The 110,602-nt window shown below is 31.6% G+C and overlaps 7 protein-coding genes across 18 annotated transcripts; 5 read left to right on the top strand and 2 right to left on the bottom strand.

Annotated features, from left to right (window-relative positions):
- The first annotated feature begins 10,347 nt into the window (after positions 1–10,347).
- Positions 10,348–14,466, top strand: LOC111031557 (dymeclin). Of its 2 annotated transcripts, XM_022311561.1 has the most exons (13): positions 10,348–10,464; positions 10,556–10,909; positions 10,994–11,137; positions 11,204–11,319; positions 12,142–12,262; positions 12,347–12,451; positions 12,517–12,632; positions 12,692–12,859; positions 12,946–13,091; positions 13,162–13,401; positions 13,470–13,613; positions 13,706–14,002; positions 14,086–14,466. In XM_022311561.1, exons 2-13 carry the CDS (start codon positions 10,773–10,775, stop codon positions 14,215–14,217), a joined length of 1,866 nt encoding a protein of 621 aa, XP_022167253.1. In that variant the 5' UTR covers positions 10,348–10,464; positions 10,556–10,772; the 3' UTR covers positions 14,218–14,466. The 2 variants fall into 2 exon arrangements, with proteins under 2 accessions (XP_022167253.1, XP_022167252.1); XM_022311560.1 differs by having other exon boundaries at positions 10,384–10,909.
- A 2,400-nt stretch (positions 14,467–16,866) lies between these two features.
- Positions 16,867–33,362, top strand: LOC111031559 (serine proteinase stubble-like). 5 transcript variants are annotated; one of them, XM_022311567.1, is made up of 12 exons: positions 16,867–17,515; positions 24,260–24,303; positions 24,496–24,722; positions 24,842–25,066; positions 25,807–25,990; positions 27,534–27,844; positions 27,914–28,149; positions 29,260–29,453; positions 30,106–30,227; positions 30,320–30,487; positions 31,716–31,872; positions 33,016–33,362. In XM_022311567.1, the coding sequence occupies exons 3-12, from the start codon at positions 24,720–24,722 to the stop codon at positions 33,201–33,203; spliced, it is 1,788 nt and encodes a 595-aa protein (XP_022167259.1). In that variant the 5' UTR covers positions 16,867–17,515; positions 24,260–24,303; positions 24,496–24,719; the 3' UTR covers positions 33,204–33,362. The 5 variants fall into 5 exon arrangements, with proteins under 5 accessions (XP_022167259.1, XP_022167258.1, XP_022167257.1 ...); XM_022311566.1 differs by having other exon boundaries at positions 16,868–17,515; positions 24,842–25,063; positions 27,534–28,149; XM_022311565.1 differs by having other exon boundaries at positions 16,869–17,515; positions 24,476–24,722; positions 27,534–28,149.
- An 80-nt stretch (positions 33,363–33,442) lies between these two features.
- On the bottom strand, positions 33,443–43,523 carry LOC111031562 (uncharacterized PE-PGRS family protein PE_PGRS3-like). 4 transcript variants are annotated; one of them, XM_022311573.1, is made up of 3 exons: positions 43,273–43,523; positions 42,268–42,320; positions 33,443–35,025 (listed from the first exon to the last, which is right to left on the bottom strand). In XM_022311573.1, exons 1-3 carry the CDS (start codon positions 43,319–43,321, stop codon positions 34,600–34,602), a joined length of 528 nt encoding a protein of 175 aa, XP_022167265.1. In that variant the 5' UTR covers positions 43,322–43,523; the 3' UTR covers positions 33,443–34,599. The 4 variants fall into 4 exon arrangements, with proteins under 4 accessions (XP_022167265.1, XP_022167264.1, XP_022167263.1 ...); XM_022311572.1 differs by lacking the exon at positions 43,273–43,523 and adding an exon at positions 42,508–42,832; XM_022311571.1 differs by lacking the exon at positions 33,443–35,025 and adding an exon at positions 36,839–37,681.
- A 236-nt stretch (positions 43,524–43,759) lies between these two features.
- On the top strand, positions 43,760–45,227 carry LOC111031561. The gene is made up of 2 exons (XM_022311568.1): positions 43,760–43,956; positions 44,596–45,227. Exons 1-2 carry the CDS (start codon positions 43,896–43,898, stop codon positions 45,183–45,185), a joined length of 651 nt encoding a protein of 216 aa, XP_022167260.1. The 5' UTR covers positions 43,760–43,895; the 3' UTR covers positions 45,186–45,227.
- A 3,773-nt stretch (positions 45,228–49,000) lies between these two features.
- LOC111031546 lies at positions 49,001–51,863 on the top strand. The gene is made up of 3 exons (XM_022311550.1): positions 49,001–49,336; positions 49,878–49,943; positions 51,378–51,863. Exons 2-3 carry the CDS (start codon positions 49,889–49,891, stop codon positions 51,668–51,670), a joined length of 348 nt encoding a protein of 115 aa, XP_022167242.1. The 5' UTR covers positions 49,001–49,336; positions 49,878–49,888; the 3' UTR covers positions 51,671–51,863.
- A 1,015-nt stretch (positions 51,864–52,878) lies between these two features.
- Positions 52,879–54,767, top strand: LOC111031529. Its single transcript, XM_022311518.1, has 2 exons — positions 52,879–53,078; positions 54,329–54,767. Exons 1-2 carry the CDS (start codon positions 53,018–53,020, stop codon positions 54,589–54,591), a joined length of 324 nt encoding a protein of 107 aa, XP_022167210.1. The 5' UTR covers positions 52,879–53,017; the 3' UTR covers positions 54,592–54,767.
- Positions 54,768–56,616: 1,849 nt separating this feature from the next.
- LOC111031528 (glucose dehydrogenase [FAD, quinone]) lies at positions 56,617–96,061 on the bottom strand. Of its 4 annotated transcripts, XM_022311517.1 has the most exons (5): positions 95,930–96,061; positions 72,284–72,593; positions 71,273–71,452; positions 58,603–60,035; positions 56,617–57,488 (listed from the first exon to the last, which is right to left on the bottom strand). In XM_022311517.1, coding segments are annotated over exons 2-5 (1,851 nt in total). In that variant the 5' UTR covers positions 72,521–72,593; positions 95,930–96,061; the 3' UTR covers positions 56,617–57,487. The 4 variants fall into 4 exon arrangements, with proteins under 4 accessions (XP_022167209.1, XP_022167205.1, XP_022167206.1 ...); XM_022311513.1 differs by having other exon boundaries at positions 56,802–60,035; XM_022311514.1 differs by lacking the exon at positions 95,930–96,061 and adding an exon at positions 73,152–73,374 and having other exon boundaries at positions 56,802–60,035.
- Between the last annotated feature and the right edge of the window lie 14,541 nt (positions 96,062–110,602).

Below are 110,602 nucleotides of genomic sequence, written 5' to 3' on the forward strand. Positions count from 1 at the left end.
TTTTTTACAAATCATAAAAGGCCAATACATAAATTACTATAATTTTAATATCTTTAAACCTATATTATCACATGGCTTACTATCCATCTAAGCATACTATAGGTATAAAGTTTTATAATTCAAAAACTGCCTACAATAATATTTTACAATAAAAAGTGGTTCTCATTTGAAAAACGAAGTTTGTATTGGCACATGCTACTTCTCAAATGTCATAAAAATACAAGTATTTGGAAATATAATATTTAAGTACCTATAAATACATATATATAAATGCCCAGAAATCAGAATTAAAATTAATTCGTTATTACTAAAGAGAAAATGGGAATGAGCCTGATGAATCATTCTGTATACAACAAAACAAAATACATAATATCGTCCAGTTCGGTAGTATAAAAAAAACCTATATTAGTTATTACTAGGTTAGAGCTGGTAGGTAACTGAAGTCTGAAACGTTACCAAACTAATCGATTATATTGTTATCACGAACTCGGCTGAAAACAGCTACTAAATTTAACTTCGCTTAATCGCTTAGGTATAAAAGACACAAAAAACACTGAGCCCCTCCGGTTATTATTATCTATATTCTATTATGCTTTCCGATGTTGAGTATTATTTAATCTAAACAACGCAATCGATTATTCGGATATAATTACCGTTATAAAACACCAGTTGTACGATGCGATACATTTCACTGCAAGGCTACTCATGTACGTTTTACCTATATATTTTATGATAACAAGTTAAAGGAAATCTAAACATTCTAAACTGCAATCAGCAAATAATTCTCGCATAACCATATCTTTCAACTATTTACTTTACAAATGTTTTTATTCGTAGGTTTCACCAAGGTACAATACTAAAATTTCGTTTAACTAACTTTTATTTAAGAGGACGCTACACCCGCATGTGTTGTCTCCGTCTTACAAACGTACAACATATCAAAAACGGTTTTGCGCGAAATAGAACCACTCAAGCTGTTTAGTAGTCCTAGCTAAGCAACAAAACGTTCACACTGTAAACAAGAGAACATTTACTGTGCAACATCGTTTTTATTTTTTCGATATCACAAATACAAGAAAAGTTTTTTTTTTTATTTAAAAACATTTACAATCTATATACAATTTATTTAATAAGTAAATATGATGAAACATATTACAGGACATGCACATCTTGAGAGAAGGGAGTGTCCAGTGACACTACTTCCAAAAGAAAAGTTATTCAAGTTTGAAATAATAATTTATGAGCAATAAGAACTTTTCTTGTATTTGTGATATCGGAAAAATGAAAAGTAAATGTTCTCTGGTTTATAGTGTGAAAATTGGTTGCTTAGCCTGGACTTCAGCTTGAGTGGTTCTATTTCGCGCAAAACAGTTTTTAATATGTTGTACATTGGTAAGACGGAGACAACACGTGTGGGTATAGTGTCCTCTTAATCTTTTTTTTGTTACCTACCTTCTATAATTCACGTTTTACTTAAATGAAAATATAACACATTCATGCAATATACAGTAGTGAATAATGATTCACTAACCACGCTTACCCACATTTTTTCTTTTTTTAATACATTTATTCAAACTATGAGTTTTTGAATTTACTAATTAAATAGGTTGGTACTTACATTTTTGTCCCATCCATTAGTTTTAAGAAATTTCCCGTGGCGATATAATATGCCGGTGAATCATTTTGCATTAATTATACGTCAACAAATCAAAAACCATAGTATAAATCAATACCTAATTAGGAATATTTCCCCGTTCAAAATACACGTCAAATCGTTACGTCATAACCCCGCACAATAATGAAATTTCGTAGCCCAGGGGTGAGAGCTACAAACGTTATTAGATATATTGCGTCCGTTGATTATACATAATTATTAATTACATGATAAGCAATATTATAAATATATATATATATTACGTTTGGACTGACTTGAGTCTGTAAGACACGTATAGACGCATATAAGTACATGATATTAGGAGGTAGTTTATGGGTACTAGGGAAGTTTTAAACCTTGTAAATCGTAGTTTCGCGTCGAGCACCTCTCGGCTAGAGTCGTCGAGATCGATCACGAATAGGTTTCACCGAAGAGACAAAAAGGACGTTCAAAGTCCCAGTTCAATGTTCAAGCTCCCACTTCATACTATACATATATTTTTCTGTGCTATTATTATTATTAGTCAACGGCACATTTATATAATAATACAAAATACAACAATACGGTATAATAATAATAATATTTCCAACCGTTTAAATCGAATCCGACTCGTATAGTATAAAGCACAAAAGGTTTAACACGAATATACTCCGATTCAACCAACAATAATAATAATATTATTGTAATATGCTTGCGCCTTGCAGGAGAAGTGGATAACCTGCACACAAACCATATTATAACATTATAATAATATATTATATATATGTTGTAGTATCGAAGTACTCAGCTGTACGGTATTTTGAGACTCAACGCGGTCGGATTATTGTTTTCGACGACCAGTGAGAGCCGAAATAAGTGATTATATCGGCCGACTATATATAGGATTTGAGTACAACATAATATTATTATTATTACGTGCATGCACGCGCGTTCGTCTGTTTTCCGGCTGGTCGTGTTGTGCTTATAATATTCTAATTACATAATATTACATCATCGTTCAAGTATACCTAGTAAAGGGTAAACCCACAAAATACGCTCGTTTCATACGGTTTAACGTCGTCAATGATCGTTTCAAAAACAAACCCAACAGTAATGTATAACGCGTATAATATATTATCATGCCATACATAGATAGTGCACAGTAAGTTTGTTATATATTTTTTACTGTACATTTTTGACTTTGCGAATTTTAACGATGTCGATCGAGAGTTCTATAATTTCGTAACAACCACTATATGTATTACCTACAACGACTGTTGTCACTATACAGCCGATACATTACTGTCAACAGTGGGGGTTCGAAGGAGGTATATTTGAATAACGTGGATCACAAAAATATCGACGGGTGGGTGCAATATATAGTTGGAAAAGGTAGTTTGAAAATGTCTGAAGATAATTTAACCATTATTTAACCACTAACGACCTTTGAGTTCACTATTTGGAGAGCGGTGAAAAAATGTTGGCTGTTGTGAAAATATTAAATGTGAGCCAAGGAAAAAAAATTCCAAGCCACCACTGACAGTCAGACGTCTGTCAATATACGCGGTCAATGGTTATTTATTTAAAAAAATATTATTAGAAAATACTATTTGCGCTATTTGAGTGGATATAAATATTCTATGACCCTCGTTATTATAATATGACACACCTAGGTGAATAGGTCTTCGAATGAAAGAGAATGTGACGATATTCTCAGATATCTTTAGGGAAAACGTGTTTTAAAAGTTTAGACTGAAACATAAAATATTTTACCGTACTATTTTATACTTATCTAAATAGAGGATAAATTAAGAAAAAATAAATAATTTAAGTTGCTAATGAAAAAGTCCAAACCATTGAAACTTTTCACTATTATTTATGTTACAGTCAAAGAAATAATTCACACGGCGGTCGAAATAAAACACAGTGAAAACGCAATGAGTGATGACTGATGAATAATTTCCGAACATTGAAATGCATTTGAATTTTGCATTCAGAGTTTATTGAAACCACGGGCTGTAATATCCAACCTAAAGAACCTGCTATGTTATATCTGGTGACCCACGTCTTATTTGGTTATTTATATGGGTATAAATTATATACGACTTAAATATATATATATATAAATATTATATAGTATATACTTTAAAACTTAAATTAAACCCAACTCGATTTTCGAGATAGAAGTTTTTTTAGTGATTACAGATTATTTTTATTGGAATAAATAGTAAGTAATTAAAAAAAGTTTTGGTTTCTGCTACTTGAGATTATCACATCGATTTGACAATATCAAATAACTAATATAATAATTAAATACAGACTTTATGCATTATAATTTTTTTTTATCACCAAACTGACATTTAAAAAAAAATTGTTATTGATCTTAAGCATCGGAAACTATGGCTATTATTATTTTGTAGGAGGGATACCGTTGGTTGAGGAACACGTATATGTGGGGTGAAGATTTTTCACTTAAAACCCAGGTAATTACCCATCCAGGAACTAGTGACGTCGGCCGATACTTGAACTCAGAACACGTATGTGGCTGAAGCCAACCACCAAGCCACACTATAGGCCCCTCAAACTGAAATATATTGTATAGATGTTTAAATTAAATTTTATTTGACTTAACAATAAGATGATAATATGTTATACCTATAGTTTCATATTTTATACGTCTGTCAGCGGCACCTGTTCTTGTACTCATACTCTTAAAAAACTAAAAGTCCATAAACCATTAAACCTGCAACAGGTAGATTTTCATCAAGAGTCTACAAAGTTACTTTGCTACATTTCCTCATATCCCCGATAACCAAAAATTAATCATTTTCAGATCGGATTCAAACAATTCGCAAACAAATTTTAATTACTCAAACAAACAAAAAACGGTAAACAATAAATTTATCCGAATTCATTGACCACCAAACCCTTAAGGATTTTATGTGGGATAGATGTCCGTGCCTGAGTAAATTTAATTTAAAATCAACTTATAATTAATTGATATTTTGGTCATAATATCTATATTAACTGGTACACTATTAGACGATCGATATCTGCTAATTCACGCCGATAATAGTATTATAGGTCGTTAATACAAACGTTCATTAACACATTTTTTTAATGTGTTTATTAAGTGAATATTTCTACTTGGTATATAATTCTAATTTCTTATAGGTATTAGATATAAACGCAGCTAGTGGTTCCTAAACTTATTTTCGGCAATAATCGTTGTTATTAAAAGTCACAATATACTTAGGAGTTTAAGATAAAAACTTAATACAAGCAAGTAACAAGTAGGCATCTACTTTTAGTTCCAAAAAAAAAAAATAAACAGCAAATTATTACATTTTTTTTCTATAAAAATTATATTCCAGTCAATCCAACGTTCAAACCTTACACCCAATCTTAGTACATATTTTGATCGGATGTTTTTCGTGGTACAACGGTAAATGATATTTTAAGACCAACCGTTGGGTTAGAAGGGTTTACGCGTCTCAATGTGATACTTAATCGATACAATTGTTCGATTCGAACATAATATAATATTATAAATATTTAATGTACAATCAATACGCCTATACCCATCTGGTATACTATTTATGCCTACGAAAATTCAAACTGCTAGATGACGACTTCCAGCACCAATAGCTCCGCATCGACACCATATAGACATTACTCCATGAGGTACCCAACTCGATTGTAATTATTAAGTCATAATATACGCAAATAAACGTTTGCTCATGGTCTCATATAAAAATAAAATACATATCTACATGTTTGCTCGCATAATCGCTTGCATTTATATACTATTCGTATGAACCATTTGTTAAAAAACAAAATATAAACTGCTACTGGTATGTATTATCAAATTACTATACGCAGTAACTCGTAAGCGAAAATAATGGCGATCAAATAAGTTGTAGTCTTGTAGTTGTATGTCTAGAGGTATTAAATATTTAAATATCAATATTGTTAATAATTTATTATAATATATTTTCATTCACAGGTACTAAACAAACACTCATAATTTTTTCATTTCGTGTATTTTCAATGAAATTAATTCTGAGCTGAAAATTAGTTTATTTAAAAGATCGATTAAAACTGTGTGACTTTCCATTCAAAAGTCATATAATATATGGTCGTATTGTCTATAAACACTATATAATACACAGCTGGCACTCGAATGTGTCTTTTTGAGTTTAGATATATTATTTGACTGACGTTTTTTTCGTTCTATATTATGTTTTTGCTGCAGTCTTTCGTGGTTTTATGGAAAACCATTGCGGGGCTTAAAAAAGTATGACTTGTCTAAATAGTACCATCTGCTGCATTCAATTGGTTACAGATATTCGCTGAGGAGAGCAGCATAATATATTTTTTCATTACAGCCCGAGACTCGAATCGACATGAAAAAAAAAAGAAATGAACATATCGCACGTCATAATAAAAACCAATATAATATTATATTATATAGCTCATCTGTTTCGCGCTCAGAATTCAAACATAACAAAAATAGCGTATACTACAGTGAAAAAAATAGATTTAAAACACTCACATTTATTTTTGCATTCGAACATCGCGCCTATTTTGTTGATGTCACCATCATATACATATACACAAGTTACCATACATTAAAATAATATATATATACTACGATTAACATACATTATGGGTCGTAGCGTATCACAATAGTATTATGTATATTGTATATTCTGTATTGTATATAATATACTCAGTACTCACGTATCTAAAACCCGTTTTTTTTAAATTTTTTTTTTTTATTTCTTGCAAAACAAGAATACAAAAATATATATGTATTGTAATATATAATCATATAGAATAGTAGAAACATAATAATGCATACTAGAAACGAAATTATAAATGAAAAAAAAAACATTCGTTAAGGGCGCAATAGCTGGTATAGTAAAAAAAGTAGAAGTATAGAATTACTATAATAATATTGTATAGGTATGTTTGTAACTATAGCTATCGAAATTCGATTGCATTAGCGACACACAACCATCCAAATTCCAATATACCTATAGAGGTATATTATTATATAGTAGGTATATTAGTGATATCGACACCGGATATATAATATATTATATAGTTGAACATTTTATGTATATTTGAATATAATATAAATAATTTGTCGAATATAATAATATATTTCAATAACAATGTAACAACGCATACCTATACAATATACATATTATTAAATTGTATTGGACAATATACATTACAGTGGTAGGGACATACTATTTTAAAAGTCAATGATTATATCACCCGAAATATGATCATTATTATGTAAAATACCAACTAGATAAAACTATTTTATGAATTCTTAAAAAATACGAATAAAATGTCAACATGAATTTATTTTTTTAAATGTTTAATAACAAATTTTTAAGTGACGAAAATTGGTCCAAAACGAACGTGTACCTATACTTATACTACTTCATTTATTATACCTATACAAGCTAATGATAAACAAATCGACGAAAGTGTAAGATATGGAAGAAGGCCAAGCTGACTATAATTTTTCTACTGTTAATTTTGTGTGAGTAAAATTTCGTTTTTATAAACGACTACTGGTTACGTTATATTGAGAGACTATCGAGTGGACTACATGATACCTAATCATTAATGAATATAATATAACATTGGAGAAAGCGCGTTTTTAGAAAATTCCGTGATGGTTTCAACAATAAATATATTTTTGCTACGACACAACACTATCATTGAATATTATATTTTGTAAATTTCAATAAACAATAACAACCTTTGAATACCTGGCACCTAATAAATGTATGGAATTTTCATTATTTTTAAAGACTCGAATTCAAAAAATCAAACAGATTTAATCAAAATCATAATTAGGTATAATATTTATATCGTGTGACATGTGTATTACTTAACGGTGATTGACAGAGAGTTGTAGCTTGTAAAGTCAGAACTCATTATACTTATCAGTTATCAGTGTTATCACGTAGATATTATATAATATAGCTACAGGTGTATTATATAGCAATTAAGGTATATAGATGCCTGTAATGAACTTTGTAAAATTAAACAAATTTATGGTAAATTAATATCATTAAACATAAGAAAAAGATTCTAATATCAGAGCTCCTAGTTTTATGAACTAAATAGTAACTACCAAACTGAAGTGAAGGTTGTGATACCTTTATTGGATATTTTTATTTTTTATACCGTATATGTAACTAAAAAGTATGTATTTATTATAGTAAGAAATAACTATCAAAATCGTTTATATTTAATTAAAAATGGAAAACGTGCTGAACAAAACTGATTTTAGTCTTAAAAATGAAAACATTATGCAATTAATACAATTATTAGCATCATTGATTGTATTTTAAATTCAATGCCAACATATAGACTCTCTACCTTTAAGTGTATAACATGACCTACCTTTGAAAATAGAATTGCAATACACTAATCAAAGTAATTATACATACATTGACGGATATCCGTTGCACGCTTTATTGCACACCCGATATTATAAAGGTAGTCACGACACTGCGTGGTGGTAGTACATCGACCGTGTATATAGTGTGTAACTATACCACGGTTATCTACTAGTAGATAACCGTGAACTATACACAATAATTTTTTATTCAGTGTGAACCAGCCAATGTTGTCTTGTTCATAGATATTATACAAATACCAACGGTTCTAATATTCTATCAATTTATTTTGCGATGAAGTAAAATCACTCGTAAATAATAAATTATGGTACATCACAACAGAAGAAACACTATTATACGAAATATAAGCCACTGCCACTGCAGACTATTAAATAATAATATAATAATAGGTACCAACTACCTATGTGATTTAAGTCGACCATTATATCTGTTTATTTTTATACCCTAGCTAGTAGCTATAATCTGAATGTGCAGTATAATATAACCGAGAGTCATAATAATGACACCTACTTATAATATGTTTCCATTGTATACCCGCGCCCACCAAACGCTCCTACCCATAATAAAAATACAATATATGTACTTATATACGATATACCATATGGAGGCGTATTATATAGGTATTACAGCACTGCTGTATGTACCTACCTATAATAATACTTGTGATTATTAATTCAGAGTGAGAGAGCACGGGATTATACCCAACATAATATTAACATATCATAAAAAAGATAAATATATTTATTTATATAAATGAGAACAGCATTTATAAAAAAACTGAACACCTACACTTAATTAAAATACACGAAATTAATTCTGCCAGACAAAACGGGAAATCAACCTGCAGTGCTAACCTGCCCTTGTCGTTTTTTTTTATGAAAAAAATAAAACACGTTGGCATATCAATATCGAATTAATTTTTGAATTTATAATTTCGCTTACCAAATATAGAATAGGTAATTTACCAGGAAATTCTATTTTTTCCAAGTACAAAACGCAATAAAACATATTATACCTAGGTCATAAGCTAAGAGTTAGGTTTAACTCTTAAGTCATAATCAATAATTATAATAAATAATATTTTTTTCAAATTATTGTGTGTTGGTCTGTTTAATCGTTTATAATAATATGGGTATATTAAGTAAGTGATTTTAGTTGTAACGACTATTCGGACTATTATATAAACCATATGTTACATAAATATAATTGTAGAGCTATCATAATAAGTTATCTTACTAGAGGCTAATAAAAAAAAAGTAAGTGATGGACAATAAACAATTTTTTCCAAAACACCTGAAAAAATGTGTGTGACATATTATCATGGTGCTCTTTAGATAAGCCTGAGGCAAATATAGTTGGCATTCCATGTATTATAATTAAATATATAATTTTTAGGTATAAGTTTAAATTAACAAATTACAGTGCTTATTAACATTATTGCATTATAATATATATTGAATATTCTATAAATAATTCTTAGGTATCAATTTAGTTGGTTTAAAATGTTGCTTCCAGACTCCAGATAAAGTTGTTACAGGCATTTTTTAATTTGTTCCTTTATATAATGGGTCTATATAAATTTTAAAGACCACTCAACATTTTGCCCCTAACCGTAAATGCGCTCAACGACCTTTTTTCTATTATTTGTATTACAAATTTAAAACAATAATTCAAATAATAATATGCCTAGTGGATAACCTGATATCAATTAATATAATATTATAAATTTAATTTATTAATTTTAATTAAGTACCTCATGGTTTATCACGAATCACGATCTATTTTACAACAAAAACGTGGTTCTACTGCCACGTATAGTAGGGTAGTAAGTAATTCAACGTTATTTAATTATGAAATAGTGCATTCAATAATTATTCTCCATAGGTAAAGCCATACTGATAATCCCAAAGGAACGTTTTGAATATTTTTTTTTCTTCAGTTGATGCTTAATCTTATCGTGGTTTTGATTTCCGATAAAAAAAATTAAAAGTGATGAGCAATGAATGCTTTAATACATCCATTGCCTCGCCATGTGTTGTCCAATTTAATACGATACGCTAATTTAATAATGATTATAATAATAATATGATGTCGATTATACAACAAAATATATCAACTAAAAGTCTAAGGCTTATTCTCCAAACACCGTTTTAGCCGAGTCGCGTAAAAATTGAGTAAATCTGCCGTCGTGGCGGGTCCGCCATGCGCGCTGAACGTCGACACGTTCGGGCCGCCGACGTTATCAGTCGGAACAGTGCTGATAACACGCGGTGTGCCATAGATAAGAACGTACGCGGACGAATGCTGCAGCGGCGGGCGTACCGCAGACAGAAAAAGTGCACCGACGAACGGGAGGAACGGGAAATCGTAGTCGATCAAGAGGTGTTATTTGCCAGCCGTTATTAATAATAATATTAGTTGTTAGTGTTATCGCTTGGTTGATATTGTTTTTGTTGTTGTTTCGCCGGCCTAGCGCAAAACGCCATTTGTTCGCTGGACTTCGTAACGTCGTCGATTTTGCGTTTCGATCCGGTCGGTCGGACACGAGGAATTTCGGTCCGTTCGCACACCCCGACCACTAGCCGATGCGTTTGTCGGCCGCCCGACGGCTCCTAAGACCGGCGCCTCATTAGCTGACGGAGCAGAGCGGTGACGTTACGAGGTCGGTGCAGCCAACGTCCGTCGTTATCATGGGAGCTGGACCGAGCCACGGTGAACTGGCCGACAACGACTGTCTGCTGCGGTTGGCCGGTGAGCTGGAGATCACAATAGACGACCCTTTCTGGGACACGTTCCTCACGTTTTCGTTGAACCCTCCAACCTGTAGGTGAGTAGACAATAAGTTACAGAAATCGTCATACTGACCAATGTATCGCTTCCCGTCACCGTTTAAACATCTCTCTGTTTTCAGCCAAGATGACAAAGTGTTGACAGATCGTCTTAAGAGCATCTGTGAATCGCTAGTTGTCAACAACAGAAACACTTCCAATTTCAAGACATTAATTAGACTGTTGTTGGATAAAGTTGATTTCCAAAAGCTAGAAGCAGAAGAAAAGTAAGCCCTAAGACTTACTTACAATCAAAGCATTCCCTAATTGAAAAATGTATGTTATTATTGTAGCAATATTCTAAGGTGGCAAGTATTCAATGGACTGTTTATTGCTCGATATTTTCTCAAATATCTTGTTCAAAACTCTAAAGAAATCGAGCTCATCAATCAATTTGAGTTACAAACGGGTAAGTTTAAAAATACAATATTCAACTCAAAGCTTTTTTTTTCTTATTTCGATTTGAATTTAATTATTCAATACTTAGACTGTATGTTGCAAACTTAGTTTATTTTACTTGTTAAGATTTTATTGTACTACCTAAGTAAAGTATTTTATAAGAAATTAGCCAATTAAGTAGGCACATTGTTTCTACCTTATTTATGAAATTATAATAACTAATACGTACATAATTATAATAATATATTATTTATATAATTTTAATTATACTGTTGACCTATGGTAGAAAAAAACTTTTAACTGGCAATTTAAGCTGATATAATATCTACAACTTAAAATTTTTAAATGTAGAATAAATGTATTGAATTTGTTATTATTTTTATGTATCAGTATAAACTAGTTATCATGAGAAATACTATTGCACTTTACTTATTAATACAAAGCTAAATGCCTACAATTAATGTTGGACATTAATTGAATTATTATCTGTAGAGTATTGGAGTATGATTAATCTACTTAGTTTTTTTACAGTAAAATTAAATTGACTTTAAATTCAGTAATACTTCATCATAATCCTTTGTATATTTACAAATTCAATAATTAAATGTATATTTTATAAAATGTATCAATTTTAAATTAGGTATAGATATTATAATCTTTATAAATCATTTTTTAATCATATAGTTTTTTTACCGAACTTTGGTATCTGTAAACATTACAATTTCTAAAGTATGCAGTTTTCAATCAAATTTTTAATTTTCAAATAATTGTTGCTAATATTTTCATAAAACAAAAAACATTTTAAAGATTTTAATTTTCTTTTATGTTTCAGATGGAATTGAAGTAGCATTAGGTGATCGTAAAGAGTATGCTGTTCCAGAAGATTTAAATGAAACAACATCATTCAAGTTTTTAGCACTTCTAGTTAAAATTGTTTCCGAATTAAAAGTAACGTAAGTAATGACTAATGACTATATTTGTTATATTATTATAATCAGGTATTTTATTAATTTACATAATATTTTTATTTTTCATAGGGATTCTACCTATTCAATTCACTTAGAGAGTTTAAATTGTATTATAATTGTTTTGTCCATTCAAATGTATACCATTCAACCATCTAGTAGTCTTATTATATACAGGTATGTCTTCTTTAAATTAAATCTAAAAGAAAATTCTTATCTGACTCAATTCATCATTTTTTAAGAATATTCATGGAAAATATTGATGCACCAAAATTGTCAAAAGCATTATTACAAAGGTATACAGAGCAAATAAAGCCACCCGTGATGTCAGGAGGTGGCATTTTCTACGGATTAGCTTGTAAGAATATTATTGCTCTTAATTTTATTAAATACTAATGTTTATGTACATTATTGAAGCAAATTTATGGAACATACTGACACTCAGTAGTAATGTTCCTGTCCAAACAAATCAGAGTCCATTAAGTTCATTATCAATTAGTGTATTGTTGATATTGATTAATCACTGTACATCACCGTCACCTCCAAAAGGAAACCCTTATCGTACCTGCATTGCATCGCTATCTGGTAACAATTGTTTTAAAATTAATACCAACAATTAAATTATGACTAAATAATTGCTACAATTATGTTAAATGTATTGTTTGTTACAGACAATCTTGTGGTTGTATACCAATTTTTGGGCGAGAATCCAGATGCTCCATTAAGCGAAGAAAAGACTTTATTACTTTATCATTTGATACACTGTAATCCTAGTTTTAAATCATTTCTCCTGGCTCGCACTGATATTGAAGTAGTGGTAGGAAATAATTATTTTTACTTGTATTTTCTTTTATGGAAAATAATTTTGAATGACTAATTTTTTTTAGTTGATTCCACTTTTGAGAACAATTTACAATACACAGAGCAGTAGATTTCAACATATGTACATGGCGCTTATTGTACTGTTGATACTGACAGAAGATCAACTCTTCAACAAAACCGTCCACAGTATTATACTGAAAGGTGCTACTTGGTATCAAGAAAGAGTGGTGTCCGAAATCTCTCTAGGAGGTCTTATTATTTTGGTCACCACAAGAACAGCACAATACAATTTGCTAAAAATGAGAGTAAGCTAATACTTTCCAGTCATATTTCAAAAAATGTAACTCCACTCACTCATTTTCATTGTTTTCAGGATAAATACTTACACATTAATTGTTTTGCGGCATTAGCAAACATGTCATCACAATTCAATCAGCTGCATCCATATGTTTGTCAAAGAATGTTGAGCCTATATGAGGTTCTATCAAAAACATTTTTAAGATCCCCAAACCAAGATGTTAGTTTTTAAATATTTTAAACACTTGAATTTACGCTGATGTTGACCTACTGGATTTTGTAATATTAAATTCATATGTACCCATGTTTTAGATGAGTGCCATTGATGAAGCATTGCGTATAGTATTGGAAGTGATAAATTCATGCTTATCCAATCAGCTAATACACAACCCTAATTTAGTATATGCTCTACTCTACCAACGCAAGGTTTTTGAGCCATTGAAGAGCCATGAAGCATTCCATGATGTTATCCAGAACATAGATATGGTCATAACATTCTTTTCGGCAAAACTCGAGCGTGAAGAAGAATTATTGAATTCATCTGACGTAAATACAATGTTGTCCCGAGTGCAACATTGGTCCCTTCAATGGCCCAGGGACCTTATGAAGGTATAATTGTAACATTTATGTAGTTATAATTGTCATAAGTTTTCCAAAAAAACAATTTTAATCATTAATTGTGTTTTTTGTAGAAATTCCCAGATCTTAAATTCAAGTATGTGGAAGAAGAGAAACCTGAGGAATTTTTCAGTCCATATGTTTGGTCATTGGTGAATATATTGTCTGGTATTAACTTTGAATCAACTATCTATAAATTGAATTAATTGACAATAATATAAATCTTAAGTTTTAATTATTATTAATTTTGTTTTTCAAATGATACTTTATATATTTTTTTTTGTTAACATATTATTGTGTGATAAAAGTTTGTATGTAATATGTATAGGTAAACAAATACTAAAATGCTTTACTTAAAGTACAGCTTTAGATAAAATATATTAATATTATCTATAGCTGTGGTTTAAACCATTGTTATACTTCCTGGAATATATTTAAAGTAATTATTTTCTTAATTTATTGTTGAATTTTTTACATATTTATAAAAAAATAACAATATACGTTATTTCTATATTATTATTTTTTATTCATATTCCATTTATGAAAATCAAAGAAACGACTCCTAATTATTTAAAGAGTTATACGTACCAGCTACAAGGTTTCAAATCAAAAAAAAACTTTTTATACTACTAGTTGGTACATACTACAAATAAAGCATTATAAATTTAACCTTGTATTATTTGCCAAATCAATTTAATAATATTGCCTATATTATATACATTTGTGAATTTCCATATTGGATATTTTAATGTGGACAATCGTTTGTAAATATTGAAAATATTTTAACAGCTTAAAATATAAAAATTAGAGTTGTTTGCATGCACTTAGCCTGATCAGCCTTACGTACCACACTTACTACCTTCAAATCTTTAAGATTGCCATGTACCTACCTACCTACCTACCACTTCAAAACACATCCCTTTTAAACAGTTGTTATTAGGTTTCCCGTGCTCCACTGCGGGGCACTGGTTGAGAATTGCTACTATACAATACTAAACATTGAAATATTATATAGGTAATAAAATAGTGGTTAGTGAATTCAAAACTTCTTTACACCTTCATCAGCCAATGACCCGATACCAGTCTAAGCTTTTATCATTTAGATCAGGGGTCTCCAACCCGCGGTCCACCTTGTCTATACCACGATTAAAGATATATTAAATGGAAGTCTATACTAGAAAAGTAGAAACTACTCTACAAACACGTCATTTTAAGCATAGTACCCATGTACTTTCAATACATTTTTAATTATTATATAATATGTGTTACGATTATAAATGTGATTTATAAAAATAAATGGTGGTCCGCCGCCTAAAAGGTTAAAGATCCCTGATCTAAATAATCGAAAAAATGGATAGTCCGTACGATTACAACTTTACATCACCATAAAAAAAAAAATAATAATTAAATGAACCTTGAGCCACCATTTGGATTTACCGCCGTGACTCATTCTGCAGACTTCTCGTTTTGTGTTCGACGCGTATCGTTTCTCATTAATAATATATTAATAGTTTATTATAGTTTACTACAGTTTACAATCGTCTTATTTATCAATACAAATAAAATACCTATAAGTATACTATAGTACAATAATTTGTTGGTAGGTTCATTGTTTTGCTGTCCTATAGGTACTTTATAAACACACAATAACAACAACAAGACCATAGACACAACTAAATAGCACTTAGCCCCTCCCCACACCACATGTGATCAAAGCTTTAAGGCGTATCGCTGCACGTTTCTCGTTTTAATAACGTCATAAACTTATTAGTTATATCTTATAATTTAGCCAATATAGGTATTATATACCTATATATTGAGACATGTATAATTCAACTGAGCAAGACAACCATAAGCGAACCATCACGATGCTTTGGTCTAAAATTGGGTGAAACACATCAAAATAAACTAAACAACGCCTATTTCAACGAGAGTTCCGAATGGCAAATATTGTTGGTAGGTGCACTGGAGGGGAGAGAGAGAGGTAGGTACAGTTATAATATATAAGGTTAAGTTTTCACAAAAAACGTATTAGTATAGCATATACTGTATCAGTGTACCTACCGAGGGAATTAATCGTAGAACAAACAATTTGTTCGTCCAACACGTGACGCCGATGTCGCGGCCACTGTATTATTCAAGGTGATTCTGTTAAAGGTAAACACTTATTTTTCGAAAAGTATTAACGTTTTTGAAAGTATTGTTTGTTTTTTCATAATTTAAATTCACAGCAAAACAAAAATTTTGAAAACAAATTATTTTTAACTTCTTTTCAAGTTATGGCATACTTTTTTTACTCCATATTCTGCTTTGGAAAACAGAATATTTTTCCAAAATATTTGATGTAGGTAGCAGTATAAAAATATAAAATCTTATTTCGAACGAGTAAGTGCTTTTCATGAATGGAGTGGTGAACAAACATTTTGCGGGTAACCCTGGCCATTCCACTCCGCTCATCTAATCTTAAAATTATATACACTTATAAGTTATAAGTTATAACTTATCAACTCTCTACTACTATCAAGCAATCTGTACTCGCAGTACTGTACATTAAAAATGCATACTGTTCCTACCTATTGTTGCTATGGTTGATATTTATAAAAGCGAAAAACTTAAAAAAGTGGATAAAATATATTATATATATATTTAAAAAAAAACGTGGTTTGTGACTTCACATGGTCTCGGAAAAACAAAATATATTTCCAAAAACGTTAAACGTTTTCGAGGAAATTATAGTGTTCACTATTAAAAGATTCACTCTGTATATTGAATCAAAATTATATCATGATGTTTGCGTAGCTTATTTCACTAAAATTTAATTCATTTTAGTGATCCCCATCCAGCAACAACTACAATATTATTATAGTCGTTGGACGTTGCGGTGGGGAAAACGAGTTTTTGGACTTAAATTATATACAATTCCCTTCCCTTTTAAAACTATATGCCTGCTGCGGACAATCGAGTTTCCGGAATTCTAATATTAATAACAATAATAGGTAACATTAACGATGTATAATAGTCACTATCATCTTTATGATAATTATCATCATCAACGCCTTCATAATATTATTATTGTTGTTGTGTTGTATGTACCTACCTATACACGGTCACTCGCTATCGTTTCGCGTAAGAAACGTGCGGCAGTGCCGAGAAGCCAGGAGCAGTCGCAACCGGACCGCAGTTGGCGTAGCTACCGACCGACCGACCAATAAATTATAATATATTATAATAATAATATAGTTTGGTATACCTAGGTATATCGTGGTATAGTCTAGACGTGTGTGACGCGTGCATATCGTTGTTGGTTACCAATAAATGATCAAACGTTTAGTTTTGGGATTACGCGTTCGATGCGATTTAACGTCTCGAATTCCAGTTAAAGTGTTGTGCCATTATTTTCGTCGACTTAAATATTATTGTTAATTGTTATTACGTTTTAAAGTACAGCTGTATCGCCACCGCTGAAAACCCAAGTGCTAGCGATTCGTCTCCGCAACCATATAGGTATGTGTTCAATACGTATACCTAATATTGTAAATAGGTATACGTACTTATTATATTTTGTATGATTTATTATTGCTATATTCATTTGTCACATCTGCATGGGGTAGTAGGTAAGTACTAACTAATGGGTGGGCAAATGCGGTAGGTATTTAGGTATCGTTACACTAATGACACTACCACGTATCAACATTTTACCAATTTATTGTTCAGAAGAGTGAAAAAACTGAATAAATATTAACAAACGTTAAACACCTCATATTTTTATCAAGTTTTTATCAATTATTGAGAGTAATTTCCTACACCCCGACCAATTTTAGGTATATATTTTATTTCTTCATTTTGAATTAAGTACACTAGGCACATTGCTAGAGTTTTTCAATTTCATAACTTATTATAACATAAATGTTTTTTACTATCATTCCCTACAATTTTTCGTTTAGGAAACCTTTAACAAATGTGTAAATACATTATGTATTTATATACATAGTAGGTATATTTGTACATTTGTACCTACCTTTACAACCTTATAATGAGTTTGTTGGCTAAACAATTAGAGTTGGAAGGAGGAACATAGAATGAAACGGAGTGTCAATAAGTACGTTCAGATATCTTAAGGTTAGTTAAACTAAGAATGAATGGTAATAGTCACATACAGAACAATTGTAATAAAAAAATCTGGGGGGAGCTGAAGCCCCTTAATTTTTCAGTTGCTCTACAATAAGCATCAATAATGATGGTACTAATCACCCCCAAGCCCCCCAAGGCGACTCCCCACATTGAACCATATTCCTACATAGATAGGTACATACGTATCCAAGTAAAAGTTAGAAGACTTCTTATAGTAGGTACATAGAAAATGAGGCACATGGCGCATCATTCGATTTTAACAAAATATATGCACATTTACATTTGTACTTGATGGATGAACAAGTGGATACAGACGGATACACACAATTTATTACAAAAAAAACATTTTTTTCTTGAAAAAAATAAATACGAAGTGACAGACCCGTGGACTTCTCAAATCAAACATCATTACAACTTTGCAAGGTTAATAAGTATAACGTATAACACGAACACGGTTGGTATAGTATACAATGAAACGTTTTAACATTAAGGATACACCATATGATAATTCTATTATTATATCAATAATTTAAATTGTGAAATAAATAAAAATTATTAAATCCATTCTCTGCTCAACTGATTTTCAGACTGCAACATGCCCCCGCCACATAATTTTACTTTTATTATACCTTACTATTATGTTTCTATTACATTATTTATAATATCTATTGAAAGAAGTATCAAAGAACCTATAAAGTTATGATAATTCTAAAATAATTACCTGTGCCTATACTTAATTATTAAAGTTTATTTTTCAAATTTATTTTTAAGTTTCTGAGTGTCCTTGTGCATACGTTACAGGAAAATTCAAAATTTACTGATTTACTGTAAATTCATATTATAAATTACCAACAAAAAATACATGTACATTTTACATCTCAAGTTCATACCATCATTGTTCGCCGTTCAAAAAAATATTGTACAGATAACAGATGTTCGAATTTGTCTACACCTATATTATAATATATCTGACTTATTACACATATATTTTAGTACATTAGTAGACAGTTGTATTGCCAGTACCTATACATATTAATAATATCGTTTTGTAGGTAAACCGATAAAACCGATTGGCATTCCATTTGCGTTTGTTCGAAATTGCTGTTTAATTATTACACTATCTGCCTAAAGTCTTAATTGTTATTGCGTTTTTCAGTTATGGACATAAGTACATACATTATACGTACATACATTATACTATTCTAACAATCCTCAAACTCATGAATACTCAAATGTAAATTATCTATATTATTATGTATAAGTGACGCGTGCAGAGTAAGATTAATACATAATAATGCATTTAAAGTGTAGAGTGAGTTCCGCTTAATAATATGTACATACTACATCATAGGAAATTTTGACGAAACATTTATATATTTTTAATTACCCTTTAGGTACCTCTTTAAATAGGAATCTTCATCAACATTTGATAAACATAAAACAAACTAAACATATTATTATCGGAAAAAAAAATATTATCAGCAAAATATAATAACATAGTTGATTTAACTTTAGCGTAATTAATTTTCCATACTAATCTATAAAATCGAAACACAGCTAGGTACATGAGTAGGTAGATTAGTAAAAATCTACAATGTTACTTATACCTGATTATAGTTTATACCTCTTTTTAAGGTGAATTGTATTTAAATAATGGTTTACCATCTGTATTTATTGTCACAATTGAAAACTGTCTGGGTGTTAATTGTTTGCATATAATAAGCTGTAATATTTTTGTCTGTTAAAAGACACCATAAAAACGAAATGATTATCTGGTAAAATGTAAATAGTGAATAGTGATTCCAATAAAACGGAAGATGTAGGTACCTACATATTTTAGAATTTTAAATATTTAGGTACCTATCTATGATTTGATTTAGGTTTTTATATTTTATTGAATTAAATACACTGTGGTTAATCCTTTAAAGTTTAAATCTGCCGTAACCTGTCAGGAACTCACTATAGCATGCACCTGTACGTAATATTGAATGTAACAATATTATTATTATTTGGATTGTCCATAAAAATATTTATCCTAATTATATATTGTTATATAGTTTACTCTAAACGTCATATTTTATCAACTACAGTAGGTGGGTAAACCGAATCGAAAAATTTAATAACGGGTTGGTGTGTTTGTAGGTAGACATCAGGGGGGACTTTTTGGGGACTTATCTCCACCCGAAATGGAATTGCATACATCTTGTATATAGTACCCATGGATCATGTAAAATTGCAAATAGTGCCTAATTAAGACGTAGATGGTAGGTCACTTTACTTTGAAACATGCTAGTCGCTCCAAAAAAATCAGCTAAATATCACCCCATTGGATGTATGTTTAATTATCGATTATCTTCAAAGCCGCCCACCAGATCAATTTTTTCTGTATATACTAATCAGCTAATGTTGTATATCAAACACGAAGAAGTTATTATTGAAGACTAGTTGCGAATTCGATTTCTCGGTCCACTATCTATTTTACTAGGTATAGTGATACGAAAAGATTTCGAAAACATATTTGAAATCTTCGTTTGCTGGAGAAGGACTATCCTACATCTTTAATTTTAATAGCATGACTAGTGAGTATACTAATATAACATTTTAAAGTACCCAAATCGTTTGACTCCGTTTTCGTGGAGCAAATAAATGGGGTTGAAAAATATGAACAAAAAAGAATAGACATTTTTATTTCGAGTGCCTAATACTATAATAGATTATACGGTGAATTAAAATCAAAATGCTACAGTGCATTCAAAATTCTGAATGGATATCTATAAAGAGTATATTATATGGATGAAGTTTCAATTGTACCGACTTCGGGTAAAAAGTTACTACAAATACCTACTAAAAAATATATTATTCATTACTAGATTATTGTTTATGTGATTGTATTTTTTTAGATTCTCTACCTAATACTACTAAAGTAGCCTTTATTTTATTTCCATTGGATATAGTGTTATATAGTATGACAATAAATTCGAGTGTTGCGTGTCTGATAAATGCAATGATTGTCAATGCAAACTTCCGATCCCCTTAATCATACTTCACTAATCAGAAATCTCTATGCTACATAATATTGAAATATTGTGTCAACACAAAATATACATCATTGAAAAATGTTGTTGATAATCTGGCATGGGAAAACAAATAAAATTGTAACCCTACCGTTGGATTAAATTATTGTATTCAAGTATATTATTATTATAGCCGATTGAGTGTTACAAGTCTATTAGTATTTATTACCTTTATATTTTTCATATTTTAACTATCAACTACCTACCTTGTTGTTTATAATGTTTGAAAATAATTTTTGATGCAAAAAAAAATTTTCCAATGAAAGTTTATATTAAACGTAAATGCATACATGTAATTTCAAAATTAAAATTAATAAATATTTTAATATAATTTATTAATTTATATAAATACCTAAGTATGTAATAATAATACAATATACTGTATAGCTAGTACTTACAAATGTGACGAATGAATATTTATTGAATTCTATCAATTATAAAGTATTAGAAGTAAATAATCTTATTTATACCTATACGGCTATATGATCAGTTAATAGATTTTTGTTTTGCACAATACTGTATAATATATACAATTACGTTCAGTGTGAACAGTATAATAATGAAGACGTGGTTCGTTTATATTTGATCGGAATTTATACTAGGTAGTAGGTACCTAATATTATTATGTAATAACTAATAATTAATGAACAGATACTGAGGTACAATCGATTGTAATTTGTGTAATAATAATAATAGCCGTGAAATTCGTTCAAACTGAAAAAAAACCCACACGTACAATATAAATCGTTTTTAACTGCAGCATAATCAATGTACATAATATTAAATATTTTGTAATTTAATTAAAGAGTCTATCAAATATGTTTATTAGAGTAGAGTAGCTGAGTAGGTAATTAATAAACATAATTTACATCTTTCAGTATAATATACAACTATATTACACTTTATTTAAGTAATGTATTATAATATTTCCAATTTCGATGGAAATATTTTGTGTAGCCATGTTGGTAATCTGGTAATGTAACAAAAGCGCACTTTAACCCGTCTAGTCATTATACAGTCGAGTGTCAAATCGAGTCTCAATAGCTCGAATCTCGAATAAAAATAAATTATATAGATTTTTTGAGTTAAAATTCGAGTTATTTAGAATCAACTGTACCTATATTTTGTATTAATTTAGGGTTTATAATATGCAGTGTAACAAATAGCTTAAATGTGCGTACCTGCCACATATAATAAATATTATATCTATTAAAAAGTTTCAAAAAGATTTTCCAGGGTTCTATAATTACTGAGTAAAAAAATAATAATATCAATTATGACTTTAAGAGTATTAAAGTATTTAATGAATACAATTATTAGATACAACATCCGAAGGGATTTTTTAGTTATTTCACACATTTATTATTTCTATGGAAAATCCTAAGGGTGGTTGGAAAGTGGACCGAGCAGGGGAAAGACTACCCTATGTTGGCTTATATATACATGTATATTATAAATAAATGGCGTTAACCTTATGCACTTGATACTACTATTATGTATATAGAAAAAAAAAAATTAAAAACCTTTTTTAAATCAAACAAAGGTATATTGACAATCTGTAATTTTCATGTACAAAAAGTTGAATTTGGTAGACAAAGAAACAACATAAAATTATGTGTGGAAAGAGGCCCACCAGTATGGAAACCTTCCGTCTTGTGGGAGGAGAGGAAACCTTTCAAAGATTGAATACAAATTAGTGTTTTGAGATTTCATAAAAAGTCACTTCTATAAATAAAGCAATGGTTCAAAACCAGATTATATGAAATCGTCACTTAAATAGGTAATGGGTACCTACATTACACGCATAATAATATGCACTTATGTAAAAACATCATATGTACATAATTTGTGTTTATTAACGCTATTAATAAGCAGTGATTGCTCTGTGTATGTTTGATTATTATTATATTTAAGCATTCATAATATTTTAATCAATGATTGTGATAAGTAAAGCATTCATTATTAACTATATTATACATTATACAAAACGAAAAAAATATTAACTCGATACCCGCGTTTACAACATATGATGTTCGCTAATGTCAATGTATCTTTTACCGTATACGTATGGGAGCTATATATATGATAATTTGAAGGTAAACTACGTAATGCATTTTAATTATCAATCTGTTTTAAATCGAATTTATGATCGGTAGGTACTCCTAATACGTTTACGCCATAACATTGATTTTAAAGACGTTTAAATACAGAGAATTGAGCGTGGTGAATAATAATTGTGAGATTATTTTTTTCTAGTTTCTATAGTTAGATTATACCTACTTTTTGTTTATCGTGACATGAATTTCACAATTTTTAGTATTCAAAACAATAATCCAAGCCAGTGATTCTCAATCTTTTATACTGCACGATCACATTTTTAATTTTCACCAATAAGTACTCAGATGCTTTTCCGAATTTAACTCCCCAAAATAAGTACATTTCAAAATCAAAATTAAAAATGTCAAAAATCTAAATATTATTTATATTTATTGCAAATATACACACTGAGTATTTCCGGTAAAAAATAATGCGTTATAATAAATTAAACACAAACACGGCGAAATTGTGACGTTGCATCATAATTTTAACTTTTTCATTAATATGTCGATAATTAATTAAATTTTTAGAATGATTTAAAATCGTTATGCCTATTCATATATTATTATTAAGAAACTCTCAAGTTTTGATGGAGAGTTTGGTATTTTAATTGTTTCAAAATATGTATAATATAATCAGCTTTACAGTCTGAAATATAGGTATAGCCGTATAGGTAGGTACATAGTATTTTTTTTTTAAATTGAGTGTATTTTAATTAACTAAACATCGAAAAAATACTATGTATTGTATACTTATAATTTTTAAGTAGTAGGTTAGTAATTATTATTGTGATATTCATGTCAAATCTGCTGTTTAACCACTAGTTACGTATAAACGAAGAAATAATAATATACCTACAATGCAGAAATAAACATAAGCAGTCGTCCTTCGGGCTTCGGCGTCCCAACATGGCAGTAAATTTAAATAAGTGATTATATTATTTTAGATCCTGACCGGAGCAAAGAAGAAATTACAGGGCATTACAACGATGTAAGTATTTTATTTTTAATTTAGAAGAAAACAAAGTATTTTTCGTACAGAACCTCAGATTTAAAAATGCACTTATTTTGTTATTTTTTGAATTTATCAATACTTATATTACGTTTTTGAAAATGTTGCCGAAGATTTAAGTGGGAATGGCAGTCTTATAAAAATCTTTTAGTCTAACAGTGGTGCTTACAGATCGACCGAAAGCGCGGGTGGATCGTTTTGGACCTAAACTGGGACAGAAATCCGAGTGAGATGTTCATGCGTAAAATCTGCGCCACGAAAACGACTACAAAAACTCCGGTAGTTCAGTCCGGTGCCAATTTGACAGCCTCAATATTGTCACAATAATAGTGTAAAAATACATCTAAGGAGGAGGGACGAATTGTAAATAATAACACTCCTATAGCCTAAAAAAAATGGTACGTCAGAATGTCAAATAATAAACAGTAATCAACTCAATGTTATTGTAACTTTTACACATCTTTGTCAATTCCAATGATACATTTTTGTTGTTCCATTCTATCTCCCGCGAGATTAGCAGCCATTATCGATCTGTGGATTGTTGTCGTTTGCATGGATGCTGTTGGTTCGTTCGTCTTCGGCCGCCCCCCATCCACCGTCGCCTTGTCCGGACATATTCACTTACGAAGGCTCGGAACCAGAGAACAACAGGTGGTATGGCGAGATATCGCTGCGAACTGACGAGAGCCTTGTGGGAATCCGACTGGACGTCGAACTAGACCGGCCTTCAGATTTGATGGTAGTAAGTTTTGTATATAGTATAATATCTAAAGTCTAAAGGCATTGGACTAGGACTAGCATTGGTTAGGTTTGCCGTTGGGTTTGAGTTTCCGTGCTCAATTATTTAAGTGCACCACACCTTATACAGTGTCTTGTATAAATCATTGCAGTTTTGTTTGCTGTACAATAATATTAATTAATGTAATTTAATATTTATCAATGTTACTACTGTTATTACGTAATACATGCGTAATATTATATACCTAATATAGATACTATGTAGTTAGGGCTTATAATTTAATTTACATTCCATGTTTATATGCTCTCCCGCCTATGACTTAAAGTGGATGCATAAGTTTCGATTTAATATAGTATTATTTAAAGTACCGTAAGTTATTTAGAGTAGGTATATATATACCGATAAACATATCTAGTTGTACTTAACACATCAAAAATATTGGAAAATGTTAAATGATGCTTATAAATATTTAAAAAATAAACAAGTGGATTTAAAATTATAATGGATTTATATCATAGCACGGAGAAAGAACATTTATTCATTCGTGTTTACTCTACATGATTTGAACAATAGATGGCGTCATAGAATCATTAGAATCAATAGAATCTACGGTATTTTAAAACACTCTGCGATTGTTTAAGTTCCAAATATCTTTGGATAAGGTCACAAACTAATTTTGTTGCGATGATAATTTGAAGACAATATCATACTATAAAATTTTTACGCCTTTTATTCGTTTTCAGTCTTGGATGGGAGAGATAACGACAAGTGACAATGTGAAATTCACAGTGTTGAACTTGAACCAAAAACTGAAGCCCGGGCCTCCGGTACTATCTAGGATCATGGTCAAGTTCAACCGGTCGACGGGCAGTCCTAAATTGCGGTTCATCCGACTCAATGGCCGTAAGATCTGCCCTGAAGATACCAGTGAGTGAACTTTTATATTAAAAACCTGTTTTTTTAAAATATGATTTATAATATGCAAAAAGCAGCTCGCTACACCCTTGAAAACATATTTTGTAAGGCTCTTACGTAATACATTTATAAATTCTCAAACTTTACAAAATTTCATTATTTGTTAACTAGTTTTGTTCCTACATTTATATTTTTGGCTAACATTGAATTGGCTCCCAATTTTCAATAAATATAAATTTGACCCTTGAATTGGCTTCTGAAAATGTATATTTTAATTGGCTCCTTCAACTATAAAATATTATTATTTAACCAGGGTCTCTCATATTATAAGCGTTTAGTTTTACGGCGTCAACCTAACCTAGTCTAAAAATAAATATTTATTGAATTTAGTCTAACGTCTTAATTGTCGTAATATAAATTAAGTACAGAAGTTCCAATATAGTAATACCACACTGGAAGAAAATTAGAAATAAAATACAAGTTTTAGAAGATGAAATTCGAAAATTTGACTTTGGGATAAATACAAGGTTTCAATACATAAAAATATTAGTCAATAAGTATAAACCACGACAAATAGTTTAGTATATTGTTTTTTATTTATTTTTGCAATTATATTCTACATAATAATAATATTGTCTGTTTTTAAAATTTAAAGTTTTTGTTTATCTCTTATTTTTTCTCCACTCTTGTGAGATCCTTGCTATATATTTACTAAGTCTTTTTCTGTAAAAAAAATAGATATACGAATGGATATATGTATCAACTCTCAATGTAACGATGTAAAATATGCGAATGTGATACCTTAAACAATGTGTTAAAATTGATAAACATACTGATGTCAATTACTCTAGGAAATAACGTCTAACTTTAAATTATTAGTAACATTTTGGTAACCAATATATTTTTTTTAAAAACCAGTAGTGAGACACTTAATAGTAAATTCTTGGGTAGGTTAGGTAACCAATCAATTTAAAGGTATTTATGTAGGGTAAAATATTGATTACCTACTTGTATTTCAATTCAATCTTGTCAATATTTTTCACGGTTCATATTTAAAATGTGTATACTACTTAACTTGATAATTCTCTTTGCAATTCTTATTATTCTGTATGGTAAATCATACATTTTATTTAAAAATTCTGTTAAATCAAAGTCACCAACGATGATTAATTAGATATACCAAAACGACTAAGCACAAATTATACACTCATACGTGGTAAATAGTAATAACTAATAATTAAACCTAATTATTTCATATTTGTTATACAGGTTATAAATAGTTAATAAATGTTATATGCCAATAAATAATAATACAGAATACGCATTGATTAATTTTTAAAAATATTAAGGTGTACGAATAGCTAACTTGTGATCTAACATGAAAAAATGTTAGATATTTTTCTGTTATTTACTCCAGAAATGCCTATTGATCTTTTTTTGTGGGGAGGAGGGATTGAGAAATCAAAAGTATAGTATTTTTTTGGTTATTTACTATAAGACCTTTATTGTGTATTTTGTATTATAATATACTAAACACCTTTTTTCGCCATCACAGGCTACAGTTCTGGGTACGAGGAGGAATCCCGGCCATCACAAAGGCCTCAGAGCACCAAGAGACCGGATCCCGAGTTCGGCGTTGACGTGGACGAGTATTCGGAAAGTAGCAATAACAACCACGACAAGGAAAACCCGAACAGACCTTCAGGATCGGACTATTCGCCGCAGGACAGTCGTCCGATTACCACGTCGACGGAAGGACAGTACACGACCCGGAAGACCAACAGGGGGCCGATAACGACGACTACGACTACGACTTCGGCACCTCGAAATCCCTATGAACAGGGTAACAATAACAGGCCAAACACGGTAACGTTGCAGGCCAGCAGCACCGACCCGAACAGCGACATAAACGGGGTCATTAACGGGCTGTTGCAGAACCAGAACAGCAGCAACAAAACCGTCATCATAACCGTTATCGACAACCAAAATAACCGGCCGAACGGCGGTTCGGGTAATGGTGGGCGACCAACGACCACGGACGGAGGCAGTACGACGAGGCCGAATAATGTCAATAACAGACCGTCCGGTCAGCAAACCGGCCAAAAGCCCAGCAGTAACAATAACAACAATCAACAGGTCAGCGGCGGCGGGAGCAGTGGATCTTATACCGGGTTGGTTACGAGATCGTGGTTATAGAATTGGCCACGATATCGCATGGAAACGATACACCGTTTATATTATTGTGATAATCGTATATTATTTACCTTATGGGTGGATCACTACCTCTTCCGGAGGAGGACAGGGGACGAGGATAATGTGCCACGATCGCCATGTATTACTTACGATAAACGTTGTCTTAATGTAGTTCCCGATGATAGTCCATTATTAAAATTTAGGATGACATTTTTTTGGCCCTCATTGAAGATGAGTGATACTAACGTCATATTATACCAATAGTTTTTTTTTTACGAAATAATAATACCCATACTGTATCTATCTGTTGTATCAATAACGTTTTAGTAATTCAATAAGAAATCAAATAATTCGTTTAACTCGTTATACAGTTCACTGAAGATGACAGATTGACCAATCACTTTTTTTCAAATGTTGTTTCATATTTTCGCGTACAATTCGATTTTTAAATATTCTTAAAATGTGTGCATTTTTAAACAGTGAGCATGTGAGTATACGAAACGAATGAAAAATGTAGTATCATCATTCATCAATCTCCAGTAAGCCTCATGCATCAAATTTAAAAATACTTAAGTACTTAACCCAACATAGGCTACTTATATTTTTTACACCACAGCAACACAAATTAAATAATGAGTTAGGTACTACACACAAACATTCATTCATACATACATACATACATACATACATACATGCATACATAGAAAATCACCTACATTTAACTCTCCGAAAAATAATGGTTGGTATCAAATCCATTCTGTTTAAGTTACTTAGGGGCGAATGTAAAGTGATCTTTCTTATAAATTCTGAGTAAAGTCTTAATTTTAGAGAAAATAGTAATTTACTATTATTTCGGACACGAAAGCAATAGTATCAACGTCAATATAATCATTCGATGATATTACAGCTAGTTTAGAGAAAGGTACTCATCTATATCGAAGTTTCGAGCAATAAATACTTTTTAAAATTTTTCGAAACCAACATTTCGAGTATTTTTTCCAATATTACTATTATACTTATCCTTTAAAAATCCCGTTAGAAATATAATTTTTAAAACGTTTTTTAAGGTCTTAAATTTTTATTCACAGCTCATCCGTCAACTCGCTCTCGTCCAATTCCCCGTCGTGTGGCGAAGTCAAGATGGTAGTGCCGCTGGTGACTTCTGGCCAATCTACGAAAAGGGGACAATGGCCCTGGCACGTGGCACTTTACCTGATCGAAGGCATAAACTTGAGCTATCATTGCGGTGGGTCACTGGTGTCCAAAAACAAAGTCATCACGGGTAAGCTGCGTGGTTTAAACCGGTTAATAGGTACTTCCGATAAGAGTATTAAATGCTATTGGTGTTACCTTCCACCCACCTAAAAATTTGCATTCCGGTCTTCAATCAAATATTTCAAAGCCAAATTCACATTTCTGCGGGTATGGAATATTGTAAGATTAATTTCTGCGTCTGCCTTAAGCGTATAATAATATGCAAAAGAAGATCAGGCATATCAATAAGCCGTAAGAAGTTCAATACCTCACCTTTAAAAATTCAATTAGATATTTGTACGCATAAAAAAATCGAATATAATTATGGTGGAACAAAATTATTTGAGTGGCCTGTGACTATAATTATCATAATATTGGCACCAGATTATGATGTTCTACGTTTGCAGAAGCTATATTATTTTTATCTATAACATATATAGGAACTATTAAGTACTAAACTATAAAATGCAATTATTTTAAAATTTAGGTATCTATTAGGTTTTTTATTTCACTGTATACATTTATCTCAAACTATAATATATATTATATTCACGTATTTTTTTTTTCTTAAATTATAATTTCCAAAACTATCGAACCAATAGCCTTAAATTTTCGAATATTAATTTATTATGAGATAATATATTATTATTAAATAATATATTATATTTACATTTTTACAGCCGCTCACTGCGTGACACAGAAACTTAACGACGCAGTCCTCAACTCAACCAAAATAGTCGTCTACCTCGGAAAATACCATCAGCTCCAGTACAGCGACGAGCTGGGAGTGCAGATCAAACAGGTGATGTGAACGGAACTGTCGGATCCAAGTCCCTCGGGTCTATCAGCCACATTTTCTTTGTCTATAACACACCGATTTTTTCTCCTCCACAGGTCATCCGGATAAAAGTGTACCCGTCTTACAACAGAAGCTCATACTTCGGAGACATAGCTATATTGACGTTGTCTTCGGACGCCGAATTTACAAACTATGTAACGCCGGTGTGTATTTGGGAAGAGAGACCCGATAATTTGGAAGACATCGTTGACAAAGAAGGGACAGTAAGAACAATTTTTTTTACCTATTATGTATCATTTTTCATTATACTAGTTTTGAACATCACTAATTAACCTTTTCGCTGGTATACTATATTTTGTGCTCTGCATAAAACACTGTCTTTTTTACATAAAATACAATTTTTGTAACTATCTACATTTTTTTTAAATTTTTATTCTAACATCTATATGATCTATTTTTTAAATTTAAAATAATGGGATCCAGGTTTTCCTAAAACACATTATTAAAATGTGAGGCGATATTTGAAGTTCCACTTGACCGATTATCATGATTTCTTTTTCTAACGAAAGTACCCGATGTATAGATGAGCCATGAAAAGAGAAAAGTCCAAAAAAATAATTGTTTAAATAATTATTCGAAGTATAAAGTTAAGTATAAAGACAAGTTTTACCAGTTGTCTCACATGGATCTAGACAGCTTACAATACAAAACTGTATTAAATATTCTCCGTTTCTATTTACCCCAACCTGTGTTTAGTCTTAGTCAACTTTGTGTTGCCATATCCAGAGTTAGATATTTTGAAAAGTTAACAATACAAATAATACCAAACAACAAAAAAGTACAATGAATATAGTTTATAAAGAAATTCTATAATAATAATACACACATTTTGTTGAAATTCATTTGTTTATGTTTTTTTTTTTTTTGGTGAAATATTTACAGTTTTTCCAAGTATAAAATATATCTTGCGTATACATATCTATAGTATCAATAAATGTAATTAAAGCTTAAGAAATTAAATTATTTTCCATTTTATGTTTTTCCTATACATTAATTGCATTATTAATTTACATTATTCTAACGATGTATACATGGTACATCCTTATACAATCATTCAACTATTTGATTTTTTTACCGTCATCCGGCAGCGACGGGTAATTCAGATAGCAATATTATAATGTATATAAAGCGACGTACATTATTATAGTACGATGTCTGGATCAGTGAATGGTGTTAATGTTTTGGACGTAATAATAGGTCTAGAGCAGCGTAAGGGTTAATTGAGTATTTGTGAATTACACCGGTTACTTATACTATTTTTGTATGTTAATTGGTACAATTTTTTACATTCAATAAAGTATCTAAATTACTACTAAATATCTAAACTAGTATATGAAAAACTGCTATCTATCATGTACTCATATTCAATTATAATATTATTGTCGATTGATTATTATTACTTTAATGTTTTTTTTTATTTTCTCAATGTAGGTTGTCGGTTGGGGCTTCGACGAAAACAATACTCCGACTGAAGAACTGAAAATGGCCAAGATGCCGGTCGTTTCACAACAAACCTGTCTCTGGAGCTATCCACAATTTTATTCAGAATTCACATCCGAGAAAACGTTTTGCGCCGGATTCAGAAACGGTAATTGATTCATTTTAATAATATATAGATCAGGGGAGGCCAAACTTTTTTTGATTAAGATTTCTGAGAATGTAATATTCTTTCTTTGAGGATCGATTGGGGTACAAAAAATATTATTTTTATTTTTAAGATTTAATCACAATAAAACATACTTTTATAAATAATACAACGTGTAAAGTTACATAATAATTAGTGCTTCACATTCAATTTCTAAATAATTTCAAAATAAATTAACATTATCTATACTGTTGGTGTAGAAACGTGTTATTTCATATCATTGAACAGTTCATAAATGCTTATCTGGGGAATAGTTGAAAACTACCAAACAAAGACGCTGCTTTAATTGATCATCAGAAAGTATAGCTCATCTGCTCAGTATTCAGATTTTAAGCCTTTCATACATTAACTATGTGAAAAAATGTCATTTCACACCGACGTTTCACATTGACTATTTGTCCGTTTGGACGCTTCTGCCGTACACTTTTTTTATTGGAGCGCGAATGTTGTAAACCATATATCGTAATAAGTTATACTCTTTTTATATAGTATTCAGTTGTTGAATCGCGTAATAAGAAATAGCAACGGTTAGAAATTAATTTAAAATGCATATTTTATTGTTTGCTCCTCTATAGTATATCTATAATTAGTTAGGTATAAAATTAGTTTAAAGTTTTAAACGTTGATGATCAATTATTATAATATAATATAATGTAATATAATACAATATAATATATTTGTATGTATAATTTCTTACATATTTTGTTTTATAAAAAACTTATTAAAATGATCAACATATTATTTAATATGCAGCAGTGCAACTACTGAATTATTATATGGGTAGGTCATATATTTATAGTTCACACTATTGACCACCTAAAAGTTTAATTTTATTTTATCTCTCGTAGATAAAATGTATGATGGGTACAGAGTGGTTATTTTACAAACTAAGCAATGCCTTATTGTAAATATAAAGAATTTCATATTGTAAGAACTAATATTGACAATTGTAAAAAAATTTAAAATACTTCAAAATTCCTTGTCCATTTCCTGAGATGTTGCCCAAATATATCGGCATAATATACAAAATATGGTTTACTGCAGCGATCGGATTTTGTTGTACATAATAATTTTTAATCTTCATAGGCACAAGCGTATGCAACGGAGACAGTGGCGGCGGCATGGTGTTTGCAAGGAATCACAGGTGGTACTTGAGAGGTATCGTGTCCCTGACGGTGGCCAAAGACGGGTTGCGGGTATGTGACACTAGACACTACGTCGTGTTCACGGACGTGGCCAAGTACACAGATTTCATCACGAAGAACCTACAATGACGGCGATCATCATCAGATCAATGATACAATAATTAAATATATTATGCAGTAATTAAATGTATAATACGATCTGTACATTATTTATAGCGTACCTATACATAATAAGTGTTTCGCCGATTCCTATTATACGCAGACGTCGCGTTTATACTTTTAACATTTTATACTCTTTCTACAATTTTTTTTTTTTGAAAATGTTATATTTCCAATTATTGAAATACAATAGTTTTTAATTGAATAAAAACACAAGTTTAAACGTAATAGTACAATAATACTCGCTAGGTGAGAATGTCATCGGGACTCTACGGCTATAGACTTTAGTGTATATCATGTGGTTTCACGGAATCCCTTATAATGTATGGTATCCTCCAGTTGTGCAAAACTTTGAAATTAATTGTGAGGCAAAATCAAAATTCAACGCTCACAATTATTAAGTTTAGTGGCGTGTAACATAGGATCTAAATGTTGTTCAAGCAAAACCTTAAATATGCAGAGAGCGTATATTGATAGAAGAAACATAGAACATTATATCAGTATTTAAGTTAAATCCTATCCTTAAACTACCTAAAAATTGAACATTTCATACACTGAAGGTACTATTGTTCATAATTTATTTGTCTTTGGTTATTTTACCATTACAATTTTTAAACAGCATATTAAATTTCTTCTCTCTTCTCCAAAATGTTTTCAAAAAATGTTTCATATGGACATAATCTACATATACCTGATTAGTATAAAATCAATCACATATCCAAATCAAACACATAATTAACCACGATAAGGTCATCCAGATAAATTTACAATAATTTCATTAACAATAGAATTGTTTTTTTTTACTTATGACCACCAACCACCCCTTTTCCTCGAAATTGTTTTCTGTTTACGTGCCCGATTGAACGCATATACTTCAGTCGATGTAAGAAAAATGAAACGATATTTAAACGCTACCGCCCCCTTGGTGGTACAAACCCGAAATCATGGACAAATACCTTATATATTTAATCAATTTATTTTTAAAACAATACGAAATACATTGTGTATTTATAGGTACCGATAGCAGCAACTTGAACAACTAGGATTGAAAATAAAGATAGGTAAGTACCTATAATATGTTTTTTTTACTAAAATCAAAGCTCAATACATCCGTGGTGTTAACTATGAGTAAAATATAAAAAAAATTTGTGTGCTTATTCTGAGTTGTTGCTATCGAAAAAGTGTTATTCACAGCCTTAATGATAGTAATAATTATTAAAATAAAAAAAAACAAGACTGATTTTACTGTTATTTATGTATTTATTGTATCATATTATTGTACTTATATAATGTGATGAATGCCCCGAGCGAATTGTGTGCTATTTTATAATACGGTTAGGTTGTTATGCTGGTCGTGAGCCACTGTCTAACCGACACCGGGTTTGGGCACCAGCTGACCCAGTTGCTGTCCGGCGGACAGCATCGACGCCATGTTGCCCATGTTTATGGGCATTACTAAGGCGGAAAACCCACCAATGATTAGCTTAGCGCTCTGGTCATCGCCACCTCCCTGCAGGTAGGACGAAGGCAGTCCCCCGGCCCCGGGAATCCCGGTCGGCAGGCCCCCGAACGGCAGTGATGACCCCCCCGAACCGGCAGCGGGCGTGCTGGTGGCCGGGGCCGAAGTTGCTCCGCCACCGCCACCTCCGGGAACGAGACCGGAAAGCGCACCCTTGGCCAACATGTCGCCTTCCGTCGTTGAGGAGGAGTGCACTCCATCGTCGCCGCTGTTGATCAGTGGCGTTTCGATTTGGTCCGCAGTTGGGTTGGCCTTCCGCTGGTCTTCCGTTTCCTGAAAACAATATATAGGTTCGTTGGCATTGCGATAACTGCACGGAACAATGGGCGAAAATAACATTCTTGAATATTTACACACACATAATAATAATAATAACAATAACAAAAATTATATAATATGGGCAATTTTATTGTAGTAAAATAATAATTAAATTATACTCCGCAGGTGTAAAAGAAACATAATATTATGCAGTAGACGAAAAACTATATCTACTATTATTCTATTACTCGTGAAAATGTGCGTATATTATATTATTACGAAATGTTACATAATATAATATTTTAGTGACATAGATAAAAATATTTTTTTTCATCGTTGTTTGTATTGTGATTATTGTGAATATTATCAGCCTCCGGTCACTGATTTATTTTTGCTTTTCACGTCCCATCTTGTCCAAATTCGCATTGTCTATATGCTGCATAGCGGTTTCTTCACTCAGGTGCTCAACCCCGTCTGTGTAATTATCGATCATCGCTTCCATCGCCGAGTCAATGTTGTGCAACCCTTGAATAAAGTTTTCGAACGCTGTCTTGTTCGGTTCGTCGATTTCATTTTCGTAATCTTCTTTTGTTAGTACTCTGTTATCGACATCGACTGTTTTAGACGCCTATAATTTAGTAAAAACACATTATAGTCGGTGTCAATCGTTATATTCTTATTAAAACACTACCTACACGTAATCCCATGAAATCAACTGTATATTAAACTGTTCAGCACCAAGCTCGTGATGACCAATAATACAGTAATGATATTATTAAATGAAAATATGAATATAAGGGTTGGTACTTAAAAAAAAAAAAACTTCTTGGTTTAACTGTTAATAATATTTAGATACAATCATTATTATTTAAGATACGTATATAAATTATTGTATTATTATATTATATTCATAGACTTTCTATTAGTATCAGGTAAGTGATTATACTGTTATGTAGGAGCATTTATTATGATAACAAAGAATCTAAGTTAATAGTTTTATTATTTAAATAATAATTCACTATGCATATTTTTATTATTTAAATTTTAATATATTATACCTACTGACACAGTTATTGATAAACATAATTATATTATTTACTAGTATAATATTACGATAGATACTCGATTTGCTTATAGCATAAAAATAATTCGGTTCTACTTAATAATATTATTATAGCTGTATTAGATCTTAAAAGTTTATTTATTTATGGTCTGAAATATGTTGAAGAAAATATTAGACGTTGTAAGGTACATTTATTTATTTAATTGTATTAAATAAATCCATAAACATAATTTACAATTGTTATCAAACATATAGATACACGGGAGTTAACAATAAATCAAATATTTTATAGAAATACATATTCGATTAATTTCGTAAATGACTCTCATAAAAGTATTCAAAATGTTGAGGCATGAGCTGCAGGAATATATAAACATGAATTTTTAGACAACTTATATAGCTATAAAAATTTTTTTTGACACTTCAATAAGCAATAATAGAATCAAAAAGTCGTTTAAGTTCTAAAAACAATAAAATCCTGGATGATTTAATATCTTGTGACTTATAACATAGGTAGGTACCTATACAATGTATTTGCACACTGCTCAGCCACCAATGCAACATATTATAACTTTTTTTGTGCAGCATTATATTATAATTTATCATTGTATAATATGGGTCGCGATGTTTAGAATGTAATATTTCGTTTACTATAAAAAACGACGGAACTTTAAACACTTTATGCGTTTTTGGCTGATCGTAGAGAAACGACTGACGTGGGTAGGTGTGCGATATATAGGTAAGCATCATTAATATTATACTATAAGCAAACAATTAAATTTATAACATTTTTCCCATTAGTAAAGTTATGGGTACAATATATGTGTAATATTATAATGAGCTTCAAAAATATACCTCAGTTTTATCATATCATGACTTTCTCAATCGACAATATTGTAATAATAATGTAGTAGTGCGTATTAAATAGTGCATAATGTATGGTAATTATTATTGTCGAAATGTGTCATGTCTTATTATCGTGTGGCGGTGATGACGTAATGACGACGACGACGATAACATTGGCAGTAACATAATATTTTGTGACATTAATGTAAGAATATCTCGTAATATAATAATAGCAGTTGTGGATCCGCCTTGGAAATTTTGAACGGATCAGAACCGGAGGTCCGCGAACATGTCGCGCAGGTTTTTCCGCGTGTCGCCGTAGTACTCGGACCGGAAGAACGCGTCGACCGCCCGCAGCGGGTCCCTGGTCACTGCGGCGGCTTCGCTTTCGGCGTCGGCCGACCGGAACCATCCGTTCATGCCCTCGCTGAACTGGATCAAGCCCTGCGACATCATGTCGCACGAACCGTGCTGGAACTTGTCGGAACCGATGAACGTGCCCATGTACGACCACGGGGGCGGCGCGTTTCCCATCATGCCGCCCATGGACGACATGCCCGAGCCGCCTGCCTTGCACACGGCCTTGTGGAACTCGTCCGACCCCATGTAGTCGCCGACCATGTTGCGCGTAATCGCTCCGTCGCCACCGTCCCGTCCCGCGCCGTCCCCGAACCGCTTGACCATCTGATCTGTGGCGGCCTTCCGCCAGATCCGTTCGAACGCGTCCGAGTCCACCAGTTCGGCCAGCGAACCGGGCAACACCTGCGGCCAATACACCACAAGTGTTTGTGTGCGTGTTTGTTGGTGTGTTTGTGTGTGTGTGAGTGTTTGTGTCTAAGCGTGTGTGTGAGTTTAAGAGTTTTTGTTTCGGAAAAGTAACCAGTGCGGTCGGAATATTTGCTGTTAATTATTTATGTTGATCTACCCAAGTATGTAGTTAGAAGTCCTATTATGACGTATAGTGCTGTATAGATGCTATATTGATATGAACATAAGATTGTACAAGATGACCTATTTAAGTGTCTACACTCATTATTTTGAAGTTGTAAATTTTTTTTAAATATCATTTTTACGTACCTTAATCCAAATATACTATAATATTACCTTAACTTAAACCTAATAATTTTTATAACACCTATTTATTGGTACCTAAAAATCGAACTTTGTACGAAATTAAAAATGTAATAATATGTAAAAATGTATTTAAAAAGATTAATAACTAAAAAAATTGTAAGACTGTTATGGATAAGTTGTACCTACACGAGTGCTCATATAAAATCTGAACATATTTTTAACGAGTAAGCACTTTGAAGTTGGAATATTATGCGTTTATGTTTTCCACAATGGAACTGCTTGAAACGACAGGTTGGTACATAAGAATAATTACTCTGTGCTCAAATATTTTTGAATGCTCATATTGCCGAATGTAAAAGTGTTAAATGTCAATATTTTTCAACTTATTACACTCAAACGTTATTAAATAAATTATTATAGATTTCACGTGACGTCAAGTCAGGCCGGAAATGAAATATTTTGTTTTTCTTCAAATTTTAATTATATGATTTATTTGAGTAATTTCTGAAGTAAATGGATAGAATGAACTTTTTAAACATCTTGTAAATTTATTTTAAGGAGATATTCGTGCTGAAAAATTCGTAAATAGTTAGCTATCGACAATAGTGATAAGATCACCAACTACTTTTCTATTTTGAATTACAAATAAATGAAAACGTGAAAACGTGAAAACATAGTACGAGTATGATATTTGAAAAATAACTTAAAATAAATCGTACTAGAGTCGAAATACTTAAACTCTGAACTAAGTTCACCGTTAAGCAAGTTCAGTTTCATAAAAATGGGGGCCCAAGTGAACATTTTTTGTGGGCCCTTGGAAGGGTAAATAATGGTTTTTTACCGGGTCATATGGGATCTCGTTATCTATAGAAATGTGAAAAATACGTATATCCCTTCTAGTTAATTTAAAAACGCGTTTTACACGTGAATAATATAAGATCATAGAAGTTTCAATTATAAATTCACACACACGCATACAAACATACACACGCACATACACATAAATACACAATACATTTATTTATAATATATTAAACATAGTTGCAAGGTAGATAATGGATATTAAAACTAAATTTTTAAATTTGTCAACTTCACTAGTTTGTTAATTTTGCTAATTAAATTATTCATTAAGATAACTTAAGGTATTTTCATTTCATATAAATTATAACACTTGAATATCATTCAATTAATATTATGATCTATAACATATATACAGTTAAAACGAATTAATTGATATGTATTAATTTAATCACACTGTTATACAATGGTTTTAAATAGAAAAATTAGTCAAATTAATGTTCCTCGATCTAATGAATATATAACAACGATTATAAAATTATAACAAAAAAATAATTTTCTAAAACTCTACAGGTAGACTTATACTATAGTCTGCAATAAGAAGAAGTATTTAAGTCGGACCAGTAAAGTTTTTTTCATTAAACAATGTTAATTATATAATTTAACGTTTTTAAAGTTGCACAAATCAACCAGGTGGCATTTAAAAATAAATTATTTAAATATTACGTTGACTCGGTTTAGGTATTTTTCACAGCGGTATTAACTTGAGACTTTAGAGGCGAATATTATATATTATTTGTTAACTATTGACGTATAACTTAACGTTCTCAACAGTGCATAGTAGTTGCAGGTACACCATTATACTACCATCACAGGTTACAAGTCAAAACAATAATAATATGTTGTACCATGTATGCGTATAGTAGTCGGAGTATTGTATAGCAGAATATGAAATCAAACATCGGTATGATATTATATATAGTCAAAAGTGTGAACCGTAAATCGTTATACTTTTGTTTGATTAACTATTCGTTTCTCTGCGATATACGCTGTCCACATTAATTGCGCACGATAAATTGAACTGCGGCGATAGGTCGAATAATAATATATTATGATACGTGTATTATGCACACTGTATGTGTGTACTTGGGGGAGCCGTTCACCCAGAACTGTTGCATATGCATAGTCGGCCGTTTTACGTGTACGCAATGTGCGCTGCTCCGGAACATTCCTTGTTCTATGACGGAGTGTTACAAATCCATTACGATAAGGGTTCGAATATATTGTCGTATGATCGGTGATAGCGATTCAATTATTTAGCGATTGAAGAGCTAATCATTCCGTCAACGAGTGTACATGTATTTTTTTTTTTGTCAGAAAGAATCCAAAGTACGTGTATTTTTGATAACAGTTACGTTAAGACGGTGCAACTGTCTGTTTTGTTTACCGACGTTATATATTTTTAAAACACACTGTTGCCTATTGGTAGGCACATACCGCCTACGAATTATATTGTTGGTTATCATACTCCGGGCGAAAACAATTTAAATCGTTATAGCCCCAGACGCATTGGCGTACTCGAAAATACACTATTGTTTTTGTACAGAATTTGAGTAAAAAATGGCACGACTGTAATACTTTTTGTTGTTATATGATTAGATCGTTTAATACAATGAGCGATCCATAAACATTTCTTTTTTTTGCTACATACCGCTAAACAAAACAGTACTTACACTTTTATAATTTTTTATTTGAATTCAATAAAAAAAAAGTGTATTTATATTCGAGTATTTTCGAATTCGATAATAATAATTATTGTGATAGTGATTATAATAATTGTGCCATGTATCTAATATCAGACACGTAGTATTCAATTTAAAGAGTTCCCTCCAGCATACGATCGTGGATTTTAATGAATCAATCACGCTCTTGCTTAATTAAATAATTTTAATTTTAAATGACGACCGTCAAATATCGATACACCTATAATTTAATGTTTGGACAACAACCGGCAGTACGTTTTAATGAAAAATCGTGGGGTTCAGTTGCTTTTGGGTGGCATATATGAACACAATCGTAAGCAATATTTTACAGCACGTATTTTACTATGTACATCAAACAATTATTTATACAAACAAACAGCAATCGTTTTCAGAAACCTACAACGGAAAAACGTTTTTTTTTTTTTCGGTCGTGGTTGGAACTATAAAAAATCATTTCAATATTAACCTTATTATGAAGTAAATTATGTATACACAGAGCTTTCCGAAAACACTCAATATCTCATCATAGCACAGTCGTTCTATCATCATTATAACCGTGTTTTTTATTTTGTTTATTAGGAGACCAATTAATACACATATTTATGCGGTTGTTTTTATAAAAGTAGGTACTTAAGCTCCACGTATGCGAAGTTAAACTGTTATTTTTTAAATGGCAACCAACAATTTTCACCATTGACAAATTTAAGTTGTCAAAACAACTTCATAGTTTAAGAATGGCTGAGTAATGGTGTCATAAATATGAGATAATATTTTCATGACATTGAAATGTGAAATTATTATTATTTACCGGTATCTATTTAATTTTCAAAATATTTCAAATTAACTTTTTAATAGTCTCAGAATTACAATATCTAAGTGCAATAATCAATTGTTATAAATGTCACAAATTATTTTTATCTTGGATTTTTCGCCTCTTACATTTTATTTTATTTGTACGATATTATTAACTTTTAAAAACATACAATTATCAGTTTTTAAAAATTATATTTTGCAATTATAATATGCCAAAAAATCGAAACAAAAAACAAAAACTATGGAGGTGATAAAGAAATTAGCGTGAAGGCTAATCTCAATTGAATCAAAGACACGTTTTGCACATGCAAATAACTTTAAACATTCAATATGCTGTTATTCAAACATTATTTTTAACTTAGAAGTTGATTTGGTCAAAAATAAATTCATAACAATCATACTGTAATTTTATATTAAATCATGCTCAAGTGACACGACAGAATTTAATATCGAAGTATTTTCAATTCAGTAAAAAAGTTATAAATGATAAAGTATTGAAAAATATAATAAGTACATAATATTATAATATATTAAACCTACATACATACTCGAGCAACTTATATTAGGCAACCACAAACTACGGGCTGCCGTTCGATGTCCCGATCAGACGACTTCATAATTATTTGACACAATTTATACATCACGACACTATAAGTCTATAAATGTCTTAAGTCGGAACAACGAATTATATAAATAAACCATATACCTACCAACTGTTTTTGGTTTTAAAACATTCAACGCACACATAGTAATTGAAATATTTAAAAACACTTAAACTATTTGTGTGGGTGGTCTCTACTAAATTGTATCACTTAATAAAAAATAATAGTCAATACACTTACACATTATTATAATCACTAAACAACAATATTTTAATATTAAGTAGGTAAATGTACTCACAGCAGTCAAATCGTCGCGTGTGATTGATGGAGCGGCATCTGCGTGAAAAGCGTCTGAAAAACAGTAAAAAATTAACTATCTAAAAAACAAGTTAAATATTATAATATACTACTGTATAATTTTACAATGGTACAAAAACAAGAAAGGCTATTGATCGGGAACGAAGATTTTTCAGTGTGGTTAATTTACCATAATATTATTATTTATTATTATTATTACTATTATTTAATGATAATATACTTTTTTGGCTATACAATACAGTGTACACGAATGTCAACACCACTATGGTTTTCGACATGTTTAGAGTAAAATAATTGTATTATACGATTTAAACAAACGTCGTTTTGATTTCAGTTTAATGCGTCTTAACGTGAACTAGGTATGCAGAACGTATCGCTATATCGACCAACTGCAAAGAACTTCGTATAATGAACTAAAGTTTTACAATTGTCGATAATTCAGAATTTAAGCCCTTTTGTGGTGTGTTCGAATAGTTGAAATAACAAAAATGTTCATATAAGCACTGCGTAGTAATAGGAGCACACTGGTGTGATGTACTGACGAAATTTACCGGTTAATCAAGCAATGAGACTTGTAATAAATCACTCGTATATTAAAAAAATGTATTTTATTAGAATATTTTTCGACTTCAGTGTCAGATAACTCGCGTTTGTGTGTAATAATTGACCGTGAGCTTAATGAAACATAAAATAGGTATAACATCCCGATCCGGATAATTATTGTGATAATAAAATAGCAACCGAAACTCGTAAACAGATTTGGAATTTTCGACTGCGTTCCCACCTATTGTTTTAATCGAAATCGGAATTCGTAAGGACGTTTTTAAATTTTTTATCATCGGAACGTCGGGCGTGTTGATGGCGTACCAGTATGTGCAATTAAACCATTAATTACAAACGTAATTAGGTACGTATTATTATGATACACTGCGACGATAGTGCGCCCGTAATTATTATAGATACCTACTACGGCGTTTGGACTTACCCTTGACGAGGCACGCCAACACGATCAGCGCGAAATTCTTGGCGGACATGATGGCTGCGGTCTTATGTATCGGTAGAGTAATAATTATACGACAAGGCAATAGCACCTAATAATAATGCAAAGTTTAAAATACGCGGTCGGCTCTCACGGAGTGTAGTGTACAGTGCGGGTGAGTCGCAAACGCCCAGTCGCTTATAAATTGCTTATTTGATAGCGGCGACAAGAGCGTTTCCGGCGATGGGGCTGTAATCGCGGTTCTAATTTATTGCCGGCCATTTCCCGTCAACATACGACCACCGTTGCCGCAAACGGGGACGGGGTCATTGGATGCAAATCCGTCTGGGTCTTATCTGTTTCGACAATTATTGTGCAGACCGCCGTTAATGGGGCCCCAGTCGCTCAACCCCCCCGAATGCTATGCAAATTCCTCACGGGCACCACTCTGGTGTGGGAAACAGACATCGGCGAATGGCCGCTTTATAAATCCAAAATGACCGGCCAACCCAACATCAGTCGTGCACGGTCTGCGATCCGAAATACAATTAACGGTCATTCGAATCACAGTGAATCACATTCCGAGCGGTACTATTTATTTGTTTCCGTGCCCTTCCAAGACAACCGTCATGCACGTGAAAATCGCAGTCGTCCTGTTCGCAGTGGCGACGCTTCTCCAGCCATCTCACAGTACGTACTTACTACCTACATTTTAATCGCAACAAAAATCCTGTATAGGATGTGTCATTTGGGTTTAAAATGTTAAATTGAACGGTAGATACCATTCGTTGTATTTTTCATTGTCATTAGTAAGTTATAAATGTATTATAATATGTGATATCTGTTAAGATATCATTATGATAACGGCTGGTAAATTAGTAAAATATAATAATCATTTAACGAAGCAGTTTTTTTTTTAGTATTTTTTTATCAAAGTGATAGTTTTATTAACTACTAATATGTATATTTTACTTCTCTTATGAGCTCTGCCGATAAGAAAATATTATAAAACATTTAAACATAATTTTCTAATACAATACAAAAAGTAAAAATATCAAGCATGGTTTAATATAGTTCATTAAACTAGGGAAGTCATTTGCTCTCCTTAAAATTTAAGTGGAGTATAAGTACGTTAATCAATTCCTTTTTACAGTTTTTCCCCATTTGTCTACCCTGGTTTATTTTAGTTCATAGAGTTATTAAATCAAATTCAATATAAAATCATTGTATTATCTCCATGTGCTTAAGAACACCAAAACAAATTATATTGAATTAAAACAATTGTGAAGTTATATTACCTCATTAATTATATAAATTGAATATTACTAGGTATACCAACGCATCGCTATGCTAGAGATTCGCCGGATTGGGCCTCTCGATTTAAAGAATACATGAACAAGATTCCGGGCTACGGAGGTGGAGCATCTGAATCACCGAAACCACCGTCATCAAACCAGCCAGACTCATCATCGTATCAGCAAGGGGCCGCTGCAGGAACAGAATCGGCTTCAGCATCCGCACCAGAAGCTTCAATAGCGGCTAAAGATGGAGCCTCTCCTCCCAGTACCTCAGGATTTTCAAGTTACATGCCAAATATGCAAAATTATCAAAACATGATACCAAGTGGAATGAGCAGTTATTACCCGAGTCAGATGCCTCAATCGATGAACCCCAGTGGTTTCATGGGTTCAATTCCAGGAAGTTCTGGTTCTGCTGGATCTGCATCCGCACCAGAAGCTTCAATAGCTGCTAAAGATGGAGCCTCTCCTCCCAGTACCTCAGGATTTTCAAGTTACATGCCAAATATGCAAACTTATCAAAACATGATACCAAGTGGAATGAGCAGTTATTACCCGAGTCAGATGCCTCAATCGATGAACCCCAGTGGTTACTTGGGTTCAAAACCCACTGGTTCATAGATTTAATGGTGCAGGTCAAAGATAATCAGCTGGCCCACCGTAAATTTAAGGACATATTTAATTTACGGCAACATATTATGTACCAACTCGTAGTACGTAGGTATATACTACACACAAATTAAATTACATTTATGTTTATATTCAATAATTTTGTTTAAAAAATTAAGGATGTCTCAATTCATTGTTTTTTACTGTAAATCATTTATGATTTTTTTTAACATAATGTAAATTCTGGAAATAAATCAAATTTTATAGTTAAAAAGTTACTTTAATTATATTAATAATGTGCTTAACCAAAAATATATTTTTGTTTCGATATTAGCTATACCTTTGTCAGTGAGAAATATAGTATTTCAGTCGTAAAAAGACAGGTGACTTAGGACAACTTCAAAAATTTTGTTTTGCTCCCTATAAATACTATATATAATAACACATAAAACAAGTGACCAAATTGTAAAAGGAATGACGTGTGTTAGCACATTTGATAAAATCGTATTACCTAAATAAAAACATTGTTGAACAGTGTATAAGATACCTATAACTTATAAGTACTATCAAACCACAGGAAGCGATGAACTTAATTTATTTTAAAACTAAAAATTGTGTTTCTTATTTCACTTTCATTTTACCGAAATATATACCTACAAATTTGTAGAAAAAAAATGGGCAAACAGATACCGCTCTGATTTATCGAGCGGGTCACTGTTATGGGTGTTAAATTAAAATTAAATTTTATAAAATCATTGTATGCTAAAACAATAATTCTGAGCGAAGACTATGTGTCAGTCAGCAACCTATATTACAAAGTTTATGTGATGATATAAAACTAATTTATTTAACTACTAGTAATATACTAATATATAGTAAGTTTGAATAATTTTTGTCGAAAACAAAGCATTTGAAAATTGTGTGTATAAAATATAATGTTGATATACTTTAAAAATTCAAATTTATATGAAAAGTATTTTGAGGTTACAACAAAACAACTTAAATCATTATTCCTTGTTAAAATATCTAATAACCAGGGCTCGTAAGTTTATGCACTGAAAAATGAATAAACCAGTATGCATTCATGCCTAAATATTGCCAAAATATGCATTCAAATACGCATTAAAAGTTCAGAACTATGCATTTATATGCACTTACATTTTTAAATTATGTACTTAGAATATTATTCATACTATAAAAAAGTCATAGCCGAATTTTGAAATAATAAACCCTTTTTTTATAGTAATTTAATTTATTTTAATTTGTATACATTTTATAACACTCTATAACTTAACTTCACAGATTAACACTTTGTTGTCATTATTACATTATTAATATTAAATCTGTAGTATATTATATAATCTGTGGTTTTGCACGAATTAAAAAAATCGAAACAAATACAATATATTTTTTAAATTGGAAAATGAATAAGAAACAAAAAATAATCAAATATTTATTTGTTCAAACATATTTTTTATGAAAGAATATCTTCTAATAACTCTAAAAAATCTACTATATGCCAAATATGCCTTACAACCAAAATATGCAAAAACATGCTCTATCAAATAAATAAATGTTATCTATTTATTACTATTGTTGTGTAACGAATTTGTATATCAGTTTCCTGTGTTGCAAGAAAAACATGCAAAGCATGAATTGATGAGCCCTATTAATAACATAATTAACAAATTGAACGTAGAATATCAATGAAAAAAATTGTACTTATTTACTAGGTTTTATGGTTCCAATATAAACTACTTACAAATGGTAACCTTGTATAACATTTTTAATTTATAGAAATAAAAATTGGACTTTTAATACATTTTTAACCACAAAATAATTTGAATATTATGTTTTTGATTTTAAACTTCAACTGCATATTATATAAAAACTATAATATCCATGTATCTTTAAAATGTTCGAACTATTATAGTACTTAATTAAGAGAAATCTTGTATCTACATTTTTAGAATAAAAACTAAAAATAATTGAAAGTTGAATATGTCTGCGAATAGCTCAAAAAAAGATAACATATTTTGAACATTTTATGATATAAAGGAACACAATATTTTAAACTTTCGGTCAATGACACATTTTTCGAATTGATCGGACAAAGTCGGAGGGCCAACTTCACACACATGTTCGCATCGCTGTCGTCACATATTTTTCTGTGAACACGAAAACATGCAGCGTGTCGTGCACTCGTGCGGCCGATTAGACCGTTTAATTTAGATGTTTGACGTTGTATCGCCGGGTAATATTATTTATCATTTGTATTATACACAAACTTCATATTAATATAATAAATTACACTATAAATATATTAGCATTTTAAAATATTATAAATTATTTATTCTTATAATTACAAATCTATTACAATATTATAATGATGAAAAAAGTTTTTTTTTGTCATTTTGTATTAAATGTTTTTTATTAAATTTCCCGTCTTCCCAATGAATTTACTTGAGAGCCGCCACTGCCTACTACATGGAGCAGAGGTATTCAAACTGTGCTTCGAGGCTCCCAGGGGCGTCGCGGGAGTTGTCGCAGGGAGCCGCGTAGTATAATTTATTGAAAACCAATAAATATTTTTACGTAAATGGTTTACTATTATCATTGAGGCACACCGGTTGGGAAACGTTGAATTGTCTACAACAATCATTCGCTAAATTTAGCTTTAATTTTTTTATTTATGTAATATGGTAAATAAATAATAAAATATAAATTACATTCATATAAACATTTATTTTTTTGTCATTTATAATTTGGGAGCCGTCAACATTTTATGAAGCCTTAAAGAAGCCGTGTGATGAAAACTTTTGAATACCTCTGACATAGAGTCATTCTGTGTTTTTATTTACTTCAATTATGTTGTATTCAGTTATTTAATATTTCACTTATATTTTCAAAATCGGATGTACCTACTCTTTTTAATACATTAATTTAATTGAAACTTAAAATATTTTAGATATAAAAGGAAGATGCATGATCACAGAGACAATTTGTTTTAATCAGCATAAAAGATTTCACAAGCATTTTAAATAAGAATAAAAGTTAATAGCAATTTATGGAAGGAGAAAATAATCGTAATCAGACGTCATCTATACAATTCATCTCTAATTAGTTTAATTGTTTATGTTAAACAGAAACCTATCTAATTGTATCTTGAGTAGTAACTTATCTATCTGCATATCATCTCAATGTACTAACATGTAGTCGTTCACTAGTCATATTACAAGTAGGAACTTACCAAACCAACTATATCATTAACTAAATTGACATTTTAGCAAATGGAAATAATGTTATATTTTAGTAAAATTAAGAAATTAATATAAATTTTCGCGATCACATCGATACACGAAGGTATTGTATTCAAATCTTTTAATATAGTTTAAAAAAGATAAACTTTTACGATAAACACACCCTATTATCATTGAAGTATTCAAAGAGGTCAAATCGTTTGTAGTTTGTGCCACAGGTAAGCATTTACATTACATTATAATTTATGCCCAAATAATCTAACAGTCAATTTATTACTTTTTTATCTGCAAAAAAAAACGACATTCTTATCGGCGACAAATTGAATTTAATCGTCGTGCTGTTAAGTACCAGCTATTTTGATGTAAATGAAATCAAACCCAAAATACTTCCCCTTTAAATTGAATATGAGTACCTACCTAATGTTAATTCTGGGGAAAATACATTTAAAATTAACGACTATCTATGTTTTTTGGATACCCTATACTGCAGCTGCTGCGTAGTCCAGTCTAGTATTTATGATATCTTTGTCAGGCAATTTAAACAATTGCAATCCAAAAAACTGCGTTTTTCTGCGTGTTTACGCGTGGTTTTGGTGGGAGAGGCAGAAACGTGGAGGGGTAGAGCTCATATAGAGCCATATCGTTTTTGTAATTTGGACGCTGAATTATTACGCGTAACTCGAAAAAATAAGAAAACTATTGTTTTATTCATTTAGACATTTAACACTTAAGTGAATTAGGTATTTGTAGTTGATATGCGTTTGTATACAGAGTATTGATACTGTATTAAAGAATTTTTTTGATATTTCGCTTTCGATCAATCTGTTTTCAGTGATATTGAATTGTTAGTGAATGACAATCGCCTGCAGGTGGTCCTACTAATTTTGTATTGAACAAAAAAAGGTAAGTTTACGTGCTTTACAAAACACTATTAGTGATACGTTTTATTTTAATGTCCCACTAATCCAAAACATTCTATCAACATCAAGCCGACTGCACTACCAATGCCACTGATCTTGCCACGAATGCCTGAGTATCTGCATTTATGCACTCAAACTGAGTCACTCAGAGGTTTTTATGAACCCGGGCTCATATGTTACGACACTCAGCTATTATGAGTTTCTGATATGGAGAATCGCTTGGATAGGTATAAATTAATAAACAATATCGCCAAATGTGGAGTTTCATATATTATTATGGTACTCAAAGCCAAACTGGCAACTTAAAGTCAAATATGAAGGGCAATTATTGTAAATTTGACGAGTTTCACAGGATTAAATAGTAAAATTGATTATTATAGATATAATTTAGTTCAACTTATTTTTATTATTGAATCGGTTTTTTTGTGTTATTAAGTTATTTCCTTATTGCTATCTATATAAACATTAGATTCTTATTTTTCATAAATTAAGTCACGATTTGAATTTATTTTATATTATTACAGATTTATTTAAAATGTATATGAAATCAATTGTATTTATCACGTTGGCTTCCATCCACCTTTCTTATTGTAAGTATGATTTAATTGTAAACAAAAATAATAATTTGTGTGATAGGTATGAAACAACAAACTATATGCAAATTAATTTTAAAAAACTAAATTTGCAAGAGTTAGTGTTGAGACTTGAGAATATACGATAATATTATATTAATTAGATGATAATAAATTTAAAAAATAGTTGAAATGATAACAATTATAAATTATATGAAGTGTAAATTCCATATTTTTTTGTTGAATAATAGGTACAAGTATCTCTTTGAGCTATATATAGAATTTCAATTTCTCAAAAACTTCGACATATTTAAAACAAAAACATGGATTTACCATCAATAGATCATCCATAATATTTAACTATTATAGTGATTGGTGTGCAGCTTTTATTTTTTTTAAATAATAACTAAATATTTTGTTAAAAGTGCATACTTATTTCTTAGCTTTCCTATCTTACGAGTTGTATAGTGATTTAGGCATATTATTACACGTTATTAAACACATTAAGTTTATAATATTATAAACAAACCTAATTTAGGTAAGTATTTAGTTAGGTTAGGTAATTATTTAATTCAATCTAAGAATTTGTTTATTTTTGTTTAAAGTAATATTATACAACGTGATTTAATATTTTTTAACTTCACGTATTATTTTTAAATTAACAGGGAAAAGTAAAATTATTAGTTAAGTAAATTATGGTTATCTCAATTAGTCAAATAATTAAGTTGAACAGAAAATTACCTAACTTGTTAAGAAACTAAAAATGTAAAAAAATTAAGGCTTGATAAAGTTTCCCATGGGCTACAGTCCGTCGACATTACCGCAACCTTTGCAGACCGTCACCGGGAAAAAATTCCACAACGTCTCCAGGTAGAACAAGATGTATTCGACACGGCTGTACGTAATTCCGTAAACTCTCTCCGGAGTTTTTTTTGGACCAAGTCTTAATCCACTATGAGGTTCTCCTCCGCCGTGGACCAGCCTTGGGAACGTGAATAGAAGTTAATGACCAAAATCTTTCGATTAGAAACTTAACTAAAAACTTTAAATATTATAAAAAAAACAAAACAAACGCTCTAAATTTTATGTTGTATCAATAGTTGTATGTAAATAGCATTTTCCAAATTGAGGCAAACTGGCATCTTTTAAAAAATTCAAACGGAAAACTTTTTATGAATTTGATAATTGTCGTGTTTATTTATGACTCTCAAAATCAATAGTACTTATATCGTTCCTTTCAAAACGTACCTAAGGTTCATTTAATTTGGGGCTTGAGAGTTCTCAATACCTCTGTTTTTTAAAATGAGTACCTTCATAATGTATGATACTATTATAGTTATGTGTTTCTTATTTTATATGTATGTGGTTTGTGCATATTATGTATTACCGTGTGAGCCTTATTCGCGATACTTACAAAATTTAACTATAAAATATTATTCTGTGTATTTATAGGCACCGCGAAGGACGATGGCAGGATGAACGTGGTCAAGCCGACAGTCGACAGAGTAAGGGAAGTAATACAGTCAGTTTCCGGAGTTGGTGGATCATATAATACTGAAGAGTCAAATTCTGGGTACGTGAATCCGGTGAAACCTGCAGTGACGGGAACAGCAGTGCCAAATCCAGGACCATCGACAACCACAGAACCAGTTACCACGGGTGGTTGCCCAGAGAAGCAAACGGAGACCTATCAGCCTGACTCTTGTGGTTGTTCTTATAGCATAGAAAACTTTTGCCAGGGTTGATGCTGGCAATGTTGATCATTTCTTCAAAGGTCTCTGTAAAAACTTCGCCAAACACATGATACCAAGTTCTATTGTATATGTTATAATAATCATACTGCTTTTATAATTTTGTCTAAACCGGAGTGCAAAATTTGTGTCACATTATCCAATAATTATTTTGATTGTACATTGAGTTCAAATATATGGAACTTATACCACCTATTTGAAGAAACTTATTTTTTTTAAATTTTCTCAGTAGTTTTCCTACTGCTGTAGTAGTATACCACTTTTTAAAGCAGTGCCAGTAAATGGTACTTAAACCAAACTTTGTATCGTTCAGAATCATATTTTGAACGTGATCGTTGATCTTGTTCATGCATTTTTACTAAATATGCATGGTTTTTACTGATCTGAACATTTTGAATACAAGTTAAATCGTGGTTTAAAATTCAAAAATCGTAATTTTAATATTTTTCATAAGTTTATATCAAAACTAAGTAAATTTGAAAATTGTTGAGGAGATACATTTATTAAACATTGTAAAACACAAACTTATTTATTTTTAAGATTATTAAATAAGATATCAGAAATTGTAAAATTGTATTATTCAAATAATATGAAGGTACTATCAAATTACAAAATATCAACAGAAATATTACTATCGCAGGTTAATCTCATTCTTATAATATAATTATTAACGATTATTTGAACACTTTATGACTGTCATAAATCTTTTTTCTAGGACTGCAATCACATGCCAAATCAGAAACTATAATAATATTTTAGTTAGGCAGCTGCCTTATACAGTTATTAATACGTTTAACACTAACACTGCACAAAAAAATAATGCTCCACACATAGCTAATGGTGAGATGAATGACCGAATTAAGCCGGTCGGAGGCTTTTGTCTTTTGATAATTTGTTGAACGTAAGAGTTTCCGGCTGGTTTGTCTAATCGCCCTAATTTGTAGTTATTATTCCTAGACATGTTAATGACTTCGGTGATCTAGTGAAACACGCACGATCGCAAAGACGAATAGAGGACAAAACTTTTTTTGCCTTTAACCGCGGTAACCAGCCAAGGGGATCGAATGCAAATATGATGGTTGTGTGCCACAACGATTATCTATTTTGGCAACTTTATTGTATTTTTTTAATCGCGCCGGTTAACCGCGAGGTATGCAAATTTTTCACGAGGGGCCGTAAACGTTCCCAACTCTATAAATCCTTAACCCCACGGGTCACCAAACATCAGTCGTCCGTCTGTAATTCAAAATAATTTTTCGTGTCATTAATCCAACGTTCATACTTACATAATATTATTATCATACTAAACGGTTTTTCCCATTTTCGTGCCAGCAAGTCAACATGAACGTGAAAATCGCAATCGCATTGTTCGCAGTTGTGACGGTACTCCAGCTTTCGCACTGTAAGTATAATGTCCTACTATTATATTTTATTATATTGACTAAATCATATTAGATGTGCAATGTTCTTTGAGATTTAATATTTTTAGCAAAACAAATCTATTTTACTGTTCGCTACATCCTATATGAGTATTTCTATACAAATTAGACACTAATAATAGAACATTATTGACCAAAAAACACATTCGATACTCATTTTTGGCACCGTCCAAATTACTTTAAATATTATTAAAATAACGCATGGTAGTTATTAGTTTGAAATTCTCTATCAACTAGGACAAAACAATGGAATACTGACTTATCAACAAACGTCTTCAAATCATACAGTAAAGGAGATGATAATTAAATGGTTTACATCGTTTAAAAGCCAGTATTATTGTAGTTCCTCATTATGCAGACATTCCACAATTAATAGGATTACACAATATAATAGAATAACAGTGTATCAATTATCTATAACTTTATTAGACAGATAAATTACGCACGAAAACCTTAGCTTAATCATAATCATTATAAATTGAGATTTTTATTGTTTTTTTATTTATTAGTTTTAAATTTCAATAAATTGACAAAAATAAATTAAGTTTCACTTAACTTATTTCAATACCGTGATAGTTGATAATATGATTCATAATATGAAACAAATTGATTAAGTATAACTGATAATAGTAAGTAATAACTATTAGTGCAATGATTTAAATACACTAAAAATGTATTATTTAAAAATATGTACATTAAGTGATTAAGTTTAGGCAAAAAAAAAAAAAATAACCTTCTACTGAAATAATTAGCCACGTTTTATTAATAAAATCAAACAAAAAAAAAATCTTCAATAAACGATTTGATAAACTTTGTATTGCACTTTATATTGTAATCTAAAAATAAGTCTTGCTGTCTTTATAACTAATTCATGATTTAATTAAACAATAATATTATTGAGCATTACTAACAAAAAATAATTACTAGAGTGCTCTATTTTCTATAAACACCCAGAATATGACTTTTTAAAAAAAAGAACCTAAATTTAAATCAAAAAATGTCGACATTTGAAAAAAATAGGTAATTACTAAAAATGTTCATTTAAAATGAGTATTTGATAACAAAAAATAAATTTTATTTTCTATTTGCCAGGCATACAATAAATTGAATAAGAAAAAATTTGCAAATGTATGAACGTTTTTGCTTTAGTCATCATTTTATAAGTATTAATTTAAGAACTTTGTTGTATTACATTTTTACATTTTGTTCCTAGGTAAACCAACTCATCGGATTGTTAGAGAAACTAATGACGAAGATGAGGGTAGAACCAATAAAATCAAAGAATTTTTTGGTCAGTTTTATGGAGGCTCTAAACCTCAGTCACAATCGCCTTCAACACCGACATATCAGCAAGGTTCTTCATCGCCATATCAGCCAGATTCGTCAAATCAGCCAGATTCATCGACATCATATAAACCAGAACTATTGACATCATCTGTGGAGGAGACTCCAGCTGGGATCGAAGATAAAGACTGAGGTACAGCCCATACAAATTACAGGCCGAGTCGATACCAAAAAAACTTCCCCAAACAAATCAATTTACCAAAAATCAAAACCAAATTGCTCAATCGATAAACCCTGGTCAATACTTGAATTTCAATTTTACTGGTGCATCTGTACTCTTCAAGGCCGACGAATAGTATAACAGAATACATGAAATACAATATTATATTGATAAGATCAAGATAATTTTGTAACAAAAAATTATTTACAAATAAAATAAACAAATTTCTATCTGAATAATGGTAAAATATCATCTATGTATATTCCATTTAGAATAATCTTTACATTATGTTTTATAGATATTTAAATAATTAAGACAATTCTACAAAAAGGAAATAAGTTACCTGTAATTTAGATCCCGAGCAGAGTAATAAAAGGTATCGGTCTTAGAATTAAGTATATATTTTTTTGAGTTTGTGTCTGTCCCGTGTCTTTTGGAGCTGAAAAATAATTTTTATTGCTCCGATCTTTGATATTGTTGGTGGTTTTTAGAATATATAGCAACATTTGTATGATATTAACCTCTTCCCAGTGCTAAAAAGGGCAGGGCCTGTTTTGATTTTCAACACATTAAACGTTGTACGGCGTCGCATATAGGCAATATATAGGTACAAAGTTTAACTCATATATTTTAATTCTAAAATGCTATTTTATTAGTATAATATGTTTAGGTAGTATTTACCTACTACAATGTTTAAACGATTGTCTGGATTTAAAATGTATACCTAGTTTCTTTGTAGATCTATCACTAATTTATAATAATATTTCTTTATGACTCGTTACTTTTCAGTTGTTTGTAAAATATGTTTAAATTATATTAATGGATGGTGGACATTCAAAAATGACAAGACACTTTTTGTGGTACTCTTTTTAGAATCGTGATTAAAATATTGAATTTAAAATGTAAATGTATTAAGTGACTTTAATTTATACTCAGTCAAGTACTTATTATACTCATACAGTTTTTACAAATTATAAAATTTGATGGTAATATTTTTATGAAATTATAAAAATTGAACTATCAAACTATCAAAATTAATTATAACCATATTATTCACTACGATTATAATCTTACCCCTTAATAACCCCAACATCTTTTAAACCTATTATCATGGGCAATAATCCTTAGTTTAATAACTCAAAAAGTATACCATAAAATATTGTGTTCGTTACAATAAAATTGTTAGTAAAATTATCTGCTAATTTATCTACTGTATAAACTGAGTAAAAATAATATGTTTATCAATATATCATAATTGATCAATGTCGGGGGCCCAAATCACCAAAACGGAAGTTTAGCCATCCATAGCGGTTAGAAAAGAAAACGCTTCTTCCGACAAATTCCCATCCACACAAATTACATGCTCAGGTAATTAAGTCAATACCAGAACCTATTACCCAGCCCAAGTTAATTTAACCTACAACAGAATCTCTCAATCCTTCAACCTCTGCCAATACTTTAATTCCAATTCCAATCCTTGATTCAGGTAACGGTCAAGGACAACGAGGAGTGTCGATAGCAGAAAACATCAAGTAAAAATATATAGACAAGATCAGGTAATTTTGTATCCTCGACACAATGTGTTTAGTGTACCCACTGTTTTGTTGCCTGTACATTTTTCACGTAAAATTAGAAAAAAATGTTTGTTTTATAAATATTATGTTATATAATACAAAATATCAATGTTAAAAATCGCACACTTTAATGACGCATAATTTATTAATATTATACATAATTATTAAACTTACAAATAATATTAAATTATAATTCCTACTGAAATATAATGATATTATTTGTGTAATTAATTTTATCGATATTTTTGATTAATTTTTTTATGTATTTTTTTAAATTATACAATAATTAATGAACGATACGTCTGTATGTATTAACATTACAATAAAATACATAATATACTTAAAACTCTTTGACGCGATAAATAAAATGCATATTCTGATACAATTTAATACGACGATAAAATGATAATATTATATATAATATGTAATGTGGCATAAATTAATATAACTATTATTCTTAGGTCTAGGTACATACTTATGTTTAACTCGAGATTAAAAAATAATAAGCAAAAAAAAAAATAATAATAATAATAATTGTAACTAACCATACATAGATCCATAGTACAGAACATTATATAATTTATTTTGACATAAAAAAAGTAAAGTGATTCCTTAAATTTTCCCTACATACATAATATTGCATATAATATGCTATTTATAATTTAGGTACCTAAAAGCTAAGTGAAAATAATGATCATTGTAGTACACCTTGCAATGACAAACTAAAGACTAAAACACAACGCGCAGCTTTATGTATGAGCGTACCGATAATATTATAAACAAAATAATAATTTAGGTAATGCATCGAATTATATACTTAACAAAACGTATAAATACTACAATATTTGTCGGCTAAATTCCCTTTAACATTATTAAATATAATAATGGCCCTAATTTCTCGTCATGGCATTTCAATGTATTATATTTTAATAACATTGCTATAGTTTATATACGTTACGTTACGTGCCTACCAACTAAAATATTATTTAAATAAGACCTGGGTACGCAATATCATGATAATATTACGTTCTAATATATTAATGTTTAATAATGATAATATAATAAACAATTAACCGATTGATTTATTAAAAGCGTGCTCTTTATATAATAGGACTTAACGTTAAACTGTGTGCTAACTTTAGAGCGTATACAATCACACCGAGCACCTAACCATAACTCGTAGACGTATCGTATATAAATGGTCGTATACATAATAATATAGTAGGTACCTAAACAGGTGGTGGCGACGACTTGATTGCCGGTCGCGGGACGTGGACGTACAGTGGGACTGCGTTCTGTAAAAACAATAATAATAATAGTCTTCTCAAAAATATATAGGTGCACAATAAATAACGAAACCAGAAGCATACGGAGACGCCGGGTGGGCACTATAGTCGGTGACCATACAGGTGATATCGACGCCATCGTGATAGTGCGTGCGAGTGGTATATTATATTATATAGTACATATTTTGTGGTATAAAACTTATAGTGATATCGTCATATATTGTGTATCGTTGAGATTCATCGGCGAGTTGCACAGACTGCGTAGAGCGGTCTAAAGCAATATAATATTGTGATAACGACCAAGACGTGTGCGACGAGTGAAAAGTGACATGGTGTGCGATACGATACGAAATGGATGCACACGACAAACACATACTATTATAATAATAATATAATGTAATATAGTATAGGTGTCAGAATATGATTTTTTTTTGTTTTGTTTTAAATAAAGTGCTTGATTTCGGGCGGAGGATGTGGAGTATTGGAGGGACGAAATATTTTGGGGTGCTCCGATTGATTTTCGCGAATGAAACGCTGAGAATGGAACTGCTAGGATTAATTTTACAATAGTCGTGTTAGAAATATTGTAATATGCACAGAGAAAAATATATTGTATATCTATACGTAAATCCGAAATTAAATTAAATATTTTATAATCGAATGTGAATAAAATTATGATGAATAACTTTCAATGAAAGTATTTCGATCTGTTGTCATAGCGGATATTTATAGATTTTAGAATGCTTTGATGTAAATAATATAATTTATAACAACCACGGTTTATCAATTTATTCGATGGTCAAGTAATGGACGTACCTATATAAATACGCATTGGATATACTTTCGATACGTCATATTGCAATAGTCGGTTATATTAAATTATGCAAATATTGGAAATGAATTGTGTTTTACTTATCATGTTGGTGGTGTCTTACAATATATATATATTTTAGTCTATACTACAGGAACGAAAATAATTGCCAGTGTATGTGTTTTTAGCGTTCATATCTATAAGATAACCAGTGTATACTATTGTTTTTGCAGTTTTCCAACGATTCTAGCACCGATAGTTACAAAGTTATTAAAATAGGACGTCGCCGCTTGGCTGCCACAGTCGCCTTACCACTTGTTCCACGGCTTTCGGCCAATCCATCGGGCCTTGATCAGGTCAGACGCCTTTTCTGCGATCATCACCACCGGAGCGTTGGTATTTCCGGAAGTGACGGCCGGCATCACTGACGCGTCGACCACTCGCAGCCGATCGACGCCGTGCACGCGGAGCTCCGCGTCAACAACGGCGCCCGGGTCGCTGGGTGGGCCCATCCGACAACTTCCGGCCTGGTGGTTCTCGGGTCCTGTGTTTCGGCGCACCGCACACTCCCAGTACGCGTCGCATCCGAACTCCAGGTCCTCGCAACCCATGGCCGGCGTCCGGTCCAGTTCCATGCCATATTTGCGGAGTGCGGGTGTCTCGGACAACTTAATAGCGATCTTGATACCTTCCACGAGCACGGCCACGTCGTCGGGGTGGCTCAGGTACCGAGCGTAGATGGCTGGGTGAGCGAGTGGGTCGGATGATTTGAGCTTGAGCTGACCTCGGCTCTTGGGGTGCAACACCGCCGGTATCATGTTGATGGTTCGACGGCCGTCGCCGGCGCCGCTGCCAGACTTTTCACCCACTTGACCGGTCTTGGCACAGTCGGCCAAGTAACCGCCGAAGAAGAACTGTAGGTCGGGGTTGTCATCGGCAGGGTTGACGTACTTGGACGGAAGCACGGCGGTCACCTCGGATATACCGGTGCCGGACATGAGCCCGTCTCGGAACAGCAGATACTCCATGGCCGTGGCCCAATTCAAGGGGGTCGTTGAGGTGTCATTGATGCGGAAGTTGACAAAGAACGCCACGTGATTGTGCAGATTCCGGCCGACTCCCGGCAAATCGTGCACGACTGGCACGCCGACGGCACGCAGATCATCTTTGGGCCCGACGCCCGACAGGAGGAGCAACTGCGGCGAGGCAACAGCTCCGCCTGACACGATCACTTCTTGTCGTGCGCCAATTGTGGTCGTCCGTCCGTCTGCCCCGTTGTACACTTCCACTCCGTACGCAGCCTTCTTCTTGGGGTCGATGAGCACCCTGGTCACGGTAGCGTTGAGCATCACATGCAGGTTGGCCCGGTCCTTGGCTGGCCGTAGGAACGCCCTGGCCATGCTGTAACGTGAACCGTTCTTGGACGTGGTCTGTGCGATTGCGAAACCTGTGTGCAGGGCTCCATTCAGATCACGGACCTGGTAGCCAAGCTCCAGACCGGCCTGCAGGATAGCGTGCGACAACGGTGGGTGGTATGGGAATTGACCGACCGGCATTGGGCCGCCGACTCCGTGGTAACCAGCATCCATGATGGTCGCCTGGTGGTTGTCTTCGGACTTGAGGAAGTACGGCAACACGTCCTGGTAGCTCCAGCCCGGATTTCCCATCTTGGCCCAGCCGTCGAAATCGTGCCGACTGCCCCGCATGTACATCATACCGTTCATCACGCTCGTGCCACCTAACACCTGTTGAACATCATGCGTCGTTAATAATAATTATTACAATAGTAATTATATTTTGTTAGAAGACGAAATTTGGCGTAGAGTTTACGCTATAGACCGTTAAGTCAAACCGACCCAAAATGTGTTCTATTATACACCTTGTAGGTGAATGTTTGTTAAACATCAAATACTGTTTAGTATTAAGTATGAATACAGAATAGGTGGTTAGTATAGGTAAATTAATTTATATATCATACATCGTATAGTTATGTACGTTGTCAGTTGAAAAAATAAAATCACCTAGGTTCCCTTACCAAGAATACACCGGTTAAATCGGTGTTTACTGACGTCGAGTTAAAAGTTGTGGAAATAAAATTTTCTAATCAGTAATATTTACCAAAATATTTCCTACTTCATATTATTTAAACGAATAACCTACCTATATACCCAATCACAGCTGAAATTAAATTAATTTAACTATAGTCCTTAATCCTTATAGATAGTATAATGTGTAACTTGTCGTGTTCATACCATGGTAGGTACACCCAATATATGTATATATTGTGAATAATTTGAAATTATAAAATCAATCGATATAGATAGGATATGTGTACATAGGTAAATTAAATGACTTTCGTTAAACATCTTGATCGCTGCAACCACACAATTAATATTGTTATCACTACGGTTGAATATATAATGATTATTACCGTTTACCATTCTTTTATTCGCTCACACTATGGTTTTCTAACGATTCGAGCTAATGTAGTAATGAATGGAATACGGCATTGTTCGGGAGCTTGTGAACGGTGAACTGGAGACTGGAAGAATCGAAATCGGCTGAAGGGATATCTCAGCAAATACAGATTTCTAAAGACTATCGTTTTAAAATTAATAGTTTACATAACACATCGGTTATAACAGGTGGTTATATCACCCGCTAGAATTTCTCTAATTTGAATCGATGACTACGTTCTGTCTTATTTGTTAAGGATTTTATAGAGTACAATAATAACCTATCTAGATAACAATACAAGTTAATTCGCATCATCATAACACTGCATATTATCAAAAATGGAGTCAATTAAACTGTATGGTGTTATATAAAATGAGAATTAAAGTTACACTCTACCGTGGTCCTGATTGAACGACTGCGAACAAAACCGACTAATGGTATAGTATAATAGGTATTTTCCTAGCACTGACGATGTAATTGCTTCAACATGACTGTATGCGATCACCAACCAAACTCAAATAAAATACTTGGGATCACGATTAGCTCTGCCTAGCTAATAGTTATACCGTTCTAATGAACGGTAACGTATACCCAAATGTTTATCATGTACAATAATTTTTCGTTTTAAATATATAAACGTAAGAACACTTTAATTATTATTCATGGTTAATGAATAAACATAAATATTTCAATGTTAGATAAAAATTATTATACATCCTAGATATAATTGTATTAGGTGAGGTAAAAAAAATTCACCGTCCCTGAATCTAAAAATAAAAACGATTCGAAACAAATTGCGGTCACAATATTATTGATAATTTTATTCTTAATTGAAATACTGTAAAATTGTCAAAATGAGAGACTAATTTAGGTTGGGTTTATTTATATATGTTAGCACTATCAAGGTGACAATTTTTCATCGAATAAGAATATAAACAATTTTCTGAAAAGACATTGAAATATGTTAAAAATGTATATAATTGTTAACAGATGTTCATAGTTATTGCACAGATTCGAGAGATTTGCGCCTAAAAGTGGGTTATCTAACTTATTATGTGGGTACATTTTTATAATCATCATAATATAAATAAATATAATAATATGAACAAGTGTTTACTTGTCCTCAACGAATTTTCATAAAAAAAATGTGATTCAATGAGCTCATCCCGCTATGTTATAACTTATAATTATGTAATTCGTGTCAATGTTGGTGTATTATAAAATATCGCCATCCGAAATCTAATGCTCGATTTCACGGTGAAGTGTTCAATGCCTATAGATACCTATATAATGATTATAAAATATAACTCTATCAATTGTTTTCATATCCATTAATAGACGTGTAAAAATATTGGTCTGTGACGAGAATTTAGAGAATGGAGGTCATCTTCATGAAGCACCTCACCTAGTAAATAATAATAATCAAATATCAACTGTCGAACGCTAATACCGTCAATGAATAATTATTGCAGTTTCAGTATCATAATGATATACAGGATTTTATTTTTTAAGTAGAGCACTCATTATTTCAAAAAGTCTTAACGTTTTTGAAAATAATTTTTGATAAGATTTGAACAAAATCTATATTCAACAAATGATTCTGACAAATCAAGATTTTTAAATAATTGGAATTTATGATTTTACTTTTTTGAATAATAACATTCATTTTTAATTTCCTTTTTTTTAAGAATTTAAATACATAAGCATTTACTAATTTTACTAATTTTTACATAATATTATGTTCTTACCTCCCCCTTCCCTTTTTCTGATGATATGAACAAGTTTTGAAAAGTTTCTACTTTCGACCCAACTTTCTACCAGAAACCTCATTCGTAGTTGATAAATGGTGCATTTTCTTCTATTTTAGAATACACTTATCGCTCCCTTCAAAATTATGTACATAAACCTAGTACTGTATATTGCAAAACAAAATACTAAAATAGTAAACATTTCATTTTTTGAAATATTGCTTTGTAATTACGATTCAAATTCATACTAATTATTACTAGGTAAGTATGTAAAAAATGTATATTTTCAAAAACCTTAATCATTTCGGTGATAGTGGCTGTTAATTAATAGTATAATCACACAGTATATATTATAGAATAGGAGGGGGGTACCTGTTACAAATAATAAATGCAACGACATGCTAGAATGAGAAAGTGAAAAAAAAACAAACATGAATATCTCGACGAACAAAGGAGCCGGACGAACACGCTATTTAAAATAATATAATTCAGTTTTGTTTGTATAAAGTATAATATTATGGAGTAGTACGTGCATAATACGTATAGTATTACCATCTATTATCCTGAGTGTTGGATCCGCGAAAAGTGACGCTTTTATGAATATGAAGGCGCCCCAGGCACACAATGATGTATAGGGCCTCTTTTCTATTATCATTTAACAACAGTGTCATAATGTCTTAGGTGGTTGGTGCCGTAGTCTCTAAAAGTACCACAACCTACCCCCCCCCATCAATAATTTGTCAAATCTTTTTCAAAAACCACATAAAAGTGTATTTTCATAAATTTCGTATAGAAAAAATATAAATCCATCATTAACAACGTCACAAAGTATTTTGAACCTTAAGCAACGCGCGCCACCGCATGAGAATCTGAATTTAGAGCCCTAGGTGACTGCCACCCTGAGCCCCCAACCTAAATACACCACTGCCCTCGAAGAGTACGGACGGACATCAATTATCCTAGTACAGAATGAAGGTTTGGGAAGTTTTCGTGCACCAAGGTTGTCGTTTGAACCCTTTACCTCGAACACGTGAGAAACAACAATCGACAGGTAGGTATTTAACCGATCGGCGTCGATTCCGAAATCATCGTGTCTTCCGTCTCGTGTGCACTATATAATGCAATTTTCTATCTACTCCAATCGGCCATCGTCACATTGCGGTATGAAATCGAATAATTTCACCGAAACGCATGTATAATATTAAAGACAGGTGCCGTCACAAAAGTCATTATTGAAATGGCAGTGAAAAAACAAGTGGACAGTAACGTGTTTAGTTCCTAGCTGGAGGGCATTAAATCACGGATCGACTCGGCTCACAGATACGCGACCGCTACCTATTGTCAGTCGTGGAATGATAATGGCGTTTAGGTATTATAATATTAATGTATTCCTTATGCATAATGTATACCCATGAAACTGCGGTGGAAGTCGAAACGGTAAATCAATAATCATCTACCAGCCGACGTGCAGATATTGCCGAAGAAGTGGCGTCAAGGGAAATCTGCTGCAGCAGTGACGCAAAGACAGTCGAACAGCTGTTCAACGATGACAAATATCACGAAATCGTTATCAACGATGACGTTTATTCTGCTACTCCATCACTGGTCCCAGCATCAACCGTACATATTATACCGTTCGACCGTAACGGTACACGGTATAATATGTATGTAGGTACAATGTACGAGCATCCCCAAACATGGTCAACGAATTAATTTGGAGGTGTGCTGTGGCAATACAAATTTTTTTTTCAAACAAGATTCATCGTTTATTTCTACTGAAAAATGCACATGATTTTTCAACATATTTCAGATGCATCTAATTCGAAATCCGTACGAACAGCGTCTGTGTTATTGAACTTGCTGCGTCCCGGTGATAATGCGTAGTAATAGTATTATAGGTCACCGAGCTGAGTGAAACCACTTCACTGCGAGCGATGTATTAGTACAGTGATTAGTGAGTTGTATTGAAGTGACATTCAGAGTTGAGAGTCTTAACTTTACCTACCCATGTATAGTGTTTGCCCACAAACCTCAAGTGCAAAATGTCAAGCCTCTAGACCCAATAGTTTAGTTTATGTGCGTTGATAAAATATCGATCAGGTAATCCGTCTGTCGATTAGTTTCTTATTTTATAGAGTAAAATTTTTTGAAAAATAATTTTGAATTTTATGAATGAAAGTGTTACTATACATATAATACGCATAGTAGCAAAGTTTATCAAGTCAGTTTCATAGATGAACGTAATATACGCGCACATTTAACGAGCATAGAGGAGGGAATAAAGGTAAAATTCATAATAATATTTCAAAAGAATGTTCCCGCCAGGGTATCGTTTTAAATCACATAAGAATCCCAGAAAACGGTATACGGAGTTCGAATCGTTTTTTACACAAATATATAGAGTCGAAAACTTCACCGACTTCAAATTATTAGGCACCTACCTAATAAAAAAATCTCGATCCGATCACGATTAAAAAAAAAAATAAAGGTACATTTTGCTTCGTCAAAAGAAAACGATGCGTTGTACACCCTCGGATGTCAAACACGGCTTTAACGATCAGATAATAATAAGACTCTGCGAGAAGTGTCCTGGAAGATCCTAGTGCCGATGGTGAAAGCGATGTCCTGTCGGAAAACCCGACTCGAAGCCAATATCGGCTTCAAGTCACCATCGCCGTCGTTATGACTGGCAAATTCGTAAATCGGCCGCCGGCAGCGCCACTCGACGAGGCTTTCTATCGTCGGGATGAGGATTAATTTTTTTATAACACACGAGTAGCATAATAATGATCTGTAGCGACTAGCGACGGCGTGTAATTTCCGCCTAGGGGTGTTTGTATACGATTTATTATTATTACTTTCTGCTTACCTGTGCTCGCCCGATCGAGTTTAAGTGTATGATATATTATGTCATTGTCTATATAATAATATGACCATGACGTGTATGTAGGTACGTCGAGGGATTATTAAAATATCATCGTAGTCCGGCCAAAGTCACGTGGAAAGTCGAGAATCCGTGATGAATAAGACGAAATTAAAACCGGAATAAAATAATATAATAATATAATGGATTCGTGACGGTGTTGTGTAGGTATAACATGGAGACATAATATATCAGGTATTATAATATTGTGTATGTTGTTGTTGTCGTTGTTATTGGATGAAACTCGGACGGCGAAAATTTAAATTGTATTTTGCATTATATTATTTACGCATTATTTTTGCGCGTTCCGTGTACGTATTATAGACTATATTATATTATTGTTGTTGTTATTATTATTACTATCATAAACATTATTGTCGAACCGGCGGCCGCACAAGTGTGTGGGTGAAACTGAAAAAGAATAACCTAACCTACGAATGGAAAATGTTCTGTGCGTATTGTAAGGACAGAAAAAACGCGTTACAAATTATTATTTTTTTTTTCTTCAGTTAAGCTAATAGATATTTATCTATTTTTAAGGTGAAGGTACCAACAAAGAGCTTCATTGTACCAGACTACCAGCCGTGTACGGTGTACATAATATGTCAAACGTTTTTTTAATAATAATAATATGAGGTAATGATTTATTTTGCTAACGATGTTTATCGAAATGTATATCGTATAATTTTCTAAATTGGATTGTACGACCAGTTACATGGGCTTTAAATTGGAGATTTGGTTTTTTTCTTTTCTATCAACGCCAAGCAGTAATAAATGATTTATCGTTTCTACGTTCTTCCATACGAGCTTCGTGGAGTACAAATATAGCTGTAGTAAATTGTCACACTATTTGTTAAATTCCTGTCGAATTCAATGAATATATTATTCAATTCAAATTATACATCGTAAGACGTTAATAATTATTTAATACGAATTAATGAACACTTGATCTGGTGCGAAGAAATCCACAAATTAAATTACAAATCGTCTGTTAGTTATAGCGTGTTACATAATTAGGTGTCAATAATATTTGGAAATATCATCGGTAGCATAGATAAGCTTGCACAGACTTCATTGGCAGTTCAACGAAAATTCCGATCACCAAAAATATATGGACACGTCCCTTTAAAATGTATACCAACAGAAGAATTTTTTGAACTTGTCGATAACTTATTCATTAATATCTGATTCTATTTCCTAGGAAGATTTAAGAAAACGATATTTTAAATGCATTTTTATCGAGTAAAAAGGCGTTCAGAGAGGCAAAGTTGCTCTTTCTTGAATTTTCATCGCATATAGTCTAACCCTAGTTCTAGGTGACTTTGTACAATAACTTCAGATCGCAGAAACTTTGTACGGTTCAGTAAAATTGAACATTTCACAACATGAAGACGTCTTTGAAGTACGGTCTGGTAGAAATTTAGATTACAGAACTCAGAAATTTTGTATTATTCTAACTATAATATAAATAATTTATTGAAGAATTTAAAAATGATGTTAAAAATGTTATAAAGTGGATTGAGATTTAAACCTTATTTATTATTTGATATCTAAGATATGTCTTACATTCCAAATGGAAAGGACGATTTCAGTTATAAATTATAAATTATATTGTACTATACTTATTGCATTTTTAAAATTTAAAAATTTAAAAAATGTGTTCGATATAAGTTTTGATTTAAAATATTTAATATTATTTCATTGCCTGTTTATATTGTTAACATGTTTTATTTTAATATTGTACTTAAGAACACTGTTAGTTGTATATTATTAATGTTATTTTTGTCTTGACTTAATATAATATTTATTTTGTAATACGTAGAGATATGTTAGTAATAGTTTAATATATTATTAGCTGCCATGTAATACTTAAGTCTCATTGAACTTTATAACATTTTTAATATAATATATTATGACTTTAGACGTTTATGTTATTATATAATCTATAGTTTATAGTCTTCATTGTGTATGATTATTTGTATATAATTATAGTACATCGTGTTCTGCAATGTACCATTTTTACTCGACTATAATACAAAGTGTCCGAGTTTGGCATTTCAATCAATGATCGAGGCAAAGTGACCGTTTACCAGTTACCTACTCAGTACATCCCATCATGCACACGCCCAGAGTTCTGACAAGACGATCAACATCCAATAACAGCTATAATAATATAGACATTTGATGATTTCGGTCGTGCACGATGAAACTGTATTTTGTTCTAGTTTATACATCTTACGTAATACCATAACTGCGCAGCGCGTGCTGTTTAATTGACTCGAATAATATAAATAATACTCAAACAAGGACTGAGTTTTTTTTTTTTTTAATGTATTTAGGTGAATAGATTTTTAACAATTCCTCAGAATAACGTTTTCACGTTTTAATCCGACCATGAATGTCACTTAAAAACCGTAAAATTTTACTAAGAAAAAAAACGTTGATCATTGTTTTAGCTAGCTGGGTCGATACGACGCTCGACGTAAAGTAATTAGGTACAAATACGACGTAGGATACCTTCTAAACACCCTAAGATCTAAAGCCCAAAATGTTTTGTCAAGGTGCATATGATAATAATACATTTTGTGATCGATACTAGGCTAAAATGTACACCATGCATAATAGGTACCGAGAAACATTTAACCCGAAGCTTTCGTGTTTTCTAAAGAACATGCAATTACGTATCCATCTAAAACATTTTTATTTTTATATTATTATAAAATATACCGCATTTTGTATTGAAACATGCGAATACAATAATAATTCTTTCCATTAATGTGAAATATTAATTATTTTTAATAATATGAAAGTGTTCAGACTCCTATACCACGGCATTGAGCCATGATTAATTAAAATTGTACAGAAATATTCATATATTTACAAAAGCGTACACATAAATGTTATAATATTATAACTTATGAGTTTCAAGTAACTGGCATCTTCATTTTGAAAGTATTTTTTATAAAACTATACAATGAATACATTTGGAAAGTAAATATTATCGAATTTATATAATAATATTGCACTGTACATCACGCTATAGATTGTAACATTTATCACAATATATTTACGTATGAAGTTTTTGATTAAAAAAGTAATCGATTTTCCATTTGTTTTATCTTTCACGAGAGTGAAAATTCTAATTAATATTTACTAATTAGGAACGACTCGACGACGCCTGTTTGAGGACAACTAAACTTTAAATACGCGATATTTTGTATTGGAAATGAATAATAATTACAAAATGATTTTAATCTATAAGAACAACTTATACATTTGTAATACATAAATTATAGTTAATTGACGCATTTTTTAACATTCTTTTTTAATTACCATGTATGATATTGAGTTGGAAAATCCAGTTTTTTAAAAAAAAAACTTATAATAATATTACGAGGTTTTAATCGGGAAATTATTAAATCATAGGGCACTCGAGTGAGTAACTATGTTGTTTGTACCTATGATCTAAACGTGTTTATAGGACTATTTAAACACGATAAAGCTCACGTCACGACTCTAGAAATCGTTGAACGATATAACATAGCCAAGAAAACAAACGAACGAACGGTCTACGATGTATCGCTCAGATTTTACGTTTTTGTACAATGCGCCTTTATGTATTGCAGATCACCATCAGTTCCCATTCAATTTTTTTTCCGTCACGAAACCAAATACGCGGTGGTCTGAAAAAAAAAATTATACTTGCAAACACGAAATCGTAGAAACCACACAACCTCGGCCGGTTTATGGCCCAATGATCAGCTTTAGCTCAAAAAACTCATAGGACACTGCAAAATTATCTGACCTGAATGTTCGAATAAAAAACAATAGCTGACGTCGTGACTCCATAGTCTCATCGAACACGTATAAGTAATTCGTATAGGGCAAATCTCGGATTTATATGAACGGAATACTAAAAATATATTACGATTCCGTGAAGGTTAACGATATAATATCAGTCCATTAATTCATTAAAAAAACAATATATTATATATTAGAGTACATGAAAATAAAAAAAAAGGAAAAGTCAAGGCTTCGGTTGGTACTTGCGATTGCGACACTCTCGCGAAAAGCCGTTTCTTTTGGACGACTTTATTTATAACATAATATTGCGATTCAATGAAAAAAATAATATCTAATAAAATTTCATTAAAATTGATTTTTTATAGAAATATATTATGTGTAGCTGTGTCAGCATAACTTTATTCTTTTATTCTTGTGACCTTGTAGTAATCACTCGTTATCCACATAACAATAATTTTTAATTTTAAGTATTATATAATTTTTTTATTTTTACTGAGACCACCACGTCTTCGGGGAACGTAATGTGTAAATTGTGGGTTGTTACTTGATAGTAGATCAAAAGTTTGGTGGTTACTGGTTTGCAAACGTCGCCAGTAAATAAATAGGTATGTGATAACTACAAATTAAAAATGCATTTCGTTCTTAGATGACTCAGTGGAGTCAGACAATTTTAATGCAAGCACATTAGTTATTATTAATCTCCTAATACCATTGCATCAAAAGCTTTATGTAGATAATCAATTAATGTGCAACGTTAAAAGCAAAGTATCGGAAATAACTCTTCTACAATTTCAAAATGAAACGACAATGATACATTTCTAAATGACTTCAACGTCAAAAAACATTGCATGCACATTTTTACTATTTTAATTTTAGCTAACAGATTGTAGTACCATAATTGAGAATTAGTTCATAATATTATTATTTTATTTTTTATTACAAACAATCATGCAACAATTTATATTTTAATAAATCATCAAACTATTTATATAAGAGATTTTTTTTAAAAATAAATTCGTATTTATATTATTTTAATTAATTCAACTAAATTGTTTACCTTTATAAAATATGTTTACTTTTTTGAACGACAGCATAGGTACGTTAAAACAAAACATAGTATATTGTTTATTTATTGATCAAATCGTTTGTTAAACACTTTGAACAAATCGACCAAATAATAAATCCATTCTCCGCTTGTTATAAGCGATTTTCGTTGTATGCGTATTATTATTATTATCATCATCGATTCGCCGGCTAATCGTGTTCTATTAATCATATTGTAATTGAAACAGAGACGTGAGAACATTATCGACACCACTACGTAGGTACTGGATGATTAAATATGTGTTGGTGTGTTATTAATAGCCGCCTAGCTAAATATCAATTTATTATTTTTTTTAACCTATATATTATTATTATAATTTGTATGTGTTTATCGTAATTATTATGATAAATTATTCGTTTTTCATTCATCCGCGTGTTTCAGTAATTTATTCAGGTGTTGTTGCGATATATCAGGAAATAATATCAAGTGTAATTGCAGATATTATACTGAGTTTAATTTTAAACTAACCTAACCGACAGTCTATAAGCGTGTATAGAAGTGTGACTATAATTTGTTATTTAATTAGCCAGGTCATTATATTATTTCATGTTTAGTTATGTCTTATGAATCATAATAGTTCGATTACGCGATCGTTTGTTAAGTAGAAAACTACACTGTTGATCTTGATTTTCGTCACGGGTCAGCGCCGATTTTTGAAACTATCCCTCGTTAAAAACATATAAATTACGATTTATGTTACGCAACACGCCGTAGTTCAGCAGCTATAGTTTGTAGTTTGTACCTACACCTACGTTCCTAATTAATTTTCGAAAAGAAAATAATACGTGCTACTCGAGTTCATTTCACGCCTTCAAAAATACGCCATCGCGGCAATTATTTTTAGCAATTATATTTTAATCCCGGAACTTTCATGTTCGATAAAATCAATTTTCAGTTGCATTTATAGAACAACACAATAATAATGTAAGATCGTTTGTACGTTACCTTTCCTCTGGGCCAGTTGCATCGCCTCTCAGGACTGCTTAAGCACGCCATTTCTTCAGGTTCTGTGTTGTAACTCCAATCAATTGACGAACCCAAAAAATTCAGGAACATTGACGGGACTTGTGTGCCGGTGGGTTCATCTCCACCCGACTCAATTAACAAAACTTTCCATTGCGGTACCTGAAAATATCATGAAAAAATAATTTCAAAAACTCGAAAAATATAAAATTGTTGAGCTTGGAGAGTTGGTGTCTGGAAACGGTACCAATCAGATCTCGATTAAAGTACTATAAAAACAATCGATATTTTTCACAGTAGGTAGATCGTGATTGTTTTGTTTTTTTTAAATTTGCTGCGAAGACTACTTTAGTGACAATATTTCTAATGAGAAGATTTAAGTACTCAATTACAGGGTGAAGTTCAATTTCTGAATTACAATGGTTTGGCGTTTCATAAATTGTATTTTTAAAAACAAACAAAATCGTGCGTGACTTTTTCATACGATTTCACATCAATGATAAGTTACAATTTAAGAGATGGGATGTCCTCGAAGTCTTCGAACCCTCGAACTTAACAAAATTCGAATTGTTCGATTAAAACCATGTGCGAGTGTGACAGAAAATATTATTGCTATTGGAAAAAACTTACAATTTCTAGTAACTTACCTACGTACAACTTGGTTAATACTGATTCAGGTATTATTTATTTATTTGAAAATTTGAGAGTTCAAACTTGGTTGAAAATCACGGGTTTTATCAATGCGTGGATGAGTTTCCCCTCTCAAGAAATCAGTTTTTAAATCATACTTATTTGATAAAATCGAATTTGCTTATTGTACGGATTGAAGAAAAAAGTTCAGGAAACGCGTGGACAGTTCGAATGAGATTCGAGTCCGCATTTCAGATGGGTAATCGAAGTTTTACCACAGTTTGCAGGGATACTATTTGATGTCCAACCCGTCGTCCTTGGTCCTGGTAATAACAACGCATTGCGCAAAGATTTAATGATCACCTCGCTGAGTCTGCTGGCCATCACGCTGCCCGCCGTTCCACCACCCACGACGATGAAGTCGTACTCCTTGTCCGGCAACGCCCTGTTCGCCGGTCGGCCGCACGGGTCTTCGATGTCGCACTGCGACCTGATAAACACCTCCAATAGGCCCATGAACAACATGAACGCCGACCCACCACATGTGCTGGCCAACGTCGGTCCCGGCTGGGTCACCGGGCAGTTGCAACTGCTGCTCATCCTGGATGCGTTTCGTGGGCTGCTGCAGTCGTTATAATGTTATAATATTATTTATATCAAATCGTATTTACTCCTGGAAAACGAAAAGTATTGGCAAGGGTTAGTATACGCGTTCGTGAAATCAGCGACACATTCAGTTAGATTAGGTTACGATACTAAGGTCCTAAGACCTCGAGTTGGTAAATTTAGTAACTATCAGGAAGGTTTATAATCTAGTTAATTTAAAAGGGCCGTGTTCGCGATCATTACTATTTAAAAATCATGTAACCATAACTGATACTTTGACATGGACTTCAACTATTGGTTTTGTAGTTCAACAATCATCTATCTATTCATCGCGATCGTGCCGAGTCAAGTAACGGTAATTTTTTTCTCCGATTTTTAAGTTTGGGTTTGATCACGGTTTCGAATTTGTTTTATTACATTAATTATTTTACATATTATAATTTAGTTAATTTAGCGCATATTTTCCCGTATTCAAGTGCATAATAAGTAATATTTTAAAGTGTGTATGCTTAATATCTTTTGAATGTATTTTACCCAAATCTCTGGTTGTTAATAAATTCGTTTCTAAATAACTATGTTTTAATGTATAAATTACAGTTTGTACGTTGTGTACATTTGTTATTACTTGTCTTAGAATAAAATATAAGAAAAATAAACGTTAGAGTTTAGTCGAAAGAAGTCGGACACTGACGCGTAATAAATGTGTAATAAATATTAATGATGTCTGTCATCACTAGACAACAAACGGCGATTGTAGGTAGATGAACTGGGTAGTCTATAGAACGATAATATTATAATATTTTATAAAGACACTCAGAAACACGCGAATTTCATTCGGACGACTAAACAAATTTTAGCGGGTCTTTGGTTTTTATAACGTTCTCGTTCAAATATCACAGTCATAAAAAAGGGGTTACGAAATTTGGTTTTTCCTTTTAGAGTTCGTCGGTGAAAAACCCAACAACAACAATAATAATATGATGTATAGGTACGGTCGCGGGTCGTCGTGAGTCGTATTCGGAGAGTAATAAATTTATAGTAATTTTGTTATTTTATTACTCTCTATGGGTATACTTTATGGATAATACGTATGCCAGATGAAACACTACGGATGCGATCATCGCACGACGAGTTTATCAAAACTATTTTTTTAATTTTCATATATCCGTGAACAAATCTTATTTATTCTATCGTCGCGTGTTGGGTCTTTATTCCGTACGTACGCAGATCACAGTGTATACACCACGTTTATTTATGCTAAACTGCATAATTATTATTTTTTTTCGTTTTCAAATTAATAGTTTTGAAAATCTCGCACGTGATGTACGTTCGGCACAGTAAACGTACGATGTCTAATAATAATAGTATGTATATACCAACCATTATTTATTAATATTATTATTATTATCGTCTACGTTTTCCGGTCCGGTCAAGGTTATGAACAGGATTCGCGAGTGCTAATAATACAATTATGACTCAATCGGTGAAAACCCTTCTAATAAATTATTGATTTCAATCGCGTCGCAAACGAGCTAGCGATCGGTGGTGAACGAACCGCAAAACCGAGCGAAAACACAGTCTTGATGATTTTATAATATTATTACATATTATATTATGGTACTTGCCGTTACTTATCCCACGTAGCATAGGTATATCACAATATTATCACTCGAATTGAGTACTAAGTCATAACCTGAAGTATACTAAATATACTTTCAACGAAATGTCATTTTAATCAAATTCTGATTTTAGGAATTTTTAATTATTACCTACTTAGAGTTAAAGACCATATTATTCAAATTCTTTGATGGCTATACTTTAAAGAAGTGTCTTGGGGTGGCTCAAAAACTAACTTTATTTTCTGACTATCTTTTTCCAACGAAAATTGATTTTTTCCTGTAAATTGTTGATTACGATTTTTGTGAAAAAATCAAATTCCAATGCACTTAAATAAAAATTCAAACAAACAATTTTTAAATTCCTAAACTATAATATTACCATAGATTTATATTATATAATATAAGTATTTATTTTGGTAGTAATCATACCTATACTCGTACGATGTTGAATGGTTTAAAGTTTAAACGTTTTAGTGCTTTTGGTGTAACGGAATAGTTTTTTTATGAACAATTTATCATAATTTCAGTTTTTTGAGATCAACCAAACGACACGTTAAGGTATTCATCAAATACAGACATACAGTTCGGTATGATCAGGTTTATTATGCTGCATCCAGATCACATCATTTCGGTTTCGTTTAATCAACATAATATCATAACATATTTGTAAGCAATTCACAATAATACGTAATTTAGGACAAACACCTAGTCGGTTTTGTTATCTACATTTTTTACTAGAATTTCGAAATTTTTATGCCGTTCGGCTCTTTTTCATGACAGCAAAGCGTGCACTTTCTACATGCCTGAACTTGATACGCAGACTTTGGTCTCCTTACTCTTATCTCCGACAATAATCACGAGTAGTGCGATTATTATTAAATATTAAATCGTACCCACTTTCCCCTGGAAAGGCATATAATATGTAGAGTCTACATTGTAGACGCGTTATAGGTAGGTTGGATACAATATAATAATATTTTTATAGAACATTTCAGCGCAATATTATGTGAACAACGAGTATATCATAATCATACTATGTCTACCGACTATATGATAGGGAATCGCATTAGTATTATTAATGTTTATTCGGCTCTCGCAGCCGCCGTTTCCGGAGCGAAACACAAACCTCAGCCGTTCTGGTCTGCAAACCCTTTTCGCTTGACTGTAACCGTATATTATCATAAATGTTGTATAACAATATTCCGCGAACGACAGATATGTTTATTATATCGTCTGCCGACGTATCTAGACATAAGTCTGATCCGTCTTCGCCGAGCAGACTGTTGATATTGTTCAGTAAGCACGTCGGAACGTACACTCTTAATGTCATAATACTAAGTGATTAATGTGATCCTCTGCCTTTATTATAGAATCAACCTATAAAAACCTAAGCCGAATAATATTTGACTGTAATGTTAAATCGGCAAATTTTCACATGGCAGTTGAATCCCTTTTAGTTATAAAAACAACTCAATAGTTCTATGGAACTCGACAGTCGTCAATGATTTTGTGTGTGCGATAACATAATATAATATTAGAGTTTTAATTTTCTTACCGTCCGATCTTGACCGAATGCCAAGACAGATTATTCAGTGTCTCGGTGAAGGTGTCTCTTCTACATCAACCGACTTTGTGAATACAGACAATGAACATGAACACCGTTTGTCCACATAACCAACACATATAAATATTGGTACAGATTTATCTCAAGTCTCAATTTTATAAAGCAACTTTGACCTTTTATATACCGATTTCCTCTCGGAGGGCTGAACAAAACGATCGAGCCAATTACAATATTTTGACAACAGCTGTGATCTGTGGACTCGTTTATCGATTCTTTGCAGTCACCCCGGAATAAGCTCGACGATTCCGTGCACATCTCTTGTTTCGCATTCTTCGCTTTGGTAAATTGTATGTGCTATTGTAATTGTTAGTACAACACTGGCAGTCATAATTGAGAGCTCAAGACTTCACGTTCTCAATAGTCATCAGACGTTAAAGATGCTGCCTGTGTCCGTAAGCTCTACAAGTTTTCAAAAATGTTCGTCCTTAACGCTCCCTGCATGGAATATCATATTTAATTTATTATTGATGTTTCAACTGTGAGACGTAAACGGCGAGGAGTGCCCGCCAGCAGCTATACGGTTGTCGCTCATCTGTTACTCTCCAAAATAATATAACGTGCGTGCCAGTCTAAACTTTGAGATGTTTGGCAAGTACAAAAAACCGTGTTCTCAAGTGCGGGTTATTGTTAGCATAAATAAAAAACATGGTTCATTGATAGTTAATGTAATGCATACACCGATAATATTTTTAATGCGTGCATATGACACGTCCCTGCAATATAATATTAAGTCATCGTTTAACGCGAGCTTTGCGTTTAATGAGTATAAACGATCGCAAAAGTTGATACAATTCTGGTCGTCACGATTCCGAGACTCTGCATTCGTAAATCGTATGATACATATATTATATCGTACACTTGCTTATTATAATATTATTATACTGAGTTTTTTAAATCTAAAATATTCCGTTGAGAACACAACTGTATAGTAATGATTAACGGTCACGAACTGTTCGCACGTTTTTTTTATTACGATCGACACGCGATTTTGATTATTATATTTATTTATTTATTCTTTTTATTGGACGGATTAATACCACCGACCTGGACGGATCTCAGCCGTAGGTTCTATATAATAATATATTATATTGTATTTGAATACGTATACGCACGACGGACGCGTTTGTAAATTGAATTCGTCGGCTGACATTTAATTATAAACACAATATATTATAGTGTCGGTGACTTCAAGTCAACTTCGACACACGCATTTGAGTTATGCGTACGCAGAAGCTTCGAACAAGAACAACGCACGAAAACGCGATTCCGAATAGCGTAAAATAAGTAGTGTCTCGGTTAATGAACACGAGGACTGGTCGAAAACGTCTCCCCGGATCGTCGATCACGGTGACCTCAACGCCCCGAACTGCGCAATACCGTCGCATTCGATTTTTCGTCGTCGTCGTCGTCGTTCGTCTTTATAAAATTTCATCACAGAGTCCCGTGTAAGGTGATAGGGATCGTTGTCGTATATGTACAGAGTAATATATTTATTTGGTCTTTTATATTCGTTTTCTCAAAATGAAAAGGTATTAATATTTTTGGAGATGTATTATTTTCGGATCAGTTTGTTGCAGTCGTTACATTTTGAAGAAAAGCGTCTTAATTTTTATCGTTTCAATAAAATTATGTATACGACTTGTGTTTTTCCTTCTGATGACTTCAATTTATAAAAAAAGTGATAGTTACTGTGCTGTATAGTAATATAGTGTCGAGTTTGTTTCGTCATTGAGCAGGTCCTCGAGTAATGGATCCGTCAAATAAAAAAGTTTATAATTTTCCGGGATAATTCGAGTGTTTACCAACAATAGATAATCGGCCTACTATATATATATAATATACACCGTCTAGTTTACACGACCCCAACGATGACCGCTACATTATGTCATCGCGTTATTTAATTTCGTCACTCCGTTGCTCCGACATCGAAAACCCATTTTGTAAACTGCATGCGATATTAATGGGGATGTACTGGTCCTCTGGCTGTGTATGGTTTAGTTTATAATATTATTATATATTATACGTGATGGACGCGTGCGGACACGAACACGGCGCTTCGTGAGCGTCTTCTTATAATTTCCCGGCGCGTCGCGACTTCGTGGGAAACCGTTCCACGCCATTGTTCGGCGAAATGCGTTTATGATAATGATGACGACGACGATGATGATGATGATGATGATGATGATGATGATGATGACGACGACGACGACGATGGTCTCCTCTGGTGACTTTTTACACGAAGGCCCCGTACACATACCGGCTCGTGTACCGTGACCAATCGGCCGCGTTTGATGTTACACGTCGACCCACGAGATAATAATAGTCTTCTCGATTGCCAACGGATTGCACACACACACACACACACACACACACACACACACACACACTCAACACAAATCGTTTTGGTAAATACCGTTCGGTATTTCGACTATCGAACCAAGTTCAATAGTTCGCGATACGTCCATTGTATAATGTTTTTTTTTTAATATCATTTCATTTTTTTTTTCAAAAGAATCATTTCATTTCTTAACCGTATCGTTGCGATGTTGAATGATTATATATATATCATATTATGTATAACCTAATATGTACTACCTATATTATACGTACTGTGCACTCAAAACGAATTACCAATTTATCGATAGAAATCACCTTTAAATACTGTTAGGTATACAAATGCGTGACATTTTAAGTACCTATATGTATATAATATGCAAAACACGTTCTTAAAATAAATTTAATTTATATTGAAAAAAACACGTTGAACTTAAAAAAAATTACAATCACTTTTATGAGTGATCTTACGCGTTCAATGAAAGTTTATAGCCAGTAATTATATTATCTCAAGACGTCTCTTCTCAGATGTTTGATTAGCAAACTCGTTTTCTCAATGACCCGCAGGCCAAAATATAATAATATAATATGTGTACATTATATTATTATAATATTAAACATTTTTTATTTGTTTTGTTTTCTTTTTTTTTAATAGCAATCGACAAATCACCTACAATATAAATAATATACCTACTTTATTACTATTTAATGAGTGAAACGTGTAGACACATTATATTATAGCCCGTATAGGCAGTAGTAATATGCGGTTGACGGCAAACCACAATATGTTTACCATACAATCGGTTGGAAAATAATATGACATTTGGTTGAACGTGAAACGAAACTAAAATTTTGTCCTAATATTGTATTATGGACGAAAAGTTGTTTTTGTGAAAAAACGTCCAAAAGTTAGTAAATATGTGCACTATGTGAACAATTATTATTCTTAAAGTATAATGAAAATAATATACAAGAAGCCAACACTACAAAATATGCATCACGTTATCTACATAATAATATTTTAATATGTTCCATTACAATGGGAAAAGTAATACAATAATAATGGAAACGAAAGAGCCACTTCATTGTCTTCTCTACACACGAGTAAATATAATAATATTATAGTATACAAACAGTTTCGTTCAAATACTATACAGCCAGAAGATTAATATTGTAGATTTGTATTTTTTTTTTTTTACATAATATCCAAACGTAATAATATATCAATGGACGCCAAGTGCTGTACCTGCCCATATTATCGTAGTGGACTTAACCATTTATAGAAGACAATGTAATTTTTAAACGAAATCAATGTACCTACAACGACAATGATAATAGCAATAATAATGCCTTGGCACAATGCCAGTTAGGAAGTATATAATATATGTATATAGGTGCCTCTGGCGTCAGTTAAAAATCACCGTCGCCAGCGAATGGAGAAATTATTATTTCAGGATTCCAGGATTTTCCTCCATTTGGACTGTACGACGGCAGTCGCGCACGACATTTAAATATTATCATCGCAAATCGTGTCGGTACAATGGTCACCGGGACGATTTCCATTTGGCATACGCACACGAGTTTCCTCTATTGCAGGACGTTCCGGAAACGGCCCGAAGGTAAGTAGCTGGAATAGATGAAATGTTTCCTGTCCAACTTTACTATTATAATATATTATTATAATAACGCGCTGAAACCTGTTCCGTTAGTAATATTTTCGTGGTATTTTTTTAATATAATATTGTACTATGCCATTAAAATAATGCGTTAACCAAACCTACTAGTACACTTGTTTCATTTACCAACTAAATAGAAAAATAATTAAAATATTACAATTTCATTAAGTACTATTATTAATAATTACAATATTACGTTGTTCATACAAACATGTTTTACATGTTGCGAAAACTCCCAGAATTCCAAACGGTAAACTGATTGAAAATATTCCTTAGTACCTATACGTCAAACTCGCATTCGTTGTATCCGTCTTACAGGCTCAAAATCAGAGTCGACTGGTCGAGAGTTGAGCAAGTACACTGTGTTTGATTGTAAATTGAGGTTCTTTTCGATATTTTAATTCTTTATGGACACTTTATGGACACTTAACGATTTATGGACATTTTTACATGATGTCTTACTCGGAACTCGTTCAAAAATTAAAATACCGTAAGAAACTTATGCCTCGAATAGATTTAATACCTTTTTGATTACAGATAAATTCTTTCCAATATTGAAGTCAACCACCACACCAGATAAGATCGGTTGAACGCAAATCTGTAAGGATTTTCGGCCGTTTTAACCGTTTTACACTTAATATCGAACTAGCCGATAATAATAATAATATGCGTGTCTCGTATAACCAGCATAACTAAGTGTAACAAGTTTCGCGAAATGTTTAGGTTGATTTCGTAAGTATGACATCTCATAAGAAGACATATTTGTTAATTGTTAATAAATACTATAAAAGTAGCAAACAACAGCTGAGAATAATATCATTATAACAATTAATGTTATGAACAATTTTACTGTATTATATAATATTATATAATCGCGGTGTTGAACGTCATTTTAAAAACACCTATGGCTGAATTAACTGCGAGAAAAAAGTCACTATAACCTACAAAAACCTATTGTACTATTGAGTTCCTAAATCGCGTGTTGACAATAATCTTTGAAAATGTGTTGTTCTTTAGTGTTATGATATATCATTAGTATTTACGAATTCGTATTGGCCACTCTGGACAACAGCCGTGGTAAATATTTTGCATAGGGACTTGAAGACTTCTCGAGGGAGTAGACCGCTTGGCCGAAACGCGGTCTCTTTGGCCGAGTATTTATTCCACAAAAAATACCGTTTGTGCCGTCTTATACTATAAGTGATACAAACAATTAACCCCATTTTTGAAAACGATCATATAAAAGTCACTGGGTTACTGCATCTCATGCAAGTAAAAATAATTTCACTCACCCCACTTTTAATTTTCCGGTCGAAATTGTTTCCTCCGCCTAAACGACCACCGCCCCCCTTTCTCGCAGCCCATTATAGGTACCGAGATTTTAGAGATTCGAAAATATATATCCTACGCGGGCTATTTACATCGATGAAATTCGATAAACCTGTATTACAGGTGGATAGATGCAAATGTTGCGCTCCGGGGCGGCGTCCGATCTATAACAATGTAATGTAGGTTATGTGTCTCGGAGATCTATGGTCCTCGTCTCGGTGGGTTCATCGCGCCAGACATAGTTTACCGAGATGACAACACATTAACGTATAATGATAATAGTGTTGTGTTTCGCGCTTGTTAAGCCGATTGCGATTTTTTTGTGAGGCGTGCGGACAATCCGTCCGCGTCCGAGTTTACGGGCCGTAAAATATTGCGACTGTTACAGTCGACCGACATCGATTCGTGGGCTCGGCTCCAAAAAGGTTCTAAGTCGATATATTTTTTTTTTAGGAAAATCCATTTCTTATAGTAGTATAATTTTTATTTCATTATGTATAGTGTAAGTTTTCAATGCTCTATAGTCCAAGCCCTCAAACAACCATGTATTGGAGCGTCGTTTAATGAGTACTAGACGATTCTAGACAAAATGTGCAAATATTTAATAGTGATCTAAATACAAAACCATTCAGTTTTTAACTACATAACACTAAATTTTTATCTACATTATAAAATTAATAACGATAAGCAAAAATCACTACCAGTTTAATATTTATTGTGCTTTATCATCATACTATTTTGGTGCAACAGAATATCACTTCCAGGGAATCTTACATATTTTAATGAAATACAAAAAACCTTTAAATCATAGAAAACAAGGCTGTAGCCAGGGGGGTCAGGGTTCAACCCCCCCCCCCTCCCCCGAAATGTCTGAATAAAGCCTTGATTTTCATATTTTATTATTTAATATAACATATTTATACTCAAAACCCCCCTAAATATTTTTCTAGCTACGGTCTTGATAGAGAACATAATGTATTACAATCAAAAGTTTCAATTTGGAGAACTTGTTGCCTGTTGGTAAGTGACAATTTTTACTTCAGACAAAGAACAAATTTTAAACATTTATTGCCGAAAGATTTTTTTCAAACTTAGATTGTATAAAATAGCTATATAGCTCTTCTGCGAACACATTTATATTGTTTGTTAGAACCTTTTGGTTCTGAGCCCCCAAATTCTCATTATTGCTTTTATTATTACAATATATAATATAATATTATTTGATCTGCCAAATGTTATCGTTGTGGTTATCGTCGTCAATGGATTTCGAATGTTAACCTATAAGCAAATCTCGACGGATATCCTTTCGAAAACGCTCTATAATATCCTCTGAACGTTGCCGCGACTTATATAATATCAGTATACCTACCCATTGTGGTTGTTGTACAATTGCCGTTTTGTCTCGTTTGTGTGTGAGTGTGTGTTTTTTTTTTTTGCGCGCGCGCAGTCGACCACATTGTCTAGTACCTATCGTCATCGGGTCGTGTTCGGAACGCGAAAATAGAAAACGCGTCGAAGAAAACAATCGATCGCTAGTGAAAACATCGCAACTACTATTTACGGTATTTCATTAACTGCTGCCGAGCATAATATAATATATACATAAAGGTACGCCGACGCCGATAATAAATCGCTATTGTACCACAATAACAATATCGTGCGACACATGAGTCATGACAAATGCGAACAAGATCTAAAATATCGGCCCGGTTGAAAAATGTTAATACCATAATATCACGCCGAACGATCGTTTAAAAAACAACATCAAAATTGGTTTGTTTTGGTCTTTCGTTAAGATCTGCATGGGTACGGGCTATCGTAATATTATCATTTAGTAACTCGATGGTATGCAAGAAAAGTAATTTAAAAAGCAATTAAACCATATTATTATAGTATAATTAGTGTATTTACAGATTCATTTTACAGACGTTTGAAACGTGTTAAGCATTAATGTTTAAACCGGATTTACGGGAAAAAAACGAATCTCAACTCGGCATCGGGGATTATACAATTAAATCGATCACGGCAATAAAAGATGCATTTCGTACAATCAACTTATTGGTTTTTTACCAAAGATATATCGCATCGACTTAAACTCAAGAACAATACGACTGGACGTGTGAGATTTCCATCATATGCCGTGACAATGTTTTATCATTTTTTTGTCGCGTCGACAGTAAAGAATTGCCGAATTTAATAGATGACCGTTTCACTAGTTAATAATGCAATATGATACAGTGAGTTATTTTTAATGTGAACCCGCGTTGGTTTGATTCCACAACAACAAAATCGGCTTTGTTTTTTTACCAATCATAACAATATTATTAAAACCGCGTAAGAGTAACTCAATTATCCGGTACATAATATAGTGATTGTAATAAAATTTACAATATTTAAAACTAAAACCAATCATGAACGGTTTTAGTTTTTGGTTTCTAAGACTGTATAACCTGTGTTGGAACTCATAGTCTACGCATTATATGGTCGTATGACTGCAGACCGCTAATAATTACCGACATTTTACATCTGCGGGGAAAATGCAATACGGATTGTTGTGTTCGCATATAGAAAACTATACCATTATTATGACTTATCGTGTCATAGGCGACATGTCAGCAGCAGTTATAATACGACAATTATTCCTGGTCCCTCCGAGGTCACAAAAACGCATGCCGTATACACCTATATAAGCGCCATTATTTCTTAAAATATTATTGTGATACTAATAATAATACTTTTGGTTGCAATTTCATAATAAAAAATTGTCGGAGGCCGCTCGACTCCAGACGTAAAAATAATGCCAACTGCAATTCGAACGGCGTTGTGATTTATGAAACAGACACTGCAGCAGAGCACCATTTCACTGTTCCGAGCGTTGTTAATGTAAAAAATAAAATTATTATCCGCCGGTTTAATAATACCCATTTGGATACAAATAATACGTCTATCCTACCTGTACAAGGTTGTACTATCGTCTAGTTGAAAACGTGATAATTTGCATCTGAAGTATTATAATACTATAAAATATAAACCATAAGGCATCTACAACGGCCATAATATTATACTTGACAAGATGACATCAATCCGCATGTAGCAGACGGAACTAAATACAATTATTTTTATCGAAAACGCGTCGTATTAGAAACGGTTAATTATACTATATTATTTCGCTCTGTTACGAAATGAAGAACTAAAACACTGTATTACCTACAAATGCAGAAAATATTAAATATATTCTCAAATTGTTTAACGTTCGATAGTATTCAAGACGAATAAAATCTATAGTGCATTTATACAGCAGTTTTCAATAAATATTCGCATAAAAAATATACCAAGCAGCATTTCAGTATATTTTGTTTTGAGAAAATTTTAAATTGAATATGCTTCCAATAAATGATTAACATTTCAATACTTTGCAATTGTTTCAAACTTATTAATTAAATTGTATATTAATTATTTGTTTTAAAATTATATTATGACATTCAAATAACAAAACTGCCACATTTGGTTTTGCGTCAGCTTTCCATTGGAATCAATACAGTAATAATTGTTGTTGCCAGTAGTACAAATATCGTACAATAATAATATATGACCACAGCCACTCACTGAAATTAGTAATTTTATTATTTTTTAACTGGAGTCGTCCAGTCGAGTTATGTTAAAATTTTCTTCAAACCAAAATTAAGCAGTCTTGATTTATGATGTTTGATATTATTATAAAAAATAAATAAATACATCCAACTACCCGTGCAACAATGCAACATGTCAAAATGTGTCGGCATTATTATTGTTGTTTTTTTTTTTTAACCGCAAAATCGATTAAATTCAATACCGACACAAATTTATTATGGATGAGTTGTTTGGACTAAGACTACTACCATTCCGTCCATATTATGGAATATTCTGTGATTATGGTTAGCAGACGTAGCACAATAAATGTGTACCTAACCTAACTATAAAAATAAGAGAATTTTAATTTTAATTTTAGAATTTTTCAGTCGCGCCAGTTGTAGACCAAGGGTGTGTATTTAATTTGCTGTGGAACAAGCAAAAATGCTATGAAATATGCAAAACAGTATGAGATAATCAAAATCACCAATACGCGCAACATATACAATGTATCTATTACCTACTGCGGTAATATAAAAATAATTATAACTCGTATAAATGTGTAAAAACTTCTTTAATCAAAAAATATCATTGTAGAGCTAATCAAAATGTGTCTAAACCGTAATACAATGACTTGTTAATTACGAATAGTATATCCCCATACTAACATACAAAACTGCACGACAAAACATGTTCTCGATCAAAAAAATGTACAAAACTCTTGTATTTGAGTGGTTCTGTGAAGTATAATTATTATATAGCGCAACGTTATTTAATTATTATTTTGGAGAAAAAACTCACGCCCACACACACACACACACACATACACACACTGTGCATAATACTTTTACGGTAAAACATTAAAGTTTTAGTGCTTAGGTAATCGTGTGTAACGGAAGATAGACGAGAATAATAATAATATTATTGTAAAGATAATTAAAACTAATTGGATGAGAATATTTCTGTTCAACTCGCAACAAGTGTCGGCTACACGCGGAATCGCATAATAGAAATTGTTCCATGACGCGATTCATAATTTGACTGTTTTGTAATTCAAAAGTCATACTTGGGAAACAATTACCATCCGCGTGGTTGACATTTGAGATCACAACATAACATTATAAAATGTTGGTCTTTACCGATCTCATTGTTAATGGCCGCGCGATAATGCGCAGAAGGTGACAATAACATTAAAACGTTTTACGATAAATGTGTATAGTCGTAATGTTATGCTTGGAAGTATAAAATATTTTGTGCGATAATCAAAACGACGAAAAACGGAAATATTTAAAGTGGTTTGTCGTGAGTTTTCTGCTGCTCTGCAGAGGCATAAGAATAATATTATTATTATTCGGTTATCATCATAATATTCAATATTAAGTTCACGTGTACACGAGTTCACTTGAAACTTGCTCAATATTCCTCCTTGTAGCAGGAGATGGACGAAATTGCGGAACGATCGACTGTATTGGCTGAATTTGGAACAGCAAATGGAGAAAAAATCAAACAAATTTCGCGATAATAATAGTAATAATGACTGTTCAATCGTATTTGTAAGGAACCATCTCGACTAGAAAATCGTGCCGCATCATCCTCGACCGAGTAATAGTGTAATAATTATTGACTGGACGTTACACGGCCACATGTTTGGCTCTATGCAGAAGCGGTGGTTTTTTTTTATATATTTTTTTTCGAACAAAACCGTAACTAGTAAACGGGACCACGTGCTATTAGGAAGGTACTACAAGTATTATACAATATGGTATATCGAAATATAAGGGCCGAAATAGGGTCATGTAGGACACGATAGTATATTATTATAAAATATTGCTCAACTTAACCGTTTTACTTTTAATCCGATTTCGCATCAAGGTTTTTGGCGGAGCCCAACGTGTAATTTTGCGGCTTTTCCGCCAACAGCGTATAATTTGAATAATATCAATCAAGGTCCAATTCTGGCAGATTCGAGCGGTTCGGGAGAAATATTGCGTATAATATAAAACGCCATAAATTGTGCGGGTCCCCGACCACGGTCGAAACGGCGATGACGTTGGGTGGTGGTGGTGTTAGTACCCACTACTCACTACCCATGTGCACGATATTATATCATATTGAAAGTTTTTTCTCAAGAATTGTCCATCAAAACTCCAGGGCGGAGATGTTCGAGTACTTGGCAAGTAGGTATACTGTAGATTTTGTAGACCACAACGTACATAACATTATTGTAGTAATAAATATGAATATGAAATTCCTTGGATATTATATGTACCTACTATTATAGTATTACTTTCGACTGTCCGATACTCCGAAAGTATTCTGTTAGTTATTAAGTATCGGGAAATCCTTAGAGATTTTGATAGATAAATGACAAGTAATAACTATAAATACTGTTGTGATGTTTGAAAGTATGTTATAGGTATACTTAGATCTAGTTATCTAAATATGTTCTCGCTCAAGACATCGCTACTCGCCGTGCGAGCAATTTTTCAAAATAACAGAATAATATGTACTTTTCGTTTTTGGGTAAATCTTGCAAACTTGAAATGTCACGGATTTTCTACACTCGCTATAGTAAATATTTGAAAAAAAATATAGACGATTACATCAATATACAACCATATTTTGTATGTATAATTGTATCGTAAATTCCCGTTTATTAACTTGGAGATATTCTAGTATAAATTAAAAATAGATGTATTTTACGATATACCTATCCATAGGTGCAAAATTACGTAATTTGTTATTTTTCGTAATTTACCGTAACATATTAGAATATTATAGTATATATGGCGTACGTCCGTGTTGTATATTATATTATACAGCATATTCCAGCGATTCCGATGAATTATAATATTCCTCGGCTGCAGTGGTCGGTTGGGCCTCCCGATTTTCACCCGCTAGAAGTTTCATCAGATAACGCGTGCCGTGATACGTTTTTTATTCTACATTTTCGTTTCTCGGTCTTAATATTTGTTTAATTTTCCCTAATCTTCTCTGCGGCCCAAAATCGGTAGAACGCGCGTGTACAATATTACCTACGTATTATTGTTACGCGTCACAGCGGCGACGATAACGATCCGGCCGGAATTTCTCGCATCGCTACGGCCAACTACACTCGTACCATTATTGTTATCATCATTTTTATCACTATTATCATTAAAGTTATCATAATTTTGATATTCTTACGCGCAATACCTACGGCACAGTGAGCTGTACCTTGCCAGCGTACGTGTCTCCAGCACCAGCACTTCGCCTGCTCACGATATTCGTGACCGTCACACGTCGAGATGAACGCTGGTGATACACATTTTAATATTATAATAATGGTATGATGTACACACGCACGTCGCGGACGAACATGAAAATATCATTGTTCAGGCGTGCTTCAAATCTTCGCGCAGCTCTGCCGAAGGCGGTCGAGTTTGGCGTGGGTACGAATGAATAAATTCGTCGAAGAGACGATATTTTATCGTCAAGAAAATATTGATAAGAAAAATTGTACCCTATATTATTAGGAACCAGCTATATTGTATTATTTAGGATCGGATATATGCGTGTGAACGACATAATATTATTTTCCCCCTCCCCTAGAGGCCCAGTGTTTCCCGACCTTTTTACGACCACGGGCCACATCGATAATATTTCATAGGTCGCGGACCACCAGAATTTTACAAAGGCTAGGAAGACCTTTTTTTTTTGCTCATCATTAACAAGAGTACACAAAATCAATCAAAACATTTTTATTTTTATTACTTCACTTCACGTTACATTTTATAACTATACTTAATTAATATAATATAATTATAATTTGCTATACTAAAGAATTTACTTAATGTGATTTTATGCCTGCATTTCTTTGACCAGTAGAAATCGAAGAAAAAAATCTATGAGACTGGGGACTACCGATTGGAAAACACTTCTATAAACCATGATTGAAGATACCTACTGATCATTACTTTTAGAGATTTTTCCTATAAAAACCCAACGATTGGCGGATTGAACTTACTGGAGACTTTCGTGGACGGCAAGTGGCTTTGTTTGTGGCTAAAGTTGAACGTTTATAGGAGGTACCCGTAAAAAATTGTGTTTAAGTGTTCAATTCAAATGTCATATATTTTTTACGATTTTGCGCACAAGAAGTTTTTCAATCACAGGGGCAATACGTCGTTTTGTTCGCAATACCTATTGTGGTAAAATAATATAATACAGACTACAGAGTATTATAATAAAGTATTTCACGCGTACGGGCCAACAGTAGCCAAGCTTAAGTATACTTTCTCCGGTACGTATTATATTATATTTTATAAGTACGAACACGAATCACATAGGACTGGCTTATTTATTCGTTCTCTATATCATAATATATATTATTATTATTATTATTATTATTATTATTATTTTATAAGAACGTCGTCGTTCGGGGGGTGTGCAACGCATCTACAGCGAACAAAGTATAAACTACCTATTATGTTCTCTGTTAAAACCATCCTATCTACGCAATATAATCGTATCTGCATGATACCTGCTATTACACACGAGTGTTTGACGTCTAGACGCCTCGAGAGATAATATAACGCTCTGCGTATAATTGTCGGTTTTCGGTAGCTCAAATACACGGTGTTTATATTTTATAACCGCACGTAATGCACGTGATGTTGTATAATGACACATTATAATATAAGACGTATAGATTATAAAAATATATATTGTTTAATATTACGTTGAACGCCGCAAAGTAGGTGCCTACTCGGCGATTGCGGTGGCGTATTATAATAGAGATTTTAATTAAAATAATCTAGAAACGATGTATAGGTACTACCAATTAGATAGGTATAGAAGTGCATAAATCCACCGCACTGCACTGCTGGGGAGTGATGAAATCAATGAAAAACCTAACTTTCAGCGTAGACGCCCACCCGCGAAACACGAAACTGGTACCAAACCGCATTATAAAATTATTGCGTTCGATCATTAAATGTGATTTTCTTTTTCAGACGTTTCGTACGCTGTATAATATGTATATATAAGTACCGCATGATAAATTGTTTGCGTTTGTGTCGTTAAAACTTCAAGTAATCTTTATTATGAAAACGTAAAGAATTTAACATTATAATATCTTGATAAATAATATGTCACGCAAATGTCAAAGTTCCCACTTCCTTCTACCTACTCGTCATTAAGACGAAGAATGTTAAATCATTATAATTTGATACTTTGAATAAAACAATGGTGGAACACACGTAAAAACCAATTTGTACACTGTATGGTCACACAATAAATCGGAAAAAAATATTACAGCCCAGTCACAAATCGGTATAAAAAGCTGCAATAATGACTACCTACGCACGACGGATCAGACATTTTTAAGTTTCAGTCCATGAACCGTGAACATTTAATTACTTTGGATACTCTAGCCATTGTGTTACGATCCTGTAGAACACAAAAGAATTTGCCGGTATCGTGCTACCACCAAAAAATTACCTACGCTAATTTACTAAATCCACAATCGAATATTTAATACGATGTATTAATATTAAGTATAATAACCACTTATACTTGCGCCATTTAATTACTTCCGTGTGCTGAGACTTGAAAAAATTGTGTAATAGCAAATGTAAGTTCAAATATATGCATGTAAGAACGCGTTTTTTTGCTTGAACATCCCAAATAGTATACGAATTTATTTAAAATCGTCATTGAAAAACATATTTTCAATCCTAATTGCACACATTTCATAGCAAATAATAAGAATACAAATTATTGAAATTAGTTATTTTAATTTTTATAAAAATTGTTTCTGTGTAAGGATGTAGTTAATAACTGACACGCAGGCTAGATATAATGACATTTATATTAAGACGTATATGAAATTAAACCTATTCAACGATTTTTTTTACCTTAAAATCAATTTTGAATGAAATCATTTTGCATTTATTAGATAGACATTAATTGTACTGCGAGCTTTAAATATTATGTTTTACCAAATAATATAGTTACATATCTATAAATGACCCATCTATTTTCTGTATTTGAAACACTGGTAAATACAAGCACATACAAATACAATTATTTTGTTGGTTAGAATGAGCATTTAGGAATTTCAGTTTAGTGTTTACCTCTATATAAAGAGATTTCCAATTGTATTATAAAATGGACGATTGCGTGTCATAATATAATTTGAAATTAAATAGATGGTTTTGATATAAAATTGTATATATTAATACAATTTTGAAAAAATCAGAGTTTACCAAACTAAAATTGTATCACACAAATCATTTCGTTTAACTCGATTGGATTGACAAGTAATGTCATTTTGCAAAAAAAATGTTACAAAATTATTTGATTTTAATATGTAAGGAACTTAAAGAAATAAAGAAAGTATTTTGATACTACTTCCAACTACTTTTTTTACTCCAGTGCATAGTTTACGCGACGATGTAGATGGTCTATATAAGACATTACAGTGATTATTTTTATTAAAATAAATTTAGTTCAATAATATTTAATATCATATAATTATCATTGTACAGTGTAGTGGAAAAATACATAATATATTATGTTATTTATTGACGTAATATTATCGAACTACTATTCCCGAAGGCGATGACATTTATTGCGATTTCGTGTATTATTGTTTTCAATGAAATTACAGTTATGAATGAATAATAAATAGACAATATGCAGACATTGCGTTTACAGTCGGTATAATATTGTAATATATAATATGATAATGTTGCTCCAATAGCACGTAAACTGTTGTTGAGTAAACTCGCCTATAACCTAACCTCACCGAGTCGTAACCCGCGGCCCCCGAACTTAGCCAGGTATATTATTATACAGTACACATTGCGTCACGAGGAACTTGTGTTGTGTTCAAACGGATAAAACACTAGCGCATAGTATACAGAAACGTATGAATAAATTAATAATATTTTATTGTAATACATTTTTTGAACTCGATTCCCTCCGAGTCGTTCACCCGAAATCTCGCACGGGTATACTTCAAATTATTGTTAAGCTCGGTTGTCCTCGGGTGACCGTTACCACCGCTCTGGTAACCATCGGTAGTCCGTCACACACTCGCCCACCACCACGTCGCGAATTATAATGGTGCGACCGTTGACGCCTGGTGTTCATAATATTTTTTGACTTCATGGCTGTGCCCTACCCACTGAGTCTCCAGAGATTTAAACGACCGACCCGGGACCTAATCGATGTTTGTGCTTATCAGCTGTGTCTTGTAACGCATAACATAAATAAATAAATAAAAGCGGTTAAACCAGTGATTTAGTACACACTGCAGTATTGTACTAAGTCTATGCGCACGAGGTCGAGGACGGAGATCGTTGACCTTCCATGGGTATAAAGTTACGCTGACAACACCCACCAGAGAAAACCCGATGCCAACTTATGATAAGTACGTGGATTTGCATGTTGTCTACTGCAGGTTCAACACGACACTGAAATCGTCGACCGTTGGTCGTGCCAACGAGTTGAGCCAAACACGTTTAAACAACTAGCCCGAAAAATGTATGCAAATTGAATTAAAATAATTTTATGTCGTACACCGGCGAATTAATGATGATTTATGAAGCAGATCCACCGGATAAGTTAACGACCCGATCGTCCGGAATATAAATCCCGACTGCATTTTTGATTTTATGATACTTTTTTTTCTACAAGTTGAATGAAAATGAAGAAGAATTTCAGCAACAAATAACAAAAACAGAATGCACATTTTATAAGATTATAAGAAAAAAACACAGAAAGCAGTATAGAAAGTGTTTTTTTTTTTAAATAATCGATGATTTCCAAAAATATATTTAAAACAAAACGATTCGGCAATTTCTCCGGTGATGACCACAAAGTTTCAATGTTCAGCGTGTTTTGACGTATCTTCATTTTTATCGATTATAGTGTCGATTAAATGTAAACCCAAATAGGTACTGTTGAAAATAATAAAATACTAAAATATTATTATCGTATACCACGTCGAGTATATTATTATTTTGCATAAACTCTGTGCAATTTTGATATATTGTTCAACGAAACACTATTAATCCATTTCGTGGAAATTACATTAAATTACACTATGCCATGAACAGTTTTATTTCATATTTGTAAAGTGTACGAACTATTTTTATTCCATATGGTTATCATTAAGATTCGGCACATGTTACACTTAGAGTATTCGAAGCATGCAATGCAATTAGGTACAACTACCAAAAAAAAAAACCTATGAAATAAGCAGAAAAAATTATAAGCAAAAAACTGTGGAAAAAAGTGTTTATATATTATGCAGAATAATATTACATAATATTATTCAAACAAAATATAGAAGATTGAATAAAAACAAACTTTGTACTTATTATATTCCCACCGGAGAGAAATCCAAACACATGGAAAAAATAGAATATAAATCATAATAATTGTCGAATACTATTTGAACATTTATTAATTCATTTTGTAACTATATTGAAAACTAAATATATTTATTTTAATATTAAAATATAATTGAATAATTTCTATATATTAAGTGTTTACCTACCTATATTATTAAAGCTACATCCATATTTTAAGAATTTCCATTAATTGTATAATATTATATAAAGTTATACAATTTATAAATTATTTATTTATTATTTATTTAATTATTTAATTATTTATTAATTATTTTTTTTATTTTTTATAAATACTTTAGAGTTGCTATTGGTCCATTACTAAGACGTTTAAAACTATACATTTATTGTTCAATCTATACTAATAATACATAAAGAAAAAAAATTGTTGGTTCCATTTGTTCAGGGTAATTTCTGAAACTACTTAACCGATTTCAAACATTTTTTTAACATCGTAAAACCACATTATCTCAAGGATCTATATAGGCTATATTGTACCCCGATAAATGGTTCTAAATTTTTCTCTTTCAAATTTGAAATTTCTTATAGAAATAATGTAAATAATAAAATATTTTTGTTTATTATAGAGTTGCTATTGGTTAAAAAATGTAATACAGATCAATAAGAAATTCACAATTGGTTATTGGATACCGATTTTAAAAATTGTTTCACCTGTACAAAGCTAAAAATGCGAGGAAAAAATAGTTATTTAAAAGTTTAAGCCTGCATTTTATATGACTATGTTAAAAATCTTTAATGGAAATTAAGATGGGGGCAAAACCAGGGGAATTTGTCACGGAAGTTTTGAACGTCACTACGGCAGGTATTAAATGACGAATTTAACACAAATTTTGAATCAGCATACAGAGTTGATATTTTTAACTTGCAACGAAGTAAACCAGATCAGTTAGTATTTCATATAATATTCTTGATTACAAGAATATGTATTGAAAATTACTGTTAAGTCATTAAAGATTAATAAGTAGTTATCTAAATAAAAAATATTAAAGTAGGCAACATAAGAAAACTACTAACATTAGTAGGCAGGTAATTTCAATTATACTAGTAAAATGTGTTAATTAATGAAGTAAATGAATGAATAGGGTTAAATCATTTCCGTCGGAATGCGGCACAATATAATTAATTATGCATATTATTATCATTATTTTACGTTACCGGAAAATATGCCAAAAACCTCGATCTTTATCATGTTCCATAGACCATAATCGATCGGAATAGTATTGAACACACGTGAACCCTTTGTGTGTAGTGATCGAAATTAACATAATAAATAGTAGGTACCTACTTGTCTGTTATGTTATTGTTTAAAAAATAATTAGAGGAACCATAAATCGAAACACAATAAAATAGCATACCATATGGGCGAACCGCCGGCTAATTGATTGTTTGCCTACCGTTTAAACGTGTCACCAACGCATGATTCCTAAAAATGTACCATTGTCGTGGAAAACAAAAAATATCTGTATTCACTACATTTTCATCTATATATAATTTGAATAAAATTATCCAACGTAACGGTTTAACTGTATTCGAAACTTTACAATGTATAGGCTAGGTACCAAAAATTATTATTCCATCCTGTGTTCAGCTCGAACTTGACATTTCGGTTATTCGTTTTTTATTTTTTTTTTTTTATTTATCGGCCCTTAATTATAATTAGTCCCAGCTTATTAGCATTGTAACATTGGTGTTTGAACTAATCTTGGAGAACATCATCGGACCTATAATACCCTATATATTTAGTCTCTAGCGAATTTAATATTAAACACATACTCCTTTCGTGTTGTAACCGTTGATGATAAAATAGTAATTGTATATGTAATTAGTAGTTATTTTGATATGACATACAAGTAAATAATTAAGATAAAATACAAATGTACACGAGTCTATTGCAATATTATTGGTTGTGAGTTTGAGGCATAGTTTCATCATGACTACGTTAAATTAAAATTTTTTTTGTTTTTTAGTACATTTTATTTGTTTAATATTAAAACAATAAAGTATATGAATGAAATCTAAAATATTTAGTAGTTAAATAATATTTCGTTAATGGACGATAAACAGTATAAAATTGATTAATAAGTAAGAACTCTAGAGATATTTAATTTGTTTTTATAATAATTTTACTCTTGTACAACTAAATACGTATATTTGAATTAAGATTAATTTAAAAACTTTATTGAGTATAAATAACATGATGAAATGTAATGTTCTTCTTTTATCGTATCCATTATCTAACTTAAACTCTCACTACCTGCCTAATTTTAAAGTAATTATCAAGTTCTATAAATGATTTAATGTTATCTGTCTAGTTCGCTTTCGATTTCTACGCACATACAACCAAAAAAAAAGTAGGTGCCTACCGTTTACTGTTCCTATACAACATACATAACTGTATATTTGTAATTAGTAATTACTAATTAGGATGAAGCTATACCGCAGATGGTTTTTAAATATCATAACATTCGAAGTTAAATTTTCAAATACTTTAACCGACTCAAATGGTGTTATCGGGAGGGGTTGTTGATTTTTATCGATTCATCACTAAGTAATGCAGATCACTTACAGCTTTTGAGAAAACAAATACTCCATGCAGACGTCTAACATAATATAATAAATTTGAGAGAAGTGTTAAAATATCGTCCCTGTAATATTATTATTATAGAAGATTAACGACCAAACACAAAAAAAAAATAATCGAACCACACGATTTAAAAAATGTAAGATTAACAAGACGAATATTTAAAAACAATAATCAAGTGATAACATGTTTGCAAAACAACTATATATACCTGATCACGTGTTGTACGTCTGTATATCGCGTTATCCAGCAGCAGTTTCGTGGAGCCGACCAACAACAGTTGAACACATTTCACCCGAGCCGGCGAGTTACTACTGAGGACCCGAACCGCGATGGGCCACAGCAGCCACCGGTGATGGAAACGGCGGCGATGACTGAGAGAGAGAGTGAGAAACGAAATGGAACATTAAAGTGTGCGAATAAAAAAAATAATAATGATAATGGGCGGTCGTTTCCGTTTAATTTTTCATTATCGCGTATTTGGTTTATCACGCTGTCGTGTAAATTATCAATACCTATATGTATTCTTATATTTTATATTATATATTATGTTAAATTGTAGGTATAGGTTTGTGTTTGGGTGCTATTAGCATAATAGTCATAAAATGTACAACGTCGGTGCCACTTGCGATGATATATTAATCATACGGAAAATCGAAATTCACTGAACATTCCACAATTTTCCATAACGTGGGATGATTTTAACCGATTCATTAAAAAAAATAAACAGTACAATACTTTGGATGGTTGGCCAGAGTACTTCTCGGTAATGATGTATTATAATTGGAAACCGACGTAGAAGAGAAAACCTATCGCGATCGAATGGTTTGTTTGGGATTATAATAAACTGTAGTCCTAGGGTGTTCATGTTCACAAAAGGGCGGTAGAATATCTTCTTCGGCCCCTTGGGTGAAAAGTAAGCAATTGGCTTAATACCATATAGTATGTATCAAAATCTGTTAAATGGTATAGGTATCCATTATTATTCCATTATTTGGTTGGTATTTAGCTGGTATTTCAAGGGGAAACTTCTCAGAATTCTCCGAATTCTGTACCATAAATATATATATAGGGTTCGAGCATTTTCCAATATGGCAAAATAATATCATATTATGTTCGCGCCCACACTACCATCAGATATTCGGTCGTGGAAATGACTTGACTCAACTGCTATCGTAACAATGTTGTATTCGAATTGTCGATACGAGTCAGTTACGTTGATTTTTTTAGTTAGATTTTCATTCGCGTTATTGCTGGCACAAGTCATATAGCGTATAATACAATATTATTATTATTATTATTAGTTTTTTTCTGAACGGTCTATATGAGAAAAATTCATAAAATCCATATCTTAAGATTTATACCCATTGTAGAAACAAACAACATAATATTGTAAATTGATTTAAGTCGTATATATATACAGGTAATTAGTTAGTATTAAACCAATTCGTTGACCAAAAACATAAACTAGGACTGAGGTGAGAATAATAATGATTTTTAGTGAAAATTTTTTTTGGACATTTTTTTTCGCTACATAGATAATTCATAACAAAGTCCATTGGAAATGGATTTACTGTTTGTTCTAGAAAAATAATGAACAATATTTAGGGTATAAGTGATATACCTAGACCAATCCGCAAATAAATGACCGGCGTTATTATTAAGACTATTGAATAAAAACGCTACCTATAAGTACCTACCTACATTAATACTATTATTTTAATGCGATGCTAGAATTAAATTAGTGACGCTATAGAATCAAGGCGTTAGACACTTTTATGGACTGAAGGATATTAGTATAGCCATAATGCAGACATTTTAGTGTTGTTTTTATTTTAGGTCAAACTATATTATTTTGCATTAAAAATGACAGTATCAATAAGAATTAATATAGTTTACCTTGGATGCGCCACAAACGCCTCCTCCGCGATCTCATGTACTTTTTAATGATCATTACTGCACTCATCGTGACGAAGACTTTGAGTGCGATGTTCTCCGACCTCTATAACAAACCATCTATTCTTATTTTTTGGCCATCCCCCCATCACAATATTCATGCCTATAATCCTTTTCTCTCAGAGATGTTTATTTTTGATTACACACATAACCACACCTCCAGTCTATCAACCATTGATCTATATTAATCCGATACTATCTATATCGGTGTAAGTACCACGCGATATCCCTTACTTCGAGGTTGGCTCATCCTAAGTAAATCCACAACTCACTTTTGCCTTTCTGAAATGTTTTCACTGACACATACATGTGTAATATAAATATATATTTTTTTACAATTTCCTATCATTTGATTTAATTGTATTTGCTCTCATGAGCTTTGCTTAATATATGAAAATAAATTTAGTTGTAATAGTATGCTCACCAGGTTGACTTGTATAGGAATATTGTGTATTTTTATTATATATAGGTAATCTGTAGATTTTATCTGTATAGCTTATACAAGTAAAGTATACCAATAAGTGGTTAGTGTTTAATTGTATTTGTATATTACTGAATATACCTCTCGCTATAGTACATGCTTTGAATTTCGATAACCAAGACAAATCACTATCGGTACTAAAAAAATTACTAGAACAATTTTTTTAGTGAAATATGAGTTTTTTCTAGTTTTAAAAAGCAGTAACATTGCTCGGCAATGTGTATAATATTATTAACTGTGAAAAATAATCGTGGTATCGGAAGTATTAGTGTTGTATCATAATAGCAAATGAAAAATGTAACATTCTCTAATTGTAAAATTGATAGCCAAATTATATGTAAATATCCGTAGAAGTTAGTTTTTAATCGGCCTATGATATTCATACATTTTTTTTTTTCGTCTTAGCTGGTTCACTGTTCATTTTTGGTAGTATAATATTGACATTATCCACAAGTATTTTAGGTTTGTCTAAAATCCTTAAATTTATTTCAAAAACCTGCTAAACTGGTTAATAGATTTAGCTTGATACTTGATAAGGCACAAAGACCAAATAAAACCAAATAAGTTTACCCACACAAGAAATTTTCGTCACATAAAATATCGTTTAAATTAAAATTATACAACATTTTTTATTAATTTATTTTGTTTCGTGTTTATATCTATGCGAGAAAACACAAACATAATATTATAATAAATAGGATTAGGATTTGTTTATACATTTGTAAAATAATATTTATTTGGTTTATTAAAACTATGTAAATATATGTAACTAAAATTCCCCTCAACAAAATAACACTTTAATACAACTGCTTGTTTACAAATACCAAAACTAGTAAAAGCCTTAGACGTCAAGGCTTTAAATAAAAAAATTGTAAAAATAATATTAAAAAATAATTTATTTCCATAGTTCTTAAAAACAGTATTAGAAAATTAAAAACATAAAGTCTTATTTTTCACTGATACTTAAAGTATGATACTTTGTATGTTTGGCTTTTTAAATTACAAAAGTCAAATTAACTTGATTCACAAACATCATGCAATGCACTATATTAATATGTTAAAACATTTTACAGTAGGTTTACTGTTAGAGAAATTTTTAATTGTAAAACTATTTATATTTTTTAATTAAATTTAATCTACTGATGCAGTTGTATGACTATATGACAGTTTATTATCATAAGCTATTAATGAAATCAGTATCCCTGATATAAAGTAAATAAAATATTGAGGATATTTTTTGATAAATTCTATTATTGTCTAATGCCAATCACCTCTGCTAAAATATACCATTAGACTTGTATTTGCCGTGTTTATAGATATAATATGCAATAATATGAATTTTATTCAAAATATGCAGAAATATACAAATTAAATAAACACAATTTGCTTCAACATGACATGTGGACAACTTGAACAGTAATCAGAAGTTGCAGCAAAAACATGCCACTGTGTATTATACGTGTTAGCTTTAATAATACGAAAACATAATACCTATAAACTACACTGATAAATGTATTAGATAAATTAATGATCTACTGTTGTACGTGGACTAACATTGTGTCATTGAAAAAATGTATTGACACGATAAAAATAAACTATAATTTAATCTAACTTAACTTGAAATACAGAACTTAAGTCAGAAATCATCAAAATGCTAAAAATTGATAAAATCTATAGTTATGATCAAGTTTTGGATACTTAAACACAATAAAATGTATTTTAAGCCTAAAAAAGTATTAGTATTGTACTGTTCTTAACTTGCAACAAATAAGGTCCTATTACATATTATTATGATGTTAATATAATATTCAACCAAGTTGGTATATGATTCAGTGATTACTTACAGTCCAATGAGCAGAATCGTTGAAAATGTTAAAGCATCTTATACGATCAGTTTACCTGTCAATATTTTTACCTCGTTGGGATTATGATAATAAATTGAAAACAATTTGAACAGATCTGTGAATATAAATGTATACATTATATATTTTCTTGTTTAAAATTATGAAAACGTAACTTAGACTTTTTTCTCGGTTCAAGATTTAAAACGAAACATGATGCAATGATGCATATTAATCAATTTAAAAAAAAAAACTTAAGCTGAGCTGTGTTTATTATATCCACGTAATTAGTATGTTGAGGCACGTATTTTAATAATAAATAATACTGGCCACAGAATTTAAAAATAACCTTTCCATATATTTTTTTTCAAAGATAAAACAATTTTGTCGAAATTGATTGATATTTCTCAGTACAAATTAATTTAACTTCTTACCTTGTAGACTATATAGTATTATTTGTAATAGAATAAAAAAAGATTAAAAAGAAACAAAATAAAACTAATTTGCAAAAGAATGTAAAAAATATGTGTATAATATTAAAAACAACGAGAAAGTTAAATACAAAATCACGATCTTCATAAATACGTAACATTTGAAATAGTATTTCTACTGCTTTTATAGTATATTATACATATATCATTAATACTAATCAATATGTCGTTACAAGATTTTTTTTTCTTTACTTAACCGTTTATAACATATGCTAATTGAAATTCTGTTTACGAAATTAATATTCCATAATATAAAATAAGTAATAACATATTAGCTATTCTAAAAACAAATATTGTTCTTGAATTATAGGTATATTGGATATTTTATGTTTTACTTGGAGTTTTATCTTGATAAAATAGGTTTTTGACTTTAAATTTACATTTACATATTTGAGGAAAATATATTTAAACATTAAAAATTGGGTTGGACACATAGCATTAAAAACGAGCGAACAAAATAATTGTGTATTGCCAATACGTGAAAAAAAAAAAATTGCATAAATAATGATATAAATCATTAGGTACTTTATAGGTGCGTACACGATTGGCGGTCAATATAACGACCATTGCGTGTAGTGCATTTCTACTGTCAGAATGATGAATCATCACTATTTAGCAGCAAGTAGATAGAACATTGAAGTGTCCTGGAATGTATTTATTTTCTTAAAAGAGAGCACTTCAACGCCATTACATTTCAATTCCATATGGAAAATACCATAATATTGTAGGTACACACTACACGACTACACACGATATTAAACAAGATTAAAGTACACAATATATTACTTGTAATATTCGCTCTTTCGCTTTTTCGCGTCGACTAAACAAACATTTTCTATACTTAAGTACGAATCCTGCTTAGTTCGCGATAAGTGTTCGTCGACTGGTTTTAGAAAATTATATCGTGTACATACGTAGTGTAATGGACGGTAAAACGTGTACTATAAATCTTAGAAAAAAAATATACCAGATCGATTGAAAAATGTATAAAAATGTATAGGTACTAACAATATAATACTGTAATATTATTATTATATTGTATATTATGTAAACTATTTAATCGATGATAATTTATTGATTTCATCGATCGAAACTATGATTTATATCAAAACATATTATTGTTCCCGATAAGTGATAACTGCATAGTGAAAAATTGAATTTACTAAAAAACACAATAATTTTTAAACTTTCTATAATATATAGGTATATTATATTATTTGAAAGATCGATAGCTGATGCATGTCGAGAGCGAATGGCCTGTTTTGAAATAATACTTAAATTATTGAAATATGTGAACTGAAGAAAATATAAATGAAATCTGGGGAACGTGTGTTAAAATTTAAAATTCCGATAATTTACTCAATAATATGCGTTATGGTTTTACAAGCACCCAACACTAAATCGTTTCGTTTATAATTGGATATACTGTTATATAGCTTAAATGAATAATTTGTACTCTATCTTGACATTTGGGTTCACACGCGTTTCAATATGTCTGTGGTGTTTTACTTTTTAGTTGCCTAAGGAATTAACAAAAAATAAAAATAAAAATGTGTTCATAATAAGGACCTCACACGCATAATAGTATACATAGTGTACACACAATTTAAACGTTTTTAGGAGTACAATTATTATATAATGATATGAATGTAACTAGAATTATACATAATATTATTAATGAATAATAATGAAAAACGTACAAAATATGCACAACATGCAACACCACAACTACAGTCATAAAGCACCTGTTGACCAAATGCCTCCAGAGTTGACCGATACTCCCTTAAAAGTTAAAATCATTGCGAAATACTACCAACCAACCCATAGACGACGGCAATTATTACCTTAAAATTCCTCGAAGACCCAAAAAAAAACATTAATATTAAACTTGTATACATAGTTTATATCACATAATATTACGCAATTACAATTTTCAATACATGTATGTACCTATCACGTTTGAAATTACTATTAATACAACATTAAATGTAACGTATTTAAAGAAACACCGATTATTAGCTGTTAAGGTGTATAAATAAATGTAATATAATCAAAACAAAAGCATAATTTTATTATTTTCGTTAAATTGCATTTCGCATGGGTACGTATCAATAAATGAAGAACATAAAACAAACTCTATGGCGGTCACCCAATGAAAAAAAAATGTCCTGGTGACAATGCGAATTGTGGCGTTCTGTTAAAAAAAATCATATGACCTTGAGCCTGGTAACCGGAGTATAATTATATATATAGAAGTACCAGATTCGATTGCTCTCTAAAATCGTACAGCTAAAATGGTGAAAATTCATGGTAATTAAAATGAAAACTGTGAGTTTTGCACACGGTTAACAATGCTTTCGCACCGTTTTTTTCATCAAGTACCAACCAAGAAATTTAAAAACCCTTCCGTGAAGGTTAAACGCCTAGTTACATATATTTATGTATTTTAGAAATAAACTATGGACGGGAAAGAAAACTTTGCTTCCGTGCGGCTGGTTAAGAACGTAAAAACGTAAGGACTAGATAACATTTTAAATAAATATTTTAAGTCGAAACAACAATGATAGGTCTACTTCACGCAAATACATTTTCATTTTAAAGTAAAATTAAATATTTTAAATATTTCTGATAAACCTTGATAGTAATAAAAAAAATATTATAATACGAGTAGCACAAGAATTATTTTTTTGTTGATTGTTTTGAAGTGATGAAATATGTGAAATAAAGATATCTACTTTTCTCTAACTCGTCCCAAATATAATATTCATTAATTTTTAAATCAAAATTAATTTTTTGAATAATAGTGGTTAGTAGTATCTATCATGAATTATTTTTTAAAACAGCATGACAGAATATAGACGAATGGTTGTCATATTGTTTTTATTTTGTGTACAGAAGACAAATCTTGTTAACACAAGATAAATAATTTATATTTAATGTGATGTTCACAATACACCATAGGTACCTACTTAGGCAATATCAGTAGGTACAATAATAGGTAAGTCATAATTTTTAAAACCACTGAAATAATATTGTTCAAATTGAATATAGATATAGTTTCGCTGTAATTTCAAAGACAAAATGTTAAGGAATTTATTATTTTAAGAACTACATAATTTTTGTTATGAATCAGTCAGAAATAACTTATGACGACAGTGTGATTAGGTCAGTACTATCGGAGGTTATCTCTCTAAATGTAATCGTCTAATATTATCAAATTAAGAAATTATCAATTATTATATATATTATATATATATATATATATATATCGAAACGCTCTCATAATTGCATCGTAACGCTAGCAAATTTCAAATATACGTATTCGAGTGTATCATATCTGAAGCTGCAGTATTCGAGAATACTATTTATTTATTTTATTTTATTTTTTTACTTTTACTAATGTATTACCTATTCGTTACAGAATTGCGCCCGCAACAGCATTATAGAGGTAGGCACACCTAGCGCGGAAACCGCGCGGTACACATAACGCACCGCTGCACCGGCAATATGACCGCGAGCCGGTATAAGTACCTACCCGAGCTGGAATTTCACAGTTTTTAGAAGTGATTCGGTACATTTCGAAAATGACTTTACTGTCTGACCCGACGTTTTGATATACGACTGCGGGACGGGAATCGTTACGCGCAGAGTAGATAGGTATAATGCGACTTTACCGCGGCCGGCGCAAAGTAGTCCGCCGCACGTCCGACGACGCCGTCTAAACGTGAAGTACACGAATTCTAATAAGCCGTGTTACACGCGGTCGGGTTCCGAAAAATTAATGGCCGATCGTGTTTCGCTCTCGGCAAAAATAAAAAATAACATTTATGCGTGTGTGCGTATACATATATATATATATACCTATTATATGACGCCGGTTTCGTAATTTTTTATTTTGTTTTATTATTATATTATTCCCCCGCCCCCGCGCAGCCGTTTGGGCATATAATACACCTACGATGATAATGATATATAAACTAGATTTGCTTGGCACGGAACCGACGACGTCGAGACCATTACTGTAGTAATATATTATAATATAACAATATTATTATGTAAGTTTTACAAGAATTTTTTAGTGTTTTCAACATTTATTTGAAATAATATGTAAAATCCACTTACGATAAGCGTAACACATTATGCCACCTATATAATAATAATAATATGTCATACGTGAGTGGTAATTAGTGAGTAGTAGTAGTAGTTAGTCGAATGCACGAAAGACAGGTCACAAAATGGGAATAACCCTGCAATAACACATTTTTTTAATTTTGGAGCCGTGATTCTTTTTATCTCTCTTTTCTATGTTAAGTTTACCACAACTTTTTCATGATTCGGTGGTTGAGGACCATCATATAGGTATTAAATAGTTTTTTAGCAGGCAGCCAACTTTTTGGACTGCCAATATTCAGATGTGATTTGACCAGACGAGCCAGAACACCTTCGCGCCAATCAGTCTTTTGATTACATTATTTTGGGCTTAGAATAATTTCGAACAGTTAATTATTTGGACTTGGAAAATATTCAATTCAAACCAATATTTTTTCTAAACACTCGAAATAATTCTCTGTGGATTTTTCAATCCACAGTTAAAATTATATTTGTTTTTATTAAATAATAATAAACTATACTAAATCATACAACAGCGTTGCAAAATTAAATCAAATACATCTCATCATATTCCTCTCAACGACCCCTGTTATATAGTCGCCAGATCACTACACTTGGAGTACTTGAAAATGGGTAAAGAGTAAATATACTCTGGAGTTTTTCAGGAGCCACTGTCGTTTGAAATATTATGCAAATACATAAGTATCGGACACGGGAGGTCGACGGTATAATATTTAATTGTCAGTGAAATATTGGAGAAATCATTTCATGTTCTAAGAGTCTAGTCTAAGACTAATAGTAATTTGAAAAAACTTTGTATTGTTGATTTTCATTTTTCATTTGAAATATCACGAAACATAATATAATAAGTAATATTAATGATGAAAAGGCGTAAAAAAAACCAGTATATTTGAGTACCGAAACTCGTTCTGTAAATCAACTATACTTTTCCGTAAATCGTGACTAGCACAGAAAATCAGAAAACGCAAATTTTTTCTGTGAAACGATATAATATAATATAATGGTTAGATAATTTACGCAAGACTATTTCGGTCGACACATGTGGTAGTCAGAAATTCGACTACGAACTCAAATTATCATTTTTTATCAATCGTTTTTAATAATGTGATGAAAATGGTTTTTAGAATAATATTATTGATTGTAATATATATAATTCCAATAACTTGAAAGCGAAATCCGAGTGCTCAAACCATATCATCCCAGACCCCGAAAATGTTAAAAGATCATCATGTCGTCAGTAAATTGAAGCTTCAGACCAGTACATTTTGACATCATACGAAAGATGTTAAATGGTGTTTGGTAAAACTTAAATACCGACACGTCATATCCGATTTGACTGCCAAAAGATCGGAGAAACATAAATTTACATTGCGCTTAAGTACTTACTCTTAGTTTTATCATACTCATTGTGGCTCACACCCACATAAAAAATCAAACCCAAAAACAAATAATTTTACTTTTCAAAACGCAATGTTAACTTAAAAGTCTGCCAGTTCGTTTGTAGAAAACTATAATATAGTAAATGAACGAACACGTGTACATTAGTGGTAAGAACTGAGTGGCATTTCATAATTAATTTACTGAACTTCATTTAGTAATTTAGAAGGATAACCGAGAGTAATAATGATATTATATACGCTCACGCCCACACATTATTTTCACCGAGTGAAATATTCAAACGATTACGGTCACTGAAATATATTATTTTGATAAATACGATTCGCCATTAAATGTGTCTTATAATGTTACCTAATAATTATAATTATTTGTCGTTCTGTCTCTAAATTATATACATTCGACGAAACAAAATCGCACGACCATTGTTCTGGCTGTGTTAATGACAATATTTCAGTTTGACCCTCGTCGTGTACCAAATATAAGGTGCTAAATATTATACTTTTAAACGCTTATAACGTGGATTCATGGGCACTGCCGGAAGGAACTGCAAAACGATCGACAAGGTATTAATATAGATAGCTCGACACGGCAAAATTAACATCGGTGACCGTAAATATGATCAATTAGACAAGCCAGCTCAGAATGGCAGAAGGTCTGATTTTGCTCACGATTGGCAGGCTCGAGGTGGCAGACGATGCTTGCGATGTGAACTGTGCACAGTGTTTGGAGTTTAAGCCCACAACGATTTTCCACACTTTCCGTTTTCCAAAAGACAAGAATCGATCGCTTATCAATAACAAAATGTGTATACACAACGATAACGCCTGATGAGTGACGAAGACGAGTAAAGTTATGTGAAACGATGTATAGTTGCGTATATTGTTATCGTAATATTTTCTTAATGGAATTCTTTTGCACTGTTATCTTTTTTCGTTCATAACATTATCTGCCTAAAAACATCATCCGACGACCTCCGACATAATAATAATATTTACCTACACAAATAAAGAACGGGCAAATTACGAAAATTACGCGTAAATCATTTAATCATTTTTAGCTCGAATCTGTTCAGAACATGAGCACACGCGCATTAAAGTTGATCGTATCAATAAAGCAATATAATGTTTGTTATTTCTTTCATACGAACATAATAACATGATATTACGTAATTTGTCTTTATAAAATAATTCGAAGCCATTATATTCAGCTTTAGAGGTTAAAAAATAAGTACGTAATTAACGTATCAACTTTCAGAAGCTTATAAATTATATAGCTAATACATACATACAATATTACATGTATACGATAAATAATAAAATAAATGTATATTATCCATTTGGTTTATAGTGATTTCAAATACATATAAAATCAATCTGCACTTGAGAAACGACATAAAGTCTTTAAACGTTGTGTTATTGCCAGTTAGTTAATTAAACATAAAAGTAAACTCAAAAATTTTCTTCAAACTAATTTTTTTATCCATAGATTTAACTATTTAAATATTTTTAAAAAAATGTAATATTTTAGCACAATTAAATGACTTGAGTTTTGAATATTACACATATTTTTAAATAACACACACAAAATGAGGTTTTTAATTTGTATTATATTCCTTAAAATTATGGACTTTTTAAAATTTGTATTAAAGTTTTCCTGAGTCTCCTGACATAATTCATCTGAACTTGAGTCTACAGATTTAAAATTTTTGACATTTGTACATCAGATATCATTTGTTATACAAGAGTACTAGGTAATATTTTAACAGAGTGCAATAATAATTCTTACATTATTTTGACAATATTTACATTATTAATTTAGAATATACAAATCGTTACATTAAGGACTATGAGACATCACTGCAATGAACTAAATAGACTTTAAATAAACGAATGTTGTAATAATTACTGTAATCAACTGTACATTTATACGTTATTATTGACAACTTTTCTGACGTAATTTTACAGTTGAAAACAAAAGTTATAAAAATAGTTTATCAAAATAAAAGGATTTACACTTAACATTCTATTATAGTTTTTACCGTTAGGTTTCCTTATGTGTATTAATAATTAGCTGTGCAATAAGCCGTATTATAAGGTCGTCATACCCTCTGCACCGCACCATGAAGTGTAATGAGTTTTCTCCATTGTATTATTTACATTAAATCCATTTTATTATATATGTTCTCTACTATTATATCATACAGCAATCATAAGATAACTATTAATACATACCCAGTATGAGCTTCCACTACCCAGATTAGAATTTAAAAATTAAAAATTCTCCAAAACAATTCCTAAGAATTGCACTAAAAGCCCATTGGTTCATGCGAAATAAGCAACTATACAACGACACTCGAGATTATCAAGCTATTGACATGGAAATTATCAAAAAATTGAAAAACTTCCACAAAAACCTAAATAAATCCGATGGAGCTATGCCTTTTAGAATCGGTTAAAAATAATTCAAATCGAAGTGGCGAAAAACCACGTCTACCACAAGACATTTTTGTGGAAGAACAATTGGATTGCTATTATAAGCAAATTTCTTTATTTTATAATTCAATGTGAATAGGTATTATAATATTTTAAATATAACGACCATGGTCCATCAGTATGTGATTTTGTTGTAATATTGTAACATTGTAGAAATATTACAAGTATAAGGTATGTAGACACATTTAATTAAATTAATTATATTTTATGTGTTCAGCTTTCTCATTTTATCTTTTTACCCGAATGGAAGATGATACGTTTATAATAATTTTAATTGACCCACAGTTTTACGTAGATATATGACACTAATAAGTAATATAATAAGTAATAAAGAATAACTTTTCATATATTATTTTTAAAAAATCCCAATAATAACCTACGTGTCAAGGTTGTGAATAATACACAAGTAATATCCGTTAAATTTCTTCTTGAGTTCAAATATTGAGTTTATGTCTTGACTTTTGGAATGAAGGTTATTTCAATTACGTAAATCATGAAAACTTCAAAAAACTTTTCTTACAATGATTTACTGCGATTTTAAAATATCATAAATTAGTACATCTCTTGCGGTATTAAATCTATTAAAGTACTAACCAGCTAACTACCGACAATACCGTTTTAACCGTTTTCTTATCTCATTATAAATATATTTTATTATTCTTAACTATATTGAGATAATTTGGGATATAAGAATGATATAGCATAATTTTAGTTTCAAAATAATAATTATGCGTTTTTAAAACATTACCATAGTGGGTATGGTTGGTCTAAATTTCACGCTGCTAATTTTTACCATTAAAGAGTATTAATTTCGTGTAGGTACTGGTATCACAATCTAATATCGGTGTAACTTTTGAGATGTTATGCTTTAAAAACCAAATGCAATTCAAAAGACTATCAGTTTATTAATATTGTCGTATTATGACTGATGAGTAATGACTATAAATGTACTATTGAAAAAATACAAAATTAAAAATATATAGGTAGGTAAGTACAATAAAAATTATGAAATAATTGCTGAAACATGTTTACACAGGTCGTATTTAAGTCACGTAATTATAAAATATTTACATTGCTTTCTTCTTAACCTTTTGAATGATCACTTGTCTAACTCATACAATACGTTAAGTGTAATTTAACCGGTAATAGGTAGTACTTAAAATGAAAAACCAAAAAACCGGATTTGCGTCAATACGCCAACAAGGATTCTTCGTTTGGGCAACTAATAATATTACAGTCACGTTTATTTTTTTAACATTTTATTTTGTCATATTTTAAAATATCAGTGCCTACATTGCATGTTTTTAATTTTACTCGTTACATAATTAAATTTCAAGATCAATAAACTCAAATAACTTTTGACATTAATATCACTAAATAAATCATCACTACATACGACTCTTTAGATATGACATCAAGGTTTGTTCTTCTATATTTTACTCATATTTCATAATATAAAATGGTAAAAACACTAAGTACGAGTTCAAGAAAATCTATCACAATTCATAATCATAATTTATTAAAAAGTTATTTTAGATCTATAGCTTATATCATACAAAACGAACGAAAGTAATATTGTTAGTGATCTTTTTCAACACAATACTGTGTAAAAAAAAAAAACTGTCAACAAATTACTATCCCAGTTCACAGTCACTGTAGAGGATAAAAATGTGTATAGGTACTTATCCAAGGGAAAAAAAAGGAACAAAATAATAAATACAAAGGTAATTACATATTATAACGTAACTTTATACCTTAAAATAATAAAAAAAAAAGACTGCGATTCGTGATTTCAAATATTGATTTCTGTAAAATATATTATTATAATATTTGGTGCAATAGCACTGAAATCACTTTTAGTAATATTATATACTTACTTTCGATCTCCGTGGTATTGTTTGAATGTTATCGGTGCGACGTCCTTTTAATAGAATTCGTGATGAATTTAATAATTGAAAACGTCACTATAATTCTTGATCCAATATAGTTCGTGTACAATTGGAATCCCGACGTCGTTGAATAATATTGTGTTCTGCTTGCCAGAAACTTGAACATGGAAGTGTCCGTATGTCCGCGGGCAGATCAAATCGAAAA

Source organism: Myzus persicae, unplaced genomic scaffold (assembly GCF_001856785.1).
Source record: "Myzus persicae strain clone G006 unplaced genomic scaffold, MPER_G0061.0, whole genome shotgun sequence".
Classification (NCBI taxonomy): Eukaryota; Metazoa; Arthropoda; class Insecta; order Hemiptera; family Aphididae; genus Myzus; species Myzus persicae.

Excerpts from the sequence above, each read along its gene's own strand:
- LOC111031557 (XM_022311561.1), top strand. The coding sequence starts at position 10,773 with ATGGGAGCTGGACCGAGCCACGGTGAACTGGCCGACAACGACTGTCTG. Across the intron at positions 13,614-13,705 it reads TAAGATCCCCAAACCAAGAT|ATGAGTGCCATTGATGAAGC; the intron begins GTTAGTTTTTAA and ends CCCATGTTTTAG. Across the intron at positions 14,003-14,085 it reads GGCCCAGGGACCTTATGAAG|AAATTCCCAGATCTTAAATT; the intron begins GTATAATTGTAA and ends TGTTTTTTGTAG.
- LOC111031559 (XM_022311565.1), top strand. Across the intron at positions 28,150-29,259 it reads AGCAGTGGATCTTATACCGG|CTCATCCGTCAACTCGCTCT; the intron begins GTTGGTTACGAG and ends TTTTATTCACAG. Across the intron at positions 31,873-33,015 it reads TTGCGCCGGATTCAGAAACG|GCACAAGCGTATGCAACGGA; the intron begins GTAATTGATTCA and ends TAATCTTCATAG.
- LOC111031562 (XM_022311570.1), bottom strand. The coding sequence starts at position 42,565 with ATGTCGAAAACCATAGTGGTGTTGACATTCGTGTACACTGTATTGTAT. Across the intron at positions 42,321-42,507 it reads TGTATTGTATAGCCAAAAAA|ACGCTTTTCACGCAGATGCC; the intron begins GTATATTATCAT and ends ACTGTTTTTCAG. Across the intron at positions 37,682-42,267 it reads CACGCGACGATTTGACTGCT|GTGTTGCCCGGTTCGCTGGC; the intron begins GTGAGTACATTT and ends TATTGGCCGCAG.
- LOC111031561 (XM_022311568.1), top strand. The coding sequence starts at position 43,896 with ATGCACGTGAAAATCGCAGTCGTCCTGTTCGCAGTGGCGACGCTTCTC. Across the intron at positions 43,957-44,595 it reads GCTTCTCCAGCCATCTCACA|GTATACCAACGCATCGCTAT; the intron begins GTACGTACTTAC and ends GAATATTACTAG.
- LOC111031546 (XM_022311550.1), top strand. The coding sequence starts at position 49,889 with ATGTATATGAAATCAATTGTATTTATCACGTTGGCTTCCATCCACCTT. Across the intron at positions 49,944-51,377 it reads TTCCATCCACCTTTCTTATT|GCACCGCGAAGGACGATGGC; the intron begins GTAAGTATGATT and ends GTGTATTTATAG.
- LOC111031529 (XM_022311518.1), top strand. The coding sequence starts at position 53,018 with ATGAACGTGAAAATCGCAATCGCATTGTTCGCAGTTGTGACGGTACTC. Across the intron at positions 53,079-54,328 it reads GGTACTCCAGCTTTCGCACT|GTAAACCAACTCATCGGATT; the intron begins GTAAGTATAATG and ends TTTTGTTCCTAG.
- LOC111031528 (XM_022311513.1), bottom strand. The coding sequence starts at position 72,520 with ATGAGCAGCAGTTGCAACTGCCCGGTGACCCAGCCGGGACCGACGTTG. Across the intron at positions 71,453-72,283 it reads TGGCCAGCAGACTCAGCGAG|GTACCGCAATGGAAAGTTTT; the intron begins GTGATCATTAAA and ends TGATATTTTCAG. Across the intron at positions 60,036-71,272 it reads GCAACTGGCCCAGAGGAAAG|GTGTTAGGTGGCACGAGCGT; the intron begins GTAACGTACAAA and ends GATGTTCAACAG.